General features: G+C 37.9%; 8 protein-coding genes across 10 annotated transcripts in view; 3 read left to right on the forward strand and 5 right to left on the reverse strand.

Annotated features, from left to right (window-relative positions):
- Positions 1-24,447: 24,447 nt before the first annotated feature.
- LOC124390266 (rho-related GTP-binding protein RhoB) lies at positions 24,448-26,012 on the reverse strand. The gene has a single exon (XM_046856097.1). The coding sequence runs from the start codon at positions 25,835-25,837 to the stop codon at positions 25,247-25,249; it is 591 nt and encodes a 196-aa protein (XP_046712053.1). The 5' UTR covers positions 25,838-26,012; the 3' UTR covers positions 24,448-25,246.
- A 1,095-nt stretch (positions 26,013-27,107) lies between these two features.
- Positions 27,108-30,951, reverse strand: LOC124390264 (b(0,+)-type amino acid transporter 1-like). Its single transcript, XM_046856096.1, has 6 exons — positions 30,204-30,951; positions 29,427-29,560; positions 29,203-29,332; positions 28,768-28,892; positions 28,286-28,373; positions 27,108-27,770 (listed from the first exon to the last, which is right to left on the reverse strand). Exons 1-6 carry the CDS (start codon positions 30,912-30,914, stop codon positions 27,540-27,542), a joined length of 1,419 nt encoding a protein of 472 aa, XP_046712052.1. The 5' UTR covers positions 30,915-30,951; the 3' UTR covers positions 27,108-27,539.
- A 2,601-nt stretch (positions 30,952-33,552) lies between these two features.
- LOC124390100 (b(0,+)-type amino acid transporter 1-like) lies at positions 33,553-48,153 on the reverse strand. Its single transcript, XM_046855811.1, has 5 exons — positions 47,443-48,153; positions 47,282-47,329; positions 43,128-43,252; positions 42,630-42,717; positions 33,553-33,783 (listed from the first exon to the last, which is right to left on the reverse strand). The coding sequence occupies exons 1-5, from the start codon at positions 48,151-48,153 to the stop codon at positions 33,553-33,555; spliced, it is 1,203 nt and encodes a 400-aa protein (XP_046711767.1).
- Positions 48,154-53,024: 4,871 nt separating this feature from the next.
- On the forward strand, positions 53,025-56,396 carry LOC124389561. Its single transcript, XM_046854942.1, has 5 exons — positions 53,025-53,224; positions 53,392-54,064; positions 54,212-54,367; positions 54,923-55,015; positions 55,274-56,396. The coding sequence occupies exons 1-5, from the start codon at positions 53,025-53,027 to the stop codon at positions 55,586-55,588; spliced, it is 1,437 nt and encodes a 478-aa protein (XP_046710898.1). The 3' UTR covers positions 55,589-56,396.
- An 8,140-nt stretch (positions 56,397-64,536) lies between these two features.
- On the reverse strand, positions 64,537-69,332 carry LOC124390346 (b(0,+)-type amino acid transporter 1-like). The gene is made up of 6 exons (XM_046856238.1): positions 68,223-69,332; positions 67,868-68,001; positions 67,603-67,732; positions 66,931-67,055; positions 66,079-66,166; positions 64,537-65,511 (listed from the first exon to the last, which is right to left on the reverse strand). The coding sequence occupies exons 1-6, from the start codon at positions 68,925-68,927 to the stop codon at positions 65,281-65,283; spliced, it is 1,413 nt and encodes a 470-aa protein (XP_046712194.1). The 5' UTR covers positions 68,928-69,332; the 3' UTR covers positions 64,537-65,280.
- Positions 69,333-69,474: 142 nt separating this feature from the next.
- LOC124390348 (b(0,+)-type amino acid transporter 1-like) lies at positions 69,475-97,258 on the reverse strand. 3 transcript variants are annotated; one of them, XM_046856240.1, is made up of 6 exons: positions 96,545-97,258; positions 73,233-73,366; positions 72,984-73,113; positions 70,718-70,842; positions 70,226-70,313; positions 69,475-70,039 (listed from the first exon to the last, which is right to left on the reverse strand). In XM_046856240.1, exons 1-6 carry the CDS (start codon positions 97,241-97,243, stop codon positions 69,809-69,811), a joined length of 1,407 nt encoding a protein of 468 aa, XP_046712196.1. In that variant the 5' UTR covers positions 97,244-97,258; the 3' UTR covers positions 69,475-69,808. The 3 variants fall into 3 exon arrangements, with proteins under 3 accessions (XP_046712196.1, XP_046712197.1, XP_046712195.1); XM_046856241.1 differs by lacking the exon at positions 96,545-97,258 and adding an exon at positions 88,115-88,890; XM_046856239.1 differs by lacking the exon at positions 96,545-97,258 and adding an exon at positions 75,499-77,147.
- A 7,513-nt stretch (positions 97,259-104,771) lies between these two features.
- Positions 104,772-115,656, forward strand: LOC124390495 (syndecan-1-like). Its single transcript, XM_046856466.1, has 5 exons — positions 104,772-104,980; positions 113,257-113,341; positions 113,477-114,087; positions 114,226-114,364; positions 114,604-115,656. The coding sequence occupies exons 1-5, from the start codon at positions 104,915-104,917 to the stop codon at positions 114,768-114,770; spliced, it is 1,068 nt and encodes a 355-aa protein (XP_046712422.1). The 5' UTR covers positions 104,772-104,914; the 3' UTR covers positions 114,771-115,656.
- Positions 115,657-133,742: 18,086 nt separating this feature from the next.
- Positions 133,743-144,179, forward strand: part of LOC124390452 (hippocalcin-like protein 1) — a 32,603-nt gene continuing 22,166 nt past the window's right edge. Inside the window, exon 1 of the mRNA XM_046856394.1 lies at positions 133,743-134,100. The gene's annotated coding sequence lies outside the window, so the exon portion shown is untranslated. The remainder of the gene's footprint in view (positions 134,101-144,179) is intronic.

Consider the following 144,179-nt stretch of genomic DNA (forward strand, 5'->3'; position numbering starts at 1 on the left):
CTTCTCATCATCCAGCACCTCTTCACCACCACCGAGCCCCGGTCTGACACTTCCCTGAACTTTACACTACAGTCTTCCTCCTTCCTTCAGTTTCCACCATCTTATTCTTTTTTCAGTCCTTACTCTCCTCCTCTTCTTCTTCTCCTCTAAAGCCATTCTACAGACCGTCATCCGATGCTGTCTAGCTATAATATCCCTTGTGTGCAACTTCCTCTACTCTTATACGTCACACTATCCTCCTCCTTCTTTTTAAAATAAGTATTTACCACTGCCATTTCCATCCTTTTAGCAAAATCTACCACCATCTGCCCTTCAACATTCCTCTCCTTAAAGACATACCTACCCATCACCTCCTCATCACCTCTGTTCCCTTTACCAACATGGCCATTAAAGTCTGCCCCAATCACCCATCTTTCTTTCCTAGGTACACCTTCTATCACTTCATCTAACTCACTCCAGAATTTTTCTTTCTCACAACCCACTTGTGGAGCATAAGCATTGATGACATTTATCATCATCATCATCATCATCATCATCATCATCATCATCATCACCCCTTCAACTTCCAGCTTCATATTCATCACCCTATCAGAAAATCTCTTCACCGCCACTACACTCTTACTGTACTCTTCCTTCAGGATCACCCAACACCATTTCTCTTTCCATCCACACCATTAACGAACAGTTTAATAATGTCACCTCCAATGTTCCTGGCCTTACTTCACTTCCTCTTAGTCTCCTGAACACACAACATATCTACCATTCTCTGCTACATCATATCAGCTAACTCTTTCCTTTTACCAGTCATAGTACCAACATTTAAAGTACCAACCCAAACCTCCACTCTCCTACACTTTTCCTTTCCCTGCTGTCTCTGTAGACGTCTTCCTCTTCTTCTTCTCCTCCTTCAGCCAACAGTAGCCCAATTTCCACTGGTACACTGTTGGCTAACAATACCTGTGGCAGTTGTTGGTAATCCGGGCTTCAACCGATCCGGTATGCATTTCTGATTCGTGATCCGCATATTTGATTTGGCACATGTTTTACGCTGGATGCCCTTCCTAACACAACCCTCCCTATTTATCCGGGCTTGGGACCGGCAGAAGAGTGCACTGGATTGTGCAACCCTAATGGCTGTTTTAGTTAACAGAAATCATTCCGTATCTCTAATTTTCCAATTTAACTTAATCATTATTAACAAATTCACAAATGACATTAACATAACAGCAAACTGTAATAAAGCAACATTAATAAGCCAAAAACACTGTAGAATACTCAGGGCATTTGTTAATGAAACAACATTAAGTCCTTACGTAATGATGCAATCTCTAATCATGCAGATGCTGTAGCGAGTTTAACTGCCTGAATCGGTTTTAACATTATGTATTAATCAAAATAAAAATAGGTCAAAGCAAAAAGCATCCTTACATAAGCATATGGATAATTATTTCTTCTTCTTATTAGAGCATCCAGAGCACATCCCAGGAACACTGGGCTCAAGGCAAAAGGGTTCACCCCAAAATGGATGCCAAGCCACTGTGGTATGTCGTTCAAACACAACACAACACGTGCAAGGCTGTGAGTTCAAATCTAATGCTTCCTCTGAGGGGTTCTTGAGTAAGGCCCCCTGACATCCAACTGCCCCTAATTAAATGAGTTGCTCTGGATAAGGCCAAATGGCAGAAATGTAAATGCAAATTCACCTACCTGCATGAAAAGTGAAAATAAAACGGAGAACCCAAAAAGCAACCCTCACCAACATATGGAAGAAGACATAAAGCTTCACACAGGCATTAACCCGTGTGCTCAGGACTTGCAAGGCTTCATCACTACACTGTTTTTACTAACTACATTAGTAATTAGTACATACAATCAGACACAGTACATATTAACAATTTAGCTATTCAGAATCTATTTTACATTTAATAAGGTATTTTATGTATTGATCACTGTTTGGGTAAAATAATTGTATTTGCTGCAGTTTTTCTTTTTCTTTCTCTTTCTGACCTCTCTGTGCTCAGTCTTTCTGTGCTTTCATTTTGGCTTGGCTCATTTTCAGTTTATTTATAAGATTCAGTGCACAAACTATTATATAATAGACTACCAGGTTTGTTTTGAGGAAAAAAACAATACCTCAATGTAGTTGAACTCAGTATTTATAGTTCGCTGCACATGAGCAATCAGTTTTTCCAGGTGTTTCTCACGAATGTTTCATCAAAGTTTGTGATGCTGGTTGTATATTTTCTTTGAACCCTTTATTACAACTCTTTTGGGAACAGCCTGTTTAGATTGAGAACAGCTTGATTAGTTTATTACAGGGCAAGTCCTTCCATTTTACTCCCCTCCAAATGTGACGTTATATTTAATTTCTTCCACTTGCTGCAGCAGAGAGAAACTGTGAGTTCAATGCACTAGCAATTCTCTTTTACACAGCAGCACACACTCTGCTTGCATTTGGCACATCAGCTAAAAGCAGGGTTCTAGTCAGCTGTACGTACTGTCTGTGTTGACGTTCAAATTCACAGCTTGTTAAAACTTATTTAAACTTATTAAAACTTCATTTTACCTGCTCAGGATAGTATCTTTACATCTTTACATCTTGCACCTATGCTCCACTATAGCATTTTATTATTACTAGCTAGAGTTCAAGGACTTCACCTGTGCAATATGTGTTTTTAGTTTCCTTTACATGATGCTAGTTCATGGATTAGCTGCAAAATTGTATATAGCACCTCATAGATCTTTACATGTCATAATAAGTTGAGTATCAGTGTGGGTTTACAAATGAAAGAAAATGTGATATAATTATGTCAACAGCAGACATTGTACCATATTAAACTAATAACTAATTACTATTCCTAGAGTAATAGTAATGTGGAACAGGCCCATAATAAGTGTCATCATACGCATCTGGTTTAAACTTTACCATAAGAAACGTGACTTTCTAGCATTGTCTGCTTGCTTAAAAAAGAAGCTTTAAAAATTAGCAAAACCTGATTGTCTACTGATAGATTAATAAAAACAAAAAAGGCAGGGATTTGTTATTAAAATATGCAGACCCAAAAATACCACAAAGAAGCAGGATAATTCTGGCTAATTGAAGAAAAACCAGATAAGGAACAACACCAGGCATTATATATAAATATTAAATAGAAAATTCAACGATTATAGAAACCAACAGGACATTTTGCTAATAATTTGCAGCATCTGTAGGGACCATTCCATGGTCTTGTTTTTACAAAAATGTTATTAAACTTTCACTGATATGATTTAAAGCTTTCCAATAGAGAAATCCTGAAGAAAAGTTTAAACCAAATGTCACTAAGGGTATTGTAAAGCACAGAGGTGAAAAAGTTATTTTTTTCTTCTTCTGGTATCTCTAAACTTGTGTTTACTGAAGTGATTACAACTCCAAACAAACTCTTTCAGCAAGACAATAATCCTAAACATATCAGCCAACTTTTGGAACTACATTTTCCATAAACTCATGTCAAGTATTAAGTTTTAATGGGAAGTGAAAAGTTAGTCATTAATGTTCCAGTATGGATGAAGTGAAAGCTTGGTTGTCTTTTTTCACAACTGTTACACAACTTGTTTATGCCCAGATGATAACTGTTTAAATGTGTGCTGGCCTGTGAAAACACACGTCGCATGATGAAATTGTGATATTCTCTATAATGATTTTAAAAAGAAAAAACCCAGGCTGTCTTAAACTGAAAAAAGTGTCACTTTTGCATGCATCTCTATCACATAAAATAAATAAACAAGATCAAAATCTACTTAACAAAAGATGTACTGAAAATATTCTTAACTCCAACCCATAACCGCTAACCTGAACATATATACCGATTTCATTCAACATATAATGAATCAAAAAAGTACTACTTATTTAAAATTTTTAGTTTATAATAGAAAGTGACATGAGTTTAATCAGAATATTTTTGTCTGTGTAGTGTCTAAGATAAATTACTACATCTATTTCTTTCCCCCCTCAAACATTAGCATTACAAAAGATTTGTCCATATATATATATATATATATATATATATATATATATATATATATATATATATATATATATATATAGTATATTCAGTTTTCATCAGACTATATATCATCAGATATATATATATATATATATATCTGATGATATATAGTCTGATGAAAACTGAATGTACTATAATGGTTCAGCTGTATTCAGTATTCAGGAATACTGTGGCAGTCTCTGCTCTAGCAGCAGTGTTCAGCCAGTAGCAGTAATGCTGCGTTCGGTGTGGCTTTTGTCAAAAATCAGCTCACTCTAATGCTCACTTGCTTGCCGCCAGGACTTGTTTAGAATATCCGGCAGTGTCTGCTCACTTTCTCATGTCTAACAGTACTCATGACAGTACATCACTGTCTGGAACTAATACAAGGTGCATTTGTCATTCACGTTACTGGACTCACTTTAAGTACTCTATGTCCTAGCAGTTACAAATCAGATGTGTCTTCTTTGAGTTTTTTTTTTTTTCTGCTGTTGCCCTGGCTCAAAAACTTGCTTCTTCACTCTCATGAATTGCAGCTGTTGCAGTGTATCATGCTGACAACAGCAGCTTTTGTAAGCAGCTGTACTGACACTTTGCCGCCATTCAGTCTGACTGCAATAAACAGCACGTATTCAGGCGTTAGAAATATTAACCTTGTGTTATATATTCTGATGACTGATGCAAATAAAAGAACACATTGCTTAATGGTGCTAGTGAACGGATGTCCATACTTGCACAGAACATGCTACTGCTTACAAGATGATCGTCAGTGAGTTTGTTCTTTAGTGATGCAGACTTTAAGAAATGATTGCCAAAAACAGACAGCCACTACAGCAAGATATAGAATTGCTTACTCTGAGTTCTGCTGAATCCTAAATATGAAATATGGATTCACATATTCATAATTTTTTGGCTTTGTTGACCGCACTGTTGGTTAGTCAGCAAGTGTGCCTGTGGGGGCGTCCAATTTCTTAGAAACAGTAAGATCAGCCTCTTTTTTTTGCTCACCTGAGGATAACACATAATATGTAATATATAACATATATATATATATATATATATATATATATATATATATATATATATATATATATATATATATATATATATATATATATATATATATATATATATATATATATATATATATATATATATATATATATACAGTGAGGAAAATAAGTATTTGAACACCCTGCTATTTTGCAAGTTCTCCCACTTAGAAATCATGGAGGGTCTGAAATTGTCATCGTAGGTGCATGTCCACTGTGAGAGACATATTCTAAAAAAAAATCCAGAAATCACAATGTATGATTTTTAACTATTTATTTGTATGATACAGCTGCAAATAAATATTTGAACACCTGAGAAAGTCAATGTTAATATTTGGTACAGTAGCCTTTGTTTGCAATTACAGAGGTCAAAAGTTTCCTGTAGTTTTCACCAGGTTTGCACACACTGCAGGAGGGATTTTGGCCCACCTCCACACAGATCTTCTCTAGATCAGTCAGGTTTCTGGCCTGTCGCTGAGAAACACGGAGTTTGAGCTCCTCCAAAGATTCTCTATTGGGTTTAGGTCTGAGACTGGCTAGGCCATGCCAGAACCTTGATATGCTTCTTACAGAGCCACTCCTTGGTTATCCTGGCTGTGTGCTTCGGTCATTGTCATGTTGGAAGACCCAGCCTCGACCCATCTTCAATGCTCTAACTGAGGTAAGGAGGTTGTTCCCCAAAATCTCGCAATACATGGCCCCGGTCATCCTCTCCTTAAAACAGTGCAGTCGCCCTGTCCCATGTGCAGAAAAACACCTCAAAGCATGATGCTACCACCCCATGCTTCACAGTAGGGATGGTGTTCTTGGATGGTACTCATCATTCTTCTTCCTCCAAACACGTTTAGTGGAATTATGACCCAAAAGTTCTATTTTGGTCTCATCTGACCACATGACTTTCTCCCATGACTCGTCTGGATCATCCAAATGGTCATTGGCAAACTTAAGATGTGCCTGGACATGTGCTGGTTTAAGCAGGGGAACCTTCCATGCCATGCATGATTTCAAACCATGACGTCTTAGAGTATTACCAACAGTAACCTTGGAAACAGTGGTCCCAGCTCTTTTCAGGTCATTGACCAGCTCCTCCCGTGTAGTTCTGGGCTGATTTCTCACCTTCCTTAGGATCATTGAGACCCCACGAGGTGAGATCTTGCATGGAGCCCAAGTCCGAGGGCGATTGACAGTCATGTTTAGCTTCTTCCATTTTCTAATGATTGTTCCAACAGTGGAACTTTTTTTCACCAAGCTGCTTGGCAATTTCCCCGTAGCCCTTTCCAGCCTTGTGGAGGTGTACAATTTTGTCTTTAGTGTCTTTGGACAGCTCTTTGGTCTTGGCCATGTTAGTAGTTGAATTCTTACTGATTGTATGGGGTGGACAGGTGTCTTTATGCAGCTAACGACCTCAAACAGGTGCATCTAATTTAGGATAATAAATGTAGTGGAGGTGGACATTTTAAAGGCAGACTAACAGTTATTTGAGGGTCAGAATTCTAGCTGATAGACAGGTGTTCAAATACTTATTTGCAGCTGTACCATACAAATATATATATATATACAGTGAGGAAAATAAGTAATTGAACACCCTGCTATTTTGCAAGTTCTCCCACTTAGAAATCATGGAGGGGTCTGAAATTGTCATCATAGGTGCATGTCCACTGTGAGAGACATAATCTAAAATAAAAAATCCAGAAATCACAATATATGATTTTTAAACTATTAAAAATCATATCATATATTGTGATATATATATACAGTATATAAAATATACCTGAAAATAAACCTGAGATGACATAAGAAAGAAACCTTGAGAGGAACCAAATAATACTTAGAAAATGAATAAAAACAAAAGAAAATTTCCATACCAACTTGTGGATATTTAGAAATATGGAATCCAACAATTGGTAATAATTGACACAAACATTTGAGTTTAACCAGAATATCATAACAATCTACAAACCCGATTCCAAAAAAGTTGGGACACTGTACAAATTGTGAATAAAAAAGAATGCAATGATGTGAAAGTTTCAAATTTCAATATTTTATTCAGAATACAACATAGATGACATATCAAATGTTTAAACTGAGAAGTTTTATAATTTTAAAGGAAAAATAAGTTGATTTTAAATTTCATGGCATCAACACATCTCAAAAAAGTTAGGACAAGGTTGGGACTTCTGGATCATGTTTAGATATGGATTTTTTACCTATAGAGTTTTAGCCGGCAACGGCGACTGGCACGGTGGATTGTGTTCACCAAAAAATGTTTTCTGGAAGTATTTCTGAGCCCATGTTTTGATTTCCATTACAGTAGCATTCCTGTATGTGATGCAGTGCCGTCTAAGGGCCCGAAGATCACGGGCATCCAGTATGGTTTTCCGGTCTTGACCCTTACGCACAGAGATTGTTCCAGATTCTCTGCATCTTTGGATGCACTGTAAATGATGATAACTTCAAACTCTTTTACATTTTTCTTTGAGAAACTCCTTTCTAGTATTGCTCCACTATTTTTTGCCGCAGCATTGGGGTATTTGATCCTCTGCCCATCTTGACTTCTGAGAGACATTGCCCCTCTGAGAGGCTCTTTTTATACTGAATCATGTTGCCAATTGACCTGATAAGTTGCAAATTGGTACTTTTTTGGAATGTGTAGCTCTCATTAAATTGAAAATAAGCATATATTTGGCTTGACATTTCAAAATGTCTCACTTTCTACATTTGATATGTTATCTGTATTCTATTGTGAATAAAATAGAAGTTAATAAAATTTGTAAATTATTGCATTCCTTTTTTTATTCACACTTTGTACAGTGTCCCAACTTTTTGGAATCGGGTTTGTAAATTAATGTAATCATTATTAGCATAACTTGGCTAGCTACCTTAGTACTGAATCCTATACTAAATAGCATGTTGTATTATATACATTCAAGATGTAAAGCCTATTTTATGAGATCACCAAAGCAGTAGTGTTTCTGCTTTAAAATTGTAAAATGCACCTTTGTGTTTTCACTCAAATGCCTCTATCAAATTAAAATCAGCCATCCAAGAGATCTTTTGAGCCCATTGATACTAAGCAATCGTTTATTCAGAAACCAAACAAGGTTGGTTTTAGAGATGTAAGCAGGGACAGAAAAGAGTTATGAGGGCATCTGTAAGCTATGTTAAGTAAGTACAATACTGACAGCATCTACTTTTGTAACACTTACACTTAGAACATTCTTCACCCTGGCACTAATCTCTGTGCTTCACCACACAGCAGGAACAAGAGCAGGCTTTATTCAGGGGGAGAAGGAAGGGGGGGAGGAGGAAAGACTGGGTCCGCCTGGCATTATGCTCCAGTGTTCTGACCCTGCAGAGGCCCCAGCCACATCCTGAAACACAATTCCATATGAGGCATGAAAGTGTCCGTACTTTTGAAAGATTTTTGACTTTGTGTAATTTGCTATACAATTTTAAATAGAAATGTATAAGGATTCCAAGCAAGTATGTATGGCAGTGTTGTTTGTGACCTGATGTTTGGCTGGTCTGCCTTAGGAGACATGAAATATGTTTTTTTTTTTTTTTTAAGTCTACACAGGTCCAGCAATAACATTCAGACAAAACAACTGGATGCTTGTACCATTTATTTTCAGGAAACAGGATGAAAAACAGACTCCTCGCCTACTAAAGACAGGCTGCTTTTGTTGCCAAAATAAAATAAAGCAAAGATAGATTTAATCAAAGAACTCTATTTATAATGTCTTTTCTCTTGTTTTCTCTCAGAGCCAGACCTGTTATATAAGTGTGTCATGCACCTACTTAATAATCCCAAAAGCTCTGCTTCCATTAGTTAAAATAAACAAGATGGTGTTCTGAGAGGATTTTGAATTAGATAAAACTGGAGACTATTTAAGCCATATTTTAGTTTAAATTGTTGGTCACATTATAGTTTTATTTTATGAAGACCAAAAGCCATAGCAAGGCCACAGTAAATTAAGGTTATCACTATCACAAGCTATATGAAGCTGACATATTAGCATATTGGCATATATATGCATACTGGCATATTAGGCACTCTATATATTTGATATGCATAAGAAAACACATTAAGAGAAACTAAACCATTTCTACACCCTCTCAAGCTGTAAATCATTAATGCCATTACTTAGCTCTTTCCATGCATTTGTGTCCAATACCGTTAGCAGGCAGGAATGCAACGTGTAAAGTACCTTTCTGGGGCATTCAAGGCATCAGGATGTCAAATTAGCTAATGTGACTCCACACAGTAGACCAGGACAGATTCCTGAGGAACATCTAAGTGTCCAGAGAAAAACAGGAAACGACAAAGAAGAGTAAAGCATAGTGACCCTCATCCTGTTATGATCGTAGCAATGTTTTTGACCTGTTCGCATTAACAGCTGGTTTCCTTTCTTTCCCTTTAGTTTTTGTATGACAGACATTTTGTCGCATACCAGACACAAATACCTGCTGTTTTAATAGCGATAAAATAAGGCACATAAATAGACTAAGGTCCAAGAATGTGACTGAAATAAGATAAAGATACTGACAAAGAACAGTAATCGTGGGTGCTGTACCATGTCAGCAGAAGCTTTTTCTAATTTGGCTAATGCTTTTAACACTTTTAGAAAAAAACATTCTCCTAAAGGGATCTTTAGTAAAGTTTTTCCATTTGAACCCCTTTTAAAAGGTGAAAACTTTTGATGTAGGTTACAATATAATATATTAAGTTTATATAACATGTAAACATATAAATGAGGGAGGTAGCTCAGTGGTTAAGGTATTAGACTTTGGATTGGAAGGTCAGGAGTTCATATCCCAGCACCAGCAAGCTGTCACTAATGGGCCCTTGAGCAAGGCCCTTAACCATCAACTGCTCAGTTGAACATAAATAACTAATAATAATGACATTTTACACTACAGGGCCTAACTGTTCTGAGTGATTAATGTCCTTTTAGAGCAGCTATAAGAATAGTGCAGAATAAAATTACGTTATTCTCATGTCTAATCATTTCTATTTTGATAACAAAGTGACAAAGTGAGAGAATGATTTTTAATAGCTATCGAATAAGTTATCGAAACTTCTTTGTGGATGATCCACAGCATTACATATAACTATAAACAGATGGAAAAGACTCCTTTTTTAATGAAAATTTATAAAACACTTTAGGGCATGTGGTTAGAAGGCAGAAATCAACTTGTGGTGAACATGTGTTTTTCTATAACAGCACACTCAGTTGTGTTTTATAGCTTGCCTAAATTATTTGAATCAAGATATAATCATAAATACACTGTTACAATAAAAGGTGTATGTAAGCAAGTACTCCAGATCCCCATCCAGAATGATATATGCCATCTGTTTGCACTGAGCTTTCTATAAAGAAATATAAGCCCAGCTAAACCAATAAATATAATAAAACTGTCATATTCATATAAATTATTCATACTAATGTGGAATCATTTTATATTACACAATCCACCCCATTTATAACTATACACAGACAAACAGGAAGAAAACATTTCCGTTAACCATGTTCCCTCAGTATTTAAATCATATTGACTAGCTTGACATTATCTGCTGTAGTGCTGTAGGGTGCCATGGGAATTGTGGGTCTTCTTTCATGCCCAGCCACTATTCAGCTTAAGAAGGGTCAATAGAAAGATGAATAATAGATCAGTTCTTTATTCTAGAACCTCCCAACCTCATAAAGTTGCAGTCCTGAATGGAGTTCCATTTTTCTCTTCTGTTTCGAAGAAATCAGTTTTCTAGTCTGAGGTTTCAATTCTATGTCAGGTGTTTTCACAATAAACCACGGCCTGGTGTGAATTTTGTAGGAATTCCAAAAATTGAGCTTTTTATATCTCTGTAAGAAATACATATACAACATTTACAATCACAGACATGACTTTAATGTATGTAATTATACCCAGTGATTTTAAACTTGATGTGATCATCAATATCTGAATGACATCCATGGTTAATGGACAAAATCATACACGTGCATTCAAACCTGATAAAACATTTGTATACATGAAATACCTTAATTCCGGCCTTTATACAGTACAATAAGGATTTAATTGTAAGGATTGCAATTTCAGTTGTAAATTCTACTGTTTTATTTCTGTTTGGTTTTGACATCACAGCTGAAATACTGCCATATAGGGAGCCATTTAAACTATTTTTACTTTTCTAAAGTGAGCAAATAATCAGTACCAATTATTCACCAACCATTTTCTTTCTCCCAGCTAGTAAAGATGGTCTCCCAGTTTGAACAGCTCAGCAGTAAGTAGCTGAACAGTAAACAGCTGTAACAGAAGATCTATAAATAAGTAAGTAAGTGTGTAAATAAAAAAATAAGTAAACAACAATGCATGTGTACATATATAATATTGTTTATTGGACATAGAATGCACCATGTGATTCAAGAGTTACCAATAACTACACACAACACTATTCATTTATTTTAATTTACACTACATTATTTTCTTTTCCTGGTATGATATGACTTTATAATTTTGTGGATTTATTTTTATTTATTATTTATTTCATATTTGTATAATAATTATCCTGGTTTACATTGTTATTAGCTCACTGTTTTGTTTTTCATAGTTGCACATCCTGCTCATTGTTCCTTACAGATTCAGCAGCAAGTATTGTTTTTTTCGTATGACATATTTCCTGTTTAAAACAATAGTATATGTAATGTTGTTTTCTGTGTAAAGTACCATAGTGGGTGCTTTACATTTTCATTTTGCTGTATAATTTTTGTATACTTAGGATTAGCAATCAAATCAGGATCAGTTTAAGTCTAAAAAGAAAATGTCATTGGGTTTCAGGACTTGTACTTTCCCTGCTTTGCTTTATTCCTCATAACGATACCCGGGGTTATTACTTTAGATTCTGTGTTCTTAACAGTCTCTGAGAGTTGTCGCTAGGTCCCACTTCCTGTTTTCTCATACCAGAATGCCAATCCTTCTAATTCACCTTGACGTCAAGTAAATTTGGCCAACTTTCAGTTTTTGTTACTGAGAGTGATTTAGGTTGTCATTCTTTTATATATATATATATATATATATATATATATATATATATATATATATATATATATATATATATATATATATTATAAGTTATACATTTGTTTTTATTTGTATTTTGTCAATATAAATATCTCCTATTTTTCTTCCTTGTATCATAGCTGTAGCTTGTCCACATCATTGTAGGAAGGACTATAAAATAAAGCTGGGAACTGACTGACCCACCCTTTTATTTTTTTTTTTTAGACTCCACAGCTGTCATCAGCACATATGTTTTGAGGCCTGCTTCCGCTTTGGCCCAGTTTTAATGTGCTTTTTTTTCTTATGGGGAAATCCTGGTATATTCCTGAACACAAATGTAGTAATATCTATAGCGATCCAGTATTTCTTGGCTAAAGTAAAAGTTTACTAATTTTAGCTGTATAATTAAAAAGAAAGAGATTTGATATTGTGGGTATGTTTGCAACAATGAAACATTCCTATTTTACCACTATGTTTTCCATTAACTCTTTATTACATTGAAAGAATGCACAAGTCCAGATCATGCAAAGCAGAGCAGCAGCTCCATTAATGGAGAACTGATTGCAGTGATGTGGTTCCCTGCTGTTCCTGACACTGATTGACCAATGCATTTCATTTGTTCCTTTCTCTGGTACTTGCAAGATCTCCAAAACTGTAGCTCTTGTAGGGGGTTTCCGGGCTGCAGTGGTCAGTGTCTATCAAAAGTGGTCCAATTAGGAAACAGCAGGGAACAGGCAACATGATCATGGGCAGCCAAGGCTCATTGATGCACATGGGGAGCGAAAGCTGAACCGTGTGGTCCGACCAAAAAGATGAGCTACTGTAGTTTAAATTGCTGAAGAAGATAATGGTGTTAATACTCCACAGATCAGGACTGTTTTGGCAACAAAAAGGGGACCAACACAATATTAGGCAGGTGGCCATAATGTTATGCCTGATCAGTGTCCATAATGTTATGCCTGATCAGTGTCCATAATGTTATGCCTGATCAGTGTATACGTACAGTATGTATAGTATACTGTATATCTACGTATATGCTTCTTGCTTTGTGTTCCAGGCACAGGCTCTGGATCCACTGCACCTTTGATTAAATAAAGCATAGAAAATATAACAATGAAAAGTGAGCCACAGATGGTGAAACCCCACTGGGATGGGAGCCTGTAGACAATATATTAAACTAATAAAATATTTAATTGTTCATTCATTCATCTTTTGTAACCACTTAATTATGGTGAGGATGTGAATCCGAACCCACACTAACACATGGAGTATATATGGAGTGTATGTACAGTAAGTGTTAAGCTTCACCCCTCTTCATTTTACAGCCGAGACGCCGGCCTGACTCCACAATGGGATGTCATGCTCTTCTGAGCTTGAAATCTGACACTGCAAGAGTCACCAGAAAAGCACTTATACACACACACACACACACACACACACACACACACACACACACACACACACACACACACCAATTTTAGTTTTCTCTCAATGCTGCTGACCCTTTAACTGTTTAGGTGCTTGTATATTAGTAGTAATATTTATTTGGTTGTAATTATGAGCTCTTTAAAATGTTAAATAATCATATTCTCAGTAGCTGATGAAGGTTTCATTTATCATGTTACTTCTACTTCATTGCTGAGTCTGACAATTAACATACATTATAATGTTACCTTGCTGCATACAAATAAACAGTTACTATCATTTTCACTTTGCAAAATACCCTTCCATGTAATGACCCATTCTCATTTACTGGCACGAAGTGGTGAACATGATGTACTAGGACTGGGCAGGTAAAAGGAACGGGAAAATACACGGTGTGCCTGATGCCAGTGCTGCAGCCTGACCCCTGCTGTGCAGTTCACCAAACAATAGGAGACATCAACTTTTAAAGAATACACGGATACGATGAATAAGACCGAGGGGCATGGTTAATGCTTTCTTTAGGATGTAGCACACAGAAAGGTAGTGCCACATGTAAAACACACAATTCACACAAACACACCACACCTAAACCAAATCTGGCAAGCCTGACTTTCAGCAGCTAAATGAACTACATACAATTTACACTGAGATATTAGTCAGCCATTAGTCAGGTTTGCTTTGTAACTGTTGGCAGAATTGATATGAAAGTGAACAATATGTCACAGAGATACTGTTTTACTTTGGGAAGGGTTTATATTTTCTAGTATGGTAAAAACAAAAATCTTTAAACTCTGGGTAGCAGGTGGTATACCCACAATAGTAAAAGTTGCAGGGGATAAAAGTGATTATACTTGGGGACTACATTTCTTTTATCTTCACCCTGCTATTTACACAAAATTATTTAAATAAATGTTGCTTAAGATTTTGCTACTAATCCATTGAAATGTGACACTTCAAACCAAGGAGGAAGTCGAAAACTATCTAGTTCTTTTATAGCAGGAAAATGGTGGAAAATAATGATTCTTTAGATATCTCCTGCATATATTTTAATGTGTTGACATTTGAAATACTATATATTAATATTTGTACATGGAATAACCCATTTTTGATGTCCTGACATGATTTTCTAATGTTTGGGTAAATTATTATTTCTTATAATATAATATATACACAATATAATAGATGTACAATTTAATATTTTCTTATTATCTTGAACTCTGTTTTCAAAAAAGTTTTTTTTTTAGAAGTATTTTGAATAGCATACTAATATAAAAGCAACATAAATACATTTTGCATTTATTACACTGACAATCCGGTTTAAAAATAAAATTCCTGTGCATCAATATCACACAAACTTCAATTCCCAGCAGACAATGCGACCACATAGCTGCGACAAACATAGCTGCCATTGACTGCACTCCTCTGAATTCACATACCTGGTCACAGTCACCCAGTTTCAAATTAAGCACACCTGGACTCACTAACCACATGCGTGTACACACACACACACACACACACACACACACACACACACACACACACACACACTTCCACGGCTTTAATGGATGTTCAGTCATATCGTGACATATACACTCCATTTGTCTCAGTTGTTTTCACTGTACCTACTCTTTTTCATTTTTTTTTATCTTGTTTTGCCCAGTTTGTATGTTGCCTGACCATAAACTCTTTTTGCACATGCCATTGTTTTACATTTCAGATAGATCTGCCTTGTTTTCATTCAAATGAAACCCTGACCTACATTTGCATCTACCTGCATTATTACCTGACAATCGAAAGCATAAATCCAATACCATAACAGTTTTGCCTGAGAGCGAGGATCCAAAATTCTAGCTAGCAAAAAGCAAACAAACAGTAAAGGAGTGTTAGGTAGAGAAACACCCATATAAAAGGAAATTATTTTTTATTTCTAGCTAGAATAAGTGTCCATTAGTTTTTGAACATGCCTAGGTTTAAGAAGCCTTTTACAATTCAATTTAATTGAATATGACCAGAAATACCCATGACAATTGTTCGAAAAGTAACACATTTGTATTATTTTCTCACAGGAGTAAGATGTTTGCCACCGATGTGTAACAACACACAACCAGGCTTCTGTGCGAGCAGGTGTTGAATACAATGAGGGTCAAATAAATGCCTCGTTAAACACTTTTTTCTTTGTGTTAATTGCCTCTTCTTATATTGTAGATCTACATCATATGCTGAATGATGTTATTAGGGTATGGTATGGCGTTATCATTTCTATAGGTAAGTTCCTTTGGGCAAAAAAAATTATTTCCCAAATGAGAAATGTAAGAGTAAAAGGAAATTGAACAGAGAACTGAAAACTAGAACAGAAATTCTCTTGTAATTGAGAGTTTTATCATCTCCTTTATTATCAAGTAAATATATACTAAATAAAATTTTATAAGGAATCAAAATATACATATAAGGAATACATAATTCTGTATATTATAAATACAATTTACCAATAATTTGATGGTATAATTTCTAAGCAAAATAATGCATAGTAATGAAGGGACATAAACACAATGACTCAATGAATGCTCCAGGGAGTGTTCCTTTTATGTACCAGACAATACAAGTGGACAAATGCATGACGCATTGATGCACACTAACACACACGCATACACCACATTCAGACAGTTGCCACAACCTCTTTTATTGAGTTCACTTTAACATTGCTGGAGTCTAAAACTGGCAGAGCTAATTAAAGACAGACAGATGTAGGTCAGTGCACAAGTGAAGGGATGAGAGAGAAAACTAAAAAAAAAAGGAACAGTTCCCATCTTCACTTTCCCATAATTTTTATACTGCATTAGAACATTTGATAAGAATGAATTAACAGGAAACAGTGAAAACACAAAATGGTGTGCTAAATATAATCAATATAACCAATTTGTCTTATGATAGAAGTAATGTATTCGATGACTAATATTATTAACCCAACTTCTTTTGATGATGCATTTATTCAGCTGACAGAAAGCCTCTTTTGTCTACAGTTTAGCATTCCACCCTTCACGTTTCTTAGGTATGCAGAAGAGGCTAAGCTTTATGAAATGAGATGAATTTGATGAATGCAGCATTGTCTTGGCAAAACAGATACTGGAATCACATTGAAACCACTAAACAAAAGCAGAGGACTGGCCTCAAATGTTCACTGGGTGTTTTGTAATTAGTTTTTTTGTATTCTTTTAAAGCAGCGGGCAAGATGTGAATGGGATCTGAACTGGTGTGTGACAAATAAGCTGTGAATCATGGGAGCAAGCTCATCCATGAGTAATGCGAAAATGTAGGCCAGGCCCGTAGGCCATTCTAGACTCCTCGCTGTGTCTGAGGAGTGAAGTTCAAACATGTTTATGAATACTGGCATTAAATATGTATGGTGATCTGGAAATAAAAAAACATTCACAAGGTAAAAATGTAATATTCACATCTATAAAACTAAAATATTTCCTTAACGTATATATATTTTCTTTAAAAACAGGAGAATAGCACATTCAGAGGTACCATTCCACATCAACATTTTTAACCTAGTTGCCATTACTGCCACATTTTAAATAACAATACATTTACAATAGATAATGACTTCAGACCTCAAACATACATAAGAAAATAATTGCTGATTAATTTCGTCTCTTCTGTTCTGTTCTCTTTTTTCTAGGTCACATTTTACTACTTTGCTTTACTACTTTGTCATCTGTGAGTCTCAGTGAATAAGAACTCTTTTGTGTTTTCATTATGATAAGACCTGGAGAATCACATGTTTAGACTGTTTAGACTTGATTTTATTTCGCTGCAGCACATAGCAATGCAACAAGTTTATCTGCAACAAACTGTGACATTCATTGTGGGAGGAAATTACACTTAGCTGGCAAGTGTGTAGACACCATGAGGCAGACTGACTGCATTAATTGCTGCCCATGTTATATTGGACCTTTACCTTGCCGTGACCTTAGGCAGATGCCAAGGCCTTGTTAGAAAGAGTTAACAGATTATTTTGGTAAATTATGTTTGTGTTCTAACAGATATCGAAATATATTATTTACAAAATAATGTTTTTGGCAAACAATGGCTTTTTTTTTGGTCTTTAATGTTTTCCAGAATTACACCAAACCAATAATATATAATGTTTAATGTAGTAATCTCTCTCTCTCTCTCTCTCTCTCTCTCTCTCTCTCTCTCTCTCTATATATATATATATATATATATATATATATATATATATATATATATATATATATATATATATATGCATATATATACAGCTGTTCATAAACAACTGACCATCATCATAGTTGTGTTTTGTTGAAAAAGCCATTACAGTTTTATTCTTTATTGCTTTTATAATAATCTCCTTTAGAAAGTAGCTGTGGGGATTTGTGACCATCCACAAGAACACTGGTAAATCAAGAAGTGATGTCAGAGGAGGAGACCTGGCATGTAGTCAGTGTTTCAGTTCATCAGAAAGGTTTCTAGTGAAGATGAGGCCAAGGATCTGTGCAGGACCCTCAAGTTCTTCCAAAAACCTGTGTCTTTATACACCTTGCTTTGTGCATAGGGACATGCTTGAAAAGTGAAGGTTGCTTGAACAATGAATTCTAAGTCTTACAGTTTACAAAGATATTACTACATAATTATGTTCTTCCAGCTTTGTAGCAACAGTTTGAAGAAGGCCCAAATATGGGTGTCATGGTTGTGTGTCCAAATACTTTTTATCATATATTGTAAATTTTCAGAGTTTCCAGGCATCTTATTTGGAGTCCATAGTGCATAAATGTCTGTGTTGCAATTTTACCAAACCAGATCAGACTGGATGTTTCAACATTACTCATAGAACAGTCTACCGCCGCTTTATTAACTGCACAAAGGTCTGACCTTGTGTATCTTTATGATAAAAATATCTTGCACATTGCTCATCCATCTTCCAGATATTCTCTTCAGATTGCAAAACAAACATTTTAACTGTAAATAAGCAAATCTGGTAGACATCTTAGCACACATCTGGTAAAAATGACTCTTGCAAATAGCTGTGTTGGATGTTTCTAAGGCACTAAACTGAATGCTTGGGAACCAGAGCTAGTTTCATTTTGTTAGTGAAGTGAACATGTGGTACTCTGTGTTATACACAGACGCATGATTTCTGTGAATGTAACAATGCCAAAAACTGTTCTGACTTGACCAAATCAGATTTCTGAGTTTTTTTAATAATACTATGCCTACATATATTGTCATATTTTGTAAGTGTGTACAATAGGGTAGATACATCACCAATGACCTTTTCATAATACCTATTAAAATGCCTTTCTGTCTTTCTTTGCTCATCACTGCCTTTCCACACTTCACTTCTCTTTTTCAGTTAATAATAAGAATGTGATGAATAGCCTACTGACAATGTAAGAAACTGTGGATTTTTTCCTATGATTCCCTTTCTAAAGTATTTCTCCTATTCAGATAGGACTAGATTTCAAATTTGTAAATGGTACTCATGGGAGCGCTCTTTTCTGTTATTCATTTATTGTATTATTTTTTCGTGATTTTTTTTATGTTAAATATAACAGAAGGTACATTTTAGATATTTTACGTAAGATATGTAGTTCTGTGTACAAGTAAGGTCACGTGACCTACTAATAGTTTTGCCATGTGAACATTTTAAATCATAACACCCTTATTTGTACTATTTAATAATATGGATAGATTTTTTATCACATTGCTGTAAATTGAAACTGATCATTCATTAAAATAAATAGAAAGAGAAAGAACATGTATTTGATATCCTAGTCAGGCAAGAGAACATCCCCTTCAGCCCTGTGGTCATTTTGGCAGTTCCCCAGACTCTGATAACTTGTTCCACCTCCAGTGAGACAGAAGAGGTATTAAAGATCACTGTTAAATTTTTTTGCACATGGAAACAAGGTTTAGTCATGTGTCTGCAGGCTTATGTGTTTTAATCAGCAGTGCTGTATATGAGACAGGACATTTTTGATTTCTCTGTCACTGAGTTTCTCTGTGTAGATCTCGGGAATGTTCAGCCTTTTGTAAATCAATCCTATAAAACTGTCCTAGCAATCTAGCTCTATGCCCTAGCGATTTTGCTGCACCCACATGAAACACATGACACTCTTTTAAGGAACAAACTGTAAAATAGATATTTCCAAAATTGTACACAAATAGATGCAGATCAGAGATCCTTTAAAATATAATAGGGTATATAGAAAACAGGTTTACTGTGCTTTACTGGTCGTAGGCTAAACGTTTATCATATTATGCTGAGTCACTATTAGTTGTTAAACACAAACGCCCTGATTTTTTTATATATTATTTCCATATACTGTATTTTTATATCAATATTAAGACCATACTCAAAACATTACTTCAGTGCTTGAGAATAAAGCATACTGTATACACACAGATAAATGATTTTAATACAAAAAATTAAGCACACATATAAAGGTATGCACATGTAGACCCTATAGGCACGTGTACATATTTGCCCACTATCACACCTTGCCTAAACACAGGACAAAGAGCAGGAAATTCCAAACTCAATACCCCCAGATCCCACACTCACAACCTTTCTATTTAAAGTGTTATAAACACTTCACCAAAAAATGTACCACAGCTTTAGTGTATCTTGCTCCTCTTTCCATCCTTTTGCACACAAACACACACGTTTGCATTCAGGAATGGATTTTAAAAAATAGTACAAAGTGGTGGCTGGCATTGCTCTGTTCTTGTTCTTGGTCTAAAAACAAACAAGCTTGGAGACCTTCCCAAGTGAGTCATTCATTAAGTTGATGACCTCAAAGCACAGATTTGGCTGGAGGAAGTGTTTATCCAGTGCACAGCACATCGGAACACTGCCTCAAACTTCCAGCCACCAGGGAACGCGGAGTAGGTCTTCCAGCTTTTTCTATCCCAGTGCTTACTCAAGCATGTCTCTGATTCCTGTCTTTTGCTACCAGTCCTGTACAATTATGACTAACAGAATATGAGGGCTGTCTGGATGGATACAGTCTAGAGTGTCATCAGTTGTTTACAAAGTAATATAATTTGCATAGGTCACAAAGTTTACAATCACACATAATCAAAAACATAAATCAATTAGGGTCACGTTCCATAATTGAGGACCTGTTTATTGTTTGTTTTGTTGTTGTTTTTTAATACCTGACTGATAAAATTCAGGCAGAATTTTATATCCATGCCGTTTATCCAGGCAGTGAAAGTGAAGAAAATTATGAAAATTATTACTGAATGAATGAAACTTGAACTAACAACTGCATGACCACAAAAACAACCAAAACATATTTTTTCTCAAGTGTTATGACCAAAAATATGTTGTAGACATCAGATTTTTCAACATTCTTATCAGGATAAAGCGCAGTAGTTAGGTTTGCTACAAGAAACCGGCTGCTTGCAAACTTAACTAGAAAGTAGGGGGGAAAAAAGGAACTAATTAAGGGAGATACAGTGTCTTCAATTAAAATACCTTATAATCTATTAAAGATTAGTGCAGTGCTAAGTTTAAGCTCTGAGCCTGTATAATAACATTGTGGGAAAAAAAGCAAAAAAAGCTAGCAATAATATAGCAATGATAACTATTGAAGGATCAGATTGATTTGTTTGGTGGTTAATAATTGGAATAGCTATAGTCTGCAGTGTGGCCATTGTTTTTTTCATTAGAGCACACATAAGGATTGTAGACTGCTTTAACTATTCTGTATAAGCACTCTATGGAAAACTTCACTAATGTAGTATATAGATCAAGTGGTCAGACTTCCTTTATGTTGCTGCTGATTCAAAACAATAGTCAATCGTCAGGTTTTTATTTTAGGTTTCATCTCTAAATGCTTCCTGCAGGTTGCCTGTGTAATATTAGGTGATAGGCAAAGCTGTCATTTGTTGGTGCATGCAGCTGATTTGGGAAAGTTTGAACCTTACTGCTCATATCCTGCCATTGTGTTAAACCAGACCTTCGGAAAAGTACACACAACGCAATCTTTGGTTTACTGCTTTTGTTCCATTATTAATGATAATAGTCATTATATTGTGGATGTACCCCCTTGGTGAAAAGCACTAAATGTATTTTTTCTGCTCTCTACTGCACACCTTTTGTACTTTATGTATTTTTTCATATGAAGATGTATGTAGTGTATCTTTGAGGTTTGTTAAGGTTCACAATATCCACAATTGCAATACTCAAGTATATTTATCAAGCACATCTCATGCGCAGGCTAGCTTTTTGAAGCTTATATTTTTTCCATTTGCTTTGATTGGTACCCCAGTGACATATGGCCCTGAGACAAAGGACACAAAAAAATGTTAAAACGCATATATAAATCAATAAATCCACCCTTTTCTCTGACCAAACTAGTCAACCCACACACTTCCCTTTAAGCTATCCCATCATCCTCCCCTGAGTTCCTTCCATGTGCCTCTTCTTCTCTTTGATAGTCTTTATTTTTCCAGCTACAGTATATTTACCCAAGAGAATGCAACGATTTCTTTAAAAAAAAAATCATACTGCTGATTAAAATAGTGCAGCAATCATCCGACTTACAATATAAAGACTGCAGCTCTGTGTGTTTTTAAAAGTCTTGACAGGCTCTAACTGATAACTGATAGGAGGATGCATAATAGATCAGTCAACTGGCACTCAAAAGCATTAAGTAGGTCATCTATTTTTCTTTCTTTCTTTTTTTTTTTAATTCAATTCAACAAGATTTTGCCCAGCAACAAGACGTTTTACATAGAGGTTCCAATCAAATAATGACATGGATGGCAAATATCAAACTTCAGATCAAGTCAATGTGCAAAAGGTTTAGTACGTCATGCCTGTTATGTAGTCTTGTGAGGAGTCATTATCAAGGAATCAAGTTATGTGCATAAATTAGTAGTGATGACAGTGGTAGTCATTGGTCTTGATAACACAGTGCTGCTAAATTCTTGATTTTGATAGGTCAGAAGTTCTACATCAGTTGTTCCTACAATATGCTGACAAATTACAATATTTGAATGCATGGTTCTTATAGCTTATCCTTTCTATAGTAATAGACACACAAATAAATAGAATTTACACATAAATAGAATTTTAAAAGATGTTGCTTTTGATATGATGTTTTCTCTAAAAACATGTTTTTTTCATGATTATCCAGTGCTGGGTTTATGTAGCAATTTAATGCAAAGCTGTAACTTTAAGGTTTCCGGTAGTTTCCATGAGGTATACTTTCCACATATCCCTGTAAAATAACATGCTTTGTTTTTGTCTTATTAACTTCAAGTGACAGAAGGGACTGATGAAGGAGCAACTGTTCATACCTGTTATAACATGAATACAGGAATGAATTTGTTTGGAGCATATTGGCAAATAGCTGTGGTGTAGGAGTAATGCGACTCTTCCGGATATCAAGTTGCATCATACCATTCCATCGCTGATTATTTTTCCTATGAAAAATTGTCCCATAATGTCTAACTTATTATATTCTATATATCTTAAAAAGTACTGGCATCAGAAAGAGAACCTTTTGGAATTTTTTTCTCTTCCCAATAAATGAACTAACCTTTTGCTATTGTAATATGAATAAAGACAGGTAAAATTATGAGTGATTATCATTTCCTATTTAGGGTGGGTACGGTTTGTCACTTTCTTTTACTGACTGTCCGATTATTTTCACATTTACAAATAGAAAAATGACTGGCAAGAACAATACAAACGTTAAAGCATTTCTAGGTTATAACGCTGCATCATCAACAGCTCTGTATTGTTAGTGCATTGTCATCTGTCTTAGTTGCATCATTAGGATGACACCCTTCCATACTTTGCAAGAATGTTTTCCACATACTCAAAGCCATTGTGATTTGGCCTTAAGCTTGCTAAACTAGCATGGGCATGCTAAATAATCTAAAGAGCAACCCTGAACTGTCATGTACTAATGAGTGGAGTGAGCACAGATAACTGCTCACCAAATTAGCAATGCAGAAGCATCACCTTTAACTTTTCAAAGCGGATTAAATCCGATGTGTAAAGGTCTGTAGGGAATGTGTATTGTGTGGGGATCAAAATCCAGACATCTCACAGCATCAGGCGATTTTACTGAAACATCGGACATTTCAGTCACAATAGCACACCATATATTTGACTTAGCACACAGATGAGGTGTACATGCTGCTATTGTAATGCAGGGGCAGACAAAAGACAGTTTAGTTGTTCGTCATGCCTTGTCCAAAAATAGATGCATACTCAAATATCATGTGCTATCCCAAATCCATAATTTGCATAATGTTCTTCTTAATCACTTTGGATTTTGTGCTTTCTTTAAAAAGGTTTTAATATTATAAACCCTAAAGCAAGGCCATTACACACTTCAACATTTATAATTATTGTATACTATTCATGGATATTACAGATGATAAAAGATTGAAAATTCCTTACAATTTTAGGGAAAGTTTTTTTTCAGTTGGCCTCTTTAGCTTTGTTAAAACAACATAACTATGCATTTACAAGTAAAAACAACAACAGTGAGATAACAGACGATTGTTAGGTGATGCTCAAATGGTGTGTTGCACAAAATATCTGACCCCACCCGTGTTTAAGTTCACTTCCAATTTTTTTTATTTTTGTAGAACCAGTTATACAGTTAAAAACCACAACATTTTAACAAAGAAAGGAAAAAAAACAAAACAAAACACTGAAGCCTTAAGGTTTCTGTCAACATAAACATAAGACATTTACATTATTTGATTTTCTCTCTGTAAAACATTCATTCATGTCAAATACTTGCTGGGTTTATGTAAACTTGACAGTTTACCACATGAAACATACAAAAAAAAATAAAATAAAACCAAACTTAAAAAGTACCACAGACATTAAACATTGGAAAATATGTATTTATTGTAAATCTCCTCTTCAGCTGTGTCCTGTGGTGGTATCGAACACAAAAACAAGGGCTTGTACAAAGCTGTTTTTCCCATTCGTTTTAAAAACACAGATGGCAGTTTCATTCAGTGCAGTGGGATTAGCAAAAAAAAAAAAAAAACAATAATTTAAAAAATTATATACATTTGGACTGCACTGTAATGGAGCTTTATGAAATAAAATATTTCACAGGCTTTGATTAGAAGCAAGTCGAATTTTCGAGCAAAGCACAATGAAAACACAGGCCTGAGCCCTGACGACCCACATCCCCCACTCCATACGTCCGACATGCATTTCTTCAAGCAGCATCTGCAGGACTGCGTGGCAACAGTTGTAACAGTGTAAGCAATGCATTTCTCTTTCTTTCTCTGTCTAGTCATGGAAGGGAGATCCAGAGAGGTTAAATGTTGTCCCCTATAAATATATAGGAAGGTTGCTCATAGCTGGAAACCCTACAATCAGACTCGTAAGAGCAGTGGGTTTGCTATTCACCCCCCCTAAGTTCTCTGTTCCCACAATGCAACGAGCAAAGGGACAATTCAGTGTGTGTGTGTGTGTGTGTGTGTGTGTGTGTGTGTGTGTGTCCTCTCCCTTTTAAAGCAGCTCGACACTTCACAAAAAGGAGACGAGCCCATTTTTTTTTTGTTTTACAGCAACAGCTGCTGTTCTGCTTGTATGTTCAGCGCCGGTGGAGCAGGACACGTCGTGGTTGCTCGAGGTTCCTTAATTCTTCAGAAGAAATCAAAGGAGACATTTTAGAGCAGTTTGCAGCACTGGCCGCAGATCGGGGCGGGTCTCGTGCGCTTCTGCAGCGCCGCGCGTGTGGCCGTCTCGAACACCTCTCGCACACCGTCTTTAGTCTTGGCCGAACACTCCAGATAGTCGTAGGCACCGATGCGCACGGCCATGGCGCGCCCGTCCTCACCCTTCACCGGCTCCTGCTTCATGCGCGCCAGCTCGTTGCGCACGTTCTCGTCGTTGCGCAAGTCCTTCTTGTTGGCCACCAGTATTATGGGCACGTTAGGGCAGAAGTGTTTGACCTCGGGAACCCATTTCTCAGGGATGTTCTCCAGGGAGTCAGGGCTGTCCACAGAGAAGCACATGAGTATTACATCCGTGTCCGGATAGGAGAGTGGTCGAAGCCGGTCGTAGTCCTCCTGACCGGCCGTGTCCCACAAAGCCAGCTCCACCTGCTTGCTGTCCACCTCAATGTCCGCCACGTAGTTCTCAAACACCGTGGGCACGTAAACCTCAGGGAACTCGTCCTTGCTGAAGACGATCAGGAGACACGTCTTGCCGCACGCGCCGTCCCCGACTACCACCAGCTTCTTTCTTATAGCAGCCATATTGTACTAGTTCGGTCAGATACTACAAATGGAACCACTACACAACCTTCTGAGATAGAAATCAGTGTTTAATTCACGCCGTCCTTTACTATAGTGAACAAAGCCACTTCTTCCCCAGATCTGACCACAGCGTGTTCCTGAGCAGCTGCCGGGCAGAACTTCTTTATAAAGCAACCTCGCTGCTTTCTTAATATAGCTCTCCAATAGCGAATGGTACGATGACTTCATGGTTTTAAACACGTAATCTGATTGGTTGAACCCACACGGAGGGTGGGGTTTATTCTTTCGCCACGAGGACTAGAGTTGCACGGGCGCGGAGTTTGTTTTGCGCATGCGTATTTGTTCTCGCAAAGTTAGTGGACAGGCTGAACTGGAAAAAAAAGTCAAGAATTTTTCATTATAATAAATATTTCACAAGATGATTATTTTTTAAAAATGAACATCTACAGCATTTAGATGAAAAACTTTAATTATGTTATTTATTAGGGTATTCCTGATTATTTATTTTAGCCTCCAATGGAATATTTGTTTTTAATGCGTAAACAAATTGAATTGACTATGTTGTGTTGTGTTTGTTTTGTGAGCAAATTTTTACATTAAACATAAATGTAGCAACAATCACACACATACACTACAACTTTAGTGTACTAGAATTGTGATTTTAACATTTGCCAATATTTTCCGAATGGATAAATAGAAGCTTGTTTTATGGCTATTTACGGATTTTATTTTCCTTCAATTCCTTCAAATTGTATAAAATCTCGCGAGATTAGAGAAGGTGCCTCCCATCCTTACGATGACGAGCAGTGGTCAGTTGATGGATTGCGCCATGTGGCGGTGACAGCTCTTCACTGCGCCTGTATGGTGCGTGGGAGTTTATTGTTGTCATAACAAATGGTGGCTACAGTATACAACACTAACAAATCTTCTTTATTACCATATGCTTGTCAACACAGACGTCATCTACTGATAGTTTGCTTCAAATAATCAACCCTTTAGCAGGGACGAATCAACCTACTGTAAAATCATAACTCTTTCTGGTTGATCTTTGAAGAAACACCCAAAATGTAACAAACTTGAGCTTTATACTCGATTATAATAACTCCTCTGTGTTTTTTTGTTTGTTTGCTTGATTAGGATCCTGCTGGGCTTCATGGAAATGTGGGAAGTAAATAAACTTTTCTTTAAAGGCCCAAAAGAACAAGTGTTTCCTTTCTTGTTTATTTGCAATTTTCTTTTGCTTTAAAAAGTGATCTTGTGGCTATAAAGTGAAAGCAGTGGGTGAGTTTAATTTACAATTACAATAAGACCAGCTTATTAGAAACGTTTTTATCATTTTCTTTTTTGTACACATATTCTCTACATACAAAAATAGCTGCGAATACAATATCGTGTTTTCATATAATGAAGTAACATTTAAAAACACATTACAGCTTATGTTTTATTATTATTTATTTCTACTATCTATCGTTTCTACTGTTTATTGTATGTTTTTATATATTAAAAGCAAAAAAGAAAAAAAAAAAAGAAAAATGTTTTTTGACCAGTGTGCATTCTTTCTAGAGATTCCACAAACCAACACATTTTATAAACTTGCAAGAAGGCAAGCTAAAACAGGCTTTAAATGTGCATCATTATAGTGTTAATGCTGTACAATAATGCACATAGTTATTAATTAATCTAGCACAAAAGATGTGGTGTTTTATACATTTTTATCAGCTGGCGCCACCTCCAGGAAGAGCTGCAGGAACACTGTGAGTTTGTCCAGCAGGCCTGGACACAGTTTGAAGTGAATGAATGGAAAATAAACCAAAGCTCCACTTAGGATGAAGAGAGTCACATATAAGTACTCGAGCTGAGGCTTGTCAATAATGGGTGCTAGAACCAGGAACACAGCCACCAGAAACACCAGAATGGGGACAAAAATAGGTACCTGGAAAAACCATACACACATTTTTAAATTTATTTTTCTTCTGCTTTTCCTTCTAAAACTTTATACAAAATAAACAACAAATTTTTTTCTTTTAAATACTAGTATTTACTTAAAAAAATACACATGCCAAAATGACTGAATATGTTATGTCTTTTTCCTTTCCCTTTCCCCTTATAAAATAGCCATTAATTTAAGAGTTTGTTGTTCCTTATATCTCAGAGGAGAAATCGTGCAACTGTGTAATTGAGTAAGAACATATTTTTCTGTCAATTTCATGTTCGATGTGAACATTAACATTAAGCTCTTCATCTATATCTTAAGACATTTTGGCATTGTTTCACTGCCACATGAGTGGCGTCCTGAATGATTGCATGAATGAGTAAAGGGGGAATTAAAATAACTGATTGACTGTGATTGTGTATAGAAATAGTAGGTATTCTTGTAACTTAAAAAAAAAAAAATCTTTAATATCCATCAATTTTAATAAGAATTAAAGTATTTCTAATCTCTCTCACCTTATATGCACGGGGAAGATCCAACTTTTTGATTTTTATATAGAGTAATCCTGATATGGTAACTCCATAGAAGAACCAGGATGTAAAGCTGAAGGTCAAAGTGTAATTAGAGAAACAGGTGAATAACAAAATAAAACCCTCTTTGTATTGTTGCCATTCAAGGGTAATGAAGTTTAGCCAAACTGTGTGACAGAGTTCTTATCATGGATGAGCAGCTCTTATTATGTTTCCATTCATATCAGTCATATAGTTTATATTTTATATTTAACAAGGGTTCAATAACATTATTGTACATTATTCAATATACTCAGAACATTACTGCTCACTAACTTTATTTAGAGGCAGCTTTGAACAGCTTTGAACAGTTCGATCTAGATAAATCATACGCTATAAAATATATTTCGTACCCTTTAAGTGGACACCAAAATGCTTTTAATATGCTTTTACTGACAGTGAAGCTGAAAATGTTATGCTATGCATACCTAAAGAAGTTGATTATATTCTGGAAGTCTCCAGGAATGAGCACAATAAAAGCAATGATGGTGGTAAAAGTAAGAGCTGGAGAGGGAGTGAGGTGCCGCACATGGGCCATAGACAGGATACTAGGCTGAAAGTGCAAGAAAACATGAAGGAAGAAATATCTTAGGTCAGACATTTAAGGTGTGCTTGATGCATAAGCACAAATTAGAGAGGCATTAAGATCAAAAAGTGTACAAAGTAAGAAAAAAAAAACATTTATTTTTTTACATACGATGTGTCCCTCTTGGGCAGCCACAAAGCAAATTCATCCCCCACCAATACTTTTTTTTTTACCATGATTTGATATTTTATAATTTGGATTATTCTGTCTTCGAATTTAATTAATACTGTTTTACCTTTTTTGGAGCCATCCATGTTTCCATAACAAAACAACTTACCATGTGACCCTCTCGAGCAGCCACAAAGCAAATTCGTCCCCCACCAAAAAATGATCCGTTTAATGTGCCAAAGGAAGATAATGCTGCTGCAATAGACATCACCCAGCCCCAACTGCCCAGCACCTTATTACTGTTCATAGAGACAAGATCATTTTATTTATTCATTTATTAGTAATATTATTGTAAGCATTACCTTTAGTGAGTGCAAACCTGTGATGACCTACCCCCAGGTAACTGCTACAGCACTGGACGTCATCATCTCTCTAGGAGTCAAGACGACCAGATAACTGATATTGACCAGCAAGTAGAGGACTGTTACCAATGGGATGGCAATCATTAACGCCCGGGGAAGATTCACCTTTCACAAATGAATATTATGTAAAATTCAGTAAAATTACAGTATTTGCTGATGCTTCTTTAAATAAATAAATGATTTCCCTTTACACTTTAGACTTATATACTGCTATAAAAAAGCAGCTAAATTTACTAAAAGTGGCTAAAATGTTTTAGACTAGATTCTACAGTCAACCACGTGAGTACATTGGGAAATGTATCTTTCGATTTTTCCTTTAGTTAATTGGAAGCAGGTTCTCTTCTGTTAATACTTAGACTGCAAAAGATATCACTTAGCTAGTTTTAAGTCTAATCAACAGTGTACGTCACCTCAAATATACCAATTCAGACTCTTTTCATGTGCTATTGAGAGTTAATTATTTCAGTGTCTGATTCAGAAATAACATGGTTTCTTTCTTTTTTTGCTGCTACCTTAGAGCTCTAAGCCTACATCCAGTTTGTATAAAGCTGCTGTATGACCACATACTGTTTATTATTAAGAGTTCTATACAAGTAAAATGGAACTGAAGTAAATATATGTGATATTTTAACACTCTTGTGGGGGGAATACTTGTCATGAATAAAATATATTTACAAAAACATTGAGGGTATATACAATATTAATTATACAGTGTTAAGTGGGATATTATATCAACACAAAATCTTACCTCTGGCTTTTTGACTTCTTCAAGCACAAAGTTTAAATTGAACCATCCCGCAAAGGACCAGAGTCCCTGATATAGAGCCATTCCAATGGTACTTAGTTCCAAAGTTGTGCCTTCAAAGGCAATGTCTGGTGTTCCAAGGTTTCCCAGACCATTCTGGGCCATGGTAACTATTCCACCAATAACAATCACCATCAGACCCACAACTTTGGCCACCAGGAAAATAACCTGAATTGTCATGGCAAAGCGAACATTCATCATATTGACAGTAGCCACCACAAAAATGGACACCACTGCTATACATTTCACCACCAATGTAGGTGGCATGCAGCCTGAATAGAAAGGAGCAACTGCATACTGAGCTAAACTCAAGGCAACAGCTGCAATACCTGCTGGCTTCAACACAATTATGAAAGTGAATGCCACAAAAAATGCAGGTAATGGTCCATAGATTCTCAGGACATAGATAAATTCACCTCCAGATTCTCTGAACATGGTGCCAAGCTCTGCATAAGTGAGCGCAGCACATAGAGTCACCAAGCCACAAACAGCCCAGATGATCAAGCTCGCTCCAGGGCTTCCAACATTGGACATCACAAACTGAGGAGACATGAAGATCCCCGATCCTATCATAGTGCCTGCGACCAGAGATACGGCACTAATTAACCCTACCTCCCGCTTCAGCTTCAGTCCCTGGTGATTGTTGTTCGTCATGGTGTGGTGTGTGAGTGAAAGTCTGCTTAACACATCTTGAAGTAAAAGAAAAGATCTTAAGCACGGGTAATCAGATACTAAGTGCAAAGTTTTTTTAGATTAAATATTAACATTTATGAGGTCTTACATTCACAGCATTTGGCAGACACCCTTATCCTGAGCAGCTGACAATTTTCTTATTAGAGCTGATCAGTTAAAGGTTAACGACCATGCTCACATTCACAGCAGGGATTTTAACTTTTCTCCAAAATCTTAACCACTGAGGTGCCACTTCTCTTCATACTGTTGGCAACTGCATGTGTGGTTATTGCAATTTTGACTAAAATATTAAATAGATTAATAAGTATTTTGATTATCTTTGCTCCATCATTTTAAATACACAGCAGTATAGAACTGATTATCATGCTGAATATCAGTAGTAATGTTTAACAAACGCAAAAAATATTTCTTTTAAGCAAAACCCAAACAAGTTGAGTGATACAAACAGTGGAATGTCTCTGTGCTGTTGTTGTAAGTGCACTCTTGGAATGCTGCTTGTCCAATCAAAATAGAATGAATATAATAAATGAATATAAACACACACTTTTCCCCAACTACACAGTGGCCTTAACTTTCATACAACAATAAGGACACAAAATAATCCATATCCTTCTCTTCCTGTCACCTCTCTCTCTCTCTCTCTCTCTCCTATTAAACACGCTTCTGAGGTTCCAGTGACCACTGTTCCTTCCCCTCTTCCCTACGTGGATCTTCCCACTTCGTCCAGGCCTCTGGATAGTGTCCTCTTCGAATAGAGTCCACTCTGTGAAGTTGGGGACGGTTTCTTATTAACGCCTTGGGTGGTTCAATGAAATTCCGGAGTAAGAACAGGAGCTTTGAAGATGGATTTGGACTGTGGTTAATGTCAACAGTCTGCTACACTGACTCAGGACTACAGGTTTTTTATGATCACCATCACTGTACCCCGCAACATTGTATATCTGCAATGAGCAAACCGGCTTGCTCATCAGGGACAAACTTAAGCTTATTAAGAACATCATATTAATTTTTATCACCACATTATCTGTGTAAAGCTGCTTTCAAAAAATGTTCATTGTTAAAAGCGCTATACAAATAAAAATGAATTGAATTGAATTGAACTTTTGATATATTATTTCATACTATTTTAAAAAGAAATACTTTTATTTAAAAATTTTAAAATATATTTCTTCATGTAAGGGCACATGCTACCAGCATTAAACCATCCCAATTAACCCACAATCTGTATGCCCCTCTAATGTACCCCAAAGCTATACATGGTGTACTACTAAACAAGTACTAAACAAACACATTTTTGCCTATATTTAAATGAGAATGTGTTCCAAATATTTAGAAGAAATTGATTACAATAACAGTGGCTTTTAGAAAAATTAGTTTATAGGCAAACATAGGTATTTAATTTTATTTTTAGAATCAATGCATGCAAAAACCTATTGGGACACAATGCAGTTTTAATACAGTGTGTTAATATGCTGCATGTTTTAGCTGCTAGTAAAGACTTTGTTACGTTCTGGACTAATACCACATTTGGTAACATCCAGAAAGCAAAGTGTTCATAGAAGTTTTTTATAGAAGAAAATGAATTGTAATGTAGTACATTTAATTGTAATGTGCTTCTTGAATTGAGACTTATAAAAGACCAAACTTCATTTATGAATGTAAAGAGAAGTTAACATTAACATTTACAAACATATTAATGGAATCATGAGAACAATCGTTATCTTTTACTAGCAATTACAATTTTTTTGCTGGGGTACATAGTCTAATTAGGGTAGAAATTAAAATGCCTCATGGCATTCTCAAACTGATTTTAGTTACAAGTCACAAAATAAATGTCACAAATGAAAAAAAAAATTGTGAGCAACAAGGAATACTGACTTCAATGTTGTACACTATGCATTGAATAATTTATAGAATATCAATGACATTTTGTTAAACATTTTGAGAATTACAATTTTTTTTTTTATTTTGTTGGTTATGATGTCAGTTCATTGTGATAGAAGAGTATCTGCAAGAGTGAAAGGGAAAGTTTATAGGACTGTGGTGAGACCTGCTGTGTTGTATGGTTTAGAGACAGTGGCATTGAGTAAAAGACAGGAGGTGGAGCTGGAGGTGGCAGAGCTGAAGATGTTTAGATTTTCATTGGGAGTGACGAGGATGGACAGGATTAGAAACTAGTTTATTAGAGGGACAGCGCATGTAGGACGTTTTGGAGACAAGCGGAGGGAGGTGCGATTGAGATAGTTTGACATGTGCAGATGAGGGACATGGCGTATATCAGTAGAAGAATGCTGAAGATGGAGCCACCAGGAAGGAGGAAAAGAGGAAGGCCAAGGAGGAGGTTTATGGATGTGGTGAGGAAAGACATGCAGGTAGTTGGTTTGAAAGGCAGATGTAGAGGACAGGGTGGTATGGAGACGCCTAATGGGAGCAGCCGAAAGAAGAAGAAGAAGAAGAAGAAGAAGAAGAAGAAGAAGAAGAAGAAGGTTTTGATGTCAGACCATAACATTTATAAACAAATGTTATGAGAGACATTGTTTTATAAATGTAAGAAAGTTCTTATAAGAAGCTTTGCCTTTGAGTCAGATGTAGATTTTATTTATTTATTTTTGTCAGCTAGTGCCACTTCCAGGAAGAGCTGCAGGAACAATGTGAGTTTGTCCAGCAGGTCTGGACACAGTTTGAAGTGAATGAATGGAAAATAAATCAAAGCTCCACTTAGGATGAAGAGTGTGACATACAGGTACTCAAGCTGAGGTTTGTCAACGATGGGTGCTAGAACCAGAAACACGGATGCAAGCAGCACCAGGATAGGGATAATTATGGGTACCTGAGGAGACCATATAAAAAAATAATTCTTAACTCACATACTGCAAAACGGCAACAAAACGGCAAGCTTTGGAGAAGCGGTCCACCGCTACCAGGACGCACGTGTGTCCCCCTGACCGTGGCAGGTCGGTCACGAAGTCGATCCCCAGGTGAGACCAGGGGCGCTGCGGGACGGGGAGCGGCCCCAGTTTGCCTACGGGTAGGTGTCGTGGCACCTTGGACATGGCGCAAGTGGCACACTCCTGGACGAACCGGGTGATCTCCTCTGTCATCCTCGGCCACCAGTAACGCGTCTGGATGAGCTGAACCGTCCTCTTCTCCCCTGGGTCGCCCGTGCCAGGTCCCTCGTGAACCAACTGCATGAGCCCCGTCGGCAGGAGGTGGGGACAAAGACACATCCCTCTGGACATCCCTCGGGACCCGGTTCCTGGAGAGAAGCTGAGCGGATCTCACTGTCCACGTCCCAGACGATGGGCCCCACGATGAGTGTGGGAGGAAGGATGGGGTCTGGATCGCTGGGTTCCTCAGGCCCGAACACCTGGGAGAGGCCTTACCATTGAGCGCCCCGGCCCGGTAGGTGACGTGAAACCGGAACCGGGTGAAGAAGAGGGCCCAACGAGCCTGCCTGGGGTTGAGCCTCCGGGCCTCCCGTAGGTACTGGAGGTTCTTGTGGTCGGTGATCACGGTGAATGGGTGCTCGGAGCCCTCCAGCCAGTGCCTCCATTCGTCCAGGGCCATCTTTATGGCCAATAGCTCACGGTTGCCGATGTCGTAATTCTGTTCAGCAGCTGAGAGCTTATGCGAGAAGTAAGCGCAGGGGTGGAGCTGTGGCGGGTTGCCTGAGAGCTGGGAGAGAGCAGCCCCTACGCCGGTAGAGGAGGCATCGACCTCGACCACAAATGGTCTCCGGGGATCAGGATGACGCAACACAGGGGCGAGGCAGAAGCGCTGGCGGAGCTCGTCGAAGGCCTCCTGAGCCTCTGGGGTCCATCTCAGGGTTCGTGCTTTACCCCTGAGGAGGGTCGTGAGGGGTGCAGTGATCTGGCTGTAACCCTGGATGAACCGACGATAGAAGTTAGCAAAGCCCAGGAAACGCTGGAGCTCCTTGATCGATTCTGGAATGGGCCAGTTCCTCACAGCCTTCACCTTGCCTTCATCCATCTGTATCCCCTGTGCACTGATCACGTAGCCCAGGAACTGTATCTTTTCCAGGTGGTACTCGCATTTGGAGAGGTTTAGATAGAGCTGGTGGGAACTAAGTGCCCCTAGGACATCGCGCACGTGAGTAGATCAGGATGTCATCGATGTAGACCATGACACACTTCTGGAGGAAGGGCCGGAGCACCTCGTTCATGAACCCCTGGAACATGGCCGGAGTGATGGAGAGGCCGTACGGCATGACCCGGTACTCATAGTGCCCTGAGGGTGTAATAAAGGCGGTCTTCCATTCGTCTCCCCTTCTGATGCATACCAGGTTGTATGCGCTCCGGAGGTCGAGTTTGGAGAACACTCTTGCCTCCCTTAGGTCCTCCAGAGCTGAAGGTACGAGCGGGAGGGGATAAGGGAGAGGGGCGATCTGGGCGTTTAGCTGCCGGTAGTCAATGCATGGTCGAAGACCCCCATCCTTCTTTCCCACAAAGAAAAAGCTTGAGGCCGCCGGTGAAGAGGATTGGGTAATGAATCCCTGCTGGAGCGCCTGTTGGACGTACTCCTCCACAGCTCGGTGTTCCGGAGCGGACAGGGGATAAACACGGCCCTTGGGCAGCTTAGCTCCAGGAAGCAGGTCGATGCAGCAATCCCTGGGCCGGTGAGAGGGGAGACGAGTGGCTGCTTTAGCACAAAACACATCCTCGAACACCCGGTATTCTTTGGGAATCGCCGCCTGGGTCTTGGTAGTGGCTTCCTCTACCCTGGTGGCACCGACCACGGCCTTAGGGGCCCGTGTGGGGAGCTGGGAGAGGCAGTTTTCCCTGCAGTGTGTGCTCCACTCCAGAATGTCGCACGGGTCCCAGGAACACTGCGGGGCATGTTGTTGTAACCAAGGCCGTCCCAGGATCACACTGACGGTTGAGTCATCGAGCACCATGAACCTGATGTCCTCACGATGGAATAGCCCCACCTGGAGGGTGACCACTGGCGCACAGTACTTCACCCAGCCCCTCCCCAGTGGGCGGCCCTGGATGGTCTGGACAGCTAAGTCCTGGGAGCCCCTCTCTCGGGAGAGCCGCAGGCGGTCGAGGCAGGCTTGGGAGATGAAGTTTCCTGCTGATCCAGAGTCCACCAGAGCACATACGGAGACAGATAGGTTTGGGGTTAGAAGCATCACAGTGAGCTTAGACAAGGGAGATATGTCGGCGGGGAACTCAACCGTACTCACCGCTGTGCGAACAGGACGTCTGGTGCATCTGGCAATGGAATGACCCGGGTTACCACAGTACAGGCACTTTTCGGCGGCCAAGCGGCTGTTTCTCTCCCTCCTGGACAACCTTTGCGAGCCCAGCTGCATCGGTTCGGTGTCGGAAGCCGTGGTGGGTCCAGGATGGGTCCCTGAGGGATGGGGTATAGGCGGGCATGCCGCTTGCCGCTGTGAAAGGCCGATGGATTTTCCTATGAACTCCTCCAGTCCCATCTTGTCATCATAGATCGCCATTGCCTGTTTAATCTCTGGTGAAAGTCCCACTCGATATATGCTCAGAAGCGCCGACTCGTTCCAACCACTAGATGCCGCCAGAGTGCGGAAACGCAGGCTGTATGCCGTGATGTCATCACTCCCCTGGTGCAGACTGAGCAGCTGGTCGGCGGTGGTTAGGACCCCGGAAGCGGCGCTGAAAACTTCCAGGAAGTGCGCGGTAAACAAAGCATAGGCGTTTAATACCGGGCTTTCCGAATCCCACAGCGATTGAGCCCAAGCTAGCGCTCTCCCGGAGAGGAGTGAGATGAAGAACGCTACCTTGGACCGTTCGGAAGGAAATCGCTGCGGTTGCATCTCAATATAGAGGTTAACCTGGAGCAGGAAGCCGCGGCACTCCGACGCTTCTCCCGAAAACGTTCCCGGGAGCGCCATGGGACTGCCGGTGACCGCGGGGGGGTTTGGTCGAGCCGCGGCTGATGGGAAGGTGGCTTGCAGCGCGGCGACGAGATCCTGGACCGGGTCAGAGGAGCGGCTGGGTCCGGTATCCATCTCCAGGTAAGAGCCGGAAAATAGCTCTTTACTGTTTTCGTTCGGTCAGTTATTCTGTTATGCGAGGAATCTGGAGGCAAAAGCCGAAGTGAAAGCAAATGACAGTTTATTTGAGACACAGGGCGATAACCAAACACACTCGCTGAAAAGGGTGAATGATCCGGGGGGCGCAGTGGCGGTGCATGAAACACAACAAACTAGTAGTCGGTGTATAGATCCACGGTGCGCTTGGAAGAAGCGCGGTACTGAACAGTCCACGGAAAGCGTGTGACGGGCAGCAAAACCATGAACAATAACTGACAAGGTGTGAGTGGAGGTAATGGGCTTATATGGGTTAGGTGATGAGTGATTAACGAGGTTCAGGTGTGTGTGCCTAGTATGCTGGGGATGAGCTACGAGCGGGCGTGGCCCGCACAGGAGAAGGAGCAGGTAGCTCCCTGACACCTACACTCAAAAAAATAGCACTTTGGTTGAACATGATTTAAACATGGACAGTGGTTCCACGCGATTACACCACATTATCTTAACAAAACTGGATAATGGTAAACAAGCTCAACACATTGGTGTTCGTTTAACATGAACAGATGATGTTGATTAAACATGATTTAAATATTTCTATTTAACTTGAATTAATGGTTTTTGTTGAACATGAAATTAATCATGATATCTTAAAGTTAATCCTTCATATTAACCCTATATGTTAACATCACTTTTAATGGATCCCATTTAGTCAAGTTACTACTACTAGATGTTATCAGCCCTGTTTTTCCTTTCCTTGCTTCAATGACCTTCAAAAGATGACTACAGAGGCAGCAAATATGTAACAAATCCTTTTTACTAGGGAACAGTTTACAGCAGGTGCCATACTTTAACAATTTTTGTTTTTACAAAATACTTTAACAAACTAATGCATTTGTAAGCTTACAGTTTTCTGACCAAATTTACATAAAACAAATGTGTACAGAAACTTATTGATTTTACACAGAAACTAGTGAACTTGCTGCTTCATATTTTATATGACACAATGGGCTATTTGGAGAATCTTTAAAACTATTTAAAAGACATTGCCATTCAAACCTTTCCGTCAAAAACACTTGGAAGCCTTTAAAAATATCCTTGAAAAAAAAAAAGGCATAAAGGGACAAGTTTACCAAAAAGAAATTGTCACCATTAACTAACCCATGTGTCATTGAAACACTTGATGGCTTTCCTTGACCTTCTGAGGTCAAACTTCTTTGCATAAACCTTGATGTACAAAAATAAATAAATAAATAAATAAATAAATAAATAAATAAATAAATAAAAACACAACAACAACAAAACACAAAGGCATGAAAAATTAAGAGTACTTCTGTTAACAATAAAATTGAGCTTGCACAAATTTTCTTCCAGCAAAGTTTTTGGCCATTTGACAATAACAATTAGTTATTGTATAGTAAGGTAAAGATCAGTCTGTTCATCAGTCCTTTAATGTGGTGTAAAAAGCTTGGTCTTGAGTGCTTGAACTTGAACTGGTGGAGAGTTTGTGTCCATCAAGCTCCAGGAATACTTTTTGCAGGAGTTCAAAGGTGTATCGAAGCTCCTACGGATAACTTAGGTTTAAGGTATATATTAGGCCAATTAGCAAAGCAACACCATTAGATACATTACCAAGATCTTCTAGTGCTATAACCCCTTCAAGAATTAGTCCAACATCTGCAGGTTCATCATCAAATTCACATCCTTCACATCTGATGACAAAAATGCTGATCACCATTTCTTTGAGTGCAGCTTAAGCATTGGAAAAATCTGCATCCTATAAACAGAACAAAAGTACATTATAATATAAAATACATTGTTATACACAAAGTCTCTGTCACAATGTTGAGGCAATTATACCATGTACTTCTAAAAACAGGGCTTTGAGGACACACTCCCTCTTCACAATAAGGCAGACACACTAGGGAAAATAAAGAAAATTAGCAACATGTACCTATAAACTACTACACTATCAAGTTAAAACAAGTCATAAGCTAGAAACAACTGATTGATACATCTATGACAATTTTCATGGCTATCATACCTGTGTAAGTGGCACGAGAAATTTTCCCACCTCTCTTGGCAAAGATCCTCAAAAGATTTGGAGTGTGTTCATACAGCTTTGAGAAAAATTTAGAAATTAAGGCTACAGTTGTTATGCGAGCGAATTCAGCACAAACCTAAAACAGAGAAAAACGTCACAACTTAAGTATCCAAAAAAATCCCAGTTGCTGTTCCACTAAACTGCTGAGTAATACGTGTAAATCATATGGTTAAATAATGTATTATCAATAATACAAAGTACACTACTGCATTTTATGTACAAATGGATAGTGCATTGTCTAGTGTAAAGTAACTTGAGTGTATTGCCTGTGTTGCCTGTCTATCCTTTCAACATTGTTGATGGACCACATACACAGACCCCAGACTTTTACTCTAGCTCAGGAGTTTTCAACCGGTGGTCCGCCGCCCCCTGGTGGTCCGCGGCGGCATTGCATGTGGTCCGTGACAGCCTACATAATTTCACTATTAAAATCACTTTTTTTCCATAATTTATTTTTCCAAACATTTCCAGAATATTTGCACATTTGTGGGAAAACTGAATTTAATAAAAATATTTAAAATATTCAAACTGACACAGGATAGGCTAGCTTTGCACCTATCAGGCCTATGCTTTGCTAACGTTGTGTTTTGCGTCATATACGTACACACTCATCTTGCGCGCGAAATAGACCAGCATCTCGGAGTTAAGAAAACACATTATTCAGGTTTTATTGAATAGACGCTTAATAGTTTTGGTGAATTGAAATTTCATAGAGATGTCCACAGACTCTGTCAGGAGGCATATGTATGATACACAACCCCTTATGAAGTTCTAGATAAGTTGCCAGGCATATCTAAAGAACAAGTAGAGGGCAAGGCTAAAACCAGAGAATGATATGAGGCTGTCACTATGTACCACTATATCACCACGAATAGACAGACTGTGTGGAAGCATTTTTGTGGAAGTGATTTTTAAAGTTTTACGAATATCAATTTGTACTTCGATAAGAACAAGCCATTATAAAAAAGGTTGAAAGGTGTCCTGTGATAAAAAGATAGTGAGTGAAAAGGGATTTTCACAAAACCAAATTTGGGACAAAATGGAGGTAAATTCCACCTCAAATAAAAAAAACCTGTAACAAAAAACCATGTAAATAAGAAAGACGTGGTAATAAATTAAACTAAAAAAGACAAACTAATCAAGCAATGACCTGGACACTACAGATGATAAAGACAGGGCAGATACAAGACTCAAGTCATTGCAAAAGTTCATGCCACTGTCTTCTTCTTTCGGCTGCTCCCATTAGGGGTCACCACAGCGGATCATCCGTCTCCATACCACCCTGTCCTCTACATCTGCCTCTTTCACACCAACTACCTGCATGTCTTCCCATACCACATCCATAAACCTTCTTGGCCTTCCTGTTTTCCTCCTTCCTGGTGGCTCCATCCTCAGCATTCTCCTACCAATATAACTCATGTTCCTCCTCTGCACATGTCCAAACCATCTCAATCTCGCCTCCCTCACCTTGTCACCAAAATGTTCAACATGCGCTGTCCCTCTAATAAACTCATTTCTAATCTTGTCCGTCCTCATCACTCCCAATGAAAACCTTAACATTTTCAGCTCTGCTACCTCCAGCTCAGCCTCCTGCCTTTTACTCAATGCCACTGTTTCTAATCCATACAACATTGCAGGTCTCACCACAGTCCTATAAGCTTTCCCTTTCATTCTTGCAGATACCCTTCTATCACAAATCACTCCTGTCACTCTTCTCCACCCACTCCACCCTGCCTGCACTCTTTTCTTTACTTCCCTAACACACTCTCCATTACTTTGCACTGTTGAACGCAGGTAACTGAACTCCACCACCTTCTCCACCTCTTCAGGCTCTTCTCAACCTGCTCACTACTCTCACCACAAATCACAATATCATCCGCAAACATCATAGTCCAGGGAGACTCCTGTCTGACCTCGTCCGTCAACCTGTCCATCACCACTGCAAACAGGAAAGGACTCAGGGCCGATCCTTGATGCAGTCCAACCTTCACCTTGAACCAGTCTGTCGTTCCTACTGCACACTTCACTGCTGTCACACTGTCCTCATGCATGTCCTGCACCACCCTCAAATACTTCTCTGACACACCTGACTCCCTCATACAATACCACAACTCTTCTCTTGGCACCCTGTTGTACACTTTCTCTAAATTCACAAATACACAAAGCAATTCCTTCTGTCCTTCTCTATACTTCTCCAACAACATTCTCAGAGCAAATAAGGCATCTGTGGTGCTCTTCCTTGGCATCAAACCATACTGTTGCTTAGAGATGGTCACCTCTTCTCTCAGCCTGGCTTCCACTACTTTTCCCCATAACTTCATGGTGTGACTGATCAACTTAATTCCCCTGTAGTTACTGCAGGTCTGCACATCTCCCTTATGCGTAAAGATCGGTACCAGCACACTCCTTCTCCATTCCTCAGGCATCCTCTCACCTTCCAGAATCTTGTTAAACAATCTGGTTAAAAACTCCCCTGCCATTTCTCCTAAACATCTCCATGCTTACTTCCTCCTTACTAATCCTATCCACCTCCTGCTTCACTAACTCCACATCATCCAACCTTCTCTCTCTCTCTCATTTTCCTCGTTCATCAGCTGCTCAAAATATGCCCTCCACCTTCTCAACACACTTTCCTCACTAGTCAACACATTTCCATCTCCATATTTTATTGCTCTAACATGCAACACATCCTTCCCAGCTCGGTCCCTCTGCCTGGCCAATCAGTACAAATCCTTTTCTCCTTCCTTAATGTTTAACCTCTCATACAGCTCCTCGTATGCCTTTTCCTTGGCTTTCGCCACATCCCTCTTCAACTGCTGCTGCATCTCCTTGTACTTCTGCCTACTTTTCTCATCACCCTGTCGATCCCACTTCTGTTTTGTTATCCTCTTTCCCTTATGCTCTCCTGCAATTCCTCATTTTACCACCATGTCTATTTGTCTTCCTTTCTATTTCCAGATGTCACACCAAGTACTTTTCTAGCTGTCTTCCTCATCACTCCTGCAGTAGTTTCTTAATCATCCAGCACCTTTTCACCACCACCGAGCCTCTGTCTGACCTCTTCCCTGGACCTCACAGTACACTCTTCCTCCTTCAGTTTACACCATCTTATTCTTCTTTCAGTCCTTACTCTCCTCCTCTTCTTCTTCGCCTCCAAAACCAACCTACAGACCACCATCCGATGCTGTCTGAACTGCTCCAGATGATGTAGGTGCACAGTTGCGGTTGAAGTGTAGAGGTTTGAAGTTGTCTTAACTGGGTTTCTTACTTTAGTAAAATGGTATTCACCCTCCATATGTGAAATGCCTCTCTCTTTGTGATGCCAAACATTGTTATATTGTGTTTTTTGTATAGTATTGATAGTTTATATAATTGCGATGTGATAGTAGTGGTATTAAGAGGTGGATTAAATCGAGTCCCCACTGAAGGCCCAGGTACCAAATGCACAGCCTGCCACAGACAGGAAAAGACTCTGTTGTCATAACAGGGTATTAAATACAGGTGATGTTCATTTTGTAACCTTAAATATGTAAATCTCTCTCACCTTGTATGCACATGGACGATTCATTTTTTCTATTTTTACATAGACCAATCCTGATATCGCAAGTCCATAAAAGATCCAGGATGTAAAGCTGAAGGCCAAATGGAATAGAATTACAAAAGATGCAATTTGTTGATGCAATAAAACTGCTTACATTACATCGCATGCATACCCTAGATTTAAAATATATCTAAGATATTTTGTAACTTTTTTTAAGATATAGATTTCAGCCAATTTATTCAAAATTGTTGTATTTTCTTATTACTCTCATTGCTTATTATGGACAGGTAGCTTTTATAATCTAATCAGTCATATGTTCATAATCAATCACATGATTTGCAAGGTCGCAGCACTGTTATATGCTTTTATTTATTGCACATTTCTTGCACATAAAATACATTTCATTATGCAGAAGCGCTTTTAATCATTCTGATTTGGGTAAAGATTTTGTATTCTTTAGGTAAAACAATAATGAATGTATCAAAAATGTGTTATCCAGACCTGAAGTAGTTGATTATGCCCTGAAAGTCTCCAGGAATGAGCACGACGAAGGCAATGATGGTGGAAAAGATGAGAGCTGGAGATAGAGTGAGACGTTTCACATGGGCCATAGACAGTATGCTAGGCTTAAAGAATAAACCAAAAAAAAACCAACAATTCACAAAAGAAATACTTTTAGGAAATACCATCTTAGGAGAGACGATTACAGAGTTCTTAATATAAATACAAATCGAATAGCCAACTTGTAGTTTTAAACAATATAACTTATATATTAAAAATAAGTTTAATTAATGCTTATGTCAGGACACAGACATTTGGAAACTCTAAACTCTAACTCTAACTTTTGACTTACTCAGCATTCTTAGTCACCAAGTTACTGATTGAACATCTGTGCTATGTTACACACACACACACACACACACACACACACACACACACACACACACACACACACACTATTCAAAGAGACTTTATCTCAAACCACAAAGTATTTGTACAGTTCTTGTTTTCATACACCTGACATTAACAAGAATTATAATTCCCTTTCAGGAACTCGAGCTGCGTCGCAATGCTTTGGGAACTCGACCGCGTTGTCCATGCTCTAAAATTATGTGCGTAATCAGCCAAATTTGATGTGCGTGTTCACCGGCGGGGTGACGTCAGGACCAGGAAGCTATAAAACGCACATGGAGTGAAGCCGGCACCAGCATCTGTTTGTTTACAAAGCACTCTGTGTGTATATCTGTTATCATTTGTATATTGTTTGGTTGCTTTCAAGAAAATGAATGTCCATAGAAAATGAAAGCAACCAAGAAAGCCAAGAGTGGAGCACGCTAAGTCAGTTCTTGAAGAAGCCAACTGCGAGCACTGTGCTCATATGTCCCTGCATTTATTCCGCTCCCTTTGGGCACTCTTCAAGGAGGGTATCCTTACTCCTTGCGGTTCTGGCCCCGCTTTTGCCGAGGCAGAGGAGCATGGCAGTTCTTGGGGGTTGCAGATGGACCTTGCAGAGGGTTTCGAGACGGGCTTGTCCCTATCTCCGACCTCACCTGCCCGGTCTAGCTCTTGCTTGAAGGCTTCAAAAGCATGCCTTTCACCGGTTTCTTTCACCTGTGATGAGGGAAAGCAGCTCCACGTGTCTTCCACTGAGAAGGAGGGGGATATAGCTTGGCCGGCTCATGAGCAGAAATTCCCTCCATCCGGTAAGTCAGACAAGCACGTGGGGTCTCCTGTTATTTCCCGACCTGCACACTGAGGGTCCTGGGCAAAGCCTTTTTTGGCCCACCCCTTAAGCCGCAAATTGACGTTATATTCTCACGTCATGGAGCTGAAAGAACAGGGGTATGGAACAATGCCATAGGTTGAAAAGACACTAGCCAGCTATCTCACCCAGGGGTCGCTTTATCCTTTAAGAGCCTGACACTACCCACGAAGCCCCTTCGCAATACGTCAGCACTGCCCTGTCAGGGATCCTGCATGCCAATCTGGGTCGAAGCGCCAGGAAATTACAGATCTGAGGACAGTCATTTTCAATAAGAGGGCTTCGACCAAAAAGTCCTGACATAGAACGTTCTGGGGATCTGACCATGAAGGGGTGCATTGCACCACATTACTTTGTGCTCAGCCTGTCCTGGCTTCCTTAGGTACCTGGTCCGTTGACCCTGCCATGGAATGTGTTTCAGGGCATGGCCAGCTTCAGCAACCATCCTACTCGGTCTCCACCTGGTCTCGTAGTGGTCCTCGAGAACTTGCCACCTTCTTGGAGGCTCCTAGGGCTACATTGGGGCGCTGCTCTAGGCACACCAGAGGTCAGTCTCGAAAGACCGATACCCTTAAGAGACTACCTGGCAGCCAGGAAAGCTCTGCCAGACATGTCTCAGTGGGCCCTGTGCACTGTAAAGCGAGGCTATCCGATTAAATTTGTTTTGACAGGGTCCTTCCCACTCTGGTGGGAAGCAAGCAGGCTCTGGTCATGGAACAGAAAGTAAGCACTCTCCTGAGGAAGGAGGCCATTAAGGGGGTTCCTCAATTAGAACGAGAGTCTGGGTTCTACAGCTGGTAATCCATAGTTCCCAAAAAGAACAGTGGGTTGCGTCCTATTCTGGATCTACATCAGCTGAACTGCTCACTCATAAGACTCAGAATCTCAGATCAGGTCCAGAGGCAGATACTTCTATGTATCCATCCTTCCTTCTCACAGGAAGTTTCTTTAGGTTCACTTATTGGGTTCATTCATTTGGCCTTGCCCTCTCACCCGGCACTTTCACAAAGTGTGTTGATGCGGTTCTGGTTCCTCTGAGGCTTCAGGGCATCCACATCCTCAACTATATCGACTACTGGTTGATATTAGCTCGATCAGAGCGGTTAGCAGTCCAGCATCGAGATGTCGTGCTCGCTCACATTGAGGATCCGGGGTTTTGGCTGAATGCCGGGAAGAATGTGCTTTTTCCATTACAGAGAACCACCTATCTTGGTGTCATTTGGGATTCGACCACTATGCACGTGCAGCTTTCCTCTGCCCACATTGTGTCCATCCTTACGGCCGTCAGGAAGGTCAGAGAAGGACAGTCTTTCACTGTCAAGCAGTTCCAGAAACTGCTAGGGCTCATAGCAGCTGCGTCAAGTGTTGTTCTACTTGGCCTCCTGCACATGAGACCCCTTCAGTGATGGTTTAGGACCCATGGGTTCTCACGGAAGGGCTACCACCTCTGTACGATCAAGGTCATGTGGCGATGCCTAAGTGCCTTGGATGTTTGAAGAAATCCTGGGTTCCTGTCTCAGGGCCCGTGTTGGGAGTTCTTGTCGTCGCGTTACGCTTACGATGGATGCATCCCTCACTGGGTGAGGAGCGGTCATGAGTGGCAGCTCCGCCCAAGGTCAATGAAGGTCCATTCTATACAGGATGGCGCACCGGATCCTCCTGTTGGCTAAGGGAAAGATCCTCTCTGTGAGAGCAGCTAACATCCCAGGCCAGGTGAATAAAGCAGCAGACACACTGTCGAGGTAAGGGTTGAGACCCGGGGAATAGCAGCTCCATCCTCACATGGTGAAGCAGATTTGGGAGAAATACGGCAAAGCCCAGGTGAATCTGTTCACATCTCGAGAGACATTGCACGGTTCTTCCTTACTCCTCCTGCCCCACTGGCCCAGGCATGGCAGTTCTGTAAAAAGTTTGCCGGGACCAAGTCCATCTCCTCCTAGTGGCCCCAAATTGGCCAGGCAAACCATGTTTTCGCAGACCTGGTAGCCCTCCTCGAGCACCCTCCCTTGTGGAGTCTGTGGCTGTTGCCATTGAGGGGGCACAGCTCCGAGGTTTCGGACTTTCCACTGAGATTCTCCACTCCAGAGCTCCCTCCACAAGGAGGTTATATGCTGCAAGATGGGGCTTGTTCTACACATGGTGTGAGCATCACCATTTAGATTCAGTCCACTGCCTGGTTGGTTCAGTGCTAGAATTCGTCTTAGGACTGTTCACCCATCCATCAGTTGGCTCCATCCACCCTGAAAGTCCTCTGGAGTGCCCCTTCAAGATATCTGCAACGCTGCGGGTTGGTCCACCTCGCTGACCTTTATCCGGTTTTGCAACCTGGACCTTAGTGCCACTCCTGGCCCCTCTGTCATTCGACCTAGCTGTGCCAATACACACTAGTCAGGAATTGGTCAGTCTGGCATGATTGGACACTCGTTTCAAAGCACTATGACACAGCTCAATTCCTGAAAGGGAATGTCTCTAGGTTACGTATGTAACCCTAGTTCCCTGGGGAAATGAGACGATGCGTCTCTATGCCACACCGCCACCATCCCTGTAGCGCTTCCTTCTCTTTGACAGAAGCTGGTGCTGGCTTTACCTCCTGGTCGTGATGTCACCCCGCCAGTGATGCTGCATGTCCATTTTGGCTGATTACACACATTATTTCAGAACATGGACAACGCGGTTGCATTCCCAAAGCATTGCAACCCAGCGTCTAGATCCCTCAGGGAACTAAGGATACATACGTAACCTAGAGACTTATTAATTGCGAAGAATTATCAACCTGTATTGTTTGTTTACCAACTGCTTGACCATGCTCTGTTTTTTATACCATGATTTGATGAGTTTACAATTTGGATTATTCTACCTTGGATTTAATTTTTTTCATAACAAGATAACTTACCATGTGACCCTCTCGGGCGGCTACAAAGCAAATTCGTCCCCCACAAATCTCTAAGAAATCAGTGCTTTATTGTGGATGTGGGCATATTTACAAGCGCATATTTACACAATGAATACACTCTTACTATTGCATCATATGTCATGTATATCATATAAACCTACCTCTGGCTTTTTCACTTCTTCAAGCACAGCGGTTAAATTAGCCCATCCTGAGAAAGACCAGAGTCCCTGATATAGAGCCATTCCAATGGTACTTAATTTTAAATTCGTGCCCTTAAAGGCAGTGTCTGGATTTCTAAGGTTTCCCAGACCATTCTGGGCCATGGTCACTATTCCACTAATAACAATCACCATCAGACCCACAACTTTGGCCACCAGGAAAATAACCTGAATAGCCATGGTAAAGCGAACATTCATCATATTGACGGCAGCCACCACAAAAATGCACGCCACTGCTATACATTTCACCACCAATGTAGGTGGCATGCAGCCTGGATAAAATGGAGCAACAGCATACTCAGCAAAACTCAAGGCTACAGCCGCAATACATGCTGGATCCACCACAATTATGAAAGTGAATGCCACAAAAAATGCAGGTAATGGTCCATGGATTCTCAGGACATAAATAAATTCATCTCCAGATTCTCTGAACATGGTGCTGAGCTCTGCATAAGTGAGCACAGCACAAAGAGTCACCAAGCCACAAACAGCCCAGATGATCAAGCTCGCTCCAGGGCTTCCAACATTGGACATCACAAACTGGGGGGACATGAAGATCCCCGATCCTATCATAGTGCCTGCAACCAGAGATACGGCACTAATTAACCCTATCTCCCACTTCAACTCCAACCCGTTTTGCTCGTTGCTCGTCATGGTGTGTGGTGCGAGTGAAAGTCGGGTTAACACATCTTGAAGCAAAAATAAAGATCTAAAGCATGGATAATCAGATACTAAGTGCAAAGTATTTTAGTTTAAATATTAACATTTATGATGTCTCATGTTTACAACATTTTTAAGACACCCTTATCCTGAGCAGCTGACAATTTTCTTACTAGAGCTGATCGGTTGAAGGTTAAATGCCTTGCTCATAATCCCATTAATGGCATCTTGTTGGTGCTGAGATTTTACCTCATTAACTTCTTCTTCAAACATTTCCACCACTGAGCTGTCACTTCCCGTCATATTGTTGTACACATGTTTAGTAAACAACTGCAACTGTGGTTTTTGCAATATATACCAATATATTAAAGAGATTAATACTGACTAACTGATATCTCAGGTACTGTCTCAATATTTTGCTTATCTTTGCTCCATCATCTTAAATACACAGCAGGATAGAACTTTATGATTATCATGCAAGGCACAGACTGACTGAGCAGCAGTACACTCAAAAAAATGAATTCTGCTGCATGTTAAATTTACTTAAATGTAACATACATTCCGTACAATATAATTTTATGTTTACTAAATGAACGCAAATAAATCATGTAGGATTTTCTATAAGGTCAACTACTTAGATTTTAATAGATTTACTCATGTCAAAATAACGTAACACAATCAAACTCTCACGCGCTTCCGGGAACTTCACCGCCGATATCGCGAGATTTAAGCAACGCCTGGCTTCGGGATTTCACCTGTTTTTCGCGCTCTTGTGAAAAGGTAAGAGCAAATCTTGTTATACACTTTTAAAATTAATTAAAATGTAAACTAAATAACTTTTAACTAAACATGTTAGTCTTTTTTGTTGATAATACACCAATTACAACAACAGAACAACAATTTTTCGTTGTCAATCGACAAGATGTAACGTTCATTCAGGTTAAGAAAGCGAGCTAATTACTGTACAGTTCACGATTAGCATGGTGGACTTTACTGCAGGTAATGGCATGAGCAGTTCAATTTTATAACACAATGCGTTTACTCATTAAACAAATACACTCATTTAAATAACCATCTCTGTTCAATTTCCAAATATTTGTTTAAATGAGGCTCTCCGTTGTTTTGCCAATAACAGGGCAGTAGTCAGATTAGCATTAACTGTCGCTTGTCTAAACTACACGTGTGGTATAAGTGAATCTTTCACACATAACTCAACAGGAGAGGGAGAGACCTTGCACAAGTGATTCTGCTTGTTAAGAAAGAAAGAACTAATAAAAATGGAACGATTTTCAACAGAACGAATAACACAGTATTAAAAGTTCACCAGCAGTAAAGCCAAAGTATGATAGCCATAATGATTTACATGATAAAAATAAGGGAAGGGGGGAAATAAAGTTTTACAGGAATTGATATAAGTAAACATACAGAAAGATTATAATTTTGGTAAAAGAAACACCACACAGAGGCTGAACTATATACAAAAATCTAATAATTTAAGGAGAAATAGAATAGCTATAATTAGAATAGTCACCAAATACCTTGTCAATTTGTTAGTGCATACTAGTTGTGTTGGTTATGTTAGTGTAGTACTGGGCTGTGCATTAGTGCAGTTGAGTTGGTACATTGTAAATAAACACCAGATGAGATCAAGTTCAGTACCATCAGAGGTCATGTCTAACAGCTGGTAGGAGTGTGTAAACTTCCATATTAAAATTATATTGGTTGTATAAATGCAACAATAAAAGAAAAATATAATAATAATGTATTATTACTAATAATATTTATAATAGTAATGTTGATAATAATAATAATAATTTTAATCACTGATATTAATTCACCTTTCTTTGTTTATCACAGCAATTACTGCCATAGTGTTCTGATCGTCTGTCCAGCTGCAAGTGTGCCTTCACCCTGCATTTTGAAGTCCATCTGCATCAGTCATTACAGGTTATAGGCATCATTTACTAAATTTAGATTTATAATTGAAATGTTTCTTTTTATTTGATTTTTGACTGTACTAATGTCTGTATAAGAGATTTAAGTAGGGGGACAGGAGGAAGAAATATTCATCAGGATCAGGATATGGAAGTGTAAGGCATGTAGTGTAACTTTATCTAGTAGATATGAGCTACTTAAACATATTAGATTAGAGCACTGTCACCGGCAACGCTACCCTTGCCTACACACAAATTGTCTGTGTTCCTTTAGGACGTGGAATGCTTTGCACATTCATTTGAGTAGAGTCCATCCCAAAAACTCTCAGGAGTTACTGGAACTGTCAACATTGAGTTGCCATTTGTGTGCTTGTTGTGATCTTCATACAGAGAGATTATTTTATTCACATTGGCAGTCATCTAAAGAATAATGAAACTATTACATGTATGTTTAGGGGTTGCTTTTTTCAAACAAACATATATGGAACATTTCACTCTCACAAAACAGAAAACACAACCCACATACATTAGAAGATTTCAAGCCAGGAGTAGTTACAACCACTCAAGTTTCACAAGACTTACCTGATGATCTGGAGGATTTAAATGATCAAGATGACAATGTTGTTGAATCAGATAGTGGGTGTTCAAGTATTGATTTGAATGGACCTATACACTTGTCTAAAAAAATTGAGCAAAATTTTGCTGCAGCATTGCTCAAGTTAGAGCATTTTGCACATGTGCCTGGCACAAAAATTGATGATTTTTTAGACGAGCTGCACTACTTATTAAGTTCTGCTACACTGCCCCTCTCAATTGACATTCTTGAAGACCTCTTTCAGAAACATAGTAAGACATCAGATAAGTCCATAATAAAAGAGGTAGCCAAAGCTCTCATTGCATCTAACCCCTTGGTGAAAGCCATTGGGAAGGGTGGCCCGCTTAGCACATGTCATCTCCGCAAACAGTATTACAAAGAAAGCTTCAAAGTGGTTGAACCCATTGAATACATTCTTGATTCCAAAGAAAAAAGAAGCTTTCAGTATGTGCCTATTCTACAATCTTTGCAGCAGCTCTTTGATAGGAGAGATGTTGTAGACAAAGTAGTTGAAAACCATAAAGCACAACAGATTAAAAGGGCAACTGGTGAGCAGCATATTTACAGATCATTTCATGATGGGTCACACTTTCAGGAAAACAGTTTTCTGTCAGGTAATGAGCTGAGAATTTTGTTAAGCTTATACATAGATGATTTTGATGTTTGCAATCCTCTGGGAACTTCTCGCAAAAAACATAAGCTTTGTGGTATCTACTGGACTTTAAGTAATTTGCCTCTTGGTTCACATTCATCACTGAACTCCATTTACTTGGCAGTCTTATGCAAAACCATTGATATGAACAAGTATGGTTATGACAGGATTTTATGTCCACTTCTCCAAGATGTTAAAACTCTGGAACAAGATGGGATTTTTGTTCCTTCACTTGGAAAAAGTCTTAAAGGCACAATTCAGGTTGTTGTGGCAGATAACTTGAGTGCTCACAGCATAGCTGGTTTTAATGAGAATTTTTCTGGTGTGTATATGTGCAGATTCTGTACAGGAACAAAAACGGACATTCAAACCAAGGAGGTTAAGTCAGGCTTATTTAGACTCAGGACAAAAGAACTTCATTAATCTCATGTTCAGTTGGCTAAGACAAATGGTTCAAGCTGTTTTGGGGTAAAAAATTATTGTGTTATCAGTAAAATGCTTACCCACTTCAGCGTTCAGACAGGTTATCCTCCAGATATCATGCATGATGTTTTTGAGGGCATAGTGCCAGTAGAGATCGCACATTGTTTGACATTGCTGATATATAAGGAATATTTTGATCTTGAAATCCTTAACAGATTTATCATGCATTTCCCTTACAAGTGGGGAGACAAGACAAACAAGCCCCATGTAATCCCACGCACATTTTCAACAAGAAAAACAATAGGTGGGAACGCCAATGAAAACTGGGCCCTTCTTAGACTGCTCCCATTTATAATTGGGCATTTGGTGCCTGATGGTGAAATAGCATGGCAGGTATTGTTAGATTTAAAAGACATTGTGGAGCTTGTGGTTGCTCCAGCACACACAGATGAGTCAATTGCCTATCTTGAGTGCAAAATTTCAGAGCACAGACATAAATATCAAGAACTATTTCCCGATGTGACACTGCTACCAAAGCATCATTTTTTGGAGCACTATCCTCAACTGATTAAGATGTTTGGTCCCCTTGTGGGACATTGGACAATGCGTTTTGAGGCAAAGCACAGTTTTTTTAAGCAGGTTATTCGACACACCAACTGCTATAAAAATGTGCCTCTTTCACTTGCCAGTAAGCATCAGCTAATGATGTCCTATCACCTGTGTTCATCCAGCTATAAAAAACCTGGTCTTGAGATCACAAGTGTCTCACTAGTTCCTGTGGATGTTTTGAAACAAGAAATGGCTCAGACTATTGAACAGAAATTTCCTGGTACAACTAACGTTCACCTTACTAAATGTGTATCAAGCCAAGGTGTAAGCTTCAAAAACGGCATGATTGTGGTTTATGGGTCTACAAGTGGACTTCCTGATTTTGGAGAGATTCTTCAGATTTGTATTGTAAAAGAAAGACTGTGTTTCATGGTAAGAATTCTGTCGGGGTGGTACAGGGAGCACTTCAGAGCCTTTGAGCTAAGTCCATCTCCAGCAAGAGAAACTGTTTTCATTGAGCATGATGAACTGGCAGATGCATACCCTTTGGCAGACTATTTTGTTGGTCCAGTCAGAATGGTGACATTAAAAAGATACATAATCATATAAAGTGTAGCAGTCTTCAGGTTAAATTTTAAATGTTAAATGTTATTGAACTCCCAGTGCTTTATGTACTCTTAACATGTACTCTTTACACATTTACAGTTGTGAAATGGCTGTTCCTGCCACAGTGATTCTCAGAATTATTCTGGGCGAAAATGATTCGCAGAGATTGATCCTTAAAGACGGGTTACCAGAATCTGTCAGTGAACTCATACAGCATATAAAGAGGCAATGTGGAGTAGAAGGGGACATCAGACTCCAGTTCATGGATGCAGATTTTAATAATGAGTTTACCAACCTGACCTCAATGTCTGATGTTAAGGACAAAAGCACTATCAAAGTCATCTTTAATACAGTAGCCTCACACCATCCTGCCCTGCCTGGTGACTCTGCCCCCCAGCCCTATTCTACTGTTGCCTCCGCTCACTCTTTAGATGACTCTGTGTCCCTTTCATCTTGTACCTCATTTGATACAGACATATTGTCTTCTCCGAGTCGATCTCCTCAAGATTCTCTGCATGGCCGTTGGTCTTCAAGGTGCCCAGGTTCTCTTATGATGCTGAAGTACAGCTGGAAAGGGCCAATGCTGCATTTAAAGAAAATGGAACTTTATTGAGTCCTGATACTAAACTTAAGTCTGCCATTCTTGATGGCTTAATTGAAACAATTATTCAGTACAAAGTCTACCTCTCTGATGCAGAGTTTAAGGATGTAGCTGCAGCTCTTGTGTCATCCCATCCTTGTTTGAAAGAGCCTGGTTCAGCCACTGGATATGACGGCTGGAAGACAAGCCTGAAGTATAAACTTGGTAACTACCGAACAAAGCTGAGACGTCTTGGATGCCCAGAAGTATCAGTAAATGCTCTTGTAAACAAACCGAATGATAGATGCAGTCCTGCTTATGGTGTAAAAAAGCCCAAAAAAGCAGAAGTCAATTACTGCCCTGCTTATCCATCTGGTGAAACAAAGGAGACTCAAGAACTTCTAAGAGTAGCTCTTCTTTCAGAAGTGGAAAAAAGAAACAATGAAAATAAGGTGGCAATGTTAATGGAGAGGTCGTTTGCTCACAGAAGGCAAGAAGTGGTTCGAGATGCACCCATGATAGCAGATTTCAAAACAAGATGGCCAGCACTCTTCAGTGTGCGTGAGGTAAGTGAAACAACATACTACTTTTTGTTAGAGGATTTAGAATACAATGAAAAGACCCATGAACGGATGATTTGCTGATGGTCACACTTCAGCAGTTGTAATTGTGCAATCACTTAATGGGTTATGTATTAACATTTTTATTCATAGGTGTGTGCAGAATTCAAAAGGATTACTACAGTCCATTTGCAGTCTAAGTTTTTCTCCCAGCTGGATGTTCACTCTGCAAATCTAATCAAGGCATATAGTAAGAAGGGTGGATTTATAGGAAGGAGACTCAAGAGCATCATGACACCTATGACCCAGGTATTGAGTTTTAAAAATAAGACACATGCTCACAGAAATGTCTTTTTTGCTTTGATTAGGGAGATGATTTGATGACATTCTTACTTGATCTCTTGATTTAGAGATAAACTACACATGCTGTCTGTGTCTCAAGTCAAGTCATACTTGTACAAGCCAGCTTGTGCTATTAAGTCTTAACATCTAGCACAAGCGGATCTTTATGTTTCATATACTAGTGTAAAAGATATTGAATCTTAGGTCTTGTGGACTCACTAAATCTATTAAACATATTTGGGTTCATTTAATTGTTGTCCAAAACATTTAAGAAGAAATAATGAATGAGAATATTTAAAAAGGGATTCCAAAAAACTTTTCAAAAAACTTTTTACAAAACATGTATGTCTAAACATATTGTGAAATCTTAATTTAATTTTTATGGGGAAGAAACAAGCGGCATGGTTCTTTTTCCAGAAATTATTTCCTTGATAGGCCATATTTCTTCATGTTATATTATAACTAGTTATATAATTTCATTTTGCACTTATTTACAGTTTACAATTATTTTCTAATTTGCAGAACAATAGCATTGATATTGGACGTGAATGCATCCTAAAGGGACTTTGTGTGTACTTAAATGAAGATCCGGAGAAGCTGGTGAAGGAATACATGGTATGTTGTTATACCTTTAGCTTCAGTAAGGAATAGTCTCTGTGATAATTCAAGGGTGTTCCTTGTGTTTCACATCAGTTTTAAATATGTATAAGAGAGGCATTTCAAAGATCTGGTTATATTTTGTGAAAATTTAACTGTTAGCTGTTGTACATTAATATGTTTATAACATGTTATGAAAAGGGATTTAATTAAGGGATGAGGTGGGATGTAATTAACATCGGGGTTTAAAAGAACTGATTTTTTTTTTTTTTATAGGCAGATGATGTAAGCAGAGACACAGCCATGAAAGAGACCGTATTTGGCATCTATGTTGTTCGACATGAAGGTGATGAGCATACTGATCCCCCAGAGGATGTGGGTGTCATTCTAGAGGGGGTGACTGTACTCTGTGAACTGGGGAATGTACCTTTTGCATTGGCCATATTGCTTGCCTTAGTATATTCTTTAAATCTATGCTACCCTCCAGAACATAAATATACGTTTGAAGCTTTGCAAAAAATAATCTTGGAGCTGAATGGGAACAGGCTTTCTGCAAAAATACAGGCTCTTAAAACAATTCTGTTGCGTTGAAGATTGTCCACTTCAAGTAAAGTGAATATTATTAAATCATTCCTTTGTTAAAGGTTTAAGTTCACTGACATTTCATGGGACAGGTCTAATTATTTGAGGTGGGGTGCTATAAAACATTTGAAAAGTTAAATGTACCAGGTAACTTTTTTTTACATGCATTATTTCTTTTTTCAGATTTTATCATTTTATAGTGGTTTGCTTTAAAACAATTTTAAGTTTAAAAATACCAAGTACTATAGTTCATCCATATAGTAATAAAAATAAAAAGGTGTTTTTTTATTTCTTTTTTTTTATGTACTATGTTTCATGTTTTCAAGAAATTTGTAATGTAAAAATGTTACAAAACCAACAACTTTGTGCAAAGAATGGTGTGCACTTATGTGCCCTTTGTTAATTAAACTTGATGACCAGTGGATTTGTGTTCATATTTCTACACTTAACACCAAGTAGACTTTGTGCGTAAAGCTTTTAATGTAAATTCAAATGTAATACTTTACTTAGAATGTACTTAAATCAATCATGGAAAGTATTTCCATGTGATTCAATGGCTCTCTTTCAGCATTACCTAATTTTGTTTGGCCAACTTGTTTAACTCTAGTTTTAATTACTTAATACAATTGAGTTAGATCATCACAAATAAATTAAGTATAACTAAACATGAAAATAAAAGTTGAATCAACACCAATAAATTGTGTTAACCCAGCTAAAGCAAATAAAGTTGGAAGGAAACTTTGCAAATAAGTATAATGGAGACTAAAAAATTAAGTTGAACCAACTTAAGTATTACAAGTTGGCTGAAAATGATGGCTTTGTGTTTAAAATAAAAATGTAATCATGTGGAAATACTTTCCATGATTTTTTTAAGTTAATCCAAAGTCTATTTTTTTTTGAGTGTATTAATATTTAACAAACTAGTGGTAAAATATTTTTTGTTTGTTAATAAAAAAAAAACCCCACAAACAAACAGTGATACAAACAGTGTAATGTCCCTGTGCTGTTGTTGTAAGTATCACCACTACACTCTTGGAATGCTGCTTGTCCAAACAAAAGACCTATGATTACTCACATATATAAATGAATATAAACACACACTTTCAATATATTATGATTTCATACTGTTTTAAAAGAAAATGCTTTCATTTCAAAATTGTAAAAATATAAAATGCAGTTTTAATGCCGTATGTTATTATGCTCCATGTTTTAGCTTTTAGTAAACTTCATTTATGAATGTAAAAAGAAGTTAACATTAACATTTACAAACATATTAATGGAATCAGGAGAACAATCATTATCTTTTACTAGCAATTACTATTTTATTTGCTGGGGTACATACTCTAATTAGGGTAGAAATTAAAATGCTTCATGACATTCTCAAACTGCAGTCTGGAAGATTATTAATTTAAAAATAAAAACCAAACTGATAAATAAAAAAAAAATAAATAAATAAAAAGAATTACATTTCTTTTTATTTTGTTGGTTTAAATGTAAGTTTATAACATTTATATAAGTATGTTATGAGAGACATTGTTTTATAAATGTAAGAAGGTTCTTATAAGAAGCTTTGCCTTTGAGTCAGATGTAGTGTTTATTCATTTTTATCAGCTGGCGCCACCTCCAGGAAGAGCTGCAGGAACAATGGGAGTTTGTCCAGCAGGTCTGGACACAGTTTGAAGTGAATGAATGGGAAATAAATCAAAGCTCCACTTAGGATGAAGAGTGTGACATACAGGTACTCAAGCTGAGGTTTGTCAACTATGGGTGCAAGAACCAGGAACACGCATGCAAGCAGCACCAGGATAGGGATAATTATGGGTACCTGAGGAGACCATATGAAAAAAATATTCTTAACACACATACACATTATTTTTACATACTGCAATGAAAATGTTAAAGTCTTGAATGCACGTAAAATCTTTACATAATCCATTACTACTGGGAGAAAAAAACAAAAACAAAGTAATTCCAACATAAAAATCTGGGTATTTAATAATTTTATGAAAATGAAATATAATTTAGAAAATTGATAATTAATAGAAAGATGGACAAGCCGTTAATAAAATATAATTAGGACAATAACAAAACATATTAGATGTCTTAAATTTGTTGGAAATTTTCCAGGAAATGGTAATATGACCACACTGATGATGCTGATAGAGAGGTAGGATTGTCTAAAATTACAGTTTTATAACTGCACAGTTAAAGGAAAGAAAGGTTGAAATGTGTCCTGTGATTAAAAAAAAAGAGATAGTGAGTGAATAGGAATTTTCACAAGACAAATTGGGGACAAAATGGAGGTAAACTCCCCCTCAATATACATAATCTGTTTAAAAAAACATAAATTAGGAATTTTGTCATGAGACAAAGAAAAAGGAAGGTAATAAATAGACAAACTAATCAAACAATGGATTAAGAACACCTGGACACAATAGGGAAAATACAGATGATAAAGACAGGGCAGAAACAATACTCAAGTCAATACAAAAGTTCATGCCACTGTAAACAAAATCTTTTTTGGGGGGTGGCTACTGTGACATTGACAGTACAGGAAGAGACTCTGTTGTCATTTTCTCCAGGGCAGGCATAACAGGGTATTGAATATGGTTGATGATAATTTTGTAATGTTTTGTAGAAAAATTACACTATAGATATCTTTAGTATTATTTGCACTTCATTATAAAGAAATCAATAATTCTAGTAAGCCACAGTTTAAGGGAGACTTAAATATGTAAATCTCTCACCTTATATGCATGTGGAAGATCCTTTTTTTTTTTACATAGACCAGTCCTGATATTGCAAGTCCATAAAAGAGCCTAATACTAAGTAACTGATAGCTCAGATACTGTCTCAATATTTTGCTTATCTTTGCTCCATCATCTTAAATACACAGCAGGATAGAACTTTGTGATGATCATGCAAGGCACAGACTGACTGAGGACCACGAGTAATATTTAACAAACTAGTGCTAAACTAAACTAGTGTAAAAAAACTGTGCTTTTTTTTTAAGTATCAGCACTACACTCTTGGAATGCCGCTTGTCCAAAAAAAGACCCATGATAACTAACATATATAAATGAATATAAACACAGGAAATGCTTTTATTTTAAAATTGTAAATATATATTTCTTCGTACAATGGCATGTGTTACTATTTAGCAATGCTAGAGCAGCAGAATTAAACTGTTTCAATTTTCCCAAAATCTCTATGCTTGTCATTGTACCCCAATGCTAATTAGCAAAATTTCTGACTACTTATTTATGTTTTTCTGCCTAGATTAAAAAAAAAAAAAAAAGACTATGCCTAAGTTCTAAAAATTATTAAGACATTAATTACATTGAAAGTGGCTTCTAGAAAAAATTTTTATAGGTAAACGTGTAGGTAATATTTTTATTTTATTTTAACCCCAATTCCAAAACTGTTGGGATACTGTGTAAAATAAAAATAAAAAACAGATCTCTTAAATCCACATTCTATTCACAATAAAACAAAATACACATTAAATTGAAAATATGTTTTTAGGGGGAAAATGTATACATTTGAATTTGATGGCTGCAACAGATGTCAAAAAAGTTGGGCCATGGTCACGATTACCACTATGTAGCATCAAGTCTTCTGTCTGAGAACTGAGAAGACCAGTTGCTGAAATTTTGGGAGAGGAATGTTGTCCCATACATGTCTGATACAAGATTCTAGATGCTTAATTGTTCTGTAGGTCCTTTGTTGTTAATGATGTGTAAAATGAGAGGGAGGGCAGTGGAGTGGTGCGGTTGCAGGGAGAAGAGGTGAAGAAGTTGGAGGAGTTCAGGTACCTGGGGTCAACAGTGCAAAGCAATGAAGAGTGTGTTAGAGAAGTGAAGTAAAGCATGCAGGCAGGGTGGAGTGGGTGGAGAAGAGTGGCAGGAGTGATTTGTGATAGAAGGGTATCTTCTGTGGTGACCCCAGTGCTTTTCCACATGGTCACCTCTTTTCTCAGCCTGACTTCCACTACTCTTTCCCATAACTTCATGGTGTGACTGATCAACTTTATTCCCCTGAAGGTTTGCACATCTCCCTTATTCTTAAAAACCGGTACCAACACATTCATCAGGCATGCTCTCACCTTCCAAACTCCTCTTAAACAATATTTTAAAAACTCCACTGCCATCGCTCCTTAACATCTCCATGCTTCTGAGATGTATGCCATCGGGTCCTACCGCCTTTTCACTCTTCATCCTCCTAATCGCTGTTTTCACTTCCTCCTTACTTATCCCATCCACTTCCTGCTCCACATCATCCAACCTCTCTCTCTCTCTCTCTCTCATTTTCCTCATTATCAGGGGAGGTGGTAGCTCAGTGGTTTAAGGCATTGGGCTTTGGAGCAGAAGATCACAGGTTCAAATCCCACCACCACCAAGCTGCCACTGCTGGGCCCTTGAGCAAAAGCCCTAAAACCCTCCCCTGCTCAGTTGTAAGTCGCTCTGGATAAGGGCGTCTGCCAAATGCCGCAAATGTAAATGTTATCAGCTGCTCAAAATACTCACTTTATCTTTCGCAACACACTCTCTCTCTAGTCAACACATTTCCATATTCATCCTTTATTGCTCTAACTTGCTCTAGCTCGGTCCCTCTGCCTGGCCAATCGGTACAAACCCATTTCTCGTGTCCAACTTCACATACAGCTCCTCATATGCCTTTTCCTTTGCTTACACCTGCTGCCGCATCTCCTTGTACTCCTGCCTACTTTTCTCATCACTCTGTTGATCCCACTTCTGTTTTGCCAACCTCTTTCTCATTATGCTCTCCTGCACTTAGTCATTCCACCATCATGTCTCTTTGTCTTGCTTTCTATTTCCAGATGTCACACCAAGTACCGTTCTAGCTGTCTCCCTCATCACTCCTGCAGTAGTTTCCCAATCATCCCGCACCTCTTCACCACCACCTCACCCCTGTCTGACCTCTTCCCTGAAATTCACACTACAGTCTTGTCTCTTCAGTTTCCACCATCTTATTCTTCTTTCAGTCCTCACTCTCCTCCTCTTCTTCTTCACATCCAAAACCATCCTACAGACCACCATTCGATGCTGTCTAGCTACACTGTCCCCTGCCAACACCTTACAGTCTCCAATCTCCTTCAGGTTGCATCTCCTACATAGAACATAGTCCACCTGTGTGCACCTTCCTCCACTCTTATGTCTTTAAATTAGAGATATGAAAGCTTACATGGGACATGGGAGAGTTCTCCTTTGAACAAATTCACTCATGCTGGGTTATAAATAGCAGCATTTGAGTATGCAAGGTAAAGCAATTTGTAAATTTGTAAATCAACATTTGTGGCAAGTTGACAACTATTCTTAAAAGTCCTATATAAAATATAATACAACACTGTTTTGAAAATAATACGATTTAATAACTAATTGAAATGAATAAATAATCAATAAAAAACAGATATTTAGTTTATTTGTGGAATCTAGAATATATAATCAATTGCATTTTGTATAATAATTAAATGATATATGCATACATAAATATACAAACATTGAAAACAAGCATTTGAACGTAATAGAAAGTCACAGTAAATCATTTTTGAAACAGATAATTTAAGATAAGTTAATTGACCCTTATATGATAATAATTGATGCGACTGTGCAAATAAGGTAATAAAAAAAAAAGAAAAAAAAAAAAAAGACAAGTATACCGATGAAAAAAATTCTCCCCGAATGGAAATACTTGAGTAAAGTAAAAAAAAAAAAAAAAAAAAAAACAACATTACGGTATGGCGGATTTTGGTGATTGAATTGAGACTTGCTGCATCAGTAATACAAATGTTTAATTATTAAAAATATTTTTCCAGTAGAGTTTATTTTTCTTTATATCTGAGTAAAGAAGGAACATCATGAATAAATGTGTGTGGCGTTGAAGGTTTTAATTTCGCCTCTTTTATATTAAATATAATAGAATCAGAAAATTGAGACAAAAATGTTAACAGCTATTAGATTCATGTCAGGGTCTGGACATTTTTTGGGTTCGTTTTTGCTTTAGCCACCAGATGCCGCCACTGGGTCCTTATCCCCTACTCCCTTATCCCCTACTTCCTAGCCCCTATTCCCTACCCCCTAACTGTTTAATGTCTCCCACCTGCTCCTTGTTAGTGTTTTCTATTTGTTGCCGCTTTTTGCTTGGTCTTTGTTGGTTCATCGTATTTGTCATTATTTTTGTTGTTGTTTTGTCGGCCTTATAGTTGCTTTTGAATCTGGATATGTGTGGGTATGTCTTCTGTTTTCCCTAGTACCCTTGCTTCTCCTGTCTTCCTGTCTTTCCTAGCCTTCTGGTTTCTCCTGTCTTCCCGAGTTTCCTTGCTTTTCTGCTCTCCTGCGTTTTCCCAAGCCTCTGGTCTTCTCGAGTCTCTTGGTTTCTTCGTTCTGTTTTGTCATTACTTATTTGTATTTTGTCTAAAAACTTATTGTTTTCATCAAAGAAACATGCCTTTGCACATCTCGCAATTGTCACCCACTCTTGCACCTGACAATTGATCTAAAAGGTCAGACTCTAACTCTAATAATTGACCCTACCTCCCATTTCAGCTTCAGCCTTTTTTGCTCGTTGCTTGCATGGTGTGAGTAAAAAATAAGCTTAATACATTTTGCACATGAGCAGTGAATGCACTGAATGCAGAGTATTTTAGTTTAAGCGTAAACGTTTGATCTACATTTGGTCTACATCACTGTGCCGGTCTACAACGTACTGTTCTGGAACCGAGGTGGTGGATGAACTTTACCTAGATGTCCGAACAGCGGAGTCCCTGGCTATCTTTAAGCGACAGTTGAATTCCTACTTCTTTCTAAAACACTTAAACTAAAACTTTTTTTGCTTTGTAAAATAGTAATAATAAAATCCTCTCAACAGAGTTTTACCACAGCAGATCATTTGTCTCCATTCTACTCCGTCCTCTACATCTGCCTTTTTCAAACCAACTACCTGCATGTCTCCCTTCAACCACATCCATGACCCTCACCCCATCCAGGAACCTCTTTCCTCTTTTGCTCTTTCCCGGTGGCTCCATCCTCAGCATTCTACTACTGATATACCACATGTCCCTCCTCTGCAAATGTCCAAACCATCTCAATCGGGGACTCTCTCACTTTGTCCCAAAAACGTCCTACATGTGCTTAACCTCCATTAAACTTGTTCCTAATCCTGTCCATTGGGCGTCTGCTAAATGCCGCAAATGTAAATCACTGTGCAGAAGTCTTAGCCATGCTCATATTCATTAAACTGTGAGTGCCATATTGAAATTCATACTGAAATATTAACAAGAGATTAATACTGTAACTAATATTTAAGATACAGTATGAAGAGGACTTTATGAATTTCTTCACTGAAAAAAATAGATAACAGAAAAACAATTGTGGCGGTCCAACCTCTGACAACATCTCCTGACATTATCTTGCCTACAACTCCACATCCACACTGTTTTTACATGTATTGGAGAGGAAGAGCTGTATAATGTTATTACCAAACATGTCAGTTAGATCCCATTCCATCTCATCTATTGAAGGAAGTGCTCTTCTCTGTTCTGGCACCGAGGTGGTGGAATGAACTTCCCCTAGATGTCTGTACAGCAGAGTCCCTAATTATCTTCAACTGACAACTGAAGACCTACCTCTTCCTGAAATACCTAAATGAGCACTTTCCAAGTTTGTAGAATTCGAGTTATATTTATATTAAGTTTGTAATCTTGCTTACCAGTGTAGATTTATTTATTACTAGAGATTTAAAGCACTTTTGTACGTCGCTCTGGATAAGGGCGTCTGCTAAATGCCGCAAATGTAAGTGTTATATACCACTGGTGAGCCTCTTCTCAATATTATTAACCCCTCACTATCGTTAGGTCACGTCCCTAAATCCCTCAAGTTAGCAGTTATTAAGCCCCTCATTAAAAAACCTAATCTGGATCCAAACACGCTATCGAATTACAGACCAATTTCAAATCTCCCATTTATGTCTAAGATTTGGGAAAAGATTGTTGCTGCCCAGTTATGTTCCCACTTGCAAGAGAATAATATCTTTGAAGAATTTCAGTCAGGTTTTAGGCCCCATCATAGCACAGAAAGTGCTCTAGTTAAAATCACTAATGACCTGTTTCTAGCTTCAGACCAAGGCTTCATCTCGCTGTTGGTTTTACTAGATCTTAGTGCTGCATTGAACACTATAGACCATGATCTCCTCCTAGATCACTTACAGAATTACATCGGCATTCAGGGACAGGCATTAAACTGGTTTAAATCCTACCTGTTCGATCGTTACCATTTCGTAGACTTAAATGGAGAGTTATCCAGGCTAATGCTAATAAATTATGGCGTGCCACAATGTTCAGTTCTAGGACCCCTGCTTTTCAGCATATACATGCTTCCTTTAGGAAATATTATTAGAAAGCATGGAATTAGCTCCATTGTTATGCTGATGATACCCAGCTATATATCTCAACAAAAAGCTCGCATAACTGAGTGTGTTAAAGAAATGAGATTGGATGACCCATAACTTGCTACTACTAAATTCTAAGACGGTTATTTTGATCATAGGCCCAAAAACCAGTATACAGAAGCTCCAGCATCTCAACCTGCATTTGGACAGATGTTCTGTAACCAGTAGTTCAATGGTAAAAGACCTGTAAGTTATTTTAGACAGCAACTTGTCTTTTAAAAATCATATATACCAAGTTACAAAAGCAGCCTTCTTTCACCTTAGAAATATTAGAAATATATCTGATGCAGAGAAGCTTGTCCATGCGTTCATGACCTCCAGAATAGACTATTGTAATGCATTACTAGGTGGATGTCCTGCATCATTAATAAACAAGCTTCAGTTAGTTCAGAATGTGGCAGCAAGAGTTCTTACAAGGTCAAGAAAATATGATCATATAACCCCAATCTTATCATCCCTGCACTGGCTTCCTGTTAAGTTTCGAATAGACTTCAAACTACTGCTACTTACTTACTCATGGCAAAATAATTTTATTTGCAAAACTTTTTTTGTTTTCACAAATTGTCAAATTGTACAAAATATATTTGTGAGCAACAAGGAAAAATGACCACTTTTGTACACTATGGAATTGGTAATCTATAGAGTGTAGAGCTTTAAAATGTGTAGTCCAAAATTAAGAGAAGTAAAGTGTCTGTTAATAATTTGTAAACATAGTCTTTCATGATTCTTGAATGCGTGCACTTTCTCTTTTTTTATATGCTGCAAACTACATAGTTTGACAGTTAAAGATTTACTTTGACCCATCAATTATATAAATGCACAAATGTATGAAAAAACTGTATGGATGTATGTGTGCAAAGCTTTTTACATTAAAAAATCCTCCCATAGCATGAATAACAGCTTTAAACACTTCTGGTATCCAGACAGTTAGTTTCTCCAATAAATGCAGCAGTAAAACTTTGCCATTCCTCTTGCAAAACTTGCCAAAGGTGTTCTTCACTAGTTTGATATTTGACCTTGCAATCCAGTACATCCCAGAGAAGTTGGACAGGACAGGACAGGCCATTGCATTATAGATAACACTCCAGCCAACAGTCTCTTAAAAATGCTTATAGAGCTTGGACATATGATTTGGGTCATTGTCTTGTTGTATGGTGAAGTTGTTTTAAAATGTGCTAGTATTCAAATGATGAAAAAGAGTCTAAAAAGCTCTGCATCTAAATCAGATGAAGTGTTTAGAGATTTTTGTCAGCTGGTGCCACCTCCAGGAAGAGCTGCAGAAACACTGTGAGTTTGTCCAGCAGGTGTGGACACAGTTTGAAGTGAATGAATGGAAAATAAATGAAAGCTCCACTTAGGATGAAGAGTGTGACATACAGGTACTCAAGCTGAGGCTTGTCAACGATGGGTGCTAGAACCAGGAACACGGATGCAAGCAGCACCAGCAAAGGTATAATTCTGGGTACCTGAGGAGACCATATATAAATGGAACACACATACACAATATTTTCACATACTTTAAGGAAAATGTTAAATCAATGGTACCAAATTACAAATTACTCTTGATTCACAAGAATGTTAACGTTGTCCTGTTTCCCTGGAATGTAAATATGAAATTGAATGCAAGTAAAATATTACTACAGCACAAAAATCAGGTAGTCACAAATTTACAAAAATTTTGTATAATTAAAAAAAAAAAAAAATATATATATATATATATATATATATATATATATATATATATATATATATATATATATATATATATATATAATAGATATATTTAATAGATATAAAAATAGATAAGTAGCAAAAAATCTAATTAGGGCAATAACTTCCAAGAATTGGACTGCTGATGCAGAAGGAGAGAAAGAAGTAGCTGAAGATCATATATGGTACAATGGGTACCTTTATTATTAGGTGTACATCATTTAAAAGAATAAAAAAATCTATTGAGCCACAGTTTAAGAGAGAGTATAAATATGTATATCTAATGTGCAATAATGTATATTAAATACCTAAATCTCTCTTACCTTGTATGCACTACGAAGATCTGATTTTTTTATTTTTAGATAGACCAGTCCTGATATCGCAAGTCCAATAAAGATCCAGGATGTAAAGCTGAAGGCCAAATAGAATGGAATTACAGGAGGAAATTTTATGCAATAGAACTGGTTACAAAAAGTTGCATGTATCACCTATATTTGAAATATATTTATTGTGTTTTATAGATATTTCAAAGATATCGGTTTCAGCTAATTGATTTGATTTTGCTGTAAGTTATTATTACTCAACTCTTTTTATGCATAGACAGATCTTTAATCACTTGATTTGCACAGACGCAGCACTGTTGTATGTTTTTATTTATTGCAATTCTTAATATATTATACAGTTTCTATGATATTATATACATTTTTTTATTATATTTGTCATTACCGTATTTTCTGGACTATAAGACGCTACTTTATTCCCACGTTTTGAACCCCGCGGCTTAAACGAAGTGGCTAATTTATGGATTTTACCTGGGTTTTTCACGGTTTCACAAACTTCAAGACAAAACACTGAGCCCCAAAACATTAGACCAATGAAATTGCCGAACGGGTTCAGGTGAACCAATGAAACTCTTTATATTAAATCAGATGTGCTCCCACTGAATCGGGCCGCACCACATCATAAATATGGATGAGGTTCCTATGTAAAAAAAAAAAAATCTTTGTCAATTTCAGTGGGTGCGGCTTATATTTGGGTGTGCTTAATAGTCCGGAAATTACAGTATTTAAAAGCGCTTTTAAGCATTGGGATCTGCATGAATTATACGCTATATAATACATTTTGTATCCATTAATGAAAACAATAATGAATGTATCCAAAGTTTTTATCCAGACCTGAAGTAATTGATTACGCTCCGAAAGTCTCCAGGAATGAGCACAATGAAGGCAATGATGGTGGAAAAGATGAGAGCTGGAGATGGAGTGAGGTGTTTCACATGGGCCATAGACAGGATGCTAGGCTAAAAGAATAAACCAAAATAAAATAATTCTCCAAGGAAATACAATTTAGGAAATAACATCTTAGGACAGATGATTATAGTTTTCTTAATACAAATACAAATCAAAGAGCTAATTGGAGTTTGAAACATTATAACTGTAAATATTAAAGGCTTTATTAATGCTTATGTCAGGACACAGCCATCTAGCAACTTCACTTCCCATCAAACATTGCCTCCTTTAAGCATGGCCACCACAGGCTATACTTTAAACTTTCTGCAGCATTCTTAGCACCATTACTGATTGAACACATCAGTGCTAAATTAGACACACACTATTTATAGAGACTTTATTTCAAACTGTTCAGTTCTTGTTTTTCTACACCTGACATAAGCATTCTAATTTTGATTGTCAATTATCAACCTGTATTTTTTGTTTAGACTGCTCGACCCTGTTCTGATTTCTTGACCATGAGTTTCTTTTAAATTTGTATTATTCTGCCTTGGATTTAATGAATACTGCTTTACCTTTGTTTGTAGCCATCTGTGTTTCCATAACAGGACAACTTACCATGTGACCCTCTCGGGCAGCTGCAAAGCAAACTCGTCCCCCACCAAAAAATGATCCGTTCAGTGTGCCAAAGGAAGATAATGCTGCTGCAATAGACATCACCCAGCCCCAACTGCCCAGCACCTTATTACTGTTCTCAGAGACAAGATGTTGATCTTTAGTGGGTCATTTTTTTTTGTAAATACATGAATACATGTTTACATGTATTACATGAATACATGTTTCATACATAGTCTTCAGTGAGTGCAAACATGTGATGACCTACCCCCAGGTAACTGCTACAGCACTGGACATCATAATCTCTCTAGGAGTCAAGACGACCAGATAACTGATATTGACCAGCAAGTAGAGGACTGTTACCAATGGAATGGCAAACATTAACGCCCGGGGAAGATTCACCTTTCACAAATAGATATAGAAAATTCAGTAAATGTATTTATTTATTTGTATTTCCAAATTTCATAAAAAGCATTCCTAATAATAGATTAAATAGATTTCTGTTTTCTGTATAGGGTGCATATTTGAGATATTTAGTTGTATAATAACATACATAATATATATGACACAATATATAACAAGATATTGTATATCATATCAATAGAAAATCTCATGGAACCTACCTCTGGCTTTTTCACTTCTTCAAGAACAAAGGCTAAATTAGCCCATCCTGAGAAAGACCAGAGTCCCTGATATAGAGCCATTACAATTGTACTGAGTTCCAAAGTTGTGCCTTCAAAGGCAGTGTCTGGATTTCCAAGGTTTCCCAGACCATTCTGGGCCATGGTAACTATTCCACCAATAACAATCACCATCAGACCCACAACTTTGGCCACCAGGAAAATAACCTGAATGGCCATAGCGAAGCGAACATTCATCATATTGACAGTAGCCACCACAAAAATGCACACCACTGCTATAAATTTCACCACCAATGTAGGTGGCATGCAGCCTGGATAAAACGGAGCAACTGCATACTGAGCAAAACTCAAGGCAACAGCCACAATACCTGCTGGCTTCACCACAATTATGAAAGTGAATGCCACAAAAAATGCAGGTAATGGTCCATAGATTCTCAGGACATAGATAAATTCACCTCCAGATTCTCTGAACATGGTGCCAAGCTCTGCATAAGTAAACGCAGCACATAGAGTCACCAAGCCACAAACAGCCCAGATGATCAAGCTCGCTCCAGGGCTTCCAACATTGGACATCACAAACTGAGGAGACATGAAGATCCCCGATCCTATCATAGTGCCTGCGACCAGAGATACGGCACTAATTAACCCTACCTCCCGCTTCAGCTTCAGTCCCTGGTTGCTCGTCATGTTGTTGTAGTGCAAGTGAAAATGAGCTTAACACATCTTGCAGTAGAAGATATGAATCATAGGTAATAAGAAACTAAGTGCAAATTAAACATTAACATTTAAGCAAACTTAGTATATTGTACAGAGACTGTAACTGTCCACCTAGAATTGTGTTAATGTATGTTAAAATTGTCTGCATAGTTTCCAGTTAAAGTTTGTGGTTAAATTGGAGGAAGTATGTAAAGTGACATGTTTTTTTTTTTTTGCTTATTTCAAGGAATTAAAGTAACCGTTCTTCCAGATTTAATTTGAGATAGCAGTTAGTGTTTCAGTATTATTTTAGTTCTTTAAAAATTAAAAATGTACAGAAAACCTAAGGGCTTTTCACCTCAATGTATTAACTTAAAATGTATTATTTTTTTAGCCTAACCTTTTGGAAAATTTCTCCAAGAATTCAAAAAAATATAAGAAGTAAGTTTTTTTTCAGGGAACATTAATCATCTACTTATTGCAAAAGTTTTATTAATTCCATTTCAGTGAACTTATGCAACAACACAAACTGAAATCATACTGTTTCCACATGTTTATTTGTTTTGAAAATATGGCCAACGCTCAACCAATAGGATAAAGAATTTAAGCCAATTTCCTCAAACGTATAAAACAGTTAAGTTCATCTTAATATAGTGTAAAGAGTATCAGGTAGGTTGCTTGCTCTAGCATTTAAGAGCAATCTTTGTTTGAAAATTATAAAATGTATACACTTATAACAGATATAAGATTACAAATAAAAAGTTAGTCTGTAACTGACTGTTGGTAAAACATTGCCTTGGGAACATTAAGGGAGCTAAATAATGACCAACAAAAGCTTTGCTTCACAGTTTATGACAGTTTAACAGTATGTTTTACACATTTTTGTCAGCTGGTGCCACCTCCAAGAAGAGCTGCAGGAAAACCGTGAGTTTGTCCAGCAGGTGTGGACACAGTTTATAGTGAATTAATGGAATATAAATCAAAGCCCCACTTAGGATGAAGATTGTAACATACAGGTACTCAAGCTGAGGTTTGTCAACGATGGGTGCAAGAACCAGGAACACAGATGCCAGCAGCACCAAGATAGGGATAAATATGGGTACCTGAGGAGACCATATCAGAGTGATTAATAAAGTATTCTAAAGAAATAAAGACAAAGTTGAATATTTTTTTCTTGGGTAAATTAAAGCTTGTGCCATGGCACAGTGTGCATGTTTACACTATTACAATTTAATCAGCAGATGAAGTATCCATATCTGTAATATTTAGCACTCATGTAAAGCTCTTACCGTGTATGTTCGAGGAAGTTCAGGAAATTTTATTTTTAGGTACAGTAAACCTGCTATCGTAACTCCATAGAAGAACCAAGCTGTAAAGCTGAAGGTTAAATTAAGTGAAATTAGAGAAACAATACAGAGATAATATCTTACATTAAAATTAGTCATCACATCCAAACCTGAATTATCCAAATATCCATACAGCACGTGCTTCAAAGACATGGATTCAGGCTAAAAGATTTTAATTTGCTCTACTGTTCACATTGATAATAACTGCTATCATGTACTGTATAGATAACTCCTATCACTTACATTTACTTTAGACAACAGCAATATAATACAGAATGTTGTATGCATACAGTTTAGTATATAATGCTATTGGATTAACAGGCTGCATAAAAAAAAACATTTTTCAAAACACTCCTTGCCCAATCTCTATTAGAATAATAATTATATTTTAAGTTTGTAGAAACAGTCAAGCTGCAGGTTGCATGTTATCCAGACCTGAAGAAATTGACTATGCCCTGAAAATCTCCAGGAATGAGCACAATGAGGGAGATGATGGTGGTAAAGATGAGAGCTGGAGCAGGAGTAAGGCGCCGCACATGGGCCATGGCCAAAATGTTAGGCTGGAAGAGCAAAAAAAGTCTGCCTTGATACATGATACAATACCAAAATAAAAATTTTCATAAACAAAAATAATACATGAACATCTCAAATTAAAATTTTCTTTATCCCATGAGCACTTTCTATCTAAAAGTTTTTATGGTAGGTGAATTTGCTTCTCTAATTTCCTCAGGGGGTGTAAATGGCTGTATGTGTTTGCACATGCATGCACAAACATGGTGCCCTTTGATAGAGTGGCATCCCATCTATTATGTCTTCCCACCTAATGCCAGAATTCCTGGGACTGTCTGAACCATCATGACTCTGACCATGATAAGCAGTGTTTGAAGATAAATTAAATGAAATGAATGAAAACTAGAAATATGAAACTTGTAAAAACATAAATACATATGTAGATTTGGCTAAGCATTCTAAAGAGTGAGAACTGTATTATCAAATGTAACAAAAAGGTAACAAAGAGTTTGCCATCTGACAAAGAGGCTGCTGTATTTAAGGCTGCTGTGTGCTTGCGTGTACAGTATATACAGGTGCTCCCAATACATTAGAATGGTGTGAAAAAGTTAATTTATTTCAGTAATTCAACTCAAATTTTGAAACTTGTTTATTAAATAAATTCAATGCACACAGACTAAAGTAGTTTACTTCTTTGGGTCATTTAATTATGATGATTTTGGGTCACATTTAACAAAAACCCACCAATTCACTCTCTCAAAACATTAGAATACGGTGACATGCCAATCAGCTAATCACTACAAAACACCAGTAAAGGTTTCCTGAGCCTTCAAAATGGTCTCTCAGTTTGGTTCACTGGGCTACACAATCATGGGGAAGACTGCTGAACTGACAGTTGTATAGAAGACAATCATTGACACCCTTCACAAGGAGAGTAAGCCACAAACATTAATTGCCAAAGAAGCTGTTAACAGAGTGCAGTATCCAAGCATGTTAACAGAAATTTGAGTGGAAGGAAAAAGTGTGAAAAAGATGCACAACCAACTGGGAGAACTCCAGCTTTTAGGGGCTTGTCCAACAAAATCGATTCAAGAATTTTGGTGAACTTCACAAGGAATGGACTAAGGCTGGGGTCAAGGCATTAAGAGCCACCACACACAGACATGTCAAGGAATTTGGCTACAGTCGTCGTACAACTCTTATTTAACCACTCCTTAACCACAGACAACATCAGAGGCGTCTTACCTGGGCTAAAGAGAAGAAGAGCTGGACTGTTGCCCAGTGGTCCAAAGTCCTCTTTTCAGATAAGAGCAAGTTTTGAATTTCATCTGGAAACCAAGCTCATAGAGTCTGGAAGAAGGGTGAAGAAGCTCATAGCCCAAGTTGCTTGAAGTCCAGTGTTAAGTTTCCACAGTCTGTGATGATTTGAGGTGCAATGTCATCTGCTGGTGTTGATCCACTGTGTCTTTTTTAAAAACCAAAGTCACTGCACCTGTTTACAAATAAATTCTAGAGCTGTTCATGCTTCCTTCTGCTACCAGATTTTTAAATATGCTGATTTAATTTTCCCCTGCCCACACTGCCAAAAGCATCAAAAGGTGGTTAAATGAACATAGTGTTGGTGTGCTTGACTGGCCAGCAAACTCACCAGTCCTGAACCCCATAAAGAATCTCTGGGGTGTTGTCAAGAGGAAAATGAGAAACCAGATACCCAAAAATGCAGATGAGCTGAAGGCCACTGTCAAAGAAACCTGAGCTTCCATACCACCTCAGCAGTGCCACAGACTGATCACATCCATGCCATGCCGAATTAAGGCAGTAATTGAAGCAAAAGGAACCCCTACCAAGTATTGAGTACATATACTGTAAATGAACATACTTTCCAGAAGGCCAACAATTCACTAAAAATGCTTTTTTGATTGGTCTTATGAAGTATTCTAATTTGTTGAGATTGGTGGGTTTTTGTTAAATGTGAGCCAAAATCATCACAATTAAAAAAACAAAGACTTAAACTACTTAGTCTGTGTGCATTGAATTTATTTCATAAACGAGTTTCACAATTTGAGTTGAATTACTGAAATAAATGAACTTTTCCATGACATTCTAATTTATTGAGATGCACCTGTATGTGTGTGTGTGTGTGTGTGTGTGTGTGTGTGTGTGTGTGTGTGTTTGTGTGTTTTGTCCTTACCATATGACCTTCTCGGGCAGCTACGAAGCAAACCCGCCCTCCACTGAAAAATGATCCATTCAGAGAGCCAAGGGATGACAGTGCTGCTGCAATTGACATCACCCAGCCCCAACTGCCCATGACCTTATTGCTTGTTTTCAGAGACACAACATTGTTCATCCACTGACCAACAATACTCAGTGTGCCATGGCATTTGTCTTAATAAAATTAAAAGAAAAAATAATATTAATAAAAAGAAAAAACACTTACCCCCAAGTAACTGCTACAGCACTGGATGCCATCATCTCTCTTGGAGTCATGGCAGCCAGATAGCTGACATTGACCAGCAGGTAGAGGATTGTTACCATTGGGATGGCAATCATTAACGCACGAGGGAGATTTACCTTTCACAAATAGATATAATGTAGGAATGAGTAAATATTTTACTGACATTTACACATTTTACAATAATTCCTAACTGACTACTAGATGCTCTTCAAAAAGGTAACTGTTTCCTTGCATGATTGCATAAAATTATTTTGCAGACAATTAGAGATATACAGTATAGTTCTTACATAAAACAGATCCTTTAATACAAAATATTTTACATCTCACCTCTGCATTTTTTACCTCATCAGTCACACAATTTAGATTAGACCATCCTGCGAAAGACCAAAGTCCCTGATACACAGCCATTCCAATGGGACTGAGTCCCAAATGTGTGCCCTCAAAGGCAGTATCCAACTTTCCAAAGCTTTCGAAGCCACTCTGGAAAATGGCCACTATTCCGCCTATCACAATTGCTATAAGAGCCAAAACTTTGGCCACCAGGAAAATAACCTGAATTGCCATGGCGAAGCGAATATTCAGTATATTGACAGTAGCCACCACCAAAATGCACACCACTGCTATACATTTTACCACCAATGTAGGTGCCATGCAGCCTGGATAAAAAGGAGCAACAGCATACTGAGCTAAACTTAGAGCCATGGCTGAGATACCTGCTGGCTTTAACACATTTATAAAGGTAAATGCCAAAAGAATGCAGGTAATGGTCCATAGATTCTCAGGACATAGATGAATTCTCCTCCGGATTCTCTGAAGATAGTGCCGAGCTCTGCATAAGTGAGCGCAGCACACAGAGTTACCAGGCCACAAACAGACCAGATGATCAAGCTCGCTCCAGGGCTTCCAACATTGTACATCACAAACTGAGGAGACATGAAGATCCCCGATCCTATCATAGTGCCTGCAACCAGAGATACGGCACTAATTAACCCTACCTCCCGCTTCAGCTTTAACCTTTTATACTCTCTGCTTTTCATGATGTGAATATCAGCTTATCAAAGTTTAGAATGAAAGGAGGAAAAGAAAACGAATGGATAATAAAACACTAAGTCCAATGCCTTTTGCTTAAATATTAACATTTATAGTGTGAAAAAAGAACTATGATAAAACACATTAGGGCTGTTTAGGGCACCAAGGGTGAACATAGAGAGAACATTCTTTGTCATAATTGCAAATCATTCAAATAAATTAGATTCTGTTTAGCATTTAGTACTGGTCGGGATAATTAAAGAAAAAAAAAACCTTGTGAAAAGTTTTAAGGCAAGTGTTTTGCATTTCACAATCATCAAGCACCAAGTTCAACTAAGAAAAAAATATTTTGTTGAAGTCTTGCAGAAATCTGTGAAAGCTGTATGTTCAGTATTGAAGCAATTGTTGTGCAAGTTATGTTGCATTGAAAAGTTGTTTGTAGACAGCAAATTAGAAGCTGGTGGCATGTCTTATGGAATGGCCCTCATTCATTCAAGTTGTATACAGTCAAATCTGATAATGTAAAACATTCAAATGTGTATGTGTTTACAAATTCTGAGTAAACGTCTGCTATGCTGAAAATATTCTGAATTTTAATGCAATGTGCAAGGAACATGTGTTTGGTATTATGCAAGGTTTTGTAAAGCTTCATACATGAGGACTGCTCTGAATATCAAATGTCAGTTGGCAGTAGCTTCTAAAGTGAAGTGGCTCTGTCATATTATTAATGCTGCTCATGTTCAGCTCAGCCCAACCAAGATCAAAGCAAACATAGGTATGCCAGAGCCAAAATGGTCCTGACTCATCTCAAACCCCAAGGGTAGAAGCAAACAATAGTTTCCATATCACACAGTATGATGACCTTAGAATGTTCAGAATGTATTTTTGCGATAGCATGGTCCAGTAAATGATTTTAAACCTCCCTTCTGCGATTTGACCAAACTTTTTTTAATGATACTGTGGGTAAAGAGTGAGTAAGATATTAAATAATAATATACTAGAAAATCAAACCTGCATGTACAACTGAAGTGAATTCTTCATTTTATTCAAATAATTTGCTGCCATGTGAATAATTATTGAATCGGACAATGACTTGTTCTTTTGTCTTTCCAGAAACTACAACAACCTTCTTTCAGTGTGAGGATTGCATTCAACAAGACATTTATTTACCACTGTTATCTTCTTCATCATGTTTTTTTATCATCAAGATAAGAATTACCTCAGGACGCTTAAGCTCTTCAGTCACAGAGTTCAGGTTGTTCCATCCATCGTAGGACCACAGACATTGATAAAAAGCCATTCCAATCACACCAACACTTTTGCTGGTCCCTTCAAATGCATTTTGAAGATTCATGGTGTTTCCTTGAATGAGCAACACCACACCACCAATGGAAATAACCAGCAGTGCAAGGAATTTAACTGCCATGAGGACTGTGGTAACAGCTACAGAAAAGCGCACATTTAGACAGTTCATTATGACCAAGATTAAGAGGCTAACAGCAGCTACAGTTTTTAGCACCACTTCCGGAGGTTCACAGTCTTCATAAAACGGTGCAACAGCATTCTGGGCTAAGCTGAGAGCCAGTCCAGTCATACTGGTTGGTCTCACAACCAGCACAGAGGTAAAGGCAAAAATAAAGGCCATCAGCTTGCCAGACGTGCGTATTATGTAGATGTATTCACCTCCAGATTCACGAATCACTGTTCCTAGCTCAGCATAACTCAGTGATGCCAGCATTGACAACAGTCCACAGCAGGCCCAGATCACCAAGCTAGCTCCAGGACTCCCGATGTTCAGAAGTACAGTCTGTGGGGACATGAAGATCCCCGAGCCAATCATGACCCCTGCAATGAGGGACACCCCTCCCATCAGTCCCACCTCTGACTTTAACTGAAGTTTCCTAGATGTGCTTTCCATGTCTATAAGTGTATTAGAGAATAGATTTCATAGTGCATACTTTTTATAGACACTGCAAGGTGTTCTGTGTACTGTGCCCCACCGGCAATTAAGTCAGTTAATAATTACAGGCTTGAAAACACATTTAACCCTCTGGTCAGTATTGTCTATGTGAAGCTATGTTTATGACAAGATACTTCTTGTGTCATATTTTCTCATTTGGTAACAGCATTATTTTAAAGTGTTAAAAAAAGTGTGATAAAAATCATTAAGTAATAATGCATGTTCTGTTCGACAAGCTCTTGTTTTTGACAAGACTACAATGTGATTTAGGTTTTGCAAGGTAGCCAAAGTAGCTAATAATAATACCTTATTTTACTTATTTGTGGTAACTCAAATTGTTTTCTAGGCACCATAAAACCTCAGGCTATTTAGAATGTTAAGCCTGAGTCAGATTCAACCCCATGAGCCATGATTAACTTATGCCAGTAAGCATGTGTTATTATTGTCTGTTGTCAATCAATGACATGTTTGTCCCAGTGTCTTTTAGAGGGAATTATGAATTTAGCCCACTATTGTTTTCCAAAAAGATTCAGACATTGTCTGCATGAATGAGATTAAATAGATTGATGGCTATGCTGCTTTGTAGTTTTGAAATTCATGCTTGCTTTAATTAATTAATATCAGGAAGAAACACATACACACAAACACACTTACTGTTAGACTCACAGTGCACACATCAATATTGTGTACAGATATTGAGACCTGAAAATATTATCGGTCATTAGGTGGCCTTGTTGAAATACTTCAGTATACTGTATGTGCTTGTTAGCAGAGGAGAAAAAGAATGAATCAAAATACAACAGGTTTAAATACATAATTTAACTGAGGAATTAATTCATCAACAGGTTGGTAATATTTTCCTGAATATTGTCTGAACACCAACTGCAGATAGTCTGCTAGCAAATACATCTACATTCAATTTTATAAAATATATACAGTATAATAAATGTATTCAACTAATATTATATACAGATTTTGTTCTTTGCTTAACCATTTTTAATTCCCTATTTCTTTGGAGTGATTATGTGTGAGTGGCATTGCAAGTGCATTTTTTTAAAAATCACCTCGGGTTAAAAATCTCTAGGAGTTATAGTGTTACCAAAGTACAGAGATGTACTGTACATAAGTCTCTTTGACGAGTTCATTATCGAATAACCAATTCCATTAAATAGAAAATCCTTCATTTGGTTTCTTGAACAAATTAATCATACTAATCACATTACTTTACTTAATAAGGCTATGCATTGTCAAAATGAGATTGTCAAGCATGTGGCAGCACCACAAGGCACATAATCATGCAGGTACAGGTCAAAAGCTTCAGTTATTTCTGTGCATGTAGAATATTTGTTGCTGCTAGTGGGGATGCTTTAAGTATTTCAGAAACTGCTGATCCCCTGGTATTTTCATGCTAGCTCAAAAAAGTTCAAAAACTGTACAAATAAAGTGAAAAAGAAAAAACATCCATGTTTTGTGGGCATAAATACCTAATTGAGGACACAAATTGAAGGAGAACAGTCATAATCTTTGATACTGACAGGAAGGCTTTGGTAACTCAACTAACCCATCTGCTCCAAGGTTTGATATGTTTTTGAGTTAGTGATAGAACTGCAGAACTGTCACTCATAAAATATAAAACATAACATTACACTAAAGTAAAATTCTTTCTTTGCATATCCCATATGGAAAGAAACTGTGGACAGAACACATGATACAGTGCTCCTGCTTCTAATTAGTAACCCAGAGCCTTCAACAATTGAGGCAAAACGGTTCTATATATATTTGCTGCAAACATTAGATACAATTTTGCATGAAATTCCAGTTTGTAAAATATGGAAACCTGCCCCACTGGATCCAACAACCATGACTAACCACTGACTGTGCAAACTTTACATTGGACCTCAAGCAACTTGGATTCTGTGCCTCTCCTCTCTTCATCCAGACTCTGGGACCTTGACTTCCAAATAAAATGCAAAATTCTATTTCCTTTCATCTGAAAAGACGACTTTGGCCCACTGAGCAACAGTCCAGTATTTTTTGTCCTTTGCCCAGTGAAGACACCTCTGACGTTGTCTCTGGTTTAAGAGTGGCTTGACACAAGAATGCAACAGTTGTAGCCCATGGATACGTCTGTGCATGGTGGCTCTTTAAGCACTGACTCCAGCTGTAGTCCATCTATATAAAATACGAGTTTCACTTTTTATATTAAATTACTAAAATAAATCAAATTTTATTGATATTCTAATTAATTTAGATGCACCTGTATATTTTAAAGTGCTACATCGATACACTTAGTTTGCAATCCATTAACTTTATGTATTATTGTTTAAGATGTGTATTATATGCTTTGAGCATGGTCAGGTTCAATTTCACAATCAATTTAGGAGGAAGCTGCCAGTGTGTTTCTATAATCAGTGAAAGCAGCAAGGCAAGCAAGAGTCACAAATAAGGTTCTTGGACATGATTTCTTAATCCTCCACAAAATGGAAAGAGTCGGTTATATACAAGGCAAGGCATATATCAGGTGAACAGGAAAGTCAGAGGCCAGAGTGTCCTTATCTGTCAAAGGGCTTACATGGCACAGGCAAAATGCCAAATTTTGATTGTGTAAAATAATACTGTAAGACTGAGCTCAAGGATTAATATTATGATATTTAGGTAATTAGACTTGAGCTCAGGCATCAAGGATAAAACAATGGTTTATGAATTACAACAGTATTAACTGTAAATACTGTGCAATAAATGGTACTTATTGCAAATATCTCAGTATATGAGCACGTGCAGATGTCATATGCAACTCCTGTCCTGATAGTTAGCAGGGGAGAAAAAGAATTTGTCAGCATACAATGGAAAGCATAAATTACACAAGGCATCTTTCTCTACCAATCCCGAGTCATCCTGAAGTTGCTCCAGCCCCAGTCACATCCCACCTTATTATGATTGTGGACCTTCAAAGAACTAGATTTCTGTAAAGCTGCTTTGGGACAATGTCTGTTGTGAAAAGCGTTTTTTCGCGAATTTCCGTTCCCTTCTTAACAAAACAGATGAACTTCTTCACCTCACCCTAATCAACAAGGATTTTTCGAACTCTGCTGCATTGTGCGTCACTTAAACCTGGCTGAGTGAAGCCACTCCAGACAATGCGCTGCATCTGCCGGGCTTTCAGATGTTTATGTCGGATCAGCTCACATCGTGGATGTTTGAATGACGGTCACACTCGCGGGCTTAACACAACTAGACTCCTTTATTTGAGAACCTTGTTCATCCATAATGTTAAAATGTGCTTTTTCCTATTCCACCACCATACTTCTGACATCATCACTTCGAATACCCATTTATACAAATGCTTGTTAAACATAACAGAACATTAACCCAATGTTCTACAGCGGAGTTAACCAGGAAAATGAGAGGTGGTGGATTGCACCGTTTCTAAACTATAGACCTTTCTACTCGCCGCAGGAGTTTTCTTCTTTCATTCTCCTGTACGTTCCTCCAGATGCGTGCTTGAGCGCAGCGCTGCAACAGCTGGCTGAACAAATAACTGAAACGGCGCAAAGGTACTCAGACTCTCTTTTAATCATTCTTGGAGACTTTAACAAAGCAAATCTTTCCCGTGAACTGTCAAAATACAGACAACACGTTACATGTCCCACCAGAGACAGTAATATTTTGGATCACTGTTACACCCCAAAAAAGGATGCATTTCACTCTGTCCCACAAGCAGCTTTGGGGTTTTCTGATCACTGTGTAGTTCATCTCATACCAACCTACAGGCAAAAACTGAAATCAGCTAAACCTGTACTAAGGACTGTTAAAAGATGGACTAATGATGCAGAGCAGGATTTACAAGCCTGCTTCGATTGGAGTGTATTTGAAGCTGTAGCCACCGATCTGGATGATCTTACGGAGACTGTAACTTAATACACCAGTTTCTGTGAGGATATGTGCATCCCCAACAGGTCATACTTATCACTCAATAATGACAAATCCTGGTTTACTGGGAAACTCAAACAGCTTTGTCATGCCAAAGAGGATGTTTACATAAGTGGGGATAAAATGTTTTATAACCAGACCAGGAACAAACTAACAAAGGAAATCAAATTGGCAAAAAAAACTACTCTGAAATACTGAAAAAACAGTTTTCAGCCAAAGACCCAGCATCAGTATGGACTGGTCTGAGAAACATCACCAAGTACAAGACACCACCCCCTCAGTCTGTGGAGAAAAAAACTAAAAAACTGGCCCACTGATCTAAAAAAACTGGCCCACTCTCTCCATCATCAGACCTTTTTTCCCTGCACATATCACACTTTTCGTGCTACGACACTTTAGACTTGCACAGCACAGTGCACTTTACATTTCATATTTTTTATATTCTTATTTTTTATACCACACCATTCCGCACAAGGACACTTTACACCACACCTTACTGCACACGGACACTTATGGACATTTTACACCACACCAGAGCGCACTCGGACACTTTATGGACAATCAAAACCATGCTTAACTTGTTTACTGTTGTTTACTGTTTACTGTTTAACTGCACACTGCCATAAGCATTTTTTTGTGTATGTATGTATATATATATATATATATATATATATATATATATATATATATATATATATATATATATATACAAAAATATATATATTTGATTTGATTTGGAGAATCAACAACTGGCTGAAAATCTGAATGTGTTCTACTGTCAATTTAAAAAGACCAGTCTAACACCCACCACCCCCTCTGATCTGCACACATTCATCTACCCCCTGCACCCCCCTTCAAGTCTCCCCCTCTATTCAACCTGCGCTTAATGTACAGTGCCCTCCACAATTATTGGCACCCCTGTTTAAGATGTGCTCGTGGACTTCTAAAAATTCTCCTTTTTTTTAAAACAACATAGAACCCAAATGCAAAAAAAAAAAAATCCAACCTTTTATTTAAGTACATTACTTTGGTGGTAAAAAAATCACACATTTAGAAAAAAAAAACTTGAAATCATGTGTGCCACAATTATTGGCACCCTGATGTTAATACTTTGTACAACCCCCTTTTGCCAACAAGACAGCACTTAATCTCCTCCTATAACATTTCACAAGATTGGAGAACACAGAGAGAGGGATTTTTGACCATTCTTCTTTGCACAATCTTTCTAGATCATCCAGTGTCCTGGGTCCTCTCTTATGCACTCTTCTCTTTAGCTCGCCCCACAGGTTTTCGATTGGGTTGAGGTCTGGGGACTGAGATGGCCATGGGAGGACCTTGAGTTTGTGACTGCTGAACCACTTTTGTGTAGATTTTGCCACATGTTTTGGATCATTATCCTGCTGAAAGACCCAATGACGACCCATCTTCAGCTTTCTGGCAGAGGCCATCAGGTTTTTATTTAAAATATCCTGGTACTTCAAAGCGTTCATAATGCCATGCACCCTAACAAGGTTCCCAGGGCCTTTGGAAGAGAAACAGGCCCACAGCATCACAGATCCTCCACCATACTTCACGGTGGGCATGAGGTGCTTTTCGGCATACTCATCTTTTGTTTTACGCCAGACCCACTTAGAGTGTTTGTTGCCAAAAAGCTCAATCTTAGTCTCATCTGACCAAAGCACACGATCCCAGTTGAAGTCCCAGTACCGCTTAGCAAACTCCAGACGTTTACGTTTGTGAGTGTTAGTGAGAAAAGGCTTTTTCCTTGCATGCCTCCCAAACAGCTTGTTGGCATGTAGAGAGCGTCTGATGGTTGTTTTGGAGACTCTGTGACCCCAAGATGCCACTCTTTGATGCAATTCTGTGACGGTGAGCTTGGGAAATTTTTTTACTTCTCTTACCATCCTCCTCACTGTGCGTTGTGGCAAGATAAACTTGGGACCTCTTCCAGCCTTGTTTGTCACTGTTCCAGTTGTTTTAAACTTCTTAATGATTCCTCTGACTGTAGATACCGGCAAGTTAAGGCGAGTGGCTATTTTCTTGTAATATATATAAAAAAAAATATATATAAAAAAAAAAACAATTAAATTTTTCAGAGGAATTGTTAGGGGTGCCAATAATTGTGGGACACATGATTTCAAGTTTTTTTTTTTTTTAAATGTATGATTTTTTTTACCACCAAAGTTATGTACTTAAATGAAAGGTTGGATTTTTCTCTTTTTTTGCATTTGGGTTCTATGTTGTTTTAAAAAAAAGGAGAATTTTTAGAAGTCCACGACCACATCTTAAACAGGGGTGCCAATAATTGTGGAGGGCACTGTATGTGTGGAGGATGTGAAACGAGTCTTCACAAGACAAACAGCTACAAAAGCTTCTGGGCCAGATGGTGTTTCACCTGCCTGCCTAAAAATCTGTGCTAACCAACTGGCCCTCATCTTCACTCAGATCTTTAACAGATTACTGGAGCTGTGTGCTTGAGCCCTGCCTCTTCAAACCCTTGACTATCATTCCGGTCACCAAAAAACCCAAAATCACTGGTCTTAATGATTACAGACCTGTTGCTCTCATGTCTGTGATCATTTAAAAAAACTGGTCCTGGCCTACCTAAAGGAAATCACTGGACCTCTGCTGGATCCTCTTCAGTTTGCATACAGTACAAACAGGTCTGCGGATGATGCAGTCAACATGGGACTGCATTATATTCTGCAACATCTTGATAGACCTGGGACCTATGCAAGGATCTTGTTTGTAGAATTCATCCATCACTACCATCATTTCTGATGTTCTTTTGGCCAAACTGAACCAGCTCTCCGTGCCCACCCCAATCGGTCTGTGGATCACCAGCTTCCAGACAGACAGGCAGAAGACAGCGAGACTGGGCAAACTCACATTCAGGTCTCTTTCAGGGTTGCGTTCTCTCATCAATGCTCTTCTCCCTGTACACAAATGACTGTACCTCTAAAAACCCCTCTGTCAGGGTCCTTGTTGAGTCTGTCCTGGGCACATCTATAACTGTCTGGTTTGGTTCAGCTACCAAATCAGACATCAACAGACTACAGTGGATGGTCAGGACTGCTGAGAGGATTATTGATGCCCCACTGCCCAATCTCCAAGATCTTCTCTTCCAGAGTGGAGAAAAGGGCTAAGAAAATCAGTTTGCACCCCACACACCGAGCCCACTCTATCTTCAAACTGTTGCTTTCTGGTCGGTGCTACAAAGCTCTGTGGACCGGAACAATCAAGCACAAAAGATTTGTTTCCCGCAGCCTATACTCTCTATATTTTTGTATATAGTGCATTATTTAATTATCTGTTTTACTATTTTTTTACATTATGTCTGTACTTTCTCCTGCACTGGAAGCTCATGACGGCAAGTCAAATTCCTTGGATGTGTGTAAACCAGCGGTGGGCCGGCAGGGCCTGCAAGGCCTTCTCTGCTGGCCTAAACACTATCAGAAGCACTGACCTACATTTACAACCTTAATTCTAATATTTGTTTCATGAAATTGTATTAATTTAGTCCCAACAGTTTATTCTTATTTCGTAGCGTTTCTCTTGGCTGCACTGCTTCCAGAACATGTATGTGGATGTTAGATTTTTTGTCTAATCAGATTTCAGTCTCTATGTGCTGCCATGTCAAACTAATCTGCCCAGGGCCTTCAGATTCAGTATTGCTGGCCGATGTACCTTAGACTATATTAGCAATAGCTCTGTTTCTTTAACCAATCAGATTTTAAAATCGCCTCACAGGGCCAGCTAGCTGCATTTTGGGCTCAGCATTTTTCCATCCTCTGATTGGTTGGTCAGAGAGAAACTGTTACAGCCAAGTTTGACTGTCAAAACACGTATGTAGCACTCTGTAAACATTGATACATCTGAGTTAGATTTTTTATGCCCACAATGGATGAAGGAAGAGAAATTAATTTGGTCACGGGCGTACCTAAAAATCTATTTTTAAGGCGGACTTTTCCAGAAAAGCTAGACGGCTAGGAGCGGTTGGCCAACCCCAAATCTAGCTAGCTTGTCTCAGCCAGGGAAAGGGTTTGTTCGCCACTTCCAGACCAGTGCCTAAGAGCCGTACCACTGGCTTTCAGCCTCTGAGGAGCAGTGCAAATTATGTGAGTATACATAATTAGACCTCTAAAGAGTAGGATGTATTTTATTTACATTTTGTAAGTTTTTGTCATGTTATTAGAAAATATTGATTCTAAACTGCTCCAGATGATGTAGGTGGCACAGTTGCGGTTTCAAATTGTCTTAACTGGGATTCTTGCTTTAGTAAAAATGGTATTCACCCTCCATATGTGAAATACCTTTCTCTCTTTAATGCTACATGTTGTTATATTGCGTTTTTGTATTGTTTTGATGGTTTCTACACTGTGTGCACAATTATTAGGCAAGTCGTATTTTTGAGGATTAATTTTGTTATTGTACATCTACAGTTCTCTTGGTCAATCCAAAATGTTAATAAACCCTCAAACCTAAACATTTAAGTAGTAAAAGTGAAGTTTTGGCTTTCTTAAAAGAATATTTACATGTACACCATTATTAGGCAACTATTTATTATGCTACTAAATGAAAAACTAAGATTTTCCCATCTCACTTGTTTATTTACACCTGTTAAAGTGAGAATAATAAACAAACTCAAAATTTACAAATAAACATTTGTGAAATTTCAAAAAGAAAACCTCAGTGACCAATATAGCCACCCTTCTTTTCGATAACAGTCACAAGCCTTCCATTCACGGAGTCAGTCAGTTTCTTGATTTGGTCAGAATCAACTTTTTGTGCAGCCGCAACCACGGCCTCCCAGACACTGTTCAAAGAGGTGTACTGTTTACCTTTACTGTACATTTCCTGCTTAAGAAGGGCCCAAAAGTTCTCAATAGGGTTGAAGTCAGGTGAAGAAGGGGGCCATGTCATTAGGTCTTCCATCTTTAAGGCCTTTACTGGCCAGCCATGCCGTTGGAGTACTTTGATGCATGTGATGGAGCTTTGTCTTGCAAACCAATCAAAGTCTTCTTGAATGATGCAGACTTTTTCCTGTACCACTGCTTGGAGAAAGTGTCTTCTAAAAGTAGTTCTGAGAGTTGATTTTGAGTCCATTTTCAACCCAAAAAGGTCCAACTAGCTCATCTTAATAATACCTGCCCATACCAGTACCCCACCTCCACCTTGCTGCCGTCTGATTTGAAGTAGAACTCTGTGTCCATTACTGATCCAACCACGGGCCCATCCATCTGGTACGTCAAGAGTCACTCTCATCTCATCAGTCCACAAAACCTTTGAAAAATCTGTCTTCAGATATTTCTTGGCCCATTCTTGACGTTTCAACTTATGTGTCTTGTTCAGAGGTGGTCGGTTTCAGCCTTTCTTATCTTGACCATGTCTCTGAGAACTGAACACCTCGTACTTCTTGACACTCCAGGTAGGTTGCAGTTGTGAAATATGGCAGCACTGGAGGATAATGGGTTCCTGGTAGCTTCATGTTTGATTTTTCTCAAGTCTTTGGCGGTTAATTTGCGTTTTTTCTTCTCGACACGTTTTTTGCGACCCTGTTGACTATTTGTTACAAAACGTTTGATGGTTCTGTGATCACGCCCCAATAACTTATTTCAATATCTTATTTCAAGAGTGCTGCGTCCCTGTGAAAGACTTTATACAATTTTTGACTTTTCAGAGTCAGTTAAATCTCTTTTTTGGCCCATTTTTCCTGAGGAGAAGAATCTGCCTAATAATTATGCACACCTTGATATAGGGTGTTGGTCTCCTTAGGCCACACCCTCCCTCGTTACACAAATACACATCACCTGATATGCATTAAATCCAATAAGCATTCAAGTTTATACAGCTTGGACTTGGAAATAATGGATAAAATTATGATATGGTCAAAACAATCACTTGCCTATTAATTGTGCACACAGTGTATAATTGTGACGTGATGGTGGTGGTATTAAGAGGTGGATTAAGTCGGATAAGTCCCCACTGAAGGCCCAGATAACAAATGCACAGCCCACCACTGGTGTAAACATACTTGGTCATTTTTAATTTCTGAATTTTATTTTATTTTTTCCCGAATCAAAAGTAACAGTTCAGATGCACGCAGATTGTTAGTTTAGAAATCTGAACCCATAATGTGAAAAGAGATTAACTGTTTAAATTATATACAGTATCATAAATGTAATCAAATTATCATTCACAATATAAATGAGATTCACGGCATGTTGTACTCTGTATGTACAGAGCCTTGCGAAAGTATTCGGCCCCCTTGAACTTTGCGACCTTTTGCCACATTTTAGGTTTCAAACATAAAGATATGAAAGTGTAATTTTTTGTGAAGAATCAACAACAAGTGGGACACAATAATGAAGTGGAACGAAATTTATTGGATATTTCAAACTTTTTAAACAAATAAAAAACTGAAAAATTGGGAGTGCAAAATTAGCCCCTTTACTTTCAGTGCAGCAAACTCTCTCCAGAAGTTCAGTGAGGATCTCTGAATGATCCAATGTTGACCTAAATGACTAATGATGATAAATAGAATCCACCTGTGTGTAATCAAGTCTTCGTATAAATGCACCTGCACTGTGATAGTCTCAGAGGTCCGTTTAAAGCGCAGAGAGCATCATGAAGAACAAGGAACACACCAGGCAGGTCCGAGATACTGTTGTGGAGAAGTTTAAAGCCGGATTTGTATCCAAAAAGATTTCCCAAGCTTTAATCATCCCAAGGAGCACTGTGCAAGCGATAATATTGAAATGGAAGGAGTATCAGACCACTGCAAATCTACCAAGACCTGGCAGTCCCTCTAAACTTTCAGCTCATACAAGGAGAAGACTGATCAGAGATGCAGCCAAGAGGCCCATGATCACTCTGGATGAACTGCAGAGATCTACAGCTGAGGTGGGAGACTCTGTCCATAGGACAACAATCAGTCATATACTGCACAAATCTGGCCTTTATGGAAGAGTGGCAAGAAGAAAGCCATTTCTTAAAGATATCCATAAAAAGTGTAGTTTAAAGTTTGCCACAAGCCACCTGGGAGACACACCAAACATGTGGAAGAAGGTGCTCTGGTCAGATGAAACCAAAATCGAACTTTTTGGCAACAATGCAAAACGTTATGTTTGGCGTAAAAGCAACACAGCTCATCACCCTGAACACACCATCCCCACTGTCAAACATGGTGGTGGCAGCATCATGGTTTGGGCCTGCTTTTCTTCAGCAGGGACAGGGAAGATGGTTAAAATTGATGGGAAGATGGATGGAGCCAAATACAGGACCATTCTGGAAGAAAACCTGATGGAGTCTGCAAAAGACCTGAGACTGGGACGGAGATTTGTCTTCCAACAAGACAATGATCCAAAACATAAAGCAAAATCTACAATGGAATGGTTCACAAATAAACATATCCAGGTGTTAGAATGGCCAAGTCAAAGTCCAGACCTGAATCCAATCGAGAATCCGTGGAAAGAACTGAAAACTGCTGTTCACAAATGCTCTCCATCCAACCTCACTGAGCTTGAGCTGTTTTGCAAGGAGGAATAGGCAAAAATTTCAGTCTCTCGATGTGCAAAACTGATAGAGACATACCCCAAGCGACTTACAGCTGTAATCGCAGCAAAAGGTGGCGCTACAAAGTATTAACTTAAGGGGGCTGAATAATTTTGCACGCCCAATTTTTCAGTTTTTTATTTGTTGAAAAAGTTTTAAATATCCAATAAATTTCATTCCACTTCATGACTGTGTCCCAATTGTTATTGATTCTTCACAAAAAAATTACAGTTTTATATCTTTATGTTTGAAGCCTGAAATGTGGCAAAAGGTTGCAAAGTTCAAGGGGGCTGAATACTTTCGCAAGGCACTGTATGTATGACAAATAAAATTTAATTTGATTTGATTTGATTTACAAAGCTACTAATGTTTCATAGCATGTGATAGTTACCTCAGGACGCTTAAGCTCCTCAGTCACAGAGTTCAGGTTGTTCCAACCATCATAGGCCCACAGACAATGATAGAACGCCATTCCAATCACACCGGTGCTATAATTAGTCCCCTCAAATGCATTTTGAAGATTATTGGTGTTTCCTTGAACGAGCAACACCACACCACCAATGGAAACCATTGTCAATGCAAGAAATTTAATTGCCATGAGAATTGTGGTGATAGCCATGGAAATGTGCACATTTAGGCAGTTTACTGTGGTCAAGCTTATGAGGCCACAAGCAGCTACAGACTTTACTACCAGTAATGGAGGTTCACATCCTTCATAGAAGGGTGCAACAGCATACTGAGCAAAGCTGAGAGCCAGTCCAGAATTGCTGCTTGGCCTCACAACCACAAGGGAACTGAAGGAAAATATAAAGGCCATCAGATTTCCAGAAGTCCGCAGTATGTAGATGTATTCACCTCCAGATTCACGAATCACTGTTCCCAGTTCGGCGTAACTCAATGATGCCAGCATTGACAATAATCCACAGCCAGCCCAGCTCACCAAGCTAGCTCCTGGACTTCCAATGTACAGCATTACAGTTTGTGGAGACATGAAGATCCCCGAGCCGATCATGACCCCTGCAATGAGGGACACTCCTCCCAACAATCCTACCTCTGACTTTAACCGAAGTTTTCTATCTGTGTTTTCCATGTCTACAGGTTTATTAGAAAATTATCTTTCCACTGCATGTACTCTTTACAGACAATCTGCTCTATAATGTGTAGTGTCTGCTGCCCAACCTTCAACTACGTCAGTTAATAATTATAGACCTAAAGCCATATTTAAACTCAACCCTTTATTCATTATACAGTAGGATTAAAGAAAGCATGTTTTTAGCGCTGGCCACTCATTTAACTTGTTATATTTTCTCCTTTGTTTTGTATTTAAAGTTAAAGTTTCATAACAAGTTTCTTGTTTGACAAGCTCTTGTTATTAAATAACTTATCCTTGACAAAATCCTTGATTTATTTTTAACAACATAATCATGTTAGCCACACTGGCTCATACATATTGAATGGTTTAATAAAGACAGTTTGACCGTTTTAATTCTAATTTACTAATTTGTTTCAGTGATCACCTCCATATATTGGAATTGCAATACATGACACCCCCCTTGCTTTAAGATTTAATATCTCTGGTGGGTAAAGTGTTCTGAAAGACTAGAGATATGCAGAGGTCTTTTCTCTTTGACAAGCTTGTAAAAGAATAACCAATTCCATCAAAGAATCATTTATTATATTTTTAACAACAGAATAATACTAATCACACTACTAAAATGTTTTATTATCACATGAACCAAAACTGAAACAAATAGTTTAAACATCAAACAATGCTCTCTATTAGATATTTTGCATGTTTGAAATGCAGAGAATATGTTATGGTCAAATATCATAGGTGCCATTCCATAACCATGGGCATTAACATGGTATTTCCTTGCTGTTGGAACTACAGGAAATACTTTGAGACGTTCATGCACAACGGTCTTTAGAACTTACACCAAATAGTACAAACATGGTGAAAATAAAACCAATTTCTGTAGGCAGAAATGCCTTGTTTAGGACAGAGCTCATAGTAATAAAGTGGTGAATATATCAGTTGTTCTTCTAAGCAGTCTCCTCACTTTCTAATTTGCTTTAGTTTAATTTTCCACCAGGATTTGCAGTGTTCCTAAACATAAACATTTATGTCAAAATGTTTCTAATAAAACTTGAAATTATCATGAGGTCATAAACTGTTGCTAAATAGTTGCTGGTAATTTTGAAACAAAAGAAGTTATTTGATGTCAATATTTTGTAATGACAAATTTGTCCAGAAGATGTCAATGTTTAACAATTCAACGGTCAATTTTATGCCTCAATGAGATAGAATTCTGAGTAATCCAGACTTATTTGAAGATAAGTTTTGACTTTTTAGTCAGAATGACTTGACAATTTTTTTTGTGTATTTTGTTAATGTAAAGCCATTTGTTCTTTTTTTTTAAGTCAAGCAATACATAGATGCACTGTGTACTATTTTTGAAGATCTGTGTCAAGTCAAATCAAGTCAAATCAAGTCAAGTCAAGTCAAGTCAAGTCAAAAGGCTTTTATTGTCATTTCTACTATACACAGTGGTACACAGTACACAGTAAAAACGAGACAACGTTCCTCCACAACCCTGGTGCTACACTAAACAACAACATAGAGCTACAACACAACACAAAGCTACATAAAATGCATCAAGGGCAACCTAGTGCAAACAGTGCAGGCGAAAAACCGTACAGACAGACAGTGCAGACAGACAACACAAGACAATACACATAACACCAGATAGCGCAGACCAGTAAACATACTGTATACTCTGAATATACAGTACTGTGCAAAGAGAACTATAAAAACTATAACAAAGAGTATATGTAAACAAACACAATGCAGTGCAAAAACAGCAGTAGTAGCAGCAGTTAAGAGATGCAAAAGACAGCATGTAAACAGTGTAATATGGTTAAGTATAAATAATTATAAATAAATGATGGTGGAATGGATTGAGATGAGTAATGAGTGTGTGTTAAGTTCAGGTTGTACAGTTTGGTATTTGTGTGTGTGTGTGTGTGTGTGTGTGTGTGTGTGTGTGTGTGTGTGTGTGTGTGTGTGAGAGAGTTCCATTTCAATTCTGTGTATTGAGAAGCCTGGTGGCTTCTGGGTAAAAAGCTGTTACACATTTTCATATGCGCTTTTGGTTTTTAATTAATCTGAACTCATTCTGTTGAACATAAATAGATAATCTTGTTATTGCTAAGAAAAACATGAGATGGATTTTCAGTTTAGTTCACCTATCTTTGCACTGCTTGCACTAAATCCTGACTACTACAGAAATAAGTGTAGGCTTGTAGCAGTAGGGGAATGTTCCTGACCAAACATGACAAACAAAGATCTTGCTGACCATTTCAAGGTCACAGATAAGGCTGTTTGGCATGGTTTCTCAGTCCTGTACACATTTTATTGCATCAGTTATATATCAGAAAAGAAATATATCAAGATAGTCAGGGATCAGAGTATCCTATCTTAGTGGGCTATTTAGTTCTTCCAGGAAGAACCACAACTGGCAATGCAGAGGTAGTAAAAGTACACATATCCTTTACGTAAGAAGGAGTACAGATGCTTATGTTTTAAAAGACTTTGGTAAAAGTTGAAGTACTGACTATACTTTTTTCTCAAGTAAAAAAAAAATAGTAAAGAAGTATGGGGTCTGACATGTACTTAAATAAAAAGTAGCCATTACCACTACCTGTTTTAGTGTTACGCTGGTAACTGGACCTTATATTATAGTGTATATTTATTATTAGTATTTTCGTTAGGGCTGACAATCGATTAAAATGTTTAATTGTGATTATTCGAATGATTTTCATCAATTTCGATGATTTACTTTTATCTGTTTTAAATGTACCTTTAATTAATGTTTTTCAAATTTTTTATACTCTAATCAACATGGGCATTGACAAATATGGATGCTTTAAGCAAATGCATGTTTATTATTAGTGAAACCATACTCAACCTAGAGCATAAAGACAAAATATCCTTAAGTAATTATGGTGTACTAAATTAGGTAAATCATCAGGACACCAAACGGAACCATTGCTATGTCTCCACATGGATGGTTACTGAGGTGATACCGGAGAAACTGTGCCTCTTCTAACTTTCATACGGATTACAGTGAGGAAAATAAGTATTTGAACACCCTGCTATTTTGCAAGTTCTCCCACTTAGAAATCATGGAGGGGTCTGAAATTGTCATCGTTGGTGCATGTCCACTGTGAGAGACATAATCTAAAAAATCCAGAAATCACAATATATGATTTTTAACTATTTATTTGTATGATACAGCTGCAAATAAGTATTTGAACATCTGAGAAAGTCAATGTTAATATTTGGTACAGTAGCCTTTGTTTGCAATTACAGAGGTCAAACGTTTCCTGTAGTTTTTCACCAGGTTTGCACACACTGCAGGAGGGTTTTTGGCCCACTCCTCCACACAGATCTTCTCTAGATCAGTCAGGTTTCTGGCCTGTCGCTGAGAAACACGGAGTTTGAGCTCCTCCAAAGATTCTCTATTGGGTTTAGGTCTGAGACTGGCTAGGCCATGCCAGAACCTTGATATGCTTCTTACAGAGCCACTCCTTGGTTATCCTGGCTGTGTGCTTCATTGTCATGTTGGAAGACCCAGCCTCGACCCATCTTCAATGCTCTAACTGAGGGAAGGAGGTTGTTCCCCAAAATCTCGCAATACATGGCCCCGGTCATCCTCTCCTTAATACAGTGCAGTCGCCCTGTCCCATGTGCAGAAAAACACCCCAAAGCATGATGCTACCACCCCCATGCTTCACAGTAGGGATGGTGTTCTTGGGATGGTACTCATTATTCTTCTTCCTCCAGACACTTTTAGTGGAATTATGACCCAAAAGTTCTATTTTGGTCTCATCTGACCACATGACTTTCTCCCATGACTCCTCTGGATCATCCAAATGGTCATTGGCAAACTTAAGACGTGCCTGGACATGTGCTGGTTTAAGCAGGGGAACCTTCCGTGCCATGCATGATTTCAAACCATGACGTCTTAGTGAATTACCAACAGTAACCTTGGAAACGGTGGTCCCAGCTCTTTTCAGGTCATTGACCAGCTCCTCCCGTGTAGTTCTGGGCTGATTTCTCACCTTCCTTAGGATCATTGAGACCCCACGAGGTGAGATCTTGCATGGAGCCCCAGTCCGAGGGAGATTGACAGTCATGTTTAGCTTCTTCGATTTTCTAATGATTGCTCCAACAGTGGACCTTTTTTCACCAAGCTGCTTGGCAATTTCCCCATAGCTCTTTTCAGCCTTGTGGAGGTGTACAATTTTGTCTCTAGTGTCTTTGGACAGCTCTTTGGTCTTGGCCATGTTAGTAGTTGGATTCTTACTGATTGTATGGGGTGGACCGGTGTCTTTATGCAGCTAACGACCTCAAACAGGTGCATCTAATTTAGGATAATAAATGTAGTGGAGGTGGACATTTTAAAGGCAGACTAACAGGTCTTTGAGGGTCAGAATTCTAGCTGATAGACAGGTGTTCAAATACTTATTTGCAGCTGTATCATACAAATAAATAGTTTAAAAATCATATATTGTGATTTCTGGATTTTTTTTTTTGATTATGTCTCTCACAGTGGACATGCACCTACGATGACAATTTCAGACCCCTCCATGATTTCTAAGTGGGAGAACTTGCAAAATAGCAGGGTGTTCAAATACTTATTTTTCTCACTGTACATAATCAGAGAGTTTTTGTATTGAATGTGAAATGGTTTAATTAAGTAGACATTTCGCACATATATAACATAATTAAACATAACCACTATAAACAGGAAGAAGACGCACTGTGGACGTGTTTCAGTTTATTCAGGTCTGTGCGGCAGTAATGGCGAGTCGAGGCGAGAGCAAGACGAGTTTCTCAAAGTGGAAATATGCTCATTATTTCACTTTAGTTGAGCATATATTTTAGTCAAATGTAAGCTGTGTCTTTCTGGTTCGAAGGTCGTATCTACTGTGATAGCAGCAACTCCAATCTGTCGACGCTCCTCCAGAAACTTTATGCCTCGACGAAGCTAGAAGATAGAAGCTAACCCGATGTTCTGTTGTACATTGTTGATAGTTTTCATACTTAAGCTGTGAAAGGAACATTTTTAAGAGCTCAACACCACAGCTTTTATGATGCAGAAGCCACTTTAGTTTTTGATTGTGAATATATTATTCAGCTTGTTTTGTTATTTATTTCAGAAATCCTTGTGATATATTCAGTTTGTGCAGGTCTGACTTAAATAAAATAGTGTTTAAAAATGACTTTGTGTTTAAGTCAGTTTTGTGTTTGTAGACCATAACGCATCAAAGGGCACTTATGGGAACATTAAAGAACATTCTTTAAAAAAGTAACTAAAAAGTTACTTTTAACAGTAACGCATTACTATTTGATGTAAGTAATCAACAAAGTAATTGAGTTACTTTTTGAATGAAGTAACTAGTAAATGTAACTAGTTACTATTTCTTAGTAACTAGCACAACACTGTATATATATATATATATATATATATATATATATATATATATATATATATATATATATTTATTATGTGTGTGAGGCAGGTATTCACTGAGATTCAGGTTGTTTAATTTATATATCTGTGCCTCCTGTTTGTTTCCTTTATTTTACAAAAGCTTTATGTTGTTATTATGAGTGTATACAAATAAAAGTAGACCATTTACAGATTCGAATGATGTATTGCGTTATAAGGAAAAATGCCACAAAACACACCGGTGAGTTTGTCGCCCCCAGAGGGTTAATTGTGTGGATCATGGCAGATTTTGGTGCTGATTTGAGACTTGGCGCATCAGTAAAACAAATGTTTATTGATAAAAAAAATTTTGGGTGAGTTTTTTTTTTTTAAAGTAAGTATGTCGTCAATAAATGTGTGTTGTGTTAAATGTTTTTCATTTTGTGTTGAAAAAGTTTAATAAAAATGGTCAAACAGAAATGCGCACTGCATTAATCACGAGTTAATAAAATTAGTGCCATAAAATGATTTTGTGTTGACGCGTTATTGATGCTCTAATTTTGACAACCCTAATTAATATATTATACAAAACGTAAAAATGTTGTTAGCTAATGAATGTATCCAGGCTGAACAACCACAATATAGAACATAAGCAGAGAAAAGATGATGATGATGATCGGGTGATCAGGAATGTCTCTTTTCTCAGTCATGTTTACATCACTGACTTCCTCTGTCTCATCCACATTAACCCCATACTTCTTGTTGCCTTCTGCATTGCTCATTGTTATCTTTGAAAACTAGCCTACGTCTCTGGTGTGTGATAAATGATACACCAGTGGTAGATTGAAAAGACACACAATGACAGGATATAGGTTGATGGACTGAAAATGGTGTGCAATCAGAAGAAAAAATTTTGACATTTCACCAAATAGATTAAAACTAAACAATGGTATATGTTTATTTGTGTACACATTTAATGAGTGAAAGTAAAACGTTTTTGAAAAAATAAATATTGAAGTAAAGTACTGATACCAGAAAAATCTACTTAAGTACAGTACGAAGTATTTGTACTTCAATACTTCCCACCTCTGTGGCAAAAGGTTAACTTGGCTCAGGCAAAGAGCTCCATTTGTGCCTGTACAATCTTTTTCCAAATATATTGGCTACCAGAAAGGCTTACACACCACACCCCTCATAGTAAACCATACCACTATACACCCCTGGCAGTTGAATTCCTGTCAATAAGGCTAACTTGTTGAATATGGTGACAATAGCTCCTTGACCTCATATGGACTGTTCTTTACTCTAACTGATTGATATACCTTATACCTGGTAGCCACATGAAAATGCCTGTATGTGCCTTCTAAAAAATAGTGATTCAATTAACTCAGTGTAACTGGTTTAGATTTTGTAGATGAAATATTTAGATAGATTAACAGGAGCAACACATCACAGAACTGCATATTTCATATTTGAACAATTTTATACCAAGCCTACTGTAAGAAAACACTGGATTCTGCTACTACAAGCTCAAAAAATACTATATAATAGTGAATAGTATGTATATTTATGATTGTGAAGATTATATTACTTATGACTGTGCTTGAATCTAAGTAGCTGAGTGTTTGACAATTAAAGATACTGCAGGAAAATCTTTATCCTATTCCAATCTGCAATGCTCTGTATTGTCCAGTAGAGGAATTCAGACATATATACAGTATATAGAAATAGTTTTTAACACTAACCCTGGAGAACCTGCTGAATTATATCAGAGGGACAGCCTCTTAATTCTATAATCAGTTAAATGTGGGAAAGAAATGAGATATGCAGGGCACAGCAGAACAGAATCTTTTTTGCTTTCATCAGGAGAGACATATTTCATTATAGGATCAGGGTGATCAGTCATAATAGCTTTTTGCATTAGCTTTCAATAGCACTGCTGATTTGCAGTGACACTTCCCTCTCAGTCATAAGAATCAGCATTTTTGTCATCGGTTAAGGGGCCAAAATCTAAGACTATTCTTTATAACATCTAACATATATTATATAAACAAATAAAAATAACCTGATTAAAGAAAAACTGGATGCTTTTAGAGAACAAAAATGTAACTATTACCAGTAACCTGGTCACTTTCAGCCCTGTGAGACGTAAGTCCACACAAACTGAACAGTGGCAAATGCAGAGCTAGATAAATAAATAATACTACCACATATAAAGTTTATTAATATGTTTCAAAATGATTTTTTTGCAGGTTTAAACATGTCTGCACTCGAATGGAATCGAACAATGACACTGGAATAGACTTACAGAATGTGATAGTTACCTCAGGACGCTTAAGCTCTTCAGTTACTGAATTCAGAACGCTCCAGCCGTCATAGGCCCACAGACACTGATAAAAGGTCTTTCCTATGATATTGATGTTTGTGTTGGTTCCTTCAAAGGAATTCTGCAGATTAGCAGTGTTTCCATGAATAAGCAAAAACACACCGCCAATGGAAATAACCAGCAGTGCAAGGAATTTTGCTGCAGTGAGGACCATGGTGATAGCCATAGAAAAGCGCACATTCAGGCAATTCATTATGGCCAGAAACACAAGGCCACAAGCAGCTACAGACTTCACTACCAAGGTTGGAGGCTCACAGTCTTCATAGAAGGGTGCAACAGCATTCTGACCAAAGCTGAGAGCCAGTCCACACATGCTGCTTGGCCTCACAACAAAGAGAGTTGTGAAAGCAAAAATAAAGCCCATTAGATTGCCGGATGTGCGAAGAATGTAGATGTATTTGCCTCCAGATTCACGGATCACAGTTCCCAGCTCAGCATAGCTCAATGATCCCAGCATTGACAACACACCTCCAGCAGCCCAGATCACCAAGCTAGCCCCAGGGCTCCCGATGTTCCGCATTACAGTCTGTGGGGACATGAAGATCCCTGAGCCAATCATGACCCCTGCGATTAGAGACACTCCTCCCATTAGTCCCATTTCTGACTTTAGCTGAGTTTTCTTAGCTGTGTTTTCCATGTCTTTAAGGGTATTATAGAATAGATTTACCAAATTATGAACTTTTTATAGGCGTTTAAAATGTTATAGTGCATGTTGCCCTGCCTACTAGGTCTTCAGTTAATAATTACAGATTTAAGGCCTCTTTTTAATTCAGCCGTCTATTTATTATTATCTACGCACAGAAAAAGCTATGTTTATATCTCTGGCCACTCATTTAACTTTTTCTTTTCTATTTTCCCCTTTAGTCTGAACTTATAGTTAAAATGTTATAAGTACAGAGGTTCGCACAATTTTGTTTTTTCTCAGCTTGTTAACGAATAACTACTTTGTTAAATCAGAAACATAAAGAAACCTTTTGCATTTTACTGGTCAGTCTGACTTAAGAGCTGGATGATCCTTGACTATATTTTACACCCACAAAAACTGCATTTAAACTTTTATCTAACTCAAGGTTTAGCAAATAAGCAGGAGTTAATCAACATTTATTTACATTAAGAATTAAACCAAAACCTCAACAAAGAATAGAGTGATATAAGAGGATGCATCTAATATCTGATTCATCCTCCTATGCTGAGATGAGAATATGCTGTGCAGCTTCTTATCTTCTCATTACTCTGTTCAGTTCCAGCCTGGAATATGTCTCCTGCTATAAGTCTTGTGAATTCAGACAGACTGTAATTAGTCATAAACTGGGTGGCACATTACTGTCAGCTTTCTGCTACACTAGTATAGTCTTGCTGAAGATATATAAGAAACCAAACCAGATCTGACGACCTAATTATAAATACATTTAACAGATACAATTCTTAAATTATTTATTAAAAATGATAAAGTATGATTTTATGCTATGGATAAAACATATTTTACTTGTGTTGACTTTTGAATGATAGTAATTAATCTGTAACCTGTAGGTCAGTATCTTGTAATGATATGCTATTCCAGAAGATGTCCTCATATTACTAGTTGATGGATTCTACAGTCTATCCGTAACATTAATCTATGCGGCTGTGATCAAACTTGCAGACATTAAGAGCATGGTACTGTTTAAGATTAATCTTTTAACAATATTTGTGGAGAGCAAATCAATCTAATTTGATCAATTTATCAACATCAATATCAATAGTGCAGTGTTGCACCATCACAGTCATGTTCCAATATCTAGTGGAAAGCCTTACCAGAAAAGTGGTTGTTATTTTAATAGTATAGGGGTACAAAATCTGGAATGTAAATGTAAAAAAAAAAACGGATATAATAGTCAACATTTGTCCATATTTTATTTAATTTTATCATCAGAATTTTTAATCCACCCAATGCAATGTACACAGGCATTTACCACCACATATCAGTGCTGCTAAATGTTACATTTACTGCTAAATAACAAACAGTTACACATACAAGATTCCTCACACTATAGATACAGTACTTTCAATCAACTATATCCAGAAATGCTATGAAAATCTCACGTTCATTTCAATATACATGTAGGCCAATATGAATTGCTGAAGAAATATAATGATCTTAAATTATCTAATCTAAAAGTATTTATTTCAGTGTTCAGCATTTAATCTAGACCTTCTGTACTTTAGCTAGGCTGTGGAGAACAACTCTCATAAGAAAAGCACCAGAAAGAGTGAAGAGTGAAGTTTTACCTTTCTGACACTGTCCTCTTGGCTTAACTTTAGGATGAAAAAATTGCTAAATCTGGTCCAAGCATTATAAAGTGGAGCGTGGCAATGTGAAGACTTCATGTTTGTTTCTTGCAATGATGATTTGCTCAATCAATGTCATTTTTAGGAGATGTTTAAGAAATGGTTAACGTGTTCAGTAAAACACCACATAGCTGTGGAATAGCGGAGCTTTAGAGCATTGTCTTTCTTGGTCAAAAGCAGTTTAGTTCAATAAAGCCCGGTAATGATAGCTAACTGACTTTAACATGTTTTTATGCTGTCTAGGAAAACAAAGGAGAGATCTTTCTTCATATTAGTTTTTGCTTAATTTAACATTTTCTTGAATAACTGTGTGCAAACATTGATATTTAATAAAACATCAGTAAAATTGTATGTAATTGTACAGTATTAAACTGTGTTGTCTACAGCAAAACTGTATATATTTTTTGCAGAGGAATGGTGTGATTGCTGCTTTTCAAACTGTACAATAAATAATTAAAATATATAATACGTATATATTTTTAATTAAATATTGTATTATTCGAAAGAAAGAAAGAAAGAAAGAAAGAAAGAAAGAAAGAAAGAAAGAAAGAAAGAAAGAAAGAAAGGTGCTTTATACTTGTCAAATGTACTTTACAGCACAGTAAAATTATTTCTTCACATATATATCCCAGTGATGTTAGCTGGGGTCAGAGTGCAAAGTCAGCCATGATGCAAATATTCTTAATTTGAATTCAGTGGTTTTCATATAATCTATTTTAGTCATTTACTTTATTTTATTTAAAAAGTGACTAAACAGATATAAAGAATTAACTATGCACATGTACTTTGCTCTAACTTGCATTTTTAAATGTGTTCCAGTATACAATTTATCTCCCTGCCCAACATTTTAAGTGTATAATGCTTAACTAGCATTTTTGGCTTAAGCTCATGTCAAGCGCCACATCACTGAGCTGACAGAGCTTTAGTGTGGCATGAGGTAGATGCAGACTTCAGATCAACAGCCAGCTGCTCCCAATTACATTCAAGAAAAGCTTGTGCAGGATCTCTCATTAGGAATAAAAACTCAAAGCCACATGGCAGCAACCTGTGGGAATCATCGAGCAATAAGAAAAGTCTCTTTACCACAATTATTGTCACATTGGCGCATGCAAGAATAGATGTGGTGTAAAGCTTCTGTGTCTGCAAACATGTATGCGTGCTTATTCTGTGGTAATTTTGGACTGCGTGTATATGAGCTGTTTGCCTGTTGCATAAATCCAGAAGTATTTCTGCTTGCTGAGCTATTTTATCCAACGTGACTGACAAAGAGGAACTGTGACTCATTCCACAAGTACAGTTTAGTCAGCAACTAATTCCAGAAACCACAAAAGAGCCAAATACCATAAGCAATGATGCAGTATATAATCATGACTTCAGCTGGGTAATCATCATTTCCTACAAGGTCGACAAAAAAATATGAAGCCTTGTAAAAGTCTTCGTTCGGCTTCATTCTTCTTCTTCACTGGACTGTCAGGTGGTAATTATGCCTAACCCAGAGTCTTGCTGAGTTTATCTTGAAATGCCTTCAATCGTAGCTCAATTCACTGGGCAGAAATGGTCTGTTACAGTACTGCAGCTCTGTTCCAGATCCCAAGGAAGGAAAAGACTGGTGATTGAAATAATTTTTGGATGCTGAAAATTCAGGATTTTCCCCAATGTAATGCCATTGTATTTTTCCTTTAATTAAATATTTGCATTAAGAATATGCTTAACAAAACAAATAGAATTATAAAAAGTCCTAACACACTCAAATCAACACTGTTATTAAGGACACCTCACATACTTGACCCTAACACCCTTTCATATGAGTTGGTCACTCATATCATGGCTTTTTACTCGCCCCCATTAGACTATCTGGATGCAAACTTGTCATACCTCCTCGTTTTTAGTTCATCAACCCCTTTAGCAGAATTTTATTTTTCATTAGATTTTTTTAGACATATTATGAGGTTTAGGATTTCTACCACTGTGGCAAAATAGGGGGAAAATAACCTTGAGTATGCCTCATGGACCTCTGGGGCTTCCAGACAACTGACACAAAACATCTACATTTTCACCAAGACACAACAGATTAGCACAATATATCATGAAAAACACAGTAGATACGTAGTTGAAGTTGAAGGATCTGTCTAGCATAAAGCATAAGCTTCCAAGAAGTCCAACCCAAGATATAAGAGTCTTTGGGTCATGTTTTTCCACTAAAAAACACACCCAACAACACACAAACACGTGTTATCACAGTACAGTACCTCAGTAGCTCAGCAAACTTAACCTTCCTCTCAGTTCCCTTTCTATAAATTCCCCTTTTTATCATCTTATGACTGATTGTCTACACTAGTGAGGTCAAACCCAATCATAGAGGGGGCCAAAATTGTGTCTAGGTATAGAGCAAAACAGTGTCAAAATTTAATGAACAATAAGGCAGACAGGAAGTATCCGAATGTACTGCTTTTACTTTCTTGTTTTATTTTATTTTTTTAAGGAAGAAATTTAAAGCAGTACATTCTGCTCTCATGCACATTTGCCTAAACATGATGCTTGGCATCGTCTGTCAGTTGGCTGTCAGTTAATTAGGTTTAGGGTTAGGTTCTGTGCTGTGGCAACTCTCAGGAAATAGTGAAGGTGTGCATCAGTGAGATGACTCCTGTGTGTGCTTTTGTTCATCTTTACAAAGAAATGTTGCTCACACAGATATGTATTTCCAAACATGCAGAGAGTTTGAACAGCCTGTAGGCAGAGATGGGGCTTAATTTCAGGGATTAAGCATAGAAACTGTGCAGTGCCCACAGAGCCAAACTTTATCAACTATGATAGAAATATGATATTGCTTCGTGGGCCGGATATTCTGGAACCGCGGGCCAGAAGTGACTCGGTGGCCTTGAGTTTGACATGTCTGCTCTACACCCAGCACCTTTGTGTATAATCCCTAATATACTGTATAACAATTTCTAGTTAAGTATCTTCTGGAAGCATGACTGTCTAAAACTCCTGCCCAAGTTCTCAGCGTTCCATTACAGTTTCACAATCACTATACATGCCATTTATTGAAAACTGTGGGCTTTTCAAGAAAACTTTCCCAAAACGTTACACAGTTACCAGATAAGCTGGCTACTCACAGAGGGTAGGATGTCACGTGTGTCAGATGCCACAACCTCACATGAGCACAGCTGGCTGGCAGACTCCTAAAATATACCATGATCTTATTTCATGCAGCAGACAAATACACAAAACACTCATACTTGTCTTCAGGGATGTCACTAGAATAGCACCCACAATTCGACCCTATGCCCTATCCTGTCTACTACTGTCTGCAAATGAATGACGTATGTGATTGCCACTGCTTGAAGTCTCCATCCAAATTCTTTTCTTGATGGTTGAAAAATCTACAGTAATTCTAATAAACTCCAATGTTCGGTTTGTTCCTTGATGCATAGAATGTGACTGTTACATTGATGTTGTGTGACATGATGGTTTCTCTCCTGTTCAGTGTATTTTTAACTTTGAATTGTATGTACTGTGTACTTACTGTATTATTTAGCTTTGGCAGTACACTGAAGATTCTTTCCTGTCTTATGATATTACTTAAAGTTGTTGCACAATAACAAAATCTTTGTTGATTGATTTATATTGTTGAATTGCACTTTGAACCATGTTTATCTGCACTTGTAGATAACTTTTGTGTAGCTTTTGGCAGCACATCTGCTTTCTTTTCTATCACTCCAACAAGAAGGGTGTGAGCTTCCACTGTTCATCAAAACACAACAGTTTAAAAAAAAACAATAATGATTTTGCTCAAACCCAATTCTGTTTGGACACTTTGTATGAGACACCAATATATTACTGCATATGAACCTCTGCTGTAAAGAATTAATAAACCGGTCATCTAAATTTTATGAACAGTAGCAAAAGATACCATGGTTGTGAGTCAGTTCACTATAGTAAATTGTCCTTTATTGCAAGGATGATTTACTCTAAATGTCGAGTGATGTTCATGGTTATGGCTAGCAAGCAAAAGGAGGCCAGATAGGAAGATTCTACTACTTTTTCAGCCATTACTGCCATTTTCTGTGGGTGCCAGGTTCTGTAAATGCAGAAGATGAGCCAGCAGTGATATTTCAATAAACATAGCAAAGTTAAGATAATTTTAACTGGGAGGTAGAAATTGTTAGTTGTGATGCTCATTCTACAGTTTAAATATGAGCTTTGTTCTATGATGCTTTTTGGAGACTTGACTATTTTTCATCTACTGTAGCACTACATAAAAACAGCCAACAAATGATATGTAACATTGTTCACAGTAGTACAAAAAAGATTTAGTTCATATCAATAATTACATTTCCTACAAACTAAACTACCTAACAGTAGAGAGTTAAACATTACGTTTCAAGCAATTCTCACTTTAAAAATCTAATCAATCTGAATCCCTAAAATCTGAAGTTTTAATTTTTATGTTCATACTAGTCTACTAAAAATCATGTCAAAAACCCGAATATGAAAAAAAGTTATGGTTGTGTAGTACTTGCATATATTTTAATATAGACTTTTGAGTAAGTTTAACATCACTTTAGTCATAATTGCACTATGCTGCAACAATAAACTGATTTTATAACTTTTTTAATTGCATAAAGACGATTTCTCTAATTTTTAAAGCTTGTACTAGGTATTTCTGCAACTATTAGCAAACCTTTTATACAGTTTTGTATCTTTAGGCAACATTTACTTTACCATAATGAATGTAAGTTAATGGGATTATTAAGGATACTTTTTATTTGCCACCACTAACCTTTTACAATCAATTGATGTCAACAAATTAAGACATATAATAAATGTCTAAACCATTAAGAATTATCTCATCTCAAGTGTGTCATAATACATTCTACAATCTTAATCTAAAACCAGATTAATACTGTATGACTTTTGGCCTGATTTTGCTGTCACATCACACATCATAAAATAATTTTTTGGTCATTGATCTTAGTATTTAGAATGTGATCTGGTCAGTGGTGGGTGATTTAGTAATGTTAAGGAGGAAAAAACAATATTATGGCAGTCTCAAAATATTTCCAATGAGTTGGAGGACAAAACAGACAATTGTGTGCAAATTGTGGGACAATTGACAAAGGCAAAACATTAAATTGAAGAAAAGACATATATATATATATATATATATATATATATATATATATATATATATATATATATAAGAATTTTGAATCTATTGAGCTGTGAGGTGACGAAGTTTAACATTTGTATGTAAACGTACAGTATGTAACATTTTTGCTACTGTTCACAGCTATTTTGTTTTTATTTTTTATCTTGCACTGTCTTGTGTTGTCTTTGCACTGTTTACACCAGGTTTCACACATGCACTTTACATAGCGAGGACACTTACTAGTCCTCAGCCCTGTGTTTTCTGTTTCTGTGATTGTTGTATGTATGTTGCATCAGGGTTCTGAAGGAATGTTGTTTCATTTCACTGTGTATTGCATCAGCTATATATGGTTGAAATGACAATAAAAGCTTGTATATAATGTGACTATCAGTATTCATGTACATTTGGAAACAATCATCATAATTTTAAAGATAATGTAAAACATGAGTTCTGACACACTGAACTAGCAGGGGCATAGGTTTTTTATTATTATTATGAAGACCTCAATGCACTTCTGTAACTTGCTTTGGATCAGCACTTCAGCCAAACCCTATAAATATAATTGGAGTTATAATACAGTAGACTGCAACCGGTTGTGTTGGAGGATATGACCATATATGTATGTGGGCGGAGTCCCAACTTCACTCACCTTGAGCCAACCGTAAAAGTGGGCGGGGTTTATATGGTCTAGTTTCTTTCTTTTATTTTCCCCGAGTGTGTTCTGCTCCGCGTCTCTGTCCATGTCTGTCGGTTTTTATAGTTAGGGGTCTTCGGAATAGGAAGTTCAACCAGTCCGTGAATCGGTGTGGAAACTCTGTCGGTGTGAAAATGAGGCTTCTTCGTGAAAGCGCGCTTGTTTTGTTCCTCTGCTTGTGGATACCTGTTGAATATTCGGTAAGTTGGAGGTGAATGAGCGCGATGTCGTTTGACTTTAATACAGGATATGTATGAGCTGCTGGTACAGATTTGTTTAAATGGTTTATTTTGTATATCCGTATTGTTTTCTTTGATGCCATATTTCCACACGTGGCACATAAAACAGGATTAAGCGTTCCGGCTCAGTGTTGTGCCGCTGGGATTTTTTAAAAATATTTTGTAGTATTTTTTTCTTTATTGTTAAGTAACTATTAAGTATAACCTTAAAACTCGTGGTTTCTGTGTAACAAACGGTTTTGTGGACCAAACGCTGTTTGTGGTGTATCTTCGAGATTGTCGGTGTTGACTCAAACAGGTAAGCAAGAGCGCACTGGTCTGAGCATGCGCAAATCAGCCATCTGTAGGCCACGCTACTTAGAAACAGATCTCCTGAGTAAAACATGCACTTATAGTTTCACCTCTTTATTCCATGTGATTATTTCAGTCTGTAAATGCAATGGTCGTCTTCTTGGGTCTGAACCTCCCAAACCTTTTCATGGCCACTTTAGATGATAAGAACCTCAGATATCAGATTTTCATCTAAGGATGTTGAATTCCTCTGTTATCTCAGTTCTTCATGAGAAGAAATTATATATATGTGGGGTGTGTGTGTATATGTATGTATATATACATATACGTATACATACTGTTTTATTGCAACACTGATGTCTTTCCCTTGTGTGGTAAACTGCATTGCCTTCACCTTGCAAGCATTCACGCATGACTTCTCAATCAGGAATGTTGCGAATGGAAAGTCTGAACGGCTTGGGGGCTTTTATTGATGGTTGTTGCTTTCAGCCAAGCCTTAATTAGACTGCTCCTACTCTTACTTGTAGATGTAAACGGCTTTTGCCCAGCGTCCGCTTTGCTAAAAGTTTTAAACAAATTGCTTCACCATACCGTCCCACCATGGTTGTCAGGGAATATAATTATGCTGTGCACTTTATGGTAAGCGCTTCCAGCTATTTATAGAGTTACAGCCCTTTTTTGGTTGCTTCCCCACTTCAGTTACTGCAAGGAGTTCAAGAAGTGCATAGAATCCCTTTTTTTTGTTACATACAAGAGTAAGGCAGAGTGTTTGTGTGTTGGAGTTGGTACCAATATGCAGTACATTAGTCTAATCCAATTCACTGTGCAAATTGCAAGCATCCCCAATAACAGCTTTTACATTGTGCTTATCTGGGGGTAAAACAGGAACTACCTTTTGTCTGTTGTTTTAGATGGCCGTTTCCTGAGGTCCTGGATTAGCAGGTCTCCTGTGACGTACAGTAGCCACGTGAAATGGTTTTTTTTTTTTTAAACAATGAGTGGATAGCAAGGTGATATCTGCAGCAATCATTGAGAAGTATAAAGACAGAACAAACCAAACACACCCAAGCGCTCCTTTATCCATGTCTTCTCTGTCATGACTTCTTGGCATATTTGGTTTCCTTGCCCGCTGGGATTGGTGTTTCTCAGTTGCTATAAAAACAGAGCCTATTTTAGGATGAAAACTTTTCATGTACAAAATAAGAGGGTTTGTGATTGAGGTGATGTACACCCATTGGCCCTCAAGTACATGTACTTCTACTTATTTTTTTTTTTTTATGCATGATTCACACCCCCCCCCCCACCCCGGTCTGGTGACTTCTTGAGCTGTCTAGACACTGATTGTAATAGAGTAAAGTCAGCAAACTGATAATTCACTGTTAAGAATCCTCTAGTTGGTTGGCTGTGCTGATTTGTATCTGCAGTTTCTTGCATATCTGACAGCACCTTTACCCACCTTTGTCAGACGAAATCGAAATAACAGACTTTTCTACCTGATTATGAGCCGTGGTTTTTTTTGTGGCCGCTGTCATAACAAAGTGATTGCTGTGACTACAGACTAGTTCACGTTGCCGTGTCATGCAGCCTGACTCATTCAGTCTGCGTCTGAAAGCTTCGCTGTGCATACGCTGCAGACTGCTAATGCATGTCTCTTTATTTGAAGGAACATCTTTTGTTGGTATTTGTAAAGCACTAAATCACACCCTTTTTAAACTACAGGTATGAGATGCCCTGTATTTGTATAAGGTCTTTTCAGATGTAGTCACTTCCCCCCAAAACATGTAAATTGGTGTAATCTCTGGGTGATTAATTACCATGACTAAAACCGACTCGCCAGCACTCTGGTGAAATGAGTGGATCACTGTAACGGATTTCTTTCTTCACACCTTTTACTGAAGTACTCTATGTGCCTAATTCACAGTGGACTTTGACTGTCTATTTGGGTTATTGGTGTGATGACTCCTGAATACCTGATGAATGAATAGGCTAATCTTGCTGTGAATTTATACTACTTTAGACACTGATTGACTCATCACTGAGTGAAAGTGGAAATCCAGATTATCGCATCTAGCAAAAGTGTGAAATACAAAGGCATAACTATAAATCTCCTTAGCTTACAACCATCTGTTGTCCTGAGAATTGCACATGAACTTTGCTAAAGCCTTTGTGTTGTCAGTGTGCCTGTTGGATATTTGCAATAACATTCTTCTTAAGCCTGAAGCACACAAGTCTGGACAAATCGTACATTTATTATCGGACAAATAAAAGGTCCATTGTGCTGCACAGCCCTATGTCTTAGTTACTAAGGAACCAAAGTGAATAGGGTAGAAAATGGTACTTAATGTAGTGTAGTAATATGACCTAAGTAGATAAGTGCATAAAAAAGAATTATTATATGATCCAGCAGCAGATTTGTCAACAGAGAGTCGAGTCATTTATTATTTTAACTGTACGATTTTATTTCCATTGCCTGTAAGTTATATTACTTTCGTCTGACTAACATCTGTATTTTTTTTCCACTCTTGTGATGTTTATAAGTTAGCTGTGCTAGCACAAGGTTTAGATTACAGCCACTGTTTTGTCAGTGTTTCCACACATCTGTATATTCCGGTTTCTGAAAATGTTACCTGTCTTGTATGCAGTTAATTAATATGCTACCCAAAATAATGCATGTTAGAACATGAAAGACATACTGTATCTATAGCATTAATGCCAGTATCACGCACACTAAATTAATAAGGGGGATCTTTTATTTTTGTCTTTTTGCGAGGTTATGGAACCAGCTAATGGAAATAGCCCGGACAGAAACGTAGTTTTTTTTTCCCAGGCATCATTTGTCCACCCTTGAATTTGATAGTATATTTGTTTTTCTGGCTTCTATCCACATACTTTATTTTTTCGACATGTGCAGTAAGGATAATGTACCTTTTGTGGTGCAGGCCTGTTCAAGGAAAATCCCACCTCTGAATTCCAGTCATCGATATGTCTCAGCCTGTTTGTCACATGCCTGAAAGCATTCGCTTTGGTTATCAGCGTATAGCCACTGAATGCAAGCCGTTTTTTTTTCCCATGAATATTCCACAGTCTACTTGTGTCACACCCTGCTTTATGTAAGATGTTTTTATGCTCTGTGCAGTTCTCTAAGCTTACTTGACATTTATATTATGGCATGTGCATCGTGCTGTTTTGTATTTTTCCTCATCTCTTCCATTGTCCTGCACTTTCAGTGAACTGAAAGCAGTCCTGGGAGACAGGAAGTTGCAGAGACAGTGTCCATCAACTGTGCATATGAATGTTTTGTCACTGTAACTTTACTGGTGGTGGTTGCCTGAAAGGTATTTGTTTTAATGAGGCATTTCACAGGGATCACTGAGCTCATCAGCAGGTTGTTAACACCACCTGGTCCTCTAGGGCGTTTAGCATTCTAATAAAATGCGTTCGCTGACGTTGCGCCCTATTAATTTCTTTTGTTTTAATTTTTTTTTCTGTATCTGGCTTAAAGCAACATCAATTTGGATAGGTGTTGATAGCTACTTGTCAGCATTTTCTGTATAACCTCAATCTCGGCATTCCACAAGCGCTAGTGTGTAAGGCTCTCTGTGATGCCATTGAACCCTGCAGTCTCTGTTTAAAATGTTTGTTTTGAGATAATCAAGTGCATTTTTCATTATATTTTTACAATGACTGCAGAGGCAAAATACACATTTGGTGGTGGTGTAAAATCCCAGGGAAGCAAAACATTGTTTTGGTTAACTGTGAGGCTGAAATCTTTTAAAGGACCTTGCTACTATGTACCGTGTCCATATAAAATAGCCAATTGAGGTTGTCCAGTGGTGTAAACATGTATGATGCAAACCACATACTGGCATAATTTTTTGAAACTGTCCTTGATTACCAACCTTATTTGGTGTAAGCAGGTCCCTGTTCATCCATTTCCTACTAAGTAAAAACAGTTTTGGGATGCACATGCAGGCAGTAATGGGGACCAGCTTGTGAGGAACATGATCTTCAAACATAAACTGGTCAGGACTTCCTTTTGACGCCTGGCCTGAGAATCGTCTTTGTTTATATGGGTCCTGTCACAACCATAGAGCAGGGATTAAAGCAATGCCGCGCGTACCAAGCGGTGAAAGATAACGTCCCCCTGTCGGATGTGTTGGCTGAAATCTTCCAGATGCTCTTAAGTCATGTGGGGGTTCTGTCTTAGAGCATGACCATCCTGAACTCTTAAACACAAATAATTTTTTCATTGTCTATCCAGAGTGTGTCAGTGTCCTTGAATGTATAAGGAAGGAAAGAGCAGAAATTGCTTGCTATCTTTTGAAATGCCAGTATGTGTGCATCTTATCCATGCATATTCTTATACTCCTGTGTATTATTGAAGCATTATGGTTTGAATTACAGCTTTCTTGGCAGAACATAAAGTCTCTACTGACTTTATTGATCTCAGGAAATCAGTACATTGTGTGAAATGTGTCTACCCCCTCACACTTCCCCCGAACAGTACTTAACTTACCCCAGGGCAGGCAAGACGTATAGAGGTGGGATATCACACGTATATGTGAGCGTTCAATGCTCTGAGCTATTTATACACTGCATCAGCCTTCCAGCAACTCCATGCTACCCCTAGTTATCAAGCAACTCATCCTGGTCATTTACTGTAATTCAGTTCAGCAGTGTCGGGTATAAGTGGCAGGATTGTAGGTGCCTTTGTATTGTTAATTAAAGCCTAAATTATACGGAGTAGTAGAGAGTACATTTTATGTATGACAATACGTTTAGTTAAGTACATACAACGAACTGTTGAAGTCTGACAGTGATTCTTTGATTTTGCACATAAATCTTAAAGAATGCTTTTCCTTTGGTGTAATGGAAAAGTCTGTGTGTGTTATCTTACATGACAAGTGGGTTTTTGTTTTCTGAGTTTTGCACCTTGCTATAAAAATGCCTGCACCAAATGGCAAAGCTAGTCAAAAAACTGTTAAGGATGAAGCTTTTACTTGGGACCTAGGATATGCATGGGTACATTTTGAACTTGTAACGAGGAGCTTGGGGACTACCAGATGACCCCAATGTTCTGACTGGCTGTTAATTGTATAGCCCTCCAGCTGCTGGGGCTTGTTAGCTGACCAAAGTAGATTTTGATGAAACCTGAACTTCAGTGGCAAATGGCAGGACAGAAGATAGACTAGCTTTATTAGCTCATGAAAGATTTTTTTTAGTTAGTGTGTTTTGTTTGATTTTTTTTTTAATTCCAATTGGATCAGCCAAAGCACCTGAAGTCATATGCATTTTTGTAATGTGAAGCTGCCCCACTTGCCTGTATTGTGATTGGCCACTGGGCTGTAACTTTGTGTAAAATGATAGCTTAAGGCCTGTGGCTCAGTGACTTACTGAAGACTTGCTTTTATTGTGTGGACCACTTGAGTTATGTGAAATGATTTAACTTCCTTGGAGCTATGATTTTGAGTGTGGGGTCTGTGAAGCATAGTCAGGGGGTGTGACTTTTATTTTTTTATTTTTCTTGAGTTAGTAGATATTAGTGTGATTATAATTATTCATGGAAATAATAATGAGAAATCTATACTTCGTCCCTAACTGGGCACCTTATTGTAGAGCTTTACACTGAATTACACGGCTTAAATTCCTTGTCTATCCATAGACCTATTTTATTTTATTTTATTTATTTATTTATTTATTTTTTAAATTATATATATAATTAAGGCCATTCATGTATTTGGTTTGACTGACACAGACACCACGTTGTACTTTATAAGCTGCTTGCTTAACGGTCAAGGGGTTTTTCTTTCTTATATAATTTCTCATATATATTTGGGCAATAATGTAACCACATTTTTAAGATCATGTCATATGTGATTGTGTTGTTAAGACTCCACCCCTCCCCGCACTGCCTTAAAAAAAAAAAATCGGAAGCTGCTGGACAGGAACACAGTCAGTGGGATTGTTTCCTGTTATCAGACTGCAGATCCTAATTTGGTTAGCATTTGCAGTTATTATTGTCTCGCTCCAGCTTCCTTAAATGCAAGAAAACCATGAGCCATTGACTAGAGGCTTATTGTAGGCATGACGTCAGTGACACAACATCCTGCACAGGCAAAAACAATTTAATGTGGTATCAACACCGAGTGAAAAAACTGCTGGCAGACTACTTTAGTTAAAATGGCTCCATGGAGTCTATGGCTCATATTCAGCCACAGGGTATGAGGGGTCAAAGAGCAATGTCATATAAAGCTCTACAGGGCCAGAGGATGGTGTGGACAGCAAGAGCAGAGGCTTTAGGGCTTCATTTTGGGAATCCTGTTGATCTGAATGCACTGAGAAAATGTGCTGTGTGTGCTGATTAAAGATCTCTCAATTATGTATGAGCCTGTTTCCCAAAAAATCAACTAAATCTAATGAAAGTAACATCTGATGAAATATTAAATTAAAAGATGAAAAGCCTACAGTTTTAATATGAACTTTCACAATTTTTGTATGCTTTAATGTACTATATGGCCAAATGTGGTTCTTCCCCAAACTGGAAACATGCAATTGTCTTTGTTTCTGTGTATACTTTTGAGGACATGTATGAGGACAGTGTGATAGCAGTGAAGTCTGCAGTAGGAATGACAGACTGGTTCAAGGTGAAGGTTGAATTGCATTAAGGATCGGCTCTGAGCCCTTTCCTGTTTGCAGTAGATGGACAGGTTGACTGATAAGGTCAGACAGTAGTCTCCTTTAACTATAACGTTTGCAATAATGATATTGTGATTTCTGGTAAGAGTAGGGAGCAGGTGGAGAAGAGCCTAGAGAGGTGGAGGTATACGCTGGAGAGAAGGGGAATGAAAGTCAGTAGGAGTAAGACAGAGTACATGTGTGTGAATGAGAGGGAGGGCAGTGGAGTGGTGTGGTTGCAGGGAGAAAAGGTGGAGAAGGTGGAGGAGTTCATGTACCTGGGGTCAACAGTGTAAAGTAATAGAGAGTATTTTAGAGAAGTGAAGAAAAGAGTGCAGGCAGGGTGGAGTTGGTGGAGAAGAGTGAGAGAAATGATTTGTGATGGAAGGGTATCTGCAAGAGTGAAAGGAAAGGTTTATAGGACTGTCACGAGACCTGCAATGTTGTATGGTTTAGAGACAGTGGCATTGACTAAAAGACAGGAGGTGGAGCTGGAGGTAGCAGAGCTGAAGATGCTTAGATTTTCATTGAGAGTGATGAGGATGGACAGGATAAGAAACGAGTTTATTAGAGGGACAGCGCATGTAGGACGTTTTTATATTCAAGGCGAGGGAGGTGCGATTAAGAAGGCTTGGAAAAGTGCAGAGGGGACATGGGTTATATACCGGTTATACCGGTGGGAGAATGCTGAAGATGGAGCCACCAGGAAGGAGGAAAAGAGGAAGACCATGGAGGAGGTTTATGGATGTGGTGAGGGAAGACATGCAGGTAGTTGGTTGAAAGAGGTAGATGTTAGAGGACAGAGTAGTATGGAGACAGAGGATCCGCTGTGGTGACCTCTAATGGGAGCAGCCAAAAGTAGTAGTACTCTGTGCATACTATAGCATTAGGAATTTCCCTTTATTGAAAAACTAAAGACCCAAACATGTTCCAGCATGACAGCGATGTTGTGCACAAAGAGAAGTCCATAACGGCAGGGTTTGCCAAGACTGATGTGGAAGAATTCTTCAGGAGGAGTCCTGTACAGACCTCAGTTCCAATTACCACCTCAGGGATAAAATAAAACCTAGAGCTGCCCAATCATCAGTGTCTAAACTACTTTCCCAGTAGAGTGGGTTAACTAAATTTATAATGGGATGTTCAGCAATTGTCCACATACTTTTGGTCATTGTGTATATACAATATATTGCAATTAAGCAGCAGTAAACAGGATATAAACTACAGTGGCTGTTCAGAAACTAAAATGCTGTCTTTACTTCTTTTTTTATCAGTATGGAGCTCTTGCACCAGAAGATCAAGATGGATCAGGAGATGACTATGAGTTCTCTGCGTCAGGGTCAGGGTCAGGGGATGATGGTAGGAGATCTCGTTTTAAAAACTTTTTTCCTTGAAAACCCAATTCTATAATTTTCATAGAAAAAGTATCCCTTTCTATATAGGTGATGTATGTTGGTTATAGGTCTAACATTAATTCTGTATTTTAATTTTAAGACTTCTTGATCATGCCTGTTGTGACAACCCAAGCAAGTCCTAACACCACGAAGACAGCATGGTTCACAAATGCCCCCGTTCATCTTCCAGAACATCCTGTTACCCAGTTTGTCTCCCCCCACACTGAGCCTAAAACATCTGGCCATGACACAGAAGCTCCTCCATCATCCACCACCCAGATCACTGAGACTCAAACATCTCCTATCATCATCAAATCTCTTGGCTCAGAGGAAGATCAAAAAAGTGAGACCACAACAGTAAGCGCTGTGACGCAGCCAAAGACAACTCTGCCTCCAGCCGAGAAACTACCCGTGGTGCCCACGCATAAAGAACAATATACAACCACTGCCCATGATGAGGAGGACACCAAAGAATCATTTGTAATTGAAGAAGCTACCAGTATAGTTGAAGCAGTGAGTGTGACAACTAAAGCACCTAAAATGGAGACTACTCCAGCACTTAGGAGTACATCAACAGCTAGTAATTCAGCTGATATTGACGCTTCAGGTGATTCTGTTGAATCCACAACTATGCAAGCCATTGAAGATAATCTGATTGAAATCATACCCAAGGAGCATATACCTATCAACAGGAATCCGAATCCAACAATGGTAAAAAAGAAACTGTTATGTTACATATGTGGGGAGTAATTTGTTAACCTGCGCTTATATTCACATTATATACAGCATAACAACTAGGCATGAAAAAAGATACAAATTCCACCTAACACCATTATTTTCCTTCGACAGGGTAATGGTGACTTTGGATTCGACAATGAAATCCAGAAGCCGGGAACAAGATCAGGACAACCTGGGTCCGAGTCTGATTTTGCTCTAGGCAGTGCTTCTGACAACGATAGCTTACTGGAAAGAAAAGAGGTCCTGGCAGGTAAGCGTCACTTTAAACCCACATTGTTCCAACATCGTGTTTTGATATTTGGATCCAGTGGAACATGCTGCCCATTTCAGCTTTTAGAAACCGTAATTTATAATGTATGAGCGAGTTCGTTTGCTCATTTAACATTTATTCCATACGTCCATCCGGTGTCATAGTACAAAAATGACTTTACCTTTAAGAGAATGAGTCATTTGAATGAACTTATCTTTTCCATGTTGTTTTCTTTCCAGGTGTCATTGCAGGTGGCGTGGTGGGCTTGGCTTTTGCTATCATGCTTGTCACTCTCATGGTCTACCGCATGAAGAAAAAGGACGAGGGTAGTTATTCACTAGACGAGCACAAACACCCTAATGGAGGCTACCAGAAACCACAGAAGCAGGAAGAGTTTCTGGCATAAAGACTCTTATATGTCTGGTTTCTGTCTCTTTATTCTACGCTTGACTGTCACTTAAAACTTCCTAACTTGCCAGATTCCACATGCTTGGTGACCCTTTATTTTATTATTTTTTTGATTATATGCCCACGTTGGATTTGCGACACATTGGATTTGTGGCTGAATTGGTCGGTTGATCTTCAAGAACAGTTTGCTTGGGTTATTCCCCCCCCTTCCTTTTCTAATGGATTCTCACACTGTGGATCGAGACTGTCCTCATGAGCCCTAGTTAAGAGTGAGGGACTCGGGAGTCTGCCTTATAATTTTTTTTTTTTCGTTATGGTTCTGCTTTCTGCCAGTGCTGGGAGACCACAGCAAACGTGGACCAGCTTCTTAATTCCACAGTGCCTTATTTCCTGTTCCAGGGATCCTGTTCCTGCGTCCAGTAGCGAGAGAGCTCACCCTCCTCCAACTGTTTGTTACCTCGGTAACAGATAGTTGCCATAGGGACAGAAAACATGGATTGCACTTTTGACATGCAAACATTACAATCCTGAATTACAATCACTGTTTGCTTGGAACTGATTATGTGTTTCTGCTTGGCCTGGGCTCTCTTACTTTCATTTGTTGAAACTGTTATGTTCCACATTGGTTTATCACTTGTGTGTTTGTGTGGAAGGAGAGTTGCCTCGAGTGGGATTCCCTTCAATTTCTTCTTTGTTTTGTGCTCCTTAGATGGCGTGTCAGAACAAGCGAAACAGAAATGGGTATTTGGAAATTTGTATAAGAAATTGTTGATAAGACATGACTGTCCTCTTGCGCAATGTTGCTGTGTTTCCTAGGAAGCAAAATTACTTGACATTTTGTATACCCTGAATTCACAAATACACTTAAAGTTTCTCAAATATTACACAAGTGCAGTTGTTTTTTTTTTTTTTTTTTTTTCTTCTTTAGTTTGGGTTTTTTTTTTTTTTGGGGTTGAGAGGTTACTCCAGCTCTTTGTACATATGCTAGTGGACCAAATCTACAGCTTGAAAACCTTTACTGAGATGGATGACAGCTAATGTATATTACCAGGTCGTTTGAGGCCGATTTGTATAAGCGTGTAAATGTTTCTCTGTTTTTAGTACATGCGTATTAAAGGACTGCTCAGCTACGGTGAGCTTTCTGTAAAAACTTTACAATCAATACTGCCTAAACCAAATGTTGTGGAAAAAAATTTCTTATGGCTCCCTGGAAACTACCAAACAAAGTTTGTTAATTAATTTCGAACCGTCAAACACAATTTTTTATTAAAGCTGTTCATTTGTGTAAATGCCTATATCACATGCCCTGGAATAGGCTGCTTATAATGACCGAGCAGAGTATTGACATATTACTAGTAAATGCATTTGTGTGTTTTACTGAACCTGCACGTGCCATGTTCTGTGTACAGCTTTATTTTGATTTTCAGCTGTTTCTTTAATTCCTTTTTTTGGGGGGGTTTTGTTAACAAACGAACAAATGTTTTGACTCTATGTAGACCTGTATTCCAGGCTTAAGGTTAGCTCAACTATTTGTCCATAATGGAATTTTTTTTTTGAAAGGGGAATTGGCAAAAGTGTGTGAAAGTACGCCTCGCAGCAGAGGTAGCGCGTTTGTGCGTTTGCAGAATGGCTGACCACACCTCCGAGAGAGCAGCCTTTTGTGTTTTGTTGCTGTGCAAAAGAAAATTAGACCTACTTATGTCCTAGTTTGTACAAATCTCTCTATTTATTATGCACAGTTGTTTTCTTTGTTTAATAAAGGGGAGTCCATTTTCAGCATTGTGTAACGTGTAGTTTGTGCAGGTGAATGACCCATGAGCCATGTTTAGTGTTGAGTTCTTTGTATTGAACTTCCTTAACAGATACTAATACTATTATGCTATAAACATACTAATGGTGTTACATTTACTGGTGTTACTGTTGAAGATATGTCACTTTTTAATAAACAAATAACGACTGAAATCTTTTGGTAGTAAACCAGCCATTAAATATAAGTGCCAGTCATGTTCCAATATGCAATTTTCTTGGATTGCACACTGAGGATGCTTTAATTTTGCATATTTTATTATTATTAGGCTAAAAGTGTATCTGTGCCCCCATCCCCAGGTATTGCATAAATCGGTGATCAAAAAGTAAACAGCAGTATCATTGTTAGCTCATTGCTTATTCATGACAAGCAAGTTGGTTACTCTGTCCTGGTAACTATATGCATTAATTTAAAAGCATTTTTATACACTACATTTGAACATGAGTCACCCCTGACATTTGCTTTTAAGGTAGTTATAAGATAACGCTCTGAGAAAGGGCATAGTGACTTTAAAACTTATTGCAACATGTATACAACACTTGAACATGGAAAAAGCTGACTCATAATGATGTTATAGGTTGGGCTCTTTGTAAGTGAGCAGCTTGAATGGCTGGCCAGGTCATGCTTGAATGAGTCATTAGCTAGTGGAAATGATTTGAGCAACTTTGGCACTCGCTACTTGATTTTACCATATAGAATAAAGTTAGCTACTGAGTTAGAACACAAGGTTATAGTATAGTAACCTCCTGTAAGAAAACAGTAATTTTATTGCTGCATATCCCAGATACCTATATAGGATAAGGTTTTTTTGTTTTATTTTTTTAAGATGAAAAAATCCATGATTAAAAAGCTTTCTATTTTAGATGAGTGAATCACAAAGTCTGTCATATGAAAAGTTTATATATACCAGAGGTGGGTGGTCAGGGCCAGCAAAGCCTTCACGATCAGAAACACTGAAAACATTCACAACCGAAATTCTAATATTTGTTACATAAGTTGTATGAATTTATTCCCAACAGTTTATTCTCTTCATTTCGTAGTGTTTCTCTTGGCTGCACTGCTTCAAGTACGTGTATGTGGATGGTAAATCTTTTTGTCCAATTAGATTTCTTATGTGCTGCCAAGTCAATCTAATCTGCCCAGAGCCTTCAAAGTCTGTACTGCTGGCAATTTTACCACAGTCTCCTTAATAAATAGCTCTGTTTCTTTAACCAATCAGATTTCAAATTTGCCTCACAGGGCCAGCTAGCTGGCTCAGAATATCTTCAGCATTTTTCCGTCCTCTGATTGGTTGGTCAGAGGTAAACCGTTACAGCGATGTTCGACTGGCAAAACAAGTGTGTAGCTCTCTTGATTAGGTCTTGAACATTCTTAAAAAAACATTTTCAAGAAAAGCAAGACATCGTGAGGAGAAGTCGGTCAATCCTGAGGCCAGCTAGCTTGTTTCAGCCCGGGAAAGGGTTTGTTCTTCATTTCCAGACCAATGAATACAAGCGGTACCACTGGATTACAGCCTCTGAGGAGCGGTGCAAATTATGAGTCTGCATCTCTGGTGAGTAGGTTGTACTTTATTTACATTTTTAATGTTTTTGTCATGTTATTAGACAAATATTGATTCTGAACTGCTCCAGATGATGTAGTTGGCAAAGTTGTGGTTGTAGTTTAGAGGTTTGGAGTTGTCTTAACTGGGTTTCTTACTTTAGTGAAATGGTATTTACCCTCTATATGTGAAATGCCTCTTTTTCTGTAATGCCACGCGCTGTTATATTGCGTTTTTGTATTGTATTGATGGTTTCTGTAACTGCGATGTGTGAGTGGTGGTATTAAGAGGTGGATTATGTCAGGTAAGTCTCCACTGAAGGCCCAGGTACCAAATGCACGACCTGCCACTGATATATACATACAAAAAATTATGAAGAAATTACAGTCTGGTGCCATCTATAATGTAGCACTCACCATTACACCAAAAAAAAAACTTTTATGAGTCTTGGTGTGAAACACACTGAGGAAATAATGTTCCTGGATGCAGACTCGTGGAAGAGAGCCCATCAGATTGTAACATTCCAAGCCCTCTCAAGATTATGGTGAGAAAAGTGAACAAAGGATATCAGATGCTCCGGAGCTCAATAATGTACCAGCTAATATCACATCTAAGTCTTATGTCTTAACAAGGATTTGTTTAAACACTTTGACATTTGCTTCTTGTTGAAAAGTTTCGATCTAAGTAATCTCTTAATGTTTTCCCAGAATTGGAATTCACCACTCCCGGAGTTGAGCAGTTACCCGTGACGCCACCGTGTTGCTAAATGTTTTCTACCGTTACTGGTAATATGAGGCACATGGAAGTGTGTTCAAGGTTGGGAAATGAAAAGTGTGTGATTCCAGTTAAATCTTTTGCATGTTGAGACTTGTCGCAGAATGCCAAGGAAACTGTTCCCTCCTTCCTCATTGTTCTGCTCTGTCTCATTAGTGTGACTAATTTCCCCTTGGGTGCTGTAGGCCTGTGGATAACTGCTTTAACTGAGGATAAAGAACAAGCGAGAACTTCCACAAAGACCTCACACATTGCTAAAAGTCTATCAAGCTGTGGGATGCTGGGGAGAGGAGAGCGGCAAGGAAAATGCATATTTTTCCAAGCAGTCGCTGATTTTCATGTCTTTGCTGAAATGTTTCTACTGACAATCTCCCAACCATCGATCAGATGACAGCTGGACTGCAGTAGGCACAAACACAGCATAAACATCCTATTATCTAACCAACTCCACACTCCCCTGGCTCCTGATAGATGCCATATGGTACAGGACTAGCCAGAGAAAAATTCGACAAGTTCCTGTCTTCACTGGTGTAAACTGATTTTGAAAACTGAAGTAAGACATTTTGATGCCTTAAGTCAAAAAATAGTCATTATGAATATTAACTTGCCAGATGTAAGCTGTCTGGATGGACATAATTTCGTATTACTAACTGTGTGTCAGGGTCATGTGCCACTAACTCTTATAATTGTTCCAAGGCCCTGCCATGTCTGCCATTTCTTCCACATGAACGGGTATGAACCTGCATTAGCACAATCTGATAATTGCATGGACGTTTACCCTCATAAATCATGCGTGTACAAACTGAAACAAGAAACAAAACATACACCTACACTATTTGTGCTCTATAGCAGTTGACATTGTCCCTGGAGACATATTATCCACCTTCATTTTGTCCAACTTTAGCTTTCATTATAAATGTAGTAATGTCATCTAGTAGAAACATTTTTCTTAGACACTAAATGTGCAAAAACAATAAAAGCACCAGTTTGCATTAGATGATGGCAAGATTTTTCAAAGGTAGTCCTGAAATCCTAACAAAAAGAGGAAAATAATGGCTCCGAAAGAGTTTGTTTTGCTGACTCTGTTATACTCAGCCATCATAAAACACATGTGGAAACTTAACAATAGATGAATCTTAATTTTATTAATGAACTGATTTCTCAGTTGTTGCAGATCTATTATGAACTTATTTGTCAAACTGGTTATTAGTGTGTTAAAACCTTAGTTTGTATTGAAACCCTTTTAGTTTACTGTGCTTTGGGGGAACCATAGTTTGCTGCAGGCCATGGGAAAGCCCAATCCCCTCACACACGTCTGTTGCATTGGCTCAAATAGACCTAGCACAGCAGGGGCCTCTTTCTAATGAGGTGCTTAGACTTTCTGGTTGTCGCATTAAATCGTAAAGCAGACTTTTAACCTTTCTTTATGACTTCCTTTTATCCCATATAGAGGAAAAACCCTGTGCTCAACTGTCCACCACCTAGCAGCAGTGAGCCCAGTGTGTTTATGTGGGATTATGTTAGAGTCCCACACATTTTCCTGTCAGTGAGTTGGGATCTGTGTATCACTCTCTCATATCCTTAGTCTGGTTCAGCTGTGAATCACAGGCCATTTTATGATTCACTTGTAAAAGTCGTGGGCTGTGAAAGCCTTCCTGTTTTGTCATGCGTATGTGCTCATGATACACAATCACCAAATGCTTACTAAAGTCTAAATAATTTTAAGTAGAATTTACTTTGTAAATTGTTGGTTTTAAAACAGGCAGCTTTGATTTCCAGGTGATTATTTTTTTTGCCTACACTTATTACACTTCATCAATGTGAAATGCCAATTAGTCTTTTCTGAGATGAGATAATACAAATGAAATGCATACAAAATATAGTGTTGGGTAGAGTGTAGGTTACAATTCCCAAATGTATGCAATACTAGGTAGCATTAGACATTTAATTAGAATAAGCTTGTACTGTTGTAATAAAAGTCCAAAACTAGCCCTAGGCATGCTAATGAGCTAACCATGAAGTGCTAAAGAGCTACAGAGATAAACAAAACATACATTAATAAAGGTTTTTCTTTGCACAGATCCCACTTTAGAGGACCGTTCCTCAGCATCATTTCACTTAGAAAAATAAGGGTTCCCATTTTTCTCCTAGCTAGCTCTATGTTTAGATTATATAACTATATATACAGTATATAAAACTATAGCCATTTATTGAACCTAGCAAGTGTAAAGAGGTTTTTTAATGATCTATAACCAAAAGTACTCAGAAGTTATTAATCAATTCAATGGAAAAAAATCAGGTTTATATCAATAATAAAAAAGACGGGCTTGTTGTGATTTACTTTGCGAGAACATGGCTTCATCACCCAGATGAGGATGGGTTCCCCTTTTGAGTCTGGTTCCTCTCAAGGTTTCTTCCTCATAACATCTAAGGGAGTTTTTCCTTGCCACAGTCGCCACAGCTTGCTCATCAGGGACAAATTCACACCATTCACCATCACTGTTGATTTGTGTAAAGCTGCTTTGAGACAATGTCTGTTGTGAAAAGCGCTATACAAATAAACTTGACTTGACTTGACATTACTGTATATATTATAATCAAGTGATCCATAACTGTAATATTATTACTCACATTTCTAGATAATCTAACCCAATTGTCGAGCTTATCATACCCATGTTGACTGGTTTGGGGAAAAAAAGGACCTTAATGTTAGACAATATTTTTGGGGTTTATAAAAACAACAAATTAAAATGATACGATCATCATAAAAACTGATATTTTCTCAATATAATAATAAATGTGAATCCGCTGTGGTGGTGTTTGTTAATTTTGCTCGCTTGGGCTTTGAATTTAGTGGTAATGTATTATGTGTTACTGGTTGGAGCAACCCCTTTAAGAAGGTAGCGGATGGAGGTAAGACATGTAACCAAGGCAAGCATCTTGACATGCATCAAGAGTGAGTCATAGACAGATGTGGAGGAAAGAATCCGGTAATTTTCCAAAATAAAATATCATTTAGAATCAGATAATAAATCAAACGGAAAAAATGTAAGTTATGTATTCTTTCTGTGCGGCCTGGTACCAATTGACCCACGGAACCTCTCACTCGGACCTCATCTCTTTTGTTCACAAGGTGTTCCTGTCTGTAAACCCACCACTCACAGGATGCTATGAAAACTCCAAAAGGTTGTGTGAAAATTCCTAGAGATCATACACATTGGAAACTCAAACCAGACTATCTGACATCCACAATAATGCCATAAAGTCAAAGAGAGCCCTTTTTTTTACCCATTCTGATCTTTGAAGTGAGTGTAAACTGAAGATTTTGACTCATGTTTACGTGACTTGATGCATTGTGCTGCTTTCACATGATTGGCTGATTAAAGAACTGCGTAAATGAGCAGGCTTATGGGTGTTCCTATTTATGTGGATGATGAGTGTATCTTGATCAACTCACAGGCGTCATGGATTGTGTATATGAAAGACTAATCCTTTGAAATAACTCTTCCACAATAGTAGGACAGCCAATAACAGGTTTGCCTAGCAACGCCTTTCAACCAGAGACATACAAAGTTCAACTCACTGTTGCCTGAGGCCTTTCTGATCTTGAACAAAGGCTAGTTGGACATATTCTCATGAAATAATATAGAAAGAATTTGCTCTGCTTTAACATAGGTGTATTAACAGAGTCGTGTGCTCAGTTTACTAATCAGCAGCAACTTCGTGGATGAGCTGTGTCTAATGGAATCCCAGTTTGTTAATAGTTCACATTTCTCACCAGAGTGGTGGTCTAATTAATAGTGGAGCACTCATATTTAATCTTGTAAATCACAGTCAGTACCACACAATTCTGTTTTGTTAACAGATATAACATTTACGGTAATATTTTGATTAGTTATATAACCCTATTTTGTGTAAAACCACATTAACCGGTCTGATATTTAAAGTCTTGTAGCTCCAGGGTTAAAAATAATTGTCAAGGAGGAAGAGGTACATTAGGCTATTAGGTGAAATGCTTACATATGAATTTTTGCCCGTCTATATTATAACATTCTCAAAAGCATCCCCATAGTTCCAAATATTTCCAGCCTTGAATTCACATAGCTCATCAATCAGTTTACAACTTGTATGCACATGAGTGCGGCAAGCAAAGGATGATTATATAAAGAGAGGCAAGATAAGACAGCAAAAACTTAAGAGGCCTGCAAGACATAACACTGGAGTGAAAAACAAGTGATGTACTGAGATTTTCAGCCTTTATTTGCCTGCAAATCAACATAATTTGAAGTATTTGTATATTTACAAAATAAAGTATTTATAGCATTTTTTTATTATTATTTATTTTTTATTTATTTAATTTTTATTTTTTTGCAGGGTCCCTGGTGATCTAGTGGTTAGTATGCGGCGCTCTCACCGCTACGGCCCTGGTCCGATCCCCGGTCAGGGAACCAACCCCAACCACTCTTAGAGCCGGTCCCAAGCCCAGATAAATGGGGAGGGTTGCGTTAGGAAGGGCATCCAGCGTAAAAACGTGCCAAATCAAACATACGGATGATCCACTGTGGCAACCCCTAATGGACAAAGCCGAAAGAAAGTTTATAGCATTAGTTTTTTTTATATTTACATTAATACCATTTTAAAAAAAACATTTTTGCTTTTGGGGTTCTATCTTCAAAGTGAAGCATAGCTGGATAAAGATGGTGTCCAGCATCCAGTGTAGTGTGTAGTAAATCCTAATAGTGTGTCAGCAAGGAGTGGGGTTAACTAAACAATAGCAGGGGATCAGTCTCAATCCTGGTATATGTCCACATTCCACCCAGAATCTCACAGGAGCCACATGCCAGACATTCCCATGTCAACTCTTTCCTTCCCTCCCATTAAACCCACATTAATATCCCAGAAGAGGACTGGGGGAAACTCCAAACAGTATTTACAAATTGTCCAGGTTTACATAATAAAAAGTATAATACAACACAGACAACCGCTTTTGGTCATTTTGCTTTTCACTTTTCTGTAGACATGTAGAACAAGGCTATTAATTTGGTTGGTAAATCTCATAGGGCTTAACTAACCGCATCATGTAAGTATTGATGCCACACAGCAGGATAATTCCATAATAAGCATACACAATATGGCCAAAGCTTGTGGACACCTGATCATCACACCAACACAAGTGTCATGCACAAAGTCCAGACCTCCTCGCTACAGAAACTGACTTCACTAATGCTCGTGTGGCAGAATAAGCACAAATCCCAACATCTTACTACAAAATCCTGTGGAAAGCCTTCGCGAGGGGGTGGAGGTTGTTATAATAACAAAGGAGGACTGGAAAAGGATGTTCAAATGTTGCACAAGTGAGTGATAGTGAGGAGCCCACATACTATGGGTTATAAACTACAGCAGATTTGAGAGATGGCTGATGCAAATTGGCTAAACGACAGTATATGGTCACTGCACAATCCAGGAATATCGAATGAATTATTTCACTTCATGAATTAAATGCTGTATAACTGAATATCTGATATCAAATATAACTTGAACTTGTACACATTCCTATAAAGCAGCAACCCTGGAGCTGATTTTATTCTAACCCAATGTAAGGATTTATGCAACTTAAAGTAAATCTGTGAATTTGTGCAGACAATTTTAAGGCTGCTTTCCTGACACATGCATAACACATCATCAGTAGTGTCTGAAACAGCACATGTGAAAGTTGTGGGTGTAATGATAGTGACTAAGCTATCCTAAATTTTAACCTTAGTGTTTTTTTGTCTCTCAAAACGCATGTGACTTCAGAAATATTTAAAAATACAAAGGGAAAAGGGAAAACTAATCAGTTTTCAGTAGGAGCCAGTAGATATTACGATTTACTAGTTATTTACAAATATTTAAAGCTCACATATAATATCGCGAGCATCCATCGCTGCTATGATTAGTACTCCGTTGATGAAGAATTCAAGCTAGCGCTGTTATTGTCTCATATTTAGGATTAACTTGAGGGGACAACAGCTCATTATCTTGCTCAATATTAATGCTGACTGTATAAACTGGTCAGTTCAAATCAGACTTTCTGTTCATACCCAAATCATACGAGTAACACATTTAAATCGGATTAGCACAGTCTTCTACTTATCTTAATTGTCCTCCGTTTTTTTCCTCCTTTAGTATGTTAACAAATTTATTTCACTGAGTACAAAGTGGAACGAGTGAGTAAGGAAATTTACACTAAGTAATCATGTGGAGTAGTCTTTTCACAATGGATTTATTAATCCTCAATTCTTTCCAGCCAGATGATAATACGCTTTATTGTGAGTAGGAAACATGAAGAGGCAGAGAAGAAGAATTTTGGCAAGAGAGAGTATAGATTTAATTCAGAAAGCAGCAGGAAGAAACTCGATTGAAAATGAGAAGATAGCCGGCTGGTCGAGACAGACAGGAAACGACAGGTGAGGGATAAAGCTCCACAAGGAGGAGAAGGTGAAGGAGAGGTAGAAGGAGTGACGGAGAAAGGCTTTGTAGCACAGTAATGATCAGATGTCCCTCAGCCCTTATTTTCCCAGCTCCAGCTGGATCAAGTAGATCAAGAGGCCCTTTCACACACACCTGGACAAACAGGCAATAAAAGGCAATTGTTAATACCATTATTAACACAATAATTTCTGGCAAAGGTAATATGTATAAAAGAATATGCAAGTTCACAATATAAATTGGAATTTTATTCTTAAGTGTCAGTTGTAAATGTTATGTTGGAAATGTATTGTACACTTGTATGCCGGGGGGATTCTTCTGTTTCCTACTGAGAGTTTTTTTTCATTTGCATGAAACATGTTTTTCAACCCCACGTTCCCAAATAATTATTTAATTTATTTTAATCAACGTTTCTGCCCATCTACTGAATTGAGAATTGGTGTCCTCATTAATTATTTAATTCAATTTAATTCAGATTTAATTAATGGTGCCTTTAACAATGGACAGGTTTTCAAAGCAGCTTTACAGAGATTATTGAATAAAGTATGTACATTTTAAATACATAAAGTAGTCCCTATGTTATCCGCATATTAGCCATATGAACTTGTTTAATAATGCACAGTTTGTTCTTGTGGGTATGCTAAACAATTCATATAATGAACATTAGAATAAATCTAAATGTATATATTTTTTACTAGTAATTCCATTTAAATTTAAGGTGGACTGCTGCTTTCAGGGTACATATTCCACAATGTTTGAACATATACCTGAGTAAGTTAATTTTGCCTAACATTTGAAGTTAGACACTTTGTCCATATCCCACTTTTATCCTGGACTGCTGTTCACATGTCATCATTAGACCGTGTCGATCTTGGACCTTCATCCTCAACCTGTGCTTTAATGGAGAAAATGCACACACACAAGCCTGCTTCGATCAAAAGGGAAAGGATTTTCACATCCTTGTTGGCCTCTATTAATGAGCCCTGGAAATGGGCACAGGATTTATTGGTCACTTTATAGAAAGGAGTCGGGCTGCCGTTGAGTCTGCAGGCCCTTCAGCGACATGCATAAATGCCCTGATAGCCTGAGTTATAGTGCAGACCTTTTAACAGGCTATCATGTTGCAAAAAAGGCATGTGAAGCAATAATCACTTTTAGGCTTTTGCAGGGGTGACACATCTTACTGTTGCTCTATTTCTCAGACTAGCACAGTATGAGATATGTGGAGGGAGGACCTAAAGGTCAACTGTATTTTGAAATAGCTATGTGTGGCCTTTCCCACCTTTAAGCAACTCATATTGTTTTTTATATTTTGCAGGACCAAATACTGCATTTCTGAAGAATATTGTGCGTCATTGCCTTGTCTCATTCTTATTTCTCAACCCATTTGATAACCAACTAATATTCCTGACTCTTCCTTATCTTCATCTTCCCATCATATACACAATCTGAATTCCTATGTCATAAATAACCACTCTTCTTAATATTGTAATAAAAAACCATAAATAATGCTGTCATGTATTGCTTTAAAGGTGGGAGAAAGGCGCTTTGAAGAATGTTGTTCTGGGTACCAGATGGCCACACTGAACAGGTCAGAATGAAAAAATATCAAAGGCACTGGACTGCAATTTATTGTGTGAGCTGTGATCTCACATTGCCTCCAAAGTGGAGTGATGTTTTTTATTGGTGTTTGCCAGTTCTCCACATGCACAATGTCGGAACTCAGAACCCGTCTCCGAGTGGACATATCACGGGTGGATTCTTTGTTGCAGTTGATTCCCAATGTAACAAACTTAATCATAATAATACTAATAATAATAAAGAATATTCACTTAATCACATCAAAATGATCAAGCACACTCATTCTTCACACACATATTTATACCCTGGTGTCAGACATGGCAGCTCTATTTTTTCTAATTTCTTTGTCTTGGCAAATTCCCCTTAATTTTCATTTCCTCTTAACTCCTAACTTTGATTCTCTTCCCCTCATTGTGAGTCTATATTTGGACTTTTTGTTTTACCCAGTTACCCTTACTTTCGACCTTTTTATATTATACTTTTGTTTAAAATACCGTTTGTTATAAAATCTTCACGTTCTCAGGTTTTTTTTCAACTATTAAAATGTTTTTCTCGACACCACCTCTACCTCTACTCTAATCCAAAAACGCTGTAACTAGCAAATATACATTTTTAAATTATACTATCTGCTAAATTTGCAGCTGTCTCAATGTAGTCTGCCTTTGTTTTTCTGTGTTCATGCATGTGTTTGTATATCTGAGAAAGGAAATGTCATTGAGACTACATATGGTTGCAAATGTTTGCCATTTAAAATTGGACAGCTGAAAGATAAGAGTCGCTTTATCTTCAGGGTTGACAGAGAGTACACGAAACGGCTGATTTTCAGTTAAATGAAAAGCAGCCTGAACGAAATAAATCAGGACATTGGTAAGAGTAAGTGTTCCAAGTGGAAATGGACGGGGAAAACGTATCTTCCAAAAGTATACTGTAGACAAAGCCAAGTCTAGCTCAAGTATTTTATAAACTTGATTTGCAATGCAACATGCCTCACAGGAATACCACACCTGTCAGCTATCATGCTATCACAATCCACCACAAACACAGTGTCTTTGTTTTGAAAACAAAAAGTAAAAGTCAAGAATAATGCTGTATGGTCTTGCTTTACACAAATTATTGCAATCTTATAAACGGCTTATTAGAGAGGACTGTGAGAAAATCAGCTTATGGTGACCTCTGTTCTACATTCTTTCCACTCTTCACTCAAGCTCATAAGTATGTCCACATAACCGTGGTGACATTACATTTATTTAGTAACGAGACATGGTATTGCACTGAGATGACCAGACAGTGATGCAATGCTGCTGCAACAGCCTTCAGCTCAAAAAGAAAAAATATAACTCTGCAATGTATTATATTAGAATACCTTGGCACTTAATCAAGTACTGTCTTAAGTTAAAAATGAACCTTCTACTAAGGAAGCAGAGCATCATCTGTGAATCTGCTTATTCTTCACATAACAGACTCACACAGTCACTTAGACCAGACAGAAGAATCATAGGCTGTGAGTTGGGGTATTTATAGACTGACTGCACAGTAAAGTATGGAAGTGAAATACAGATCGCATAAATGTTTGTGAATGATAAGTTGTTTGGTGTCTATGAAATTCTTGGCTCCTTGAGGAGGCATGATGGGATTGATCATTCTGGCTGACGATTTATCTTAAACACTTTCATCCACAACTATACTACACAAGCTATGACCATCAGCATACATTAAATGAATGCTGGATAAATGAGTCTTTTGTAGCTCTAGATTTCAAAGACAATCCGTTTTCAAGCCATCTACGTTAACCTGGATCTGCATGATTTCTGCATTGCTTTGGTTTATGTTGCAGCAGTTCGCGAGTGAGTGGCAGAGTAAGATTACACCTGTAGCTGATTAGACTGCACTCTTTTTTAGTCTGATTTAGTCTTTACATGTTTCCATATGGCAGGATAAGGTAGGTGTCTCAATACTGTTTAGCAAAGGGTGGCTCTATATACACTGAAGGGCATCCTGTTTGCTTCACTAATCCAAAAAACTCCTACAAGAACGTTCATATAGTGGAAAAATGTGGGGGGAAAACAGTGGGTGGGCTGAGACACATAAGGGGAGGGAATGGAATTCCACATACATGCATTAAGCATAATCCACTTTTTTACTTTACTTTATAACACCTAAGTGAAGTGATCTATGATTATACATTATTTGCAATGCAGCTACATGATGGATATGTGTGGATATCGGTGTGGGATTTCTGAAATGCCAGTTGGTAACACAAATTGCCCTTTTTGATTCTTCAAAATCTGGAAACTAAAGCTTTAACATTTTATAGCTCTTTTTAACCATTAAGCATATTAACAATGTTCCCTGACATGAGTGTGATTTTAATATGTTTAGAGTTTGTAGAGGTTTGTATGAATACAATATATATTAAAACACAAGAAACACAAACCTGCATCCTAATCGATCAATTGAATTTAGTGTAATACACGGGTCTTTGACATTTATGTCTGGGTTACAGCAGCAGCCTTATTAAAGGCAGGTTAGAATGTTAGAAAGTTTAGAGACATGATGCCGCCTTCAAAGGCAGAGAATGACTGGAATGTGTGTGTGTGTGTGTGTGTGTGTGTGTGTGTGTGTGTGTGTGTGTGTGTGTGTGTGTGTGTGTGAGATTAGAGGCGCGGTATCCACTTCCACACACTTTTAAGCATCGCCAGCATTGAGGCAGAGATGAAAATGGAATGTGGGTGCTCAGAATAAAGTTTTTCTACGATTACACACACACACATACACACACACACACACATGCTATGTCTCAATAAAACCTTTTTAGAAAACATTTAACTGTACAAAGAACCCATAAGGAATCCCTTTTTTAAGCATGAACACAGATAATCTATACAAACTACAGACAGGCCGCATCCATGTGGGCCTCTATTCTCCATTTAATCCAGCTGTGAAATGGATTTGTTTCCATATGATAAAGAAAAGGCCTAAAACACCATAATTGCTAAGACTACAGTAAAAAAGCGTCTTTCTCAACGTTCTTCATTACACAAATGTCACAACTTGAAATATGAATTATTGAAAGCTTTTAGGACACTGAATAAAATAACAGTTGAAATGAAGGATTACTTTGACATAACAACCGTGTCTTCTCCAGCACTTCATGGTGTGAATTTGCCATGTTAATCTTAGGTGTCAGAGAGCTAAAATTTATAGGTGTTAGAAAAGTAAAGGTGGGTGGCTGAGTCCAGCTCTGACTGTTCCCTGTTGAATTTCACAAGTTCATGGAGCCTGGACAAAATGGATATTATGATGGTACTTGCAAAGAGGTTAAAAGAGAAAGTTTACAGAGCTATCAAACATCTCACACAAGGGTTAAGGGAAGGACACTCTGTCTCTGCACTCATCTTATACTACATCCTTCTGCATTACACGAGAGTATTGCCATGCTCATAGCATGAACAGATATGTTGAGATGCATGGTATTACCAGCACATGCACATCATTGTAGTTCCAGCACTTTCAGCATTTACTCATAAAGGTAACAAACTGTACTATTCCTTGTCGCTGACATTTCTGTTTTTGCCTCTATTCTTTGATTTGCTTTTACAGTCAAACTTTTGGGGTACATCAGTGGTCCTGAGGGTCCAATTATGTATTAAATTATGTTTAAATGAATAATATATATATATATATATATATATATATATATATATATATATATATATATATATATATATATATATATATTAAAGAAAAGGATACATACTAAAAAATACTCTGGTGTTGTACCATCAATTAGCAACAAAAATAGAGCTGTTTACCTTTATTTCTAAGAGTGAGATGTGTTAAACATAAGGTTATCTGGATTAACATAAGCAACAAATTAATAACTTTTCAAAGAAATGTAAAACATTTTGTTCTTAAATAATGCACAAGTAGTATGAAAGTGCCCTGATATTATAAATCACAATACAGTAACACTCAAATGACAACAGGAATGCTTAGTTCATAAAAAGTATAAAACTTCACCACTTCCACTACAACTAACAAGCCTTCAACATTGATGAACTACTATATAACACTTCTTAATATTCCCTTCTTTTCCTTTCTTATCAGAGAGATGGCTGCTTGTCAAAGTCATCTGAGATCTAACCCTTCCTTGCCCCATTGAAGTGTGGGAAAAGGAGCATGAACAGATGCTTTGTGGAGCAGATCGCTTTCCTTTTCCTCATCAATGGCAGACTTATGCTCGCCTGGTCCAGGGTTTCGGCGCTTCTGCCAACTCTCAAAGGAGCTTTCATGTCTCGGAACGATGAATAGAATAGAAGCTAACAGACCTTCGTCCTAGATTTGATGTCGTCTTAAGCAAATAAACTGCATGTCCTTGGAGGAAAGGGAAGCCTGATTCACACTTACAACTTCTACAGATAACAGATAAAGCGTGCCTTTTATTTCGGAGGTCTCGGGGGTACATTTCACCTTTAAATTCATCTATCCCTAACAGGATACTAAGCCTTGGTATTTACAAATGTCACCAAATCAGCTCCATACACACTCCTCACTAACTAAGACCACAATACTGTAGCTACAATCACATACAGGAACTGTTTAACAGCATCATATTCTAGCTTTGTTTTTACTGCATTCGTTAATTAGGCCACTATGTATTATCACCACATCACTTTCCATTTTTCACCATCCAGTAAATTCATACATTCATATTTTATCTATTCTATTGTTTTAACCGGCACTGAAGTGCATGAAATGGTGCAAAATCTTATCACAGCACTCTATTGCCATCTGGTGGATCTGCTTTGAAACTGTCATCATTTATTTATATATGGTCAGGAATGGTTTTTATATCTCCTGACTTTGCTCTTGGTATCAATGAAAACGTGAAAGGTATCCAATATTTTATCCTAGATTCATCAAAATTGACATTGTACATCGAGATTTCGCTTTACCGTGAGTCTTTTACCGTGATGAGCTTTTGAGTTCAAAGCAGCAAACCTGACTTGTGCACCACTATGTTTAGAAAACAAATGGTATGAATCATTAGCCTTTCTCAACACTTTAATCATTCTATCTCTTGGGTATGTGGTCATCTGTCCATCATTCGACATGTTTTTTTTGTTTCTGTGGCAACATTTTAGCAACCGCACTTCTCTGTTCAAGAGTGGGCCAATTGGGTTTTTCTGAAGACCCTACCTCTGAGATATGTTCACATACTTCCTACTTTTGATCTTTTCATAAAAAAAGCTCTTTTCAAAATCTTTGTTCAGCATTTTCCATCAATAATTTTAAATAACGCAAACTATTGCATTTATGAACAGACCAAATGCTGAGAATACTCTGATTCTTTATTATATTCATAGCATTTCTAATGTTTTCCTCAGACACTGTCTGGGACCGCAGACACTAACGCAAATGTTGCATGAACAGTTAACTATAGATCTATTGCTTGTTTGGCTCTTTATGTCAAACTACACGAACAATGTAACAGGTACACACACACACACACAAAATAAAGCTGATATTCTGCAGTTTAACAAAACTAAAAGCTCTCAGTGAAAGACTATTATATCATGCTGAATATCCTCCCCACTATTTTTTTTATCAAGTTTTCACAGGAAACTATTTCAGCAAAAAAAGTTCAGTATCCTTTATTCTCCCACACTAATGATCTCATATTGGGCGAGTACTGTAATGAATTCTCCAGTGCCCAGAGAACAGAGCAGTGTGGTTGGAGTGGTGACAGCCTTTCAGGCAGTACTTTACAGTTAACACACACTCTCTCCTGAGAAACATTATATAACATGCCTCATCCTACTTTATCCACCATCTGACTTTAATAAAAGAAGTTTCGAATAACTGTTTGCGAGATTTCTATGTCTTTTTGGGGTTCAGTGAGGTTTTCTTCTCAGAGCTTCTAAAACAAAATCCTTTTTTTTCCCTCTTTGAAGTGTTTTCTAATCTCAAATGTTACCTTCTGCTTTATTGTAAGGTTTGCTGAACGATATTATTTTGTATGTACTGTACTTGATAAATGATGTACAAAATGATGTGTAGTGTTATCCATTCTTCTTTAATTACTGCTTTATCCTAGTCATGGTTCATCAGGAACCTAATCCAGGAACCCTGGCTGAAGGGCAGGAATACTGGTGGCCCATTTGTATGAATTCTCCTGTATTGCACCCAGTATTCCCATGATAGGTCGTTCCTGGGATATTCTCCGGCTCCACCAAAACCCTGATGTTGTTAATGGCACTGAATGGAAGGACACTGCAGTCGGATGTAGTACGAGCTCTGTCCTTGTCAGGGTTGTGGTGGATCCAGTGCATATCCCAAAGGGAACACACTCACACAAAAACAAACCCAAACACACATTCACACATAGAGGCAATTTAATGAAGCCAATTCACCTGCATGCTTGGCTTTGGGAGTTCAGATGAAACCTGAGAACCTGGAGGAACCCCATAGAGATGTGAGAAGAACAAGCAAAGCTCTGTGCCAACATTTTTTTTAAAACCCCAATTATTGCAGACTTGTGTAGTGCTGATAGATTTACACTTAATTGTTTTAAAAAAGCAAAGATGGCATACTGTGATTATGGGTTATGTGTGTATTATTATGAGGTGAGTTTCCATAGCAATCAGTCTGCAAAGGAGTGAATAAATTGCTGTCCTGAAGCCCATCTGTTGTTTGTGATGGGATCCCCCTTGAGGAGGAGGCTTGGTGATGCTCCCGGATCCCCTTTCATCAAACGATATTGAGTCGGATCTTGACATGATGATGATGATGATGATGATGATGATTGCGTGACTCGTATTCTCCGCCCCTAACTCATGTGGCGTCCGTTTAAACTTGGCGAGTACATAACAGGAGGCAGTGCGGTGTAATCAGAAGCAGTGGAGTGCGGTTTGAGACACAGCCCTGTTCGTGTGGAAGCACTTAATAACCAACGCGATTATTTATTGTTCCTCACGAATTTATGGCTTTACACATTGCTGGACTTTTCGCGTAGGACTTGCACATGTGCCCACGCCTGTAGCACAGAGGCGGCGCTTTGTGTGTGTGTGTGTGTTTTGTTTGCAAGGTTTTTTGTTGTTGTTGTGTTTTCATCGATGTGCATCTATAAATAATCAAGTCGCATCCAAAGTGGATCTGGTGAGTAACTTTTTTTTCCCCCCGATTTAATCGACATAATTTTATTCGACTTATTCGAATTGGTCATACAAACTGCTTTTCTGCTTTGAAGTGATAGAATTTTTTATTATTTCACATTTATAAAGAAACTGCGGCGTGTAGTCGACTTTTTTCGAATTTATTCGAATTAATCGAATAATGCAGGTCGTATTTCAAATGCATCGTTTTATTAGATGATGCACCTAGGCTTTTTTTTTTTTTTTTTTTTTTTTACAAAACGTGCAATTGTTGAATATGGTACTATAGTGTGTTTTATAATTAGAAACACTGCTACTTTTGTGTTGCTTCATATTCCCGAGGTTATTTTAATATCTTTCTATTATTATTATTATTATTATTATTATTATTATTGTTGCTGCTGTTGTTACTGATTACATCTTTGGTTCTTGGCTACTTTTTAATCAAAAAGGTTTGTGTGCGTGTGTGTGTTACCTATTGTACTTATTAACACCTTTAGGCTGCTCAGTGAAATAGAAAACATCACCGAGAGGAAACCAGCAGCTTGTAGACGTGTCACTTTCTTTAGAAATACACTGGAAAAGTAATTACTGAAATGTAGCATGTGGCAAAGGCATCCCTCCTTCCAGTGAAAATGATGGAATACATATTGTAATGATCTTGCTAAGGGAAATATTGTTCATTGTTTGGTTATGAATACGTGATTGGGCACCTTTTTGATAAGCATGGTTTATATAAACATTATATACATTACTAGATAATCCACCATGAACATCGGTTTATTCATGGTCTGTATTTTTGCTTCCCCTTAGTCGCAGTGGTTGCAGGGCTTCCTATAATTTAGTTTCCGGGGGTGTTACTTCCTTTCTACTGAACGGTTTTACATTGTTGCTGAATGTCTGCTATTTGAATTGACCAGTTATCTAAACATTGCGTTAAAATTAAAAGCAACATTTTTGTCAAAGATGAGCTGTTTTCACTGACTTCATCAAACAAGTCAAGTCAAGTTTATTTCTATAGCGCTTTTCACAACAGACATTGTCTCAAAGCAGCTTTACAAAAATCAACAGTTAAGGTGAATGGTGTGTATTTATCCCTGATGAGCAGCCGTGGTGACTGTGGCAAGGAAAAACTCCCTTAGATGTTATGAGGAAGAAACCTTGAGAAGAACCAGACTAAAATGTGGAACCCATCCTCATTTGGGTGACATCAAGAGTTTGATCATAAATCTTTCAACAGTACAGAACACTGGAGAGTGAGAACTAACATGAGCACTGGAGTATACGATTATAAGTAATGTTCTTTCTACAGTCTTATACAGTCTTTATGGTTATAAAACTAGGAGCTACTGAGCTCAACATTTGTGATCATCATAGATCCAGCACCAGCTTCTCCATGCCAGAGCCTTTAAACACTCCAGGAGGTCCAATGTCAAAACGCTGTATGATAAACTAATTTACAATCTCACTTTCTCATAACGCAGGTGGTTCTAAACTACTGGTCCTCCAACCTGAAATCACTCTTGCATGTTTGTAATAATTTTGCATGAATTGGTTCCAGAAATGTCGTTAAGGCAAAGGTAAATAATTGGTTAGAAAGGTTTTGGAGAAAAACTAGTACCTGCAGTTGTGCTTTATACTAACAAATTATACTTTTTATATAGTCAAACCTATCAGTATTTGAACATTGACGAAGTTGTTTCTTAAAATGCATGTTAGCTTTCTACCACAGTATATTCAAGGTAATATTATTTACCCCCCTTGAATATATATATTATATTCAAGGTAATATTATTTATATTAGCTCTAATTTAATGGTATTTATATCTGATATTAGGAGAACAGTGTATTGAAATGGAAGTTTTAAAATAAAATTCCAGTTTTATTTGCTGTACACTACTTATTGTAGTGAAATGTTAAAATGTCCCAGAGCTGTGCTTACATACATAGGTTACAAAGGCTGCAAATGATATGTTCAGTTGGGTATAAATTTACAATGTAATATATACAGTGTAATGTAGGTATAGTTATGGTCGTAATGTGCAAATGGTCAGTAGTGAGTTGTGGTAATGTTGTACAGGTAGACATGCCAGGAGACAGACGTGATAAAGGGGGCAACGGCAGACAGTGCAAAATCACAAGGAAAGGTGACAGTGCACAGTGTGACAAGACCGTGTTATTCAGATGTAGGTGTAAAGGTATTTTTTTTTTTAATTTTTTTAGGGTAAGACATACATGGGAAAAGTGCAGTATGTAAATTGTGTGCAAGTTAGTATGTACCTATGTTGCATTCTCATTAATAAGACAGATGTGGAATGTACCGTATTTTCTGGACTATAAGCTGCTACTTTTTTTCCACGCTTTAAACCCTACGGCTTAAACAACGAAGCGGCTAATTTTATGGATTTTTCCGGGGTTTTTCCTGGTTTCACAAGCTTCAAGCCAAAAAACCGAACCCCATAACATTAGACCAATGATTGCTGAACGGGTTCAGGTGAACCAAAGAAATACTTTCTAGTAAATCAGATGCACTCCCACTGAATCGGGCCGCCCCAGATCATAAATATGGATGCGGTTCCTCTGTCGTTTGACCTGCCGCTCACTCGGACTGTAAACAGGAAATGCGAATCATTTGTCACGCTGAATGAACACGAGTTGAGTCTGGGTCATGGGAGAGCTCGCTAACTCCAGTTACAACAGAAATCATATAAGCACAGACAGGTTTCCAAAACCTGTGCTAGTTTATTTTTCTTGGCAACAGCGTTACGGGTTAGTTAAAGAAACTTAGAAATGAGCATCAGAAAATAATAAGGACATATTCCTCGGTCTTGCACACATGCAGTAATACCGGCAAAATGCGGCGGCAGGCTATTCCAAAAATGCAGCTCTGCTCTTAAAGAAGCCACAACATATTTCAACCATGTAACAGACACTGTCTTTCGTTAAAGCCTGTGTAAAGTTCATTAGTTTCAATGTAGACAGGTGCGGCTTATTTATGTTCAAAATAAAAATCTTTGTAAAATTCAGTGGGTGTGGCTTATATTTGGGTGCGCTCAATAGCCCGGAAATTACGGTAGCTTCTGTTGAGGTGCTCTGTGGTTGTTCTAATGCTGCAACAATCATCGACAGAACACAGCTTAGTGCATTTGAATCTTTGTACTAAACGTGCTAAATCTTTTGTGCTAAACTTTTGAAATAATAATTTGTTCAATGTCCAAATATTGATATAAATTATCATAAACCTTTTTAGAAATGTTACTTGAACTTTAATAAAAATAATGAATATGTTAAAAATATTATGTTTTCTCATTTCCATGGAGAGTACCATTTGAAGTTAACTATACCAGGATGACATAACACAAAGAATGTAAAGATTTCTTTTTATTTCAATTAATAAAAGCAATTTAATGATGATCCTTTACTGGACACATACATACTGAATGATTTCTGTAAATAAAATAATGTTGTTTAGGAGAAGACAACAACGCTGTTACTGCAGTACCAATCCTGATATTATTGACTTTTTATACAGCCTTTTATTGTATTTTATACGATGAAATTTATTTTACAGTTGGTGAGTGTAGGAGGAACACTATAAAAGCGCTTAAAGTCCCTTTTTTGCTTTTTATTGCAGTCTTGTAAAAAATCTTTTGTAGCTTCCAATAAAGGAACCATTATGACCTCATTCTCATTTTAGATCTTGAACATTATGACTGAATTTGCTCTAGGATTGAATATGTGCTTTTTTTTAAGTCAGTCTACAATTAAAGGCGTCTAGAAGATTAAACCGTAACCTGGAATTAAACGTCAGTACGTGCAAGTTACAGCAGCTATAAAGGAGTAGAATGGGGAAATTATTAGAGAGATGAGGGACTGAATGTGTAAGAAATGTGACAGTGAAATCGGTAAAACCACTTTGGCTGTCATGGAAATTTGCATAAATGTAAAATATAAAAAAATGTGCACGGGTTTGTCTCATAACACATTTTTATTGATTTTCCTTAATTCCTTGCCACAGTGATGAGTTTAACATTAGTTAAGTTCCATAACACATAAGTGCAGGTAAAAGAAAGAAATGGGGTTGATGGACTGGCAAGATGTTTGTGTTATTAGAGAAAGAGAGACCGAAAAGACAATATCTGTGAATAGTCCTGCAAAAGCCTTTTAAGTTCTGAGAGATTTCATGAGGTGCTGATTCCCACCCTTTTTTCATTATGGAAGGGAATTTCTAAAACATGACATCTTAGCACATTAGGATTTATTTCTTATTCCTGTAGCTTTGCTCTTAAATAAAACTAGTAGAAATCACCAGTGAACTGGTAAATGTGTGCATATGTGGTTGCTTGGTAACATGTTTTGTTTTTAACAAGCTAATTTTAAGAAGTTAATTTTGCTTTGTTGGTTGTATGTAAAATAGAGCAGAAAAGGAATGAGTTAAGTTGCATTAATTGTGCTGTTGAAGTAAAATTCACTTTAAATTTAAATATTTTGCAGCATAGTACTTTTGATTTCTCAAATCTAATTGATCAGGTAAATGTTATGTTTTTTCCAACTTTAGTCTGGTGGTCTAGTGGTTAGGATGTGGTGCTCTCACTGCTGTGGCCCGGGTTTGATCCCTGGTCAAGGAACCAACCCCAGCCACTCTTAGTGCCAGTCCCAAGCTCGGATAAATGGGGAGGGTTGCGTTAGGAAGGGCATGCAGCGTAAAAACGTGCCAAATCAAACCTGCGGATGATCCGCTGTGGCGACCCCTAACGGGAGAAGCCGAAAGAAAGTTTAGTTTTAAGTGAATGTAAGGACTGTTGATCCTTGTCATAACATACTGTATGTAATAATTTTACTGGTTTTCCACAACATTATATATAGTTCTAAACATAAAAAGCATGATGTAAAATTTGAGTCTTTAGCAAATTCTTGTTGTATAAGAGGGATAAATATATTATGGGATGTGCTGTTATTGGGAAAAATAATAGACTTTGTGATGTTTAGCACATAACCTTGTCATTGATTATTGAAATAAAATATTGTATTTAAAATTTGTTTTTTTACAACATATGTGTCAATCTGGCCCGATGTACAATTAGATCCGGCCCGCAAGATCATTTATATAGATCTATTAATATTGTTATTAATGGCCCGGCGATATGAAGTGCTGATAACACACAAACTACAGATCCCATAATGCAGCGCTTCAGCTGCCTGGCCGAACGCTGGGCTACCTGGGAACATTCTATCGACAATCAAGTCAAGCTTCTATTGATGTATACAACCCTATTGTAAACCTGAATGCAGAGCAGAAGAAACAGAAAGTAGAAGAGTTAAAGAAGAATCTGACATTTCAGCAGACATTTTTACCAAAGCAAAATCACAAAGTGAAGCCGCTGTAAAAGCAAGTCTGGTGTTCGACAGGAGATTTTTTTTTATGGAGGGCAAAATATTTTAATTTATTTAAAATTATTATTTTTTAATGGCATAAGAGCAAAGAAAGCTGATTGTTTTGATTTGTTGTTATTTTAACATTTACTTAAAAGCACAATTTTTATTTATTTTTAAGGGGTTTTTCGCATGTTCATATTTCTAACTTGTATCATTTTGATAGGATATATATTTTTATGGAAAGCAAATTTATATGATTTATTATGGAATAATATTCCAGTCTTTTTTTTTATTCATATTTATGTTAAAAAAACATTTAGTTTTAGTGTGTTCAATAAATGTTTATCCTGTTCCGCCCATGACCTAAAGTGTGCTTTGAGTTTTGGCCCCCTGTGCAATTGAGTTTGACACCCCTGTCTTACAATAATGCTGTAGACCATTTAATTCTTTGCTTACCAAACATTTTGACTTGTTACTACACATGTCAAGATTTAGCAGTTTGTCATGGGAAGAATCGAGTGTAAGCTTGCTTTGTTCATTCTATTTTGATTAATTTGTGACAATTATATACTATTTATTATAAGATGTACAGTAATCTAAAATAATGATCAATTGTCAAGTATCACACAAGACCTAAGACCTGGCCATGAATAAGCATCTTGCCCTAGAGACATTTTAATATATTTTTCAGACAGACAGAGAGATGGAGAGCGAATGAATGAGTAATGCAAGCAAATATCTGGTTAAAATAACTGAATAATATCCCGGGGGCTAACGACATCAGTAAGCTCTTGTTTCATGCAGGCAAAGCAGAATAGGTCCCAGTAGTAACAGAGGCTTGCTGGATCTCACCAACAGTTCAGTAAGAGGTGTCAAAGCAAATATGTAGCAGAAATACATTTACCTATTGGTTATTCAGATCAAAAAGTTGTCTGTGAAGTGAAAAGAAATGTCTTTGAAAACTACATATTGCACAAGATCTAAAGAAACCAAAGCCTAATTGCTGTTATGACTTGTGAAAGTGTTATAATTTTATTATTTATTTGCAAAGACAAATTTCAGTAAAAGTTTTTATTATACTATATGCTCTTATGCTCAAACTTTTCCTATGAAGGTCCAAAAATCTAACTTGAGCAAGGGCTCAAGGGTATCGGTTGAAAGTTAATGTTGCATTTTAACCAACTGTATAATATTAAAACTAATGTTGCCATGGGTCCTCTTGTTTATGATTTCATAATAATTACAAATAATTAAAAAGAAAACCAAATAGCCCAACTAATGCAGTTGCATATTTTTTTTTTTATTTTAGTTTTTTTTATTGTGTTTTATTTTATTTTATTTTTTAAACATAGTACAACGAAAAAAAATACTATTTATAGTAAAATAATTCATTAGTTCAATGCCTAATACAGCTGTTAATTCTATAAGCATTATATCTATCTGTTTGTCACATCATTGACCGATAATGAACTGATACTTATCCAATACGGATATTGTTGGTTGTGAGGCAGTCTCGTAACATTTATCCTGTCAAGTTCACCACTGTGTAGCATCTCTTTCTTTTTAAGAACAGTCCAGATATGACTGGGAACTGAGGTGACCAGTTGCTGGGGTTTTGGGAGAGGAATCCTGATACAGGTCCTGGGGCCTTTCTTTTCATATTTTTTGTTTTATAATGTGCCAATTTTGTGACTTCAGGCAGGCTATTTCAGCACCTGGACTTTTTTAGTATGAAGCCATGCTTGTAATACCATTCCATAGGCACTAATGCACCCCATAACATTAAAGATGCAGGCTTTTGAACTGAGGTCTGATAACGAACTGGATGGCCTTTCTCCTCTTTAGTTCATAGGATAGTGTCCATGGTTTCCAGAAAGAATTTCAAATTTAATTTCATCTGATCATGGAAAAGTTTTCCACTTTGCCTCAGTCCATTGTAAATGAGCTTTGTTTAGAGACCTTGGTACTGGCAAGAAGACAGGAGGCGAAGCTGGAGATGACAGAATTGAAGATGCTGAGATTTTTTTTTGGAGTGACAAGGATGGATGGAGAGAATTAGAAATAAGCTTATTAGAGGGACCACGCAAATAGGACGTTTGAAGACAAGGTGAGCGAGACTAGATTGAGCTGGTTTGGTCGTGTGTATTAGAGAGACATAGGGTAGAAGAATACTAAGGATAGAGCTGCCAGGCAGGAGGTAAAGACGAAGGCCAAGGAGGAGGTTTGTGGATGTGGTAAGGAAATACATGCAGGTGGTTGATTATAGAGGCAGATATAAAGGTGGTATGGAGACAGATGATTCGTTGTGGCAACCACTAACGGGAGCAGCCAAAAGAAGAAGAGGATTGTAAATGGGCTTTGGCCCAGTGAAAACAGTGGTTCATATATGGTTGCTTCTTCACATAATGGGAGCTTTAACCTGCATCTGTGGATGACATGGCAAACTGTATTCACAGACAGTGATTTCTGGCAGTGTTTCTGAGCCAGTGCGGTGATTTCCATTATCATCTTATCATGCCTGTTTTGAATGCATTGCCACCTGAGGACCCAAAGATCACAAGCACCCAATATTGATTTTTGTCTCTTGCGCAGCGCTTTCTACAGATACTCTGAATGTTTTCATTATATTATTCACTGTAGACGATGAGATATTCAAAGTCTTTACAACTTTCTGTTAAGGAACATTATTCTGAAATTGTTCCACAATTTGTAGATGCAGAGGTGAACCTCTTCTTCACTTCTGAGAGTCCCTGCCTATTTTAGATTATTTTTTATACCCAATCATGACAAGCGCTGCACCCTCTCTGATTGCACACCACAAGTTTCTGTAGAACCTAGTGCTAAATGACTCATAAAATTACCTGATTGGGGTGTTGTGAGTAGCAGAGCAGCTCCATCGCTGCAATTCAGTGAAAGTCATCCCTTTATTCAATCTCTTGATTTACTAAGGGAGTTGGTAGCTCAGTGTTAAAGCTCTCGGTTACTGGTCGGAAGGTCTATTGTTTAAGACCCGGTATCAGCGAATTGCCACTCTTGGGGCCCTTGAGCAAGGCCCTTAACCCTCTCTGCTCCAGGGGTGCTGTGTTAGCTCACCCTGTGCTAACATTGCTGGGATATGCAAAGAAAGATTTTTACTGTGCTGTAATGTACACATGACAAGTATAAAGACCCTCTCTCTTTCTCTTTCTTCTCTCCCTTAACTGGTTGCTCCCTTAACTGGTGGTATGATGTAGCACTATGTTGTTTTATGTAGCACCAATGAGTTAGCCATATATGCGAGTTAGCTATATATTACAATTAAAGCTTCTTGACCTAATTTGCAGTTGTACATACATATTTATGTTACACAGTATAAGTGTGTGTTTGGTGAGGGTGATCTTCATCATCTTATAAACTGTGGCTCAACCTTGTTCTTTTCTATTCCCTAGTGACATTTATTTACTCTAAGATTCTCAGAAATCAGGCAATGTCAGGTCTGGCTAATCCGTATAATTACAAATGATGGATGTACATTTGTGATTTTATTTTTTACGATTTGCTTAGTACTAATTCAAAGTATGCCATTTGGGTGGGCATTAGTTCATTCAAAACAATGTCAGTGTCTCAAAAATGCTCACATCATGCTTGTGGAAATGTTGCAGGCAAGAAAGTGTGTGTGTGTGTGTGTGTGTGTGTGTGTGTGTGTGTGTGTGTGTGTGTGTGTGTGTGTGTGTGTGTGTGTATGTGTGTGTGTGTGTGTCAATGATTAAGCAGCCTGCATGTCTGAAGTAAAGGACTACAGTAAACTTCTGGACTAGAAGAGTCTGTGTTAGGCCCGCTCTGTGTGTGGGGGGAAATGACATTTATTCCCACAGAGCCAGTAAAACACACACTTCTCTATCAGCCTGACACACAAATGTTTGTTTCCTTTAAGTACACTGATACAGATAAAACCAACTACATTTGTTATAAATATTGCACATATAGCTGAGGTTGAGGAACTGTTGGGGGTCACACCCCATTTCTACATCTTGTTTTTTTACCCAGTATTTTCCAGTGTTACAATTAAAATATATAGGGATTATATTCAATAATAAAAGGAATAGATATGGTTATGGCCATGCCTACTTTGGGTTTAAATCTGAACTCAGATGATTGATGTATATAGCGCTATACAAATGTAAATACACATGCAGGTAATGACATTGTGTTACATGCCTATATATGGACAAAAAGCTTAATTTCTTTGTAAACAGCACATAGACTGAGAACTTAACTAGGTAAAAACCGAGTAGTTAAAAAATTGTAGCACAATTCATTATTATCCAAGAATTTTAGGAAGCTATATATCCTGCATGCATACATACCCATACACCAGACTGTTTCACACTTCACACAGGAAATCTTGTATGGTTTCATGGCGTCACTCTTCCTCCATCAGGGTTTCCGTGCAGTCATTTATAGACAGGGAGCTTCTCCACGCTGCTCTGGCAGGAAACAGGGATCAAACATGGCTGATTTTTCAAGCAGTGCTGTAAATGGTGGGTGGATTTTTTGAGGTGTTGATCAGCTTACGAGTAGCTCCATGTGTCAGGCTGTTTGCATGACTGTTGTTTTGTGAATGAACGTAAATTATTTATATCAGTAGCACTATTTGCATATTTTTTATGAAGTGATGGCATATTTTTAAACATTGAATTGTACTGAAATGATCACCATATTCATTGA

This window comes from Silurus meridionalis, chromosome 8, assembly GCF_014805685.1.
Source record: "Silurus meridionalis isolate SWU-2019-XX chromosome 8, ASM1480568v1, whole genome shotgun sequence".
Classification (NCBI taxonomy): domain Eukaryota; kingdom Metazoa; phylum Chordata; class Actinopteri; order Siluriformes; family Siluridae; genus Silurus; species Silurus meridionalis.

Bases quoted from the DNA above. Each gene is read 5' to 3' on its own strand.
- LOC124390266 (XM_046856097.1), bottom strand. From the start codon at position 25,837: ATGGCTGCTATAAGAAAGAAGCTGGTGGTAGTCGGGGACGGCGCGTGC.
- LOC124390264 (XM_046856096.1), bottom strand. From the start codon at position 30,914: ATGACGAACAACAATCACCAGGGACTGAAGCTGAAGCGGGAGGTAGGG. The intron at 29,561-30,203 runs GTAAGATTTTGT...CATTTGTGAAAG, and splicing joins AAGAAGTCAAAAAGCCAGAG to GTGAATCTTCCCCGGGCGTT. The intron at 27,771-28,285 runs GTGAGAGAGATT...TGGTTTTTCCAG, and splicing joins ATCTTCCCCGTGCATATAAG to GTACCTATTTTTGTCCCCAT.
- LOC124390100 (XM_046855811.1), bottom strand. From the start codon at position 48,153: ATGACGAGCAACGAGCAAAACGGGTTGGAGTTGAAGTGGGAGATAGGG. The intron at 43,253-47,281 runs GTAAGTTATCTT...TTATTCTTTAAG, and splicing joins CCGCCCGAGAGGGTCACATG to CCTAGCATACTGTCTATGGC. The intron at 33,784-42,629 runs GTGAGAGAGATT...TGGTCTCCTCAG, and splicing joins ATCGTCCATGTGCATACAAG to GTACCCATAATTATCCCTAT.
- LOC124389561 (XM_046854942.1), top strand. From the start codon at position 53,025: ATGGCTGTTCCTGCCACAGTGATTCTCAGAATTATTCTGGGCGAAAAT. The intron at 53,225-53,391 runs GTCTGATGTTAA...CATTTGATACAG, and splicing joins TTTACCAACCTGACCTCAAT to ACATATTGTCTTCTCCGAGT. The intron at 54,368-54,922 runs GTATTGAGTTTT...TCTAATTTGCAG, and splicing joins TCATGACACCTATGACCCAG to AACAATAGCATTGATATTGG.
- LOC124390346 (XM_046856238.1), bottom strand. From the start codon at position 68,927: ATGACGAGCAACCAGGGACTGAAGCTGAAGCGGGAGGTAGGGTTAATT. The intron at 67,056-67,602 runs GTAAGTTGTCCT...TTATTCTTTTAG, and splicing joins CTGCCCGAGAGGGTCACATG to CCTAGCATCCTGTCTATGGC. The intron at 65,512-66,078 runs GTAAGAGAGATT...TGGTCTCCTCAG, and splicing joins ATCTTCGTAGTGCATACAAG to GTACCCAGAATTATACCTTT.
- LOC124390348 (XM_046856240.1), bottom strand. From the start codon at position 97,243: ATGGAAAACACAGCTAAGAAAACTCAGCTAAAGTCAGAAATGGGACTA. The intron at 73,114-73,232 runs GTAAGTGTTTTT...TCTGAAAACAAG, and splicing joins GCTGTAGCAGTTACTTGGGG to CAATAAGGTCATGGGCAGTT. The intron at 70,843-72,983 runs GTAAGGACAAAA...TTGCTCTTCCAG, and splicing joins CTGCCCGAGAAGGTCATATG to CCTAACATTTTGGCCATGGC.
- LOC124390495 (XM_046856466.1), top strand. From the start codon at position 104,915: ATGAGGCTTCTTCGTGAAAGCGCGCTTGTTTTGTTCCTCTGCTTGTGG. The intron at 104,981-113,256 runs GTAAGTTGGAGG...TTTTTTTATCAG, and splicing joins GGATACCTGTTGAATATTCG to TATGGAGCTCTTGCACCAGA. The intron at 114,365-114,603 runs GTAAGCGTCACT...TTTTCTTTCCAG, and splicing joins AAGAAAAGAGGTCCTGGCAG to GTGTCATTGCAGGTGGCGTG.